The 143601-nt window shown below is 45.0% G+C and overlaps 1 protein-coding gene across 1 annotated transcript; it reads left to right on the top strand.

The window, feature by feature from the left end:
• The first annotated feature begins 65639 nt into the window (after positions 1-65639).
• Positions 65640-142555, top strand: Arid1a (AT-rich interaction domain 1A). Its single transcript, XM_075946102.1, has 20 exons — positions 65640-66846; positions 95327-95539; positions 97821-98276; positions 100350-100466; positions 125277-125517; positions 125764-125853; positions 126579-126746; positions 127384-127696; positions 128309-128454; positions 128553-128662; positions 129978-130187; positions 131961-132168; positions 133520-133652; positions 133806-133981; positions 134597-134747; positions 134825-134959; positions 135039-135135; positions 135579-136470; positions 136776-136906; positions 139540-142555. The coding sequence occupies exons 1-20, from the start codon at positions 65701-65703 to the stop codon at positions 141262-141264; spliced, it is 6858 nt and encodes a 2285-aa protein (XP_075802217.1). The 5' UTR covers positions 65640-65700; the 3' UTR covers positions 141265-142555.
• The last annotated feature ends 1046 nt before the right edge of the window (positions 142556-143601 follow it).

Raw genomic sequence — 143601 nt, 5'->3', positions numbered from 1 at the left:
GTCCACTGGCTAACCCCTTCACCCCAGTTTCGCCCCGCCTCTGCCGAGCTCCGGTACAAACTCCGCAGCCGAGGACTCGGCTTTCACATTCCCGCCTCCGCCCTCCGTCTCCCTCCCAAGCCTGAAGCACTTCCTGCAAACTGCGGAGCCGCACGGCTGCTTTCCGTTGCGGGCGCGGCACCTCCCTCCCCGTGCCCTGGCTCCCTCTGCCTAGCCCGCCCCCATTTCACAGACGGGGAACTCAAGGTCGACCCCTTAGGGCCCCTGGAGCTTTCCCGAAAACGAAGCACGGGACCAGCCATACTGGAAGGCTATCTCGACTTTGCACAATTTAAGCTACTTCATCACCAGCCCTTACCTTCCTGAGACCCTGTGGTCCCTCCGTTCACAGCAGCCCACTTAGCAATCGCCAGTGAAGCAGTTGACCCCAAGTCACGTGTGAAAGGCTAATGGAGTCATTTGCTAAAGATTTCTTGTTTGCTTTTAGCCCAGGCTGGCCTCCAACTCTAGCTCAGGATGACCTTGAATTTCCGTACGCGCCTCCTCGTCCCAAGGGCTGGGAATCCGATTCCAGGGCCTGGTGCTTGCTACCAACTGCTTGCTACTAGCCCACTGTTTTAGTTTAGCCACCTTTAAACATAACATATAGTATTTTTCTTAGATTTTGTAGTTCTGTTATTCTCTCCTTCACTTAAGACCAGAGACCTTTCTTTGCGTTTTGAAAAGGTTTTCAAAGAATGTATACCCCCCACCCCCCATTCCCCCCCCACCCCCGCAACAATAGCAACAACATAAATCTCACTATTTGGAGGAAGGTAGAGACTCCAGATGCCCGAGGCTGACCTTGAACTCATGAACCTCCTTCCTCAGCCACCACGTCTGCTGACTGTCTTCAAAGGGAACTTTTCCTTTTAGGACTGTTGGTGTCCCCCCCCCCCCCCTTGGTTTTTCAAGACAGGGTTTTCTCAGTGTAACAGACATGGCTGTCCTGGAACTTGCTTTGTAGCCGAGCTTGGTCTCGAACTCACTGAGATCCTCCTGTCTCTGCTTCCCAAGCGCTGGGATTAAAGGCTTGTGCCACCACCACCTCCCCGTGATCCAATGATCTTCTGTTCTGGAACACTCCCATGTCCCCAGGGTCAGTTCTTCCTTGGAAGGCTAAATCTAATTATGGTTAGCTCAAGTCCACAGAGGCTTGCTAGGGAATTGATAGATGCCAAGATAATCTTGCAAACCTAAGTGTTGTAAATCTATTTTGTGACAAACTTAAAAGCTATAATCAGGAATTTGCTTATTTTTAAATGTCTCCCCACGCATGCGCGTGCACGTGCGCATATGTATGAGTGTGTGTGCGCGCGCGCCCGTGTGTGTGTGTGTGTGTGTGTGTGTGTGTGTGTGTGTTCACTCTAGTTCAAATTGTTTGAAGGTCAGAGGACAACTTGTGGGAATCTCCCCACCATGTGGATTCTTGGGAATTTAATTCTGACCAGGTTCTTAGGCAAGTGCCTTTCCCTGCTAAACCATCTGGCGATCCATAACCAGAAATTTAAGGGAACAGAAGACTTATGTTGCATTATACATATTTAGGGATTGATTATTTCATATTTAGCTGTTTTGAGGATCTCATTGCAAACATTGAAAATATGGAGGGTTTTTTTTTTCACTTTTGTTTTATTCTTTCATTTAGTTTTGGGTTTTTTCCAAATAGGGTTTCTGTGTAGCCCTGTATAGTCCTGAATTTGCTCTGTAGACCAGACTGGCCTCAAACTCGCAGTGATTCACCTGCCTCTGCCTCCCGAGTGCTGAGATTAAAGGTGTGCACCGTCATATTTTCTTGAGACAGGGTCTCCCGTTAAACCTAGAGTTTGACAATTCAGCTAGACTGTCTGGTCGGGAAAGTCTCCAGAATCTTCCCTTCTCTGTCCTTGTTGGGATGACCAAAAACGAAACCAAATTTATGACAGTGCTTCTACTGTAGCTGCCCAAGTTCAGTGGTGGTGCACACCTTTAATTCCAGCACTTGGGAGGCAGAGGCAGGCCAGTTCAAAGCTAGCTTGGTCTACAGAATGAGTTTCAGGACAGGCTCCTAAGCTACAGAGAAACCTTGTCTCAAAAGACAAAACAAAACAAAAAGTGTGAGTTTCTACACCCATTTAAGAAAATTAAATACTTTTTTACCAATTCAGAGAGCTTTAATTAATTTTTTTTTTCTGAGACAAGGTCTCACTCTAACTGGGACTAGCCTAGGACCTGCTATGTAGCTAAGGTTAGCCTCAAACAGCGATCCTCCTGCCTCAGGTTCCTGAGGCTGACATTACAGATATTCTCCGCCATGCCTGGAATCGCATGTGATTTTACAGGCACCAGAAGATTCCACAGGGCTCCTGCTTGGGTGTTTGAGGTCTGTGCAGCTGGGGTGTTGCTGTGGTACTCTAGTCTATAAACCAGTGTTCTCAGGAGCTACGCTGAGATAATGCAGCTAGGTTTCCAGCTCAAACCTATTTTGTTTCTAACATTTAAATTCAGGAGTTAAATTGGAAGACTGTCAAGAGTACTGTCTTCTTTAGTAAAATGAAAAAAATTACATATGAAAATATATTCTTTCTTATCAAATCTAGCGATAATTTCCAGAACTCTTGTATGTTGTTATTACATGGATACTCAACCTGCAACGGTGTCCTGGAGACATTAGAGTCAATTTGCTTGATTTATGCAGCACCAAGAGCTGCGGGAGCAGCGGGACTGTGTGATTCTCTGGGGAATCACATAAGACTGAACAGGCTCCCGTCTGCAGTTTCAGCACCACAGAGGCATAATTCAAGCCCAGCCTGGGCTGCAGAGGGTGTTCTCGGACTTTCCTTGGGACCACCAGCTCACAAATCACACAGAGACTTCTTATTAAGTATGAAAGCTCGGCCTATAGCTTAGGCTTGTTCCTAATTAGCTTTCATAACCAAAATTAACCCGTTTATATAAATCTATGGTTTATCATGTGTTCTTGTCTCTTGTTTGGTTAGCAAGAGACATAACGACAATAACAAAATTACAAGTATATAAGACACTTGTCTTGAGCTGTCTTCTTTACAACTCTGAAACCTGGACAGTGAAATGCTCCTCAACACAGCGGCTGAATGTGATTGAGATGCATGCCTCAGGATTCTAGGCATCACACGAAGGGATAGGCTGCACAGCGGTGACATTAAGAAACATCTCCATCTACGGAAGGAAGTAAACTACAGGATACAAGGGCACTTCAGGTACTTCGGCTATGTTATGAGAATGAATGACAGCAGATACCCGAAGACAGCGCTGCTTGGAGGAGTGCACGGGATAAAGTGAAGAGGAAGGCCCAAAACCGCTGGATAGACAGCGTAGAGGAAGACTGTGGAACTGCCCAGGATAGGAGCAACTGGAGAACTGCCATACACCGACTGCCCATGCATGTTTAAGCATTGCCGGGCATGAATGAATGAATGAATGAATTAATTAATTAATTTTCTATCACAGGGTGTTTCCCCTCTTCCATTTAACCCTCTTCTTTCCTGTGTTTCTTGGCTTCTGCCTCTTGATTCCTCCTCCTCTTCCTTTCTCTCCCTGGAAGTCTTGTCTATACCTCCTGCCTAGCTATTGGCCGTTGAGCTCTTTAGTAAACCAACCACAGCAATTTATCTTCATACAGTGTACAAATGTCCCACAAGAGTGGAACTCAAAAGGAAAGGTGGGCAAAGGGTGGAGCAGTGAGCTGACTCGGCGGGTGATGGTTCTTTTGTCCAAATCTGCAGACCAGGCCTGGAAGGCACATGGTGGAAGGAGGGGACCAACTCCTACAGGTTGTCCTCCCATCTCCACGTGTGTATTGCAGCACATGGACACACACATGCAAACACAGAATGAATAAATGCAGAAAAATAGGACTGGGAAGATAGCTCAGTTGGTATAGCTTGCCGCCCAAGCATAGGGAGCTGAGTTCAAACTCCCAATTCCACATGGAAAAAAACAAACCAACCAGGCACGGGGCAGATACTTGTAATCTTAGTACTAGCAGGGAGAAACTGACAGCGTAATATCAAGCACCTGTCACAGTGAACCACAGGTCACAGTGAGGGCCAAAAACAATATCTGAAAAGCAAGATGGCTGCCTCCTAGGAACTGCCTCCCACAGGATACACACACATATGAAAATGCACATAGCCCCTCAAACAAAAAGAGTCTAATTTCTAGGAAAAATAACACAAAAAAACAAATGTTGTCAGCTGGCTCAGGCTGGAATCCAGGCCCTACCATGAGCTTCTGTCCTATTGTGCCCAAGCAAGATGCTTTCATTTAGGTGCTGGGCATTTAACTCAAGGCTCCATGAGTGCTATATGCTAGGGAAGTACTCTATCTATCTCTCTGAGACAAAATCTTACTGTAACGCAAGCTGGTCTCAAACTTAAAACCTTACCTTCCTATCTAATGTGTACATCCCAGCGCCCCGCTAACTGGAAATCTGGATTCCTCTCCTCTGCCCCTCCTCCTCCTCTCTCACCACGGTCTCACTCAGTAGTTAAGAATGATCTGGAACTCACTATCTCTGACTGGCCTTGTATTTATGGCAGATCTCCTGCCTCACACTATCAAATTGTGAAATCACAGGTATGCAAGATTACTTCTGGATACACTGGGACTTTTTGTGTTTTTTAATTTGAGACCAGGTCACAGATAACCTAAGCTGTATCCTCAGCCCTGTAAACCAGAACTGTTCTTTCTTTTTGGTGCATATGTGTTAGTTTATGTGCAAGTGTGTGCGTTTTCGAGGCTAGAACATGACATTGGGTGTCTTTCTCATTGCTCTCTACCTCTGATCTTTTTGTTGTTGTTGGTGGTGATTTGTTTTTTTGTCTTTTTGAAATAGGGTCTCACTAGGTGTCTCTAGCTGTCCTGGAGCAGAGCTCACTATGTAGACCAGGCTGGCTTGGTACTCACAGAGAACCACCTGTCCCTGCTTCCCTAGTGCTGGGATTAAAGGCATGCGCCACTATGCCTCGCTAAACTGAATTCTTAAACATTTCCTTTTTTTTTTTTTTGGTTTTTCGAGACAGGGTTTCTCGGTAGCTTTAGATCTTGTCCTGGAACTAGCTCTTGTAGACCAGGCTGGCCTCAAACTCACGAAGATCCGCCTGCCTCTGCCTCCCGAGTGCTGGGATTAAAGGCGTGTGCCACCACGACCCGACTATCATTTCCATTCTTAAAGTTTCAGAAGGCACAGCTACTAGATACCTAGCAAAGAGAAGTCTTTCTATTACTAAGCCTTCTAAGAGACATTCTAGCCACTGTCTCTAATTCTATGATTATTATTATTATTATAATTTATTTAGTGTGCGTGTGTGCCACAGCACATATGTGGAGGTCATGTTGTTCTCTGCATCTAAGGTCCTGGGGATTGAACTCAGGTTTGTCAGCAAGCAACTTAACTCTCTGAGCCATCTGTCTGGCCCATCAGTTGATTGTTTCATTTCATTTTTCTTTCTTTTTTTTTAAAGATTTATTTATTCTGCCTCAATGTATGCCCACATGCCAGAGGGCACCAGATCTCAATACAGATGGTTGTGAACCACCATGTGGTGGCTGGGAATTGAACTCAGGACCTCTGGAAGAGCAGCCAGTGCTCTTAACCACTGAGCCATCTCTCCAGCCCACCTCATTTCATTTTTCTTAATTGTTATTTTATATGCATTGGTATTTGCCTGCATGTATGAGGGTGTCAGATCTTGGAGTTACAGACACTATCAGCTGCCATGTAGGTTCTGGGAATTGAACCCGGGTCCTCTGGAAGAGTAGTCAATATTCTTAACTGCCGAGCCATCTCTCCAGCCTCAGTCTGTATTTTAGATGATTTTTTTTAGTGTACATTGGTGTTTGACCTGCATGTGTGAGGGTGTTGGGTCCTCTGAAACTGGAGTTACAGACAGTTGTAAACTGTGATGTGGGTGCTGGGAATTGAACCTGGGTCCTCTGGAAGAGCAGCCAGTGCTCTTACCTATGGAGCTACTTCTCCAACAATCTATTTATTTGCCAGCTGGTGATGGTGCATGCCTTTAATCCCAGCACTCACAGATAACGTTAATTTTTAGTATTAATTTCACGTTTCTGAGCGTTTTGCCCGCATGTGTTTCTGTACAGCACATGTGTGCCTAAGGAGATGTATTTATTTTATGTGTACGAGTGTTTTACCTACATGTATATGTTTGCACCAAGTGCCTGAGGAGGCTAGGAGACAACACTGGGTCCCCTGGATGGACTTACAGACAGTTGTGAACTGTCCTGTGGGTGCTGGGTAATAAATTGCTCTTAACAACTGAGCCATACTTCCATCCTCACCCCCATTTTTGCATGTTAATAAAAGACATTTGCTGTGTGTGGTGGCCCGTGTGCTGGCACAAGCCTGCGATCCTAGCCCTTGGAAGGCCGATGGGAGAGAAGATCAGCAGGTCAAAGCCAGTTTCACCTCCATGGTGAATTCAATTTGCCAGAGTTCCTTCTACTGTGTGGGTCCTGGGCATAGAGCACAGCTTGCCAGGCTTGGCAGTAAGCCCCTTTACCTATCTAACCATCTTGCTGTCACATGAGTTGTAATTTTGGTTTCTTTGTTTGTTTGCTTGCTTGTTTTCAGAGACAGAGTTTCTCTGGGTAACAGACCCGGCTGTCTTAGAACTCACTGTGTAGACCAGGCTGGCCTCGAATTTAGAATCTGCCTGCCTCTGCCTCCTGAGTGCTGGGATTAAAGGTGTGCATCACCCCTGTCCAGCTTGACAACTGTTTAAATTGGTACAGAAAAGGGTTTAGAATCCATGCTTTAATCAAAACAATAGTAATGGGTTATAAGTCATGAAATAAAATAAGAGTCTATTAAACCATAATTATAAATAATACCTGTGGAAATGCAGGAGAAGGGAAAATCTTCCCTAACAATAATTGAGTATGGAATCTGTGCGGAATAGAGTGGTTCTCAACCAGTGGGTCGTGACCCTGTTTGGAAGGAGAACACTTTCACAGGGGTTGCCTAAGACCATCAGAAACCACAGATATTTACATTAGGATTCATAACGGGAGCAAAATTACAGCAATGAGGTAGCAGTGAAAATGATTTTCTGGTGTGGGGGCATTCACCACAGCATGAGAAACTGTACTGGGGAGTCACAGCAGCACTGGGAGGAAGGTTGAGAACCAGCGGTGTAGAAGATGAAGGATGAAGTCAAGGGTGCTAAAAGCCATGGACGACAGGCGGTGTGTTTCTCCACTGGGTACTAAATAATTATATAGGGAAGATAGTGAAGAAAACTCACTAATACCCCCCTGACCAAGTCATCAAACCTAATGGGCCTCATGTTGGAACAAAATGACTTTATATGCCTACTATAAGAAGCAATGAGGGTAACTCTAATCCCAGCATTTAGGAGGCAGAGGCAGGCCTGGTCTATGTAGTGAGTTCCAGGACAGCAAGGGTTACACTGAGAGACCTTGTCTCAAACAAAACAAATGCTTGCTGCCCTTCCGGAGGACCCAAGTTTTGGTTCCCAGCACCCAGGTAACACAGCTTACATTAGCCTGTATCCAGGTCTAGGCACCTGAAGACTGGCATCCTGATATGCTGATGGTAGCGGCTTATGAACCCACCTCCATAAATATCATTAAATAGAAAAGAAACCATGAAGACATGACATGACTGCAGTGGTAATTCTACCAGCTGCACGTACTGAACCTAGTCACAAAGAAATGTCAAATAAACCCAAATGGAGAACCGTTTTGTGAAATAACCGATCTGTTGAAGCGTGTGAAGATCAGGAAGCAAAAAAAAAAAACAACCCAGCATTGCCAGGCAGTGGTGGTACAGGCCTTTAATTCCAGCACTCAGGAGGCAGAAGCAATCGGATCTTTGTGAGTTCAAAGTCAGCCTGGTAGACCAATCACATTGCAGGACAGACAGAGCTATGTAGTAGTAAGACCCTGTCTCAAAAAAAAAAAAAAAAAATTAAGGAGACAAGAGAATCTCAAAAACTAGGGAAGTGGGGAGACTGGGAGGAAGTGGGAGGGGAAATGGATCAGGATACAAAATTAATTAATTGAAAAAAAAGAATTACAAAAAAACTAAAGCTGATGTGTGGTCTTGGATTTGATTCTGGACCTGGAAGGAGTGGCTGAATGTTGTTAGAACACTGACAATGCTGGAGATCTCTGTATGTCTGTGCTAGAGGTCTTGGCTGTTGTATAATGCTATGGCTATGTTTAAGAATGGTGTTTTTGGTAGAAAAAGAAGTAAAAGAATATGATATCCCTCATCAAACAGTACAGAAAAAATGTGCAAATATTTGTAACTACTATGTTTGTAAAGGGAGAGAGGATAAAAACAAACAGGACAAAATGAAAATGATTCATGGTTGAATTTCTTTTCTTTCCTTTTTAGTCTCCTATAGCCCAGTCTGGCCTGGATCTCTCTCAGTTGCTGCAGCTGCCCCTGAACTCCCTGATGCTTCTCTCTCTACCTCCCTCACACATGCAAAACTGGAGATTCTGAGAGCTGGAGCTTTGTTCAAGATCCTTCCAGCAGTTATCCAAGGAGTTAGGGCCAAACCCCAGATCTCAGACGTCAGTCACTATGACTGAATCCTTCAGCGCTGGCGCTTAGATGGCAGAGGTTGAGCCACCCAGTTAGTTCTCTTTTCAATTTTAGTTCCCTAGAGCTAGTTCCTTCTGTCAGAAACCCAGAGTGCTGTAACTGAAGGTTTCTTTCAGTTCCTCGTGAGGACCAAGGCAAGGATGGGTCTGAGGTTTCTGAGCTGTGCAGTTGGGATAGCCCTCTCCTCTGGCAGCCTCATGGCTGCTCTCATCAGCAGTGCCCCCCATGGATGGTTGGCGGCTTCTCTGGGTGTTTGTCCTCCTCTACACAGTGGGGTTTGAGCTGTTGTTGTTTGAATGGTTTTTTATACATTCACCTTTTTTTTTTAAAAAAAAAAAAAAAACAGGGTCTCTCTGCATAGCCCTGACTATCACAGAACTCACTGTGTAGAACAGGTTGGCCTTGAACTCACAGAGATCTCCTTGTCTCTGCCTCCCGATTGTTGAGGTTAAAGGGCTGTTCCATCACAACTGACCAGGCTACTCTGTTTCTTTTTGTTGTTGTTGTTTGTGTGTGTGTGTTTGTTTGAAACAGGGTTTCTCTTTGTAGCCCTAACCAGGCTACTCTGTTTCTTTTTGTTGTTGTTGTTTGTGTGTGTGTGTGTTTGTTTGAAACAGGGTTTCTCTGTGTAGCCCTGACTGGACTCAAACTCAGATATCTGCCTGCCTCTGCCTCCCACTTGTATTAAATTAAATTAAAGGCATGCATCACCACCACCCTGCCTTTGTTGTTGTTTTTTAATTGCATTTTGTTTATTTATCTAGTGTGTGTTTGTGCAGGAATGTTCCGCCCTGGCAGAAGTGTGGGGGCAGAGGATGCAGCAGCTCTTGTCTTCCACCCAGGCCCAGCTCCTCAGGCTTGGTGGCAATCACTTCACTCTCTTGCCAGCCCTGACTTGTGATTTTTGAGACAGGATCTTATTCTACAGCTCACGCTGGATTTGAACTCTTTACCTTACTGACTTTACCTCCCGAGTGCTAAGATTGTGAGTATGGGACACCACACAGGCTTGATAACTTCACGTCGTCAATATCATCTACCCTGAAAATAACTATGGAGACAATTATATGGTTTCGTATCTGTGACCCAATGACTTATTTTCTTCAATTATATTATAAATTTATATTATATATTATTTGTATATAAAATTTATATTATATAAAAATTATAGCAACACATATATATATATATATTTGTTTTGTTTTCTGAGACAATGTTTCTCTGTATTACAGTCCTGGCTGTCCTGGAACTAGATCTCATAGACCAGGCTAGCCTCTAACTCACAGAGATCCGCCTGCCTCTGCCTCCCAAGTGCTGGAATTAGAGGCATGCTTCACTACTGCCCGGCATATAGAAACATATATTAAACCAAAAAGGAGAATGAAGCTGGCTTTAGCCATACAGATGACCTGTAAGATCAGTTCTGGGGGAGGGGGAGCGAGACAGGCAAGAGGATCCCTGGGGCTTTCTGGCTAACCAACCTAGCTGAAAAACTATTGAATGAAGGAACTTGTTCCAAGGAAATAAAGCAGAGATCAATCAAGGAAAATACCCAGTGACCTCCTCTTGCCTCTGCTTGTGGACAACACTCACACACCCCCAAAAAGAAAAGGGCTGACTGACGGCCGCACACACCTTTAATCCCAGCACTTGGGAGGCAGGCAGATCTCTGTGAATTCAAGGCCAGCCCAATCTACGAGAGCTAGTTCCAGGACAAGTTCCAAAGCTACAGAGAAATCCTGTCTCAAAAAAACATAAATAAAGAAAGAAATAAATAAAGAAAAAAGAAAAAAAAAGTGTCTGGAGAGATGGCCCAGTGCCTGGAGAGATGGTCCAGTGCCTGGAGAGATGCCCCAGTGTCTGGAGAGATGGTCCAGTGCCTGGAGAGATGCCCCAGTGACTGGAGAGATGGTCCAGTGCCTGGAGAGATGCCCCAGTGTCTGGAGAGATGGCCCAGTGTCTGAACAGATGCCCCAGTGACTGGAGAGATGTCCCAATGTCTGGAGAGATGGTCCAGTGCCTGGAGAGATGCCCCAGTGCCTGGAGAGATGCCCCAGTGACTGGAGAGATGGTCCAGTGCCTGGAGAGATGCCCCAGTGCCTGGAAGGATGCCCTAGTGTCTGGAGAGATGGCCCAGTGCCTGGAGATATACCCCAGTGACTGGAGAGATTTCCCAGTGACTGGAGAGATGCCCCAGTGCCTGGAGAGATGGCCCAGTGTCTGGAGAGATGCCCCAGTGTCTGGAGAGATGGCCCAGTGACTGGAGAGATGCTCCAGTGTCTGGAGAGATGGTCTAGTGCCTGGAGAGATACCCCAGTGACTGGAGAGATTTCCCAGTGACTGGAGAGATGCCCTAGTGTCTGTAGAGATGGCCCAGTGACTGGAGAGATGCCCCAGTGTCTGGAAAGGTCTTTTTTTTTTTTAAATATTTATTTATTTATTATGTATACAATACTCTGTTGGCGTGTATGCCTGAAGGCCAGAAGTGGGCACCAGACCTCATTACAGATGGTTGTGAGCCACCATGTGGTTGCTGGGAATTGAACTCAGGACCTTTGGAAGAGCAGGCAACGCTCTTAACCGCTGAGCCATCTCTCCAGCCCCTCCCAGTGTCTGGAGAGATGGTCCAGTGTCTGGAGAGATGGCCCAGTGACTGGAGAGATGGTCCAGTGCCTGGAGAGATGCCCCAGTGTCTGGAGAGATGGCCCAGTGTCTGAACAGATGCCCCAGTGACTGGAGAGATGTCCCAATGTCTGGAGAGATGGTCCAGTGCCTGGAGAGATGCCCCAGTGCCTGGAGAGATGCCCCAGTGTCTGGAGAGATCGCCCAGTGCCTGGAGAGATGCCCCAGTGACTGGAGAGATTTCCCAGTGACTGGAGAGATGCCCCAGTGACTGGAGAGATGCCCCAGTGTCTGGAGAGATGGTCCAGTGCCTGGAGAGATGCCCCAGTGACTGGAGCGATGGTTCAGTGACTGGAGAGATGGTCCAGTGCCTGGAGAGATGCCCCAGTGCCTGGAAGGATGCCCCAGTGTCTGGAGAGATGGCCCAGTGTCTGGAGAGATGACCCAGTGCCTGGAGAGATGCCCCAGTGTCTGGAGAGATGGCCCAGTGTCTGGAGAGATGGCCCAGTGCCTGGAGAGATGCCCCAGTGACTGGAGAGATGGCCCAGTGTCTGGAGAGATGGTCCAGTGACTGGAGAGATGCCCCAGTGACTGGAGAGATGCCCTAGTGTCTGGAGAGATGGCCCAGTGTCTGGAGAGATGCCCCAGTGACTGGAGAGATTTCCCAGTGACTGGAGAGATGCCCTAGTGTCTGGAGAGATGGCCCAGTGCCTGGAGATATACCCCAGTGACTGGAGAGATTTCCCAGTGACTGGAGAGATGCCCCAGTGCCTGGAGAGATGGCCCAGTGTCTGGAGAGATGCCCCAGTGTCTGGAGAGATGGCCCAGTGACTGGAGAGATGCTCCAGTGTCTGGAAAGGTCTTTTTTTTTTAAATATTTATTTATTTATTATGTATACAATACTCTGTTGGCGTGTATGCCTGAAGGCCAGAAGTGGGCACCAGACCTCATTACAGATGGTTGTGAGCCACCATGTGGTTGCTGGGAATTGAACTCAGGACCTTTGGAAGAGCAGGCAACGCTCTTAACCGCTGAGCCATCTCTCCAGCCCCTCCCAGTGACTGGAGAGATGGTCCAGTGTCTGAACAGATGCCCCAGTGACTGGAGAGATGTCCCAATGTCTGGAGAGATGGTCCAGTGCCTGGAGAGATGCCCCAGTGCCTGGAGAGATGCCCCAGTGTCTGGAGAGATCGCCCAGTGCCTGGAGAGATGCCCCAGTGACTGGAGAGATTTCCCAGTGACTGGAGAGATGCCCCAGTGACTGGAGAGATGCCCCAGTGTCTGGAGAGATGGTCCAGTGCCTGGAGAGATGCCCCAGTGACTGGAGCGATGGTCCAGTGACTGGAGAGATGGTCCAGTGCCTGGAGAGATGCCCCAGTGCCTGGAAGGATGCCCCAGTGTCTGGAGAGATGGCCCAGTGTCTGGAGAGATGACCCAGTGCCTGGAGAGATGCCCCAGTGTCTGGAGAGATGGCCCAGTGTCTGGAGAGATGGCCCAGTGCCTGGAGAGATGCCCCAGTGACTGGAGAGATGGCCCAGTGTCTGGAGAGATGGTCCAGTGACTGGAGAGATGCCCCAGTGACTGGAGAGATGCCCTAGTGTCTGGAGAGATGGCCCAGTGTCTGGAGAGATGCCCCAGTGACTGGAGAGATTTCCCAGTGACTGGAGAGATGCCCTAGTGTCTGGAGAGATGGCCCAGTGCCTGGAGATATACCCCAGTGACTGGAGAGATTTCCCAGTGACTGGAGAGATGGTCCAGTGTCTGGAGAGATGCCCCAGTGTCTGGAGAGATGGCCCAGTGACTGGAGAGATGCTCCAGTGTCTGGAAAGGTCTTTTTTTTTTTTAAATATTTATTTATTTATTATGTATACAATACTCTGTTGGCGTGTATGCCTGAAGGCCAGAAGTGGGCACCAGACCTCATTACAGATGGTTGTGAGCCACCATGTGGTTGCTGGGAATTGAACTCAGGACCTTTGGAAGAGCAGGCAACGCTCTTAACCGCTGAGCCATCTCTCCAGCCCCTCCCAGTGTCTGGAGAGATGGTCCAGTGTCTGGAGAGATGGCCCAGTGACTGGAGAGATGGTCCAGTGCCTGGAGAGATGCCCCAGTGTCTGGAGAGATGGCCCAGTGTCTGAACAGATGCCCCAGTGACTGGAGAGATGTCCCAATGTCTGGAGAGATCGCCCAGTGCCTGGAGAGATGCCCCAGTGACTGGAGAGATTTCCCAGTGACTGGAGAGATGCCCCAGTGACTGGAGAGATGCCCCAGTGTCTGGAGAGATGGTCCAGTGCCTGGAGAGATGCCCCAGTGACTGGAGCGATGGTCCAGTGACTGGAGAGATGGTCCAGTGCCTGGAGAGATGCCCCAGTGCCTGGAAGGATGCCCCAGTGTCTGGAGAGATGGCCCAGTGTCTGGAGAGATGACCCAGTGCCTGGAGAGATGCCCCAGTGTCTGGAGAGATGGCCCAGTGTCTGGAGAGATGGCCCAGTGTCTGGAGAGATGGCCCAGTGCCTGGAGAGATGCCCCAGTGACTGGAGAGATGGCCCAGTGTCTGGAGAGATGGTCCAGTGACTGGAGAGATGCCCCAGTGACTGGAGAGATGCCCTAGTGTCTGGAGAGATGGCCCAGTGTCTGGAGAGATGCCCCAGTGACTGGAGAGATTTCCCAGTGACTGGAGAGATGCCCTAGTGTCTGGAGAGATGGCCCAGTGCCTGGAGATATACCCCAGTGACTGGAGAGATTTCCCAGTGACTGGAGAGTTGCCCCAGTGCCTGGAGAGATGGCCCAGTGTCTGGAGAGATGCCCCAGTGTCTGGAGAGATGGCCCAGTGACTGGAGAGATGCTCCAGTGTCTGGAGAGATGGTCTAGTGCCTGGAGAGATACCCCAGTGACTGGAGAGATTTCCCAGTGACTGGAGAGATGCCCTAGTGTCTGGAGAGATGGCCCAGTGACTGGAGAGATGCCCCAGTGACTGGAGAGATGCCCCAGTGTCTGTAGAGATGGCCCAGTGACTGGAGAGATGCCCCAGTGTATGGAGAGATGGTCCAGTGCCTGGAGAGATGCCCCAGTGTCTGGAGAGATGGCCCAGTGCCTGGAGAGATGGCCCAGTGTCTGGAGAGATGGCCCAGTGCCTGGAGAGATGGCCCAGTGTCTGGAGAGATGGCCCAGTGTCTGGAGAGATGGCCCAGTGCCTGGAGAGATGGCCCAGTGTCTGGAGAGATGGCCCAGTGCCTGGAGAGATGGCCCAATGTCTGGAGAGATGGCACTTGCCACTAAGCCTGAGGACTGAGATTAGAGTTTGGTGCCTAAAAGCCACACGGTAGAAGGTGAGAATCATCTCATGCAAGTTGTCCTCTGACACACATACACACAATGTTTTTAATTTCTAGTTAAATAAGAAAAAGCATAAAGCATCTTAGAATTAAGCAGAGTGTGGTGGCACCCAAAGACCTACAGAATATGGAAGGTGTTTAATAATCTAAGGGTTTTCATGACAGTGAGACATATCTGCTCCCAGAAACACCAATCTACTTCAAAAAAGTATGATGGGTATTGAAGAACCTTCACATGAAGTTTGCTTTCTTTATGACAAAAGCTATCCATTTGGGAAAACAAACAAACAAACAAACAAAAACAACAAAAAAAACCTGTCCTTGCCTCAATTGCTGCAGTATGCTTTAGAAACTGGATCAGCAAGATGCAAAAGGAAGTGTCTAGCAAACTTTGCCAAGACGAGGAAGGAAAATCCTTCAAAATTCCCTGCGTTAGCCTAACGAGGGTGGCACACACCTTTATTTATTTATTTGTTTATTTATTTATTTTGGTTTTTCAAGACAAGGTTTCCCTGTAGCTTTGGAGCCTGTCCTGGAACTAGTTCTTGTAGACCAGGCTTGCCTCAAACTCAGAGATCCACTTGTGTCTCCCTCCCGAGTGCTTGGGTCAAAGGCGTGCGCCACCATTGCCCAGCTCTAAATTTTCTTTATAAATGCTCTAACAGAACTACCTATTTTAAAAATACACACGCCTTTAATCCCAGCACTTGGGAGGCAGAGGCAGGTGAATCCTCGTGAAATCCCTGTGAGTTCGAGGCCAGCCTGGTCTACAAGAGCTAGTTCCAGAACAGCTAGGACTGTTACACAGCGAAACCCTGTCTCGAAAAAAAAAAAAAAGAAGAGAGAGAGAGAGAGAGAGAGAGAGAGAGAATGCTAGGACAAAGAAGAGAAGGGCAGAGAGGCACCAGTCAGAAGAAAAGGAAGCAGGACATATACAAATTAGGTAATAAGCCATAAGCCACGTGGCAGCAAGGAAATAAGTAGAAATGGGCCAATTCAAGTAATAAGAGCTAGTTAAGAATAAGCCTAAACTATCAGCCAAGCATTAATAATTAATAATAAATCTCTGTTTGGTTATTTGGGAGCTGGTGGTCCCAATAAAAAATTTTCCCTGCATCAGGTGGTGGTGGTACGGTGGGACGCTGGTGGCACACGCCTTTAATTCCAGCACTTGGGAGGCAAAAACAGGTGGATCTCAGTCAGTTCGAGGCTAGCCTGGTATACAAAGAGTTCCAAGACAGCCAGGACTGTTACATAGGTAAACCCTGTCAAAAAACTCCACCTACACAAACACACACGGCACACACCTGTCCATGCAACAAGCACACACACACACACACACACACACACACACACACGTCTGTTTGTTGGCCCTTCCCTTCGCTTTTATCAGTGCTGGAGATTGTTCCCAAGGGTATGTGCACACTGTGCCAGGAAAGCACTGCACTCCACGACAGAGTGATGCCCCATGAGACCTAACATTTTCTGGTTGCGCTCACCGGAGTCAGGTCCATCTCATGCCTTACTCTACCCTTGTGGTCATATCCCTAATCTCAGTTCCTGTTGGTTACCTGAATCTTCCTTGTCTTCTTAGTCTTAATTTCCTAATTCAAGAACAGCTTTAACCAGGGTGTGATGGTGTTTTCCTGTAATACCATCAGTTGGGAGGTAATAGGAGGATCAGGAGTTTGGGGACAGCCTTGGATACTAGTGAGTTCAAGGCCAGCCTGAAATATATAGATATGAGACATTGCCTGGCAGCAGGAAAAAAAAATGGATTAACTTTTGAATTTTTCCTTTTGCAGCTTTGCTGTTGGTGAAAAGTGGGAATAGCTATATTCCTTGATTTTTCTTTTCTGGAGTGATTCAATGGGGGAGTAGCTGGATCATTTTATTAATTAATTAGTTATTTTTTTGATTTTGGTTTTCCACGTCAGAGTTTCTCTGTGTAGCTTTGGAGCCTGTCCTGGAACTCGCTCTCTAGACCAGGCTGGCTGCATTTTTTCATTTCAAATACACGGTAGAGCCGGGTGTGGTGGCGCACACCTTTGATCCCAGCACTTAGGTGGCAGAGAATGGTAGACATCTGTGAATTCAAGGCCAGCCTGGTCTACAGAGTGAGTTCTAGGACAGCCAGGGCTACACAGAGAAACCCTGTCTTGAAAAAACAACAAAACAACAATAATAACAACAAAACCCCACTGAAAGTAGTGGAATCTACAAAATGACTCAATAGGCACAGATGCTTGCCACCTAACTGGGGCCTCCATGGTGCAACGAAAGACCTTCCTGTAGGTTGTCATCTAAGCACCACATACATGCCATGATCTGTAGTCGGAGGCTGCGTGGTTCCCGGCTGCCCAGACCTGAAACAAATCACACAGAAACTGTATTATTACAACACTGCTTGGACTATTAGCTCACACTTCTTATTGGCTAGCTCTTATATCTTAAATTAACCCATCTCTATTAATCTGTATATTGCCACATGGTTATGGCCTACTGGTAAGTTTCCATCCAGCATCTGTCTTCTGTTGCAGTTACATGGCATCTCCCTGACTCTGACTACTCTCTCCTCTATCTGCTTGGAATTCCCACTTTACCCTACTCTGTGTTGCAAGATGCCCAAAGCAGTTTCTTTATTTACCAATGGTATTCACAGCCTACAGAGAGGAATCTCACATCACCTCCCCTTTTCTGTCCAAATAAATGGAAGGTTTTAACTTTAACATAGCAAGATTACATACAACAAAACAGTTATCAAGCAACAATTATAGTCATATCTATTTTATCTTTTATTATAACTAAGAAAAACTATAATTTTTTTTAAACTAGCTATTCTTCAACTCCATCAAAGATTCCAGAAGGATATAATATTACCTAAGTTAACTGGAAGTGCATTATAAGCAACTTACAAAACTCTAGAATTGACAGAGACATTTCACTGCCTGGACAGTCACCCAAAGTTCTTCTGTAATATTGGGGCATCCATCTTCAGTCTACAGGCGCATAGTATTTGGCAGACTTTTCCATGAAACAGGAAATTTGAAGATCTCTTATGCTTTGAACTGGCAAAGTTCATCAGATGATTTCTTCTATGTCCTGCAGAATGTCTGGCAGTTCTTTTGTGAAGCAGGAACCCTGAAGGACTGTCTCACTTTTAGGCAAGTTCAGCAGTCATTTTCCTGTGGGTCCTGTATGTCCAGTTCATACAGCATGACATCAAGCAGTTCAGGCAAGAGCAGTTTCTTACCCAAATGGCTAGCAAACTCCATGAGGAGCCTCTTTGATGTGTATCATCCTCTTGAAGTAGATTGGTGTTGCCAGGAGCAGATATGTCTCATTATCATGAAAAGTTCTAAGCTCTTAAAACATTTTAAATACCATATTCTGAAGGTCTTTAAAAGGTTTGAAGAGCCTGGTCTACAAAGCTAGTTCCAGGATAGGCTCCAAAGCCACAGAGAAACCCTGTCTCGAAAAACAAAAAAATAAATAAATAAATAAAAGGTTTGAAGAATATCTATCTAACTGAAATATATCTCTATATATCTAGAAAACCTAACTAACATGACTACAAGTTTGATTTTATAGGTGACTGTTTATTAACCTGTATTTCTTAATTATGCATTAGATTTTTAAATGAGCTAGACAAACACAATACCTTAATCAAGAGCAGAAATATACCTATAATACAATTGACCTTAAATTTGTATCAGTAAACCAAGATCCATACCAATAATTCATCTCTATAGCATATACTCCTTAAAATGTAAACAAACATTTATAAACAATCATTTAGGGAATTTGGGCGTAGTTCTCTCCAAACTGCTTTCTGCTTTTTGTTGGGTGAAGTAATTTTAGGGGTTTGTGGAGACCTTTCAGGGGGTTTTGTTCCATAGAACCACATTAGTCTGGAAGGAATCCACAGGTTCTCATCCTCTGTGGACAAAAAGCAGAACCTCTTTTCTAAAGCAACATATTCTTAGATTAGATCCAAATTTTGAAGTGACAATACCTTTAAAATACATATGTTGGATTAGCTTAGTAGCTTGTACAATGAAATTTCTCTGTATTTAACTCATTAACAGTCAAAAATTCAAAGAAAGCACAATAATGTACATAATCCAGACTCTCTGTGTCTACTCTATCTTTACATGACTTATTTTTTTTACTCCTTTAATCTATTACTGTCTGTATTCTGTCTCTTTAAAGACTGTTTTATTTTTTAAGACAATTTACTTCTTTTTATAACTCTCTATACTCTTTTTTTTCTCTCTCCTAAGCCTACGTACATTTTTTAAACACACTGTGTGTCTCATTTAGAGGTCTTTTGTGTCCAAATCTGTCTTATTGTCTATCTGTGATCATTTTGTCCAGGAGCACTTTTTTTTTTTTGATGCTTAGCAGGCATGGCTAGGACTAACTCTGTGGCCCTGCCTGTTGACTCTGCACAGTCCAACATTGCAGAGGCATGTTTGTTGCCTCTGAGAGCCTTGCACACTGCCCCAGCTCCAGGGTCTCAGTGGGTCTATGTCACCATTAAGCAGCTAGTATCATGCAGCTCACAATCCCCATTTAAATGCTTGGCCCCTGGAAAGAGCCAGAGTGGCTTGTTCAACTAGCATGAACCAGGAAGCCTCCGGTTCAAAAGAACGCGGATTTTTGCTGCTAATGCTGAATCAGGAAGACCTCTCAGAAAGGAGCTGTGGTGTTCCTGCTTGCTGCCAGCAAACAGAGTCCATTTGAAAAACAATGCCAGCTACCAAGAATCCATGCTTAACCCTGTTCTTTTGTGTCTAGAATGTCTTTCCAAGCTTTCTCAGGTTTTATGCAGATGTAGTCAGCCTCACATTGATGTGCTTATCTGCAGTTAGAGACTGCTCGTTCTTTTTTTCCAGCTGCCCAGACCTGAAATAAAAGTTACTACAACACCATTTGGCCTTGAACTCACAGAAATCTGCCTGCCTCTGACTGGAAGTCCTAGGATTAAAGGTGTGTGCCACCACTCCCTGGCCTCTAGTGACTTAGTTCTGCACTCTGATCTTCAGGCAAATTTGTTTTTTTGTTTTTTAATATTTATTTTTATTTCACATGCATTGGTGTTTTTGCCTCCATGTATGTCTATATGAGAGTGTCAGATCTCCTGGAACTGGAGTTACAGAAGGTTGTGAGCTGCCATGTGGATGCTGGGAATTGAACCTGGGCCCTCTGGAAGAGCAGTCAGTGCTCTTACCTACTGAGCCATCTCCCCAGCCCCACAAGCTTTATTTGTTAAAACATAAACAAACATCATTACAAGGGTACGGATCAGCGATGGAGCATGTACCTAGCATGTGTCAGCAATGATTTGTCTCCAGCACTGACAAGAAAATAAAAGGAATAAAAAAATTATGAACTGACACAAGAATCCAGTGGAATCAAGGCTTCGGGTTTTGTTTTGGTTGATTTTGCTTTGAGATACAATCTTGCTGTGTATCCCAAGCTGGCCTCAAGTTTTGGGTTCTGGCTATTTTATGTCAACCTGACACAAGCTATAGCCATCCGAGAGGAGGGAGACCTCAGGTGACACTGAGTCAATGCCTCCATATGATCAGGCTGCAGGCAAGCATCAGGGCATTTTCTTAATTAGGGATTGATGGGGGAGGCCCTGGTCCAGGGCTGGTGGTTCTGGGTTCTATAAGAAAGCAGGCTGAGGCCCTGTGGTGGTGACACAAGCCTTGAATCACAGCACTCAGGAAGCAGAAGCAGAAAGATCTCTGTGAGTTTTAGGTCAGCCTTGATCTACATAACGAGTTCCAGGACAGCCAGGCTATACAGAGAAACCCTGTCTCAGAAAACAAAAATTGAAAGATAAAAAGGAGGAGGAGGAGGAGGAAGAAGAGGAGGAGGAGAGAAGAGCAGAAGAGAGGAAATGAGAGGAGAGGAGAGGAGAGGAGAGAAGAAAGAGAAGAGAAGAGAAGAGAAGAGAAGAGAAGAGAAGAGAAGAGAAGAGAAGAGAAGAGAAGAGAAGAGAAGAGAAGAGAAGAGAGAAGCAGTCTGAGCAAGCCACGGGGAGAGAGCCAGTAAGCCACACCCCTCCATGGCCTCTGCATCAGCTCCTGCATCCAGGTTCCTGCCTTGACTTCTTTTAGTGATGAACAGTGGTATGGGAGCATAAACCAAACAAACCCTTTCCTCCTCACCACAGCAATAGTAACCTTAAATAAGACACTTAGAGTCTTCATGGCTCAGCCTCTCCAGATGTATACTACCCCCCTGTGCTTACAGTTTACTCTTCTTGTTTGCTTTGTTTTGTTTTTTGAGACAGGGTTTCTCTATGTAGCCCTGGCTGTCCTGGAGCTCACTCTGTAGACCAAGCTGACCTCAAACTCACAGAGACAGAGATCCACCTGTCTCTGCCTCCCAAGTGCTGGGATTAAAGGTGTGCACTATCACTGCCTGGCTACAGTTTACTCTTTTTTTTTTTTTTTTTTTTTTGGTTTTTCGAGACAGGGTTCCTCTGTGGTTTTGGAGCCTGTCCTGGAACTAGCTCTTGTAGACCAGGCTGGTATCGAACTCACAGAGATCCGCCTGTCTCTGCCTCCCGAGTGCTGGGATTAAATGTGTGCGCCACCACTGCCCGGCTACAGTTTACTCTTAAAGAGGAAGACTTTAATGTTTTTCTCCCTTCTCTGAATAGCATTTGTATTTCCTTTATTAATCTTTTGGAGACATATATGTATGTGTATATGTGTGAATGAATGTATGTGTGTGCATTTGCACATATGGATGAATGCGGAATCTTGAAATGGTAAAGAATATCCTCAATATTTATTTATTAAGATAGGGTTTCTCACTGAACTCTTGTGGAGTGTGGTTAGTCTAGCTAGCCAATTTTCCCTGGGATCCCTGGTTTCTGCCTCCAGAGTGTCCGGATTATGGGCCCTGTCCATACTTTATGTTGTGCAGTACATCTTGATGCTTGGGTGGCAGGTGCCTTATCCATGGCGCCATCTCCCCAACTCCCTTTCTTTCTTTCTTTCTTTTTTTTAATTTATTTATTTATTAAAGATTTCTGTCTTTTCCCCACCACCGCCTCCCATTTCCCTTCCCCTCCCCCAATCAAGTCCCCCTCCCTCATCAGCCCAAAGAGCAATCAGGGTTCCCTGCCCTGTGGGAAATCCAAGGACCACCCACCTCCATCCAGGTCTAGTAAGGTGAGCATCCAAACTGCCTAGGCTCCCACAAAGCCAGTACGTGCAGTAGGATCAAAAACCCATTGCCATTGTTCTTGAGTTCTCAGTGGTCCTCATTGTCCGCTATGTTCAGCGAGTCCGGTTTTATCCCATGCTTTTTCAGATCCGGGCCAGCTGGCCTTGGGGAGTTACCGAAAGAACATCCCCATTGTCTCAGTGTGTGGGTGCACCCCTCGCGGTCCTGAGTTCTCGTGCTCTCTCTCCTTGCTCGTGCTCTCTCTCCTTCTGCTCCTGATTTGGACCTTGAGATTTCTGTCCGGTGCTCCAATGTGGGTCTCTGTCGCTGTCTCCTTTCATCACCTGATGAAGGTTAATATTCAGGAGGATACCTATATGTTTTTCTTTGGGTTCTCCTTCTTATTTAGCTTCTCTAGGATCACGAATTATAGGCTCAATGTCCTTTATTTATGGCTAGAAACCAAATATGAGTACATCCCATGTTCCTCTTTTTGGGTCTGGCTTACCTCACTCAGGATAGTGTTTTCTATTTCTGTCCATTTGCATGCAAAATTCAATTGGAAAGGAAGAAGTTAAGCTTTCATTATTTGCAGATGATATGATAGTATACATAAGCGACCCCAAAAACTCTACCAAAGAACTCCTACAGCTGATAAACACCTTTAGTAATGTGGCAGGATACAAGATCAACTCCAAAAAATCAGTTGTCTTCCTATACACTAAGGATAAGGAAGCAGAGAGGGAAATCAGAGAAGCATCACCTTTCACGATAGCCACAAATAGCATAAAATATCTTGAGGTAACTCTGACCAAGGAAGTGAAAGATCTATTTGACAAGAACTTTAAGTCTTTGAAGAAAGAAATTGAAGAGGACACCAGAAAATGGAAGGATCTCCCCTGCTCTTGGATTGGGAGGATCAACATAGTAAAAATGGCAATTCTACCAAAAGCAATCTATAGATTCAATGCAATCCCCATCAAAATCCCATCAAAATTCTTCACAGATCTGGAGAAGACAATAATCAACTTTATATGGAAAAACAAAAAACCCAACTCCCTTTCTTAATCTTTTTACTCCTGTTGTCTTAAATATAAGCTAAGACTTTCTTGAAAACCATTTATGGCGAAGTTACATATTTATCTTTGTATGCTAAAGGCTGTGTATGTATACGATCATATCTGGGCTCTTTTCCTTTCGAGTTTTAATTGTCCCGTTCTTCATAGACTTAATTTAGAAAAGAGAGGCTTTATTGAGGGCATGTGGACGGTCAGTAATTGTACCTGGGCTGGAGAAACTCGATTCTGTCTCTCAACGACGCAGCAACGCTTAACTCTTTATTTTTCTCACTTGCAGGGTGATTGCCAGTTGCTCCTGTTAGACAGCTGGAGCTGGAAGAAGTGTCTATTCCGGGGTATATTCCTGGAATGCAGGGGTGCTGGGAGGTAGAGAGCACAGTGCAAGTGCTTTAACAAATACAAAGGAATCATTAGCTCATCACGGGAGTCTGCAGGTTCGCAGGTGTTCCTTATAGACTCAGTGGGCAACACTTTAAGACATTTTATGATTTTGAACAATTGCTCATGCTTCTCTTTTATTTCCTGAACTTTCTCTAGGATCCCAGAAAAAGGATCTCTGCTGGAGAGATTAGTGGTTGGATTTGACTTGGTCAAGAAGCTGCCTTGAATATGCCCCCGATAGGACATTCAGCTGTGTTTGTTTGTGTGCTTACAGGTGCCCATGCATGTGCACTTGTGTGTGGTATATATGTTTGTGTGCATGTGTGTTTGTGTACATGAAATATAGAGGCTAGGAGCTGAAGTCAGGGGTCTTCCTTGATCATACCCCCTTTGCCTTTTTGTTTTGTTTTATTTGAGGCAGCATTTCTCACTGAATCAGCCCTCATCTGCTGCCTAGACTGGGCTGGTCGGGAAGCTCCATCCTGGCTGACGGTGGTAAAGAAAGAAAGTTCATTCAGCCCAACAGTCACACCCCATGGATTTTGGAGCTCTGAACTCGGGTCCTCATGCTTGCACAATAGGTATTTATCCTAAGTCCTTATAATTTTAAATAATATATTTAGGGTCAGAGATGGCTCACTGGGTGTCTTAGTTAGGGTTTCTATTGCTATGAAGAGGCGCCATGGCCATGGCAACTCTTTTTCTTTGTTTTAAATATATATATATTGGTTTTGTTTTAAATATATATATATATTGGTTTTGTTTGGTTTTGTTTTGTTTTTGAGACAGGGTTTCTCTGTAGCTTTGAAGCCTGTCCTGGAACTAGCTGTTGTAGACCAGGCCGGCCTTGAACTCACAGAGATCCATCTGCCTCTGCCTCCATAGTGCTGGGATTAGAAGCGTGTGCCACCACTGCCCGGGAAATAATATATTTTTTAAATTTAATCTTTGGGCATTTCACACCATGCACCCAACCCCACTCCTTTCACAGTCTTTCCACAGCTGCCCGCCATCCTCGTAGCCTCCCTCCTAAAAAGTTAATTGAAAAATTAATAATTAGGAAAGAAAAGGAGGAAACAAAACAAAAATCCCATTGACCTCCCATCAACTTCAGCATTCTGAGCAGATGCTATTCCTCTCTGTCTTTTCCAACTCTCCGTCACATACCCGCTCATCAGGGGCACTGGAAGTGGCAGGGTGTCCTGCAGTGTACCCCTTTGCCCAATCAGCCCAAACATTTATTTGCAAATGTTTGTTATAATAAGGCATTAGGCTAGTTCAAGGCCTCTGGCTTCTACCACAATGTCAATACTAGACCCCCTCAGAGACTCTCAGATAACCTCCTCTTCCCTGAATTTCAGGGTATCCTGAAGCGATGGATTTGCATGGCCCACCCCTTCACATCTCTTGCAGCTCCTAAAAGGGGAAGATGCTGGGGTGGGCCAACTTAAAGACCTGGATCTGAGACTGTGTGGTAGCTGAGTTGGTCAGCCTGCCAGCTTTCCATATCTGTTCCACCAGAATGGGATTCCCCTCTGGCCAGATGGTTTCTGGCTCTCCCATGCCCTTGCCCCTGGGACCAGCTCTCCTGCACTTCCCTGGGCAAGGGATGGGGCCAGCTTTCCCAACCATGGCAACTCTTAGAAAATAAAGGAGAACTTTGAATTGGGGCTGGCCTACAGTTTCAGAGTCCATCAGGGTCATGACGAAAAGAATCACCGTCTGCAGGCAGACATGGTGCCGGAGAGGCAGCTGAGAGTTCTCCATCTGAATTCACAGCCAGCAGAAGGAGACTGAGTGCTACTCTGGGCATAGCTTGAGCCTAAGAGACCCCCAAACCCGCCCCCACAGTGACACACTTCCTCCAAGAAGACCACACCTCCTAATGGCCTGTGGGTACCATTTTCTCTCAAACCATCACAGAGGGTAAAGTTGCTTGCTGCCAAACTTAGAAGAAAAGAAATGACTTCCACACATGTACAATGGTATGTGCACATACAAAATACATTTAATAAAATAAAATAAATACTCCAATACTGAAAAAGACAGCTATTAGAACTATTTAATTTGTTCAAGATTTCTCTTTCTGTTAAAAATTATTGACTGGGTATAGTGAATACACCGGTGGTCCATACTACCTAGGAGGCTGAGGCAGAAGAATCACTTGATCCTAATTCAAGCCCTGGCTAAGCAACAAAGCGAGCTCTCCTCTTCAACAATTAACATTTCCAACATCTTCATGGTTTTCATAAGGCTGACTGCTAAATTGGCCAGGATGGTCTTATTCTTTGCTTTCAGTATCTACTAGTACCAAGTACTGTCTCCTGTGTCAACTGGATTCCTACAGATAGTCCCAGAAGTTAAATTTACTACCCAGTACACCGCTCAGATACAGTTATAATTTACATTAGTGATGGCGTCCAGAAAGCCTGTAGTGGAGAAATCCGATTAATTTGGTTTGGTCCTTGTACTTCATCAATACATTGTAAATAGAAAGTTGTAATTCAAATGTCATTTTCCACATGAAGCCCTTCATAACTCCCTCGGGCAGAATCCAGCGTGCCTGCCACTGAACTCATGGAGTTCAGGGTACATTACTAGTTCTGTAAAAGCTTACTTTCTCTTAATATCCTGACATAATATTTTGATTGCAGGAGACAGAAAACATCTCAAACCGTCTTAAATACATAATTGAATCTGGACCAATTTGTTCGTTCGTTTATTTGATGGCAGGACTCACTCTGAGACCTTGTCTGGCCTCGAACTCACAGAAAGGCACCTGCCTCCGTCTTCACAAGCACTGAGATGAATGGCCAATTTGTTTTTGAGAAGAGGTAGTAAGTACTACCTGGGCTAGAATGAACAAAGAAAAGGCCCAGTGAATAAAATAGGGAAAGATTCTAAGGGGTCACATATGATACAGAACAGGCAACATGACATAGCAAGGTACTTTTTTGCCATTTTTTAAAAATAATGTGTTTATTTTTATTTTATGTGCACTTGTGTTTTGCCTGCATAGACGTCTGTGTGAGGGTGCCAGATCCCCTAGAACTGGAGCTACAACCAGTTGTGAACCACCATGCAGGTGCTGGGAATTGAAAACCCAGGTTCTCTGGAAGAGAGCTCTTAACCACTGAGCCATCTCTTTAGTCCCCCCACCCCCTTTTATTTTAAACAAGGTCTCATTGTATAATTTAGGCTGAACTGGAAACTCAGGAATTCTTCTGCATCAGCCTCTGGAATGCTGGAACTGGAAGTTGGTACCACCGAATCTGGATCTAGGTGGGTGCTTTAAGAGAGCGGACAGTAGTTTGGTGTATTCAAGATCTCAGCCACTTCTTCCATCTCAATGGCCCCTATTTAACCAAGCTTTGTTGTATTGTGGGGGGGAGTAGAAGGTGAATGCAGGCACGCACCATGCCAAGGTGCATATGTGGAAGTCAGAGGATCACTTTCTTTTTTCTTTCTTTTTTGTTTTTGTTTTTTTATTTGTTTGTTTGTTTGTTTTTCAAACACAATTTCTCTGTGTAACAGCCCTAGCTGTCCTGGAACTAGCTCTTGTAGACCAGGCTGGCCTCGAACTCAGAGACACGTCTGCCTCTGCCTCCCCAGTAAAGGCTTGCACTACCACTGCCCAGCTGAGGATAACTTTCAAAAGTCAGTTCTCCCCATCCACCATGGGTCCACGGCTTGAACTCAGGTCACTGGACTTGCTCAACGGGCACCTTTAGCTGTTGAGTCATCTTGGTGGTCCTAATGTCCCCATTTTAGGAACCTAGAATCATGGTGAATGACTCTGTGTCCCCCAACTCCCCTCTTCTGTGCCTGTAGACATGAGGAATGGGTTCTTGGCAGGGTCTTCTCTGGCAGAATTAAAGCGGGAGGGCTTTCCTGGTGGGTGCTGGTGATCGTGTGTGATCCCGGCCACCCCTCCACTGAGCACAGCTAAGCAGACTGGGTGGAATGTTTAAGAAGCCACGTTCTAAAAGATCCTGAAGACTCAACTAGGCTTCGTTTTAAAGACTTTGGAGAGATGAGCCCAGCAGTGCTGCCGATTTGGGCTAAGGCGCTCCTCTGATTTAGAAGAGATAACTAGGAACCTACAATGTGATCTTGGCAGTCATGAGAGCCCAGAGGGACAAAAGTTGGAGTCCAGGACCCATAAAGGGATTCAGGACTCATAAAGGGTAACAACCTTGAAAAATCACCGTGTTGGTCCAAGTTTAAAATGCTTCACAGTGGTATAACAGAGATAGACGCAAATTCTTCTCACACAGACTACACGTCAACTCCAAATCATCCCCATGTTGCAGAAACATCTTAGAGCCTGACCTTGCATCAAATTGGTCCTAACTATCGGACGCTTAAAAATCTATGGCAGCATTTTGGAGGCAGAGTCAGGCAGAGCTTTGTAAATTCTAGGCCAGGCTGCAATAGAATTTGCAGAACATAGTTAAGACAGGGAAGCCCAGTGAGACCAGGCCTCAAAACAGAAACAAAAACAAACTTGATGGTGCAAGAGAGATGGTTTAGTAGTGATGAACCCTGCTCTTCTGGAGGGCCCAAGTTCTGTTCCCAGCACCCCTACTTGGTGGCTCACAGTCACCTACAATCCCAGTTCCAGGAATCCATGTAGATGAGGCTGATCCTCCTGCCTCACAATCCCATGTCCTAGATTACAGGTGTAATTCACCACCTGGCTTGGACATTTTTTTTTTTTTTGAGACAGGGTTTTTCTGTGTAGTCCTGGCTGTCACGGAACTCACTCTGTAGACCAGGCTGGCCTCAAACTCACAGAGATCCACCTGCCTTTGCCTTCCAAGTGCTGGGATTAAAGATTAAAGGCATTTGCTCCCAACACCTAGCTGGCTTCTACTTTTGATATATAGTTCTGGTTGGCCTGGCACTTGCTACGTAGCCCAGTACTGCCTTACACTCACGGTAATTCTCCTGCCTTAGTCTCTTGCTGGTATGACAGAAACACGCCCCCAGCCCCACCTTCACTGATTGATTTAGAATGTCTCAAGACCTCATTGGATTAGGTATTGCTTTTATCTCATTAGAACAAAAGTTGATATAAAATTTTAAATTGAAAATACATTTTTTTAAAAATTTTCTTTGTTTGTTTTTGTTTTTCCAGACAGGGTTTCTCTGTGTAACAGTCCTGGCTATCCTGGAACTTGCCCTGTAGACCAGGTCTTTCTTTTTAACTTAAAAACATATTTTTGAGATAACATCTTATTCATTTACCCCAAGATAGCCTTGAACTAATTCTGTAGCCCAGACAGACCTTCAGCTTTCAATTCCCTGGCCTCAGCCTCCCTCATCTTGCAGGCTGGCACCACAGGGTTGGGCTGTAATTATATTTTCTAATAGTCCCAGAGACTTGGCTCAGTGTTTGATAGCTGTCTAGTGGGTTAAGCCTGGTTTATCTTTCATTTCCTCTCCCTCTCTCTGTCTCTCTTTTTTTCTTTTCTCTTTTAGTTTGGTTTAATTTAGCTTCTCAAGTACTGAGATTACAAGAATGAGTCACCAAGGAGCGTTTACGCTTTTGTTTCTAGTCCGGGGGGTTGAACCCAGGGCCTGCTGTGCCCTAGAGAGTACAGCAACTGAACTACGCCTCTAGTCCGTGAACTTCTTTTTCCTTCCACTTACTTAATTTGTATGTGTGTTTTGGGGGGGGGGGAGGCCCCAGTGCTGCAGTGCAGGAGCCTTGGCCAAGGACGACTTATGGGAATTCGTTCTCTCTTTCTTTCCTTGGGGATTGAACTCCGATCTTTAGCCTCGATGGCAAGCAGTTCTCTCCTTCCATTGAGTCATCTTGTCTGTCCTTGAACTTGTTTTTAACAGGTGTCTGGGCCGACTCTGGACGACACATGAATAAGTTCTCCATCAATAATGCATTTTCTGCATTTACTACACAGCTGCGCAAAGCCGATCGCCTGGCTTGTGTTACTTACCTTCTCTTTGTTCACCTGGCATTCACAGGTCCCCAAAGAGATCACGTGGTTGGATTGATTTATCGTACTCCTTGTTGAGTGCTGCCCTTGAACACCAAAGCTAGCACCGTTGGCTCGCGGTGGCTTCTGGCTAGCCTGCCTATAGCTCCTTTGAGTTCGTAATAGAGTTTCTTTCATTTGGGTTGTGTTTTATTACACACATGGCTCGGCTCCATACTCGGGAGCCTGAGGTCCAAGGACCTTGAATTCAAGACTTGCCCAAGAACAGGGTGGATTGGCATTCATGAGGTAGAGTAGAGGCAGGTGGATCTCTGTGCGTTAGAGGACAGCCTGATCTACAGAGAGAGTTCCAGGCCAGCTAGGGCTACACAGAAAAACCCTGTTCTAAAAAACGAAAACCAAAAAACCAAAGCCAAAAGGGGGTGGGGGGGCTAAAAGACTTGCCTGAACTACAGAGTGAACTCAAGGCTAGGCTAGTTAGCTTACTGAGACTCTTTCTCAAAAATAAAAACACAAGCCCGGCGGTGGTGGCGCATGCCTTTAATCCCAGCACTTGGGAGGCAAAGGCAGGCGGATCTCTGTGAATTCGAGACCAGCCTGGTCGACAAGAGCTAGTTCCAGGACAGGCTCCAAAGTCACAGAGAAACCCTGTCTCGAAAAACCAAAAAAAAAAAAACAAAAAAAACACAAGGGTCACAGGTACTGGCACAAGTCTTTATAATCCCAGCACCCTGGAGGAGGCAGAGGCAGGCAGGTCTCTGAGTTCCAGGCCTGTCTGAATTACATAGAAGGTTCCAGGCCAGTCAGGGGTACACAGAAAGACCTTGTCTCCAAAAAAAGTTGGGGGTGGAGGTCAGGGCTTGGAATGTAGCTCAGTTTGTTAGGTGCTTGTCCTTACGCGCTGAAACTGAGACCCTGGGTTCCATCCCCAGTATCACGTCACAACTAGGCACGGTGGCATGCAAGGGAGGTGGAGATGGGTTACCAGTTTAAGGTCCTCCTAGCTGAATAGAGTTCAAGGTCATCCTGGAGTGTGTGAGGCCTTCTCTCCAAATAAATAAATAACTCGGAGATATACCTCAGGGACAGAGCACTTAGCCAGTGTATGTAAGGCCCTAGGTTCATCTGCAGTCCTGAAAAAAAAAACCGAAAATGTCTATTTCTGAGAAACCATAAAACTTTTCAAAACACTGAACATATTAATTTTATTTAACTTATTTGTGTGTACATATATGTGTATGTCCGTGTGATATATGCATGCCTGCTGGTTCATGTATGATCCAGGTTGATATGGGTGTCTTTATTGCTCTCCATCTTATTGTTGTGATAGAGACCCTCACAAAAAAGCCTCCCCTTAGCCGGGCGATGGTGGCGCACGCCTTTAATCCCAGCACTCGGGAGGCAGAGACAGGCGGATCTCTGGGAGTTTGAGGCCAGCCTGGTCTACAAGAGCTAGTTCCAGGACAGGAACCAAAAACTATGGAGAAACCCTGTCTCGAAAAAAAAAAAAGCCTCCCCTTTTACTATACTGGCTGGCCAGTGAGTGCCTAGGTCCACTTGTCTTTGCCCCTAGTCCTGTGGTTCCAGACCTATGCACTCAGGCTCCCTCTTCCTGTAGTTACTTGGCTTCCAAGCTCAGGTGCCGATGTCCAGCAAACACTCTATTGGTTGTCGCCTCAGCTCCAAAATCCTACACCACTTTCCATTCCCGCAACCAAATATCACATTGACACCAATACTTACTTGTTTTTTTGTTTTTTATTTTGGTCTTTTGAAACAGGGTTTCTCTGTAGCTTTGGACCCTGTCCTGGAACTTGCTCTGCAGACCAGGCTGGCCTCAAATTCACAGAGATCCACTTGCCTCTGTCTCCTGAGTGCTGGGATTAAAGGCACGTGCCACCTCTGCCGAGGTCCTGTGACCATTCTTCTTATAGGCCAGTGGTGAAGCAGGGTGCCGGTCACATCTTGTGCGCAGGTGCAGAATTGATTAGAAGAGGAAGGAAGGGAAGCCCAAGTGGGAATGAAGTTTTGTTTCTCTAATGTGCCACCACCGCAAGATTTACTTTCTGTTTTATTTATGTAATATGTACGTCCCTGGATGGGTATGTGAACATGGTAAGATTCCTGCGAAGACCAGAGGGAACATGGAATTTACTGGCGCTAGAGTTGTAGGTGGTTGTGGTCAGCCTGATATGGGTGTTGGAAACCCAACCCTAGGTCCGCCACAAGTACAGCAAGTGCTCTTAATAGCTGAGCCCACTCCCAGTCCCATATAGACAGATATTTCTTTAGGTGGCCAACTCACAAAAAAACTACACAGAGGATTATTATTAATTATGAAAGCTCGGCCTATTGCTTAGGCTTGCCCCACTAGCTCTTATAACATAAATTAAGCCATTAATAATCATCTACGTTTGCCTCAGGCCTTCTTACATCTCTTCCATCTTGCACCTTCTGTTTCTTCTCTGTCTCCTCTATTGTCTTTTCCGTGGCTCAATTCATCTCCTCTTCCTCTTTCTCTGCCCGGAAGTCCCACCTAACCTCTTCCTGCCTATATATTGGCCATTCAGCAGTTTATTAAACCCAGAGTACAAAAAGATTATCCCACATAGTATAAAGATAGCCCCATCGGAGTTAAATTTTTGTCCTTTGCTTTCTCATTTGTTCTCTCTTGAGAGCTCACAGGTGACATAGGTACATGTGGAAACAGGCGAACAAATTGTGAGGTTGCCTTTGACCATGAGGGCGCTGGGGTGGAACCCAGATTGGCAGGCTTGGCAGCGGGTCATTCTCCTGCTTAGCTACCCTCCTGGCCATGGCGTTTGTTTTATAGCGGTAGGAATAACCGTAGGAATGGTGTGAAATGTATCACAGTATCTACTTGTTGGCGGGTTCTTTTGTTTCATTGAGACGAAGTCTGACATAGGCCAGGTTGGCCTCCAAGTTGCTAAGTAACAGAGGCTAGCCTTGAACTCGAGATGTTTCCATCTCTGTCTCCCCAGTATTGGGATTACAATCACCTGTCACCAAGCCTGGCTCTCGCTGTGGCATTTTCTTGATTGATGATTGATGGCACCAACTTAGAGTGGGCAGAACTACTCAAGTAGTTCTGTGTTGTTATAAGGAAGCGGGCTGCGTAAGCGCTGAGGAGCAAGTCAGTAAGCAACAATCCTCCACGTCTTCCGCCTCAACGCTTGCCTCTAAGTTCCTGCCTTGAGTTCTTGTCCTGACTTGCTTCTGCGATGGACTATAAGTTGTAAGATGAAATAAAGTCTTTACTCCCCAGGTTCCTTCTGATCAGTATTTTTATCCCAGCAATAGAAAGCAAGCTGGGATCTCAAGCCTCAGCCTCCTAGGGCTGGAGTTAGAGGCATGTGCCAACACTTCTGGCTTTATATAATAAAGTTCATTTGAGAGACGTTAATTCAGAACCTTTAATGGTGTGAAAACATTTTTTGTTTTATAGATTATTCTATCTTTTTGAGACAGGGCCTCAAACTCCTGACTTTGTGCATTCCTTCCTAAGTAGCTGGTACTGCAGGCACATGTTGCCAAGCCTGGCTTTAGTTCCTTTCTCCATCTGTCCTTCTCTTCCTCCTGCCCTTGTTTAAAATTCACTATTTTTTTTTCTTTCTTTTTTTTTTCTTTTTGGCTTTTCTTTTCTTTTCTTTTCTTTTTTTTTTTTTTTTTGGCTTCTTTTGAGACAGGGGGTTTCTCTGTAGCTTTGGAGCCTGTCCTGGAACTAGCTCTTGTAGACCAGGCTGGCCTCGAACTCACAGAGATCTGCCTGCCTCTGCTTCCCGAGTGCTGGAATTAAAGGCATGCGCCACCACCTCCTGGCTAAGTCACTATTTCTTTTACTTTATTATTATTTTCTTTCTTTTGAGACAGGGTTCTTGTGTAGCATTGGAGCCTGTTCTGGAACTCACTCTATAGACCAGTCTGGCCACAAACCCACAGAGATCTACATGCTTCTGCCTCCCAAGTGCTGGGATTAAAGGCATTAACTGCCACTGCCTGGCTCTTTCTTTTTTAAAAAGAGACAGATTTTTACTCTATAGCCTAGAACTCACTATATAATTCAGGCTAGCTTTCAACTTGTGGTGATCCTTCTGCCTCTGCCTCCCAAACGCTAGGATTTCAGGTCTGTGCTCAACACTCACCGTTTTCCTGATGTATCATTTGTGAATGATGTAGCTAATTTATCTACCCTTTTTCCTTTGGAGTTCGTCTCTGGCAACCTCTTGAACCTAGCCTAAATATGTTTTGTTAAGACCACTCAACTAAAATTCTCCGATCAAAATCACCAGGGACCTCGATGATGTTAAGCAGATTGTCATGACAGCCTCATCCTTATTTGAGTAGCACTCACGTGATCACAGCAGGAGGAACAGAAGTTCATGGTCATCTTGGGCTACAGAGAGAGTTTAATGTCAGCCTGGAGTACTTGAGACCTTATATCAGCATAACACACATACACACCTACAATGTATAAACTGATGATATTATATATATATAATATGATCTATATGTGATATATATATAATACATATAAATAAGCTCCTGATGTGGGGTATTTGTTTACACTGTGTGACGGTGTGTCATTGTGATTGGTTTAAGAAATAGCTGAGGGGCTGGAGAGATGGCTCAGTGGTTAAGAGCACTGACTGCTCTTCCAGAGGACCCGGGTTCAATTCCCAGCACCCACATGGCAGCTCATAACTGTCAGAAGATCCAGTTCCAGGAGATCTGACACTGTCACACCAATGCACATAAAATAAAGTTAAATAAACCATAAAAATATTAAAAAAAAAAAAGAAATAGCTGAATGGCCAATAGCTAGACAGAAGAGAATAAGCGGGACTTCCTGGGAAAGGAGGAACTCGAGAAGAATCTAGGAAAGCAGGAAGATGCCAGTGGAACACTGAGGAAGTTGGATGTGTTATGGAGGATAGGTAACTAGCCACATCGCAGACATAGACTAAAAGAAACAGTTAAGTTATAAGACCTCATTGGGAACAAACCTAAGTGAAAGGCCAAGCTTTCACAATTAATATGAAGGCTCCAAGCCATTATTTGGGGGTTGGTGATCCCAAAAGAAAGTCCAATTACAACTTCCAGCTCCAGAAGTTGAAGTTCCCTTGATGATATAAACTTCTGCCTCTATCACTGTACCTCCAACACCTAGATAATGTCAGGAAAATCACAGACCATTTATGATGAATGAATGATTGTCATCATTGAATGTGTAAATTATTGAATATGTTAGGTAAATAGAATATGTTAATTTTGATATAACAAAATGGGCTATTTCTGGGAAAGCATCCAACTCTCTTTATGAGCTCTCAATAATTTCTTTTTCTTTTCAGTTTTTTTTTTCTTTTTCTTTTTCGAGACAGGGTTTCTCTGTAGCTTTGGTTCCTATCCTGGAACTAGCTCTTGTAGACCAGGCTGGCCTCGAACTCACAGAGATCTGCCTGCCTCTGCCTCCCAAGTGCTGGGATTAAAGGCGTGCGCCACCACACTCTTCAAATTTGATTTCATAGGCCTCGCAATGTAGTTCAGTAGGGAGAGTGCCTGCCCAGCACTCATGAAGCCCTGGGCTCTGTCTCAGCAATGTGTAAACTGGGTATGGTAATGCGGGTTTGTAATCTTCACGGGGGGGGGGGGGGGGGGGGAGGGCAAGGAGAAATGAGTTTTTCCAGCTACCTGAGACTCTCTCTCAAAACAACAACAACAACAACAAACACCCTGCTGTTTTTTTGACTTGTTGGTAACATAATAATGGTATGTGCACCGTAGCCATTTCTGATGCCATCTAAGGCATGTTGCTTTCCAATTTGCAATTCCATCAGGAATTACCCAGATCATGCATCCATGCATCCGTAGTGGAGCTGTCTGTAGGTGTGAGCCTCACCCCAGGGAGCCCTGCTGACTTGAAGCACCTGGATCAGGTGGCTCTGGGTTTTGTTTTGTTTTGTTTTTTGCATTTTTCGAGACAGGGTTTCTCTGTAGCTTTGGAACCTGTCCTGGAACTAGCTCTTGTAGACCAGGCTGGCCTCGAACTCATGCCTCCAGAGTGCTGGGATTAAAGGCATGCCAGGCTCTGGGTTTGCTAGTTCATTAAATTGCTTCATATCTGCGTGTCCTGTGCCCAAGAGAAGCTACTTTTCTTCCCCCATCTACCGGTGACCTTCATTTACTCCTAGGAGTTAGAAGGCTGAGGATTGCCTCAGTTCAAGGCTACATAGCAAATTTCATGCCAGCCTGAGTACAGAGTGAGCCGCTGCCTAAAAAAAAAAAAAGTTTGTAAGAAGAGACTGCTCTTTCGTTTCCAGGCCGCCCAGAAACAAATAATCACACAGAAACTATATTAATTACAACATGTTTGGCCAAGGACTCAGGCATATTTTAACTAACACTGACATCTTAAATTAATCCATATTTATTAATCTTTGTATCACCACAAGGCTGTGGCCTACCAGTAAGGTTTGGGTAGGTGTCTTTCTCTTTCGGCAGCTACATGGAGTTTCTTTGACATGGCCTACTCTCTCTCTATGTATATAATATATGTTCAGATTTTCTGTCTGGTTTTACTCTACTAGCCAAAACAGCTTTATTTATTAACAAATAGAAATAACACATATACAGAAAGACATCCCACATCATCTCCCCTTTTTTGTCTAATTAAAAAGGAAGGTTTTAACTTTAGCATAACAAAATTACATATACCAAACAGTTAACAAGCAAGAATTATAGTTACAGTATTTAGTCCATTTACATATGGCAAACTCTATTATCTATCCTGTCTGTGTGAGTCTAAAGTTTTATATCTAATTTATCCTTTATCATAACTAAGGAAAATTATAACTATCTGTCTTCCACTCTTCAAAGACCCCAGAAGGATATAATATTACCTAAGTAAACAGGAAGTACATTGTAAACATCTTCCAAAGTTCTAGAAATAACATAGATGTCTTAACTGCCTGGACAGTCACTCAAAGGTTTTTGGAATGTTGGGGCATGCATCTTCAGCCTACTGGCCCATAATATCTGGCAGACTTTTTAGTGAAGCAGGAAATTGGAAGATCTGTTATGCTGTGTACTGGCAAAGTTTGTCAGTTGCTTTTTTCTGTGTCCTGTAGAATGTCTGACAGAATTTTTCATGAAACAGGAATCCTGAAGGACTGTCTTACCTTCTTTTTTTTTCTTTTTCTTTTTTTTTTTTTAATTTTTGAGACAGGGTTTCTCTGTAGCTTTTTGGTTCCTGTCCTGGAACTAGCTCTTGTAGATCAGGCTGGCCTCGAACTCACAGAGATCCATCTGCCTCTGCCTCCCGAGTGCTGGGATTAAAGGTGTGCCCCCCCACTGCCCGGCTGTCTTACCGTCTATAGGCAAGTTCAGCAGTCATTTTTCTGTGGGTCCTGCATGTCCAGTTTATACAGCATACCATTAAGCAATCCAGGCAAGAGCAGTTTTTTTTTTCCTAAATGGCTAGCGTTGTCACATTGAAGGTAAATTCGTAACAAGTTTCTTCAGTGTCCACCAACCAACCTCTCTGAAGTAACTGGTGCTGCCAGAAGCAGACAATTCTCACTGTAGAAAAAAGTCTAAGTTCTCAAAATCTGTTAAATGCTATATTCAGTAGATCTTTGAAGTGTTAAAGATTATCTATCTAAATGAAATATATCTCTGTACATCTAGAAAACCTAACTAACATGACTATTATAGTTGACTATCAATCCGTAATTTTTTGTTATAAATTACATTTTTTTTTGGTTGTTTGAGACAGAATTTGGACCCTGTCCTAGAACTAGCTCTTGTGGACCAGGCTGGCCTCAAACCGACGAGGATCCATCTCCCTCTGCCTCCCAAGTGCTGGGATTAAAGGCATGTGCCACCACTGCCCAGCTTATAAATCACATTTTTAAATGAGCTGTACAAACATCATACCTTAAACAAGAGAAGAAATACATATACACAGTGTAACAAAATTGACCTTAAATTTGTATCAATAGACCAAAATCCAAACCAAAGCAAAGTATTCATCTCTATATCATAGTTCCCTTATTTTATTTATTTATTTTTGGTTTTTCAAGACAGGGTTTCTCAGTAGCTATGGAGCTAGTCCTGGAACTCACTCTGTAGACCAGGTTGGTCTTGAACTCACAGAGATCCACCTGCTTCTGCTTCTCAAGTGCTGGGATTAAATGCATACACCACCACCACCTGGCCCACTTATTTATTATTATTATTATTATTATTTTAGAAATTGACTATGAAAAGAAAAAGAAAAAAAATTGTGACCATTAATCCTTTATAATAAACCCCCTTTAAATAAAAACAAACATTTATAAACAATCATTTTTGGGAATTTGGGCATAGTTTCCTCCAAACTGCTTCCTGCTCTTTGTTGGGCAAATTATTTTTAAGGTTCATAGATACCTTTCAGGGGATGCTGTTCCATCAAATCACATTAGCCTAGAAGGAATTCACAGTTTCTCATCTTCTGTGAAAACAAAAGCAGAGCCTTTCTTTCAAATTAACATATGCATAGACTCAAGTTGTTTTTTTTTTTAACCTTGTATCTTTATTCTATACGTATTGGTGTTTTGCCTGCATGCATGTCTGTGTGATGATGGCAGATCTGGAGCTGGAGTTACAGACAGTTGTGAGCTGCCATGTGGGTGCTGGGAAGTGAACTCAGGTCCTCTGGAAGAACAGCCAGTGCTCTTAACCACAGGGCCATTTCTATAGCTCCAGACTCCAGTTTTAAAATCAAGATACTTTTAAAATATATATGCTGGTTTAGCTTGTCAGCCCCCAGAATCAAATGTCTCTCTGTTGTCAAAAAAAATTGTAGAAAACACAATAATATACACAATCCAGACCCTCTGTGTATATTCCATCTTTACATGGCTTTTTATTTTTATTCCTTTAATCTATGACTGTCTGCACTTTTTTATATTACTTTCACTGTCTCTTCAAAGATTTTGCTTTATTTTTTAAATCTATTTTTAAAAATAACTGTTTATACTCTTTTTTTTCCACTCTCCCAAGTCTATGTACTTTTATCTAACACTGTGACCCCTTGAGAGGCCTTTTGTTTTTTATCGGAATCTGCTTTTGTTTGTTTGTTTGTTAATGCTTTGGTTTTTCGAGGCAGGGTTTCTCTGTAGCTTTGGATACTATCCTAGAACTCACTTTGTAGACCAGGCTGACCTCGAACTCACAGAGATCCACCTGTGTCTGGTTCTCAAATGCTGAGATTAAAGGCATGCACCACTACTGCCTGGCTATCTGAACCTGTCTTTACTGTGTATCTGTAATCATTTTCTGACCAGGAACCCTTTTTTTCTTCTTAAATGCTAAGCAGGCATGGCTAGGATCAACTCTGAGGTTCTGCCTGTTTGCTCTGCCCAGTCCAGCATGGCAGAGGCATGATTACCACCTCAGCGAACCGTGCTTATTGCCCCAGTTCCAGGGACGCAGAGGGTCTATGTCACCATTAAGCAATTTGTACCACTTTGCTCACAAATCCCCTTTAAATGCTCGGTAATGGGAACTCCCAAAAAACGCCAGAGTCATTTGTGCTGCCTGAACCAGCAAGCTAGCTCTTAAAAGAGCTGTGTAGTTTTTGCTGCTCACACTGAGTCAGGGAACCTTCTCTTACAGGAATCACGCCTCTGCTTGCCTCTAGCAAACAGAGCCCACCAAAGAAAATGCTGCTGCCAGGAAGTTGTGCTCTACTCTGTTCTTTTGTGTCTAGAATCCCTTCTCAAGCTCTCTTGGGTTTTATGTGGATGTAGTTGGCCCCACATTGGGCACCATTATATAAGCAAAGACTGCTTCTTTGTTTCCCTACTGCCAAGACCCGAATGATCATACAGAAACTACGTTAATTACAACACTGTTTGGCCAATGGCTCAGGCATATTTTTAACTAACTCTCACATCTTAAATTAATCAATTTCTATTAATTTATATATCACCATTAGACTGTGGCCTACTGGCAAGTTTTCATGGGTGCCTTTCTCTTTTAATAGTTACATGATGTCTCTTTGACTTTGCCTACTCTCTCTATATATATCTCTTCGAATTTCCCACCTGACTTTACTCTGCTAAGCTATTGGACAAAATAGCTTTATTCATCTACCAATAAAAGCAACACATATACAAAAGGATATCCCACATCAAAAGGTTTAACTAGCAGTAGTTGCTCATGCCTTTAATTCTAGTACTCAGGACGCAGAAGCAGGCAGATCTCCCTGTTTGAGGCCAGCCTGGTCTATAAAGTAAGTTTCTGAATTCCAGGATAGCCAGGACTACACAAAGAAATGCTATCTCAAAAAAAAAAAAGTTTAAAATAGTGGTTTAGCCAGGCAGTTGTGGTGCACACCTTTAATTCCAGCACTCCGGGGCAGAGGCAGGCAGAGCTCTTGAGTTTGAGGATAGCATGGTCTACAAAAGCAAGTACCGGGACAACCTGAACTGTTACATAGAGAAACACTGTCTCGAGAAACAAAAACAAAAACAAAACAAACAAAAAAAGGAAACAAGGGGGAAAAGGTAATCGAGAGACATTATTTAAGGGTTTTGTTTAGTAATTTAGTTCTCGAATGCACTCTGTAGATGATGCTGGCCACAGCTTCACAGAGATCAGTCTACCTCTGGCTTCTGAGTGCTGAGGTTGAAGGTTGGTGTCACCCCACACACACTGGTTTTTTTTTTTAACTTTTCACTTTTTTATTTGTTTGTTTGTTTCTTGCTGTTTTTTTGTTTTGTTTTTTCTTTTTTTTTTTTTTTTTGGTTTTTCGAGACAGGGTTTCTCTGTGGTTTTGGAGCCTGTCCTGGAACTAGCTTTGTAGACCAGGCTGGTCTCGAACTCACAGAGATCCGCCTGCCTCTGCCTCCCGAGTTCTGGGATTAAAGGCGTGCGCCACCATCGCCCGGAGTCACACACTGTTTTCTAAGAAAGGCCTCACTATGACCTGAGGCCAAGCTGAAGGGTCAGTGCCTCTGAGGACCTATTGTCTCCATCTCCCTAGTCTTAGGACTATAAACACATGCCACCACCACACGTGGCTTCTGCATGTGTGCTATGGGGATTGAACTCATATTTCTATGCCTAACTAGGAATTCTCTGACCGAGTTATCTCCCCAGGCTCCAGACTCCTTTTTTTTTTCCTTTGCTTTTCTTTTTTTAGTTTTTTTTAAGACAGAGTTTCTCTGGAATAACAACAGCCCTCACTGTCCTGGAACTCACTTTCTAGATCAGGCTGGCCTCGAACTCAGAGAGCCTCCTGCTTCAGGAGTGTTGGGATTAAGCTGGGATTAAAGGCATGCAACAGCAAGGCCCAGCTTTATCTATTGTTTTCAAAACAGGGTCATTAAACCCCAGTGATCTGTGCTGTGTCCTTGCACAGTTCTGGGGATTGACTAAACTGGGGTGTCAAGAGAACGGTAAAAGGACATACACACAGACATAATGTACAAAAAAGCTGGACGTGTGCAGATTGGGCTCTCTGATGGAGAAGCTGCACCCAGGAACTCTGCATGTTTATTATGTGCAGTTGAAAGTGAGGGTTATTGCGTATAGCTGAGCTGGCGGCGGGCTTCGTTCATCTTGGTATAAGCACTCTTTTGGGGGAGCAGTCTTCAGTCTGTAAACGTTTAGAGGGAGAGAAAGCACACACTGTCAGCATTCACACTCAGACTAGCCATTCCTCAGAGCTTTCCCCACGGAGAACCATGTCACTCCCATGAGTCCTTGACAGACCGTGCCCATGTCAACAACACACATCCATCCTACATACCTGTCTTCACCTAAGCAGCAACGGGATTACAAATTCAAGCTACCATGTTTGGCTTTCTTTTTTCTTTTCTTTTCTTTTTTTTGGCAAGATTTCTCTACAGCCCTGCCAAGGACACACACACACACACCACACACACCAAAACAAAACAAAACAAAAAAACTGCCTACAGGTTTGTTTTGATTTTATAAGACATGGTTTCTTTGTGTATATGTAATCCTAGTAGCCCTGGCATTACTGGAACTCCCTCTGTAGACCAGACTGGCCTCAAACTCAGACATCCACCTGCTTCTCCCTGAGTGCTAGGATTAAAGGCATGTGTCACCAATGTGAGCTTCAACCCTGTTTTGTTTTGTTTTTAAGATAGGGTCTCGACGATGTAGCCCTGGCTGACCTGGAACTAACAGAGATCTGTCTGCCTCTGCCCCGTGAGTACTGAGTTAAAGCCTTGTACCCCACATCCAGCCTTACACGATTTGGAAGTGGGGCATACATTTAAATATTGAAGCATTTCATGGAAAACCAGCTTCTAGTCTGTGCACAAACTGATGGAGTCACTTACCACTCTCCCGAATGCTGCGGTTTCTTCATGAAAAACTAGCTGGAGCTTCCGTCCCAGCGATGGGGACTGTCCTACTTTGCTCTCCGGTGCTGTATTAAAACACTGACTATGCCAAGGTGAGGGCACACACCTTAAAGGCAGCGGCTGGTGGATCTCTGTGAGTTCGAGGCCAGCCTGGTCTACAGAGCGAGTTTCCAGGAAAGTCAAATCTGTTAGACAGAAAAACACTGTTTTTTGAAAAACAAAACCGCAATAACAACAACAACAACAAAAACATTGACAAAAAAAAAAGCACTCGGGAGGCAGAGGCAGGCGGATCTCTGTGAGTACGAGACCAGCCTGGTCTACAAGAGCTAGTTCCAGGACAGGCTCCAAAGCCACAGAGAAACCCTGTCTCGAAAAAAAAAAAAAAGGGTTTATTTCATTTTATAGGACATCAAGAAGGGAAGTCAGGGCAGGAATCTCATGCTACAACTGAGGTAGAGGCCACGGAGAAACACTGCTGCCTTGTTCCTCTTGACTTACTTCAGCTCTTTCTTCTATACCTCAGGATCACCTCCCCAGGGGTGGCATCCATCACAAGGGACTGGGCCCACCCATAGTGACTTTTAAACAAGAGAATGCCCCCAGAGGCTTGCCTAGGGGGTGCTGTAATGGAACACTTTCTCAGTGGAGGTTCCCTCTTCCTAGATGACTATTGCTGTATCAAGTGGACAAAACTCTAACCAGCACAGTGACAGGTGAACCAATGCAGAATTAAGTTCAGTATGGTAGCACCTGCCCATCTTCTCAGGGCTTGGAGGCGGATGAGGGTTGTGAGTTCAAGGCCAGCCTAGGCTATGTAACAAGACTGTCTGAAAATAGGAATAAAAATCCTTTCGAGGGGCTGGAGAGATGGCTCAGTGGTTAAGAGCATTGCCTGCTCTTCCAAAGGTCCTGAGTTCAATTCCCAGCAACCACATGGTGGCTCACAACCATCTGTGATGAGGTCTGGTGCCCTCTTCTGGCCTTCAGGCATACACACAAACAGAATATTGTATACACAATAAGTAAATAAATAAATATTTTTAAAAAATCCTTTCGAATAGATTTTCTGTACTCTGATATTAGATTTCTCCACTGACGCAGTAATCCATATCAAGCCAAAGTGAAAAAGTATAACAGGTTTATGTGCACAAAGGAACTCCTGGGTGGGTCCACACTAAAGCTGGGAGATATTACAGCTTGTAGGTGAGGGATGATGATGTATCCACCACAAACTAGGTTTGTGCCCCAAGTACAGTCAAAAGCTGAAAGCTTTAGGTGGGGCTTCAGGCTGTTGTCAACTTCAAAGGAGGAGCTGCCACAACTGCCAAAAGTTGGGAGCTGGGCTTTTCGGTGCCTTCCCTTTGTGCAGAGATTCTCTGAGTGGATGGGGTTTGGAGAGACAGGAACGGGGCTTCTCAGACTGTGTGGGAGCTAAAGAGTAAGCTCCAACTGAACACTTTCCCCGGGGATCCACACACTACCCCACGTGCTGGTTTGTGTCTAGTTATTCCTGGGAAGTTTCAGATTTTTGTTTGTTTTTGGTTTGTGGAGACAGGATCTCTGACTACACAGGAACTTACTCGGTAGACCAGCCTGGTCTGCATTGAACCATCAGAGATCCTCCTGCGTCTGTCTTCTGAGTGCTCGGATTAAAGTCGTGTGTCAAGCGGGGTGATGGTGGCGCACGCCTTTAATCCCAGCACTCGGGAGGCAGAGGCAGGCGAATCTTTGTGAGTTCGAGACCAGCCTGGTCTACAGAGCTAGTTCCAGGACAGGCTCCAAAGCTACAGAGAAACCCTGTCTCGAAAAACCAAAATAAATAAATAAATAAATAAATAAATAAATAAATAAATAAATAAAATAAAAATAAAGTCATGTGTCACCCCAGAGCCCCAGAAAATTTGGTGAAGTAAATGAATGACTGTAATTCCGGTACTCTGGAGGTAGAAACAGGCACATCAGAAAGTTTAAGGGCATTTGTAGCTACCTGAAATCTGGTTTAAAAAATCTTCCCCTCACAGGGCGGTGGGGTGCACAACTTTAATTCCAACATTTGGGTGGCAGAGGCAGGTGAATCTCTGGGTTCGAGGCCAGTCTGGTCTACAGAGAGTTTCAGGACAGCCAGGGCTACACAGAAAGAAACCCTTTCTTGGGAAAGGACAAATCAAAGCAAAACCCCCACAGAAAACAAATCTCCCCAATTTAGTAACTAATACTTTATCTCCCATCTTACCGTGAGTCCAGGGCTGGCGGTGATGTGGCTCAGGCTTCTTCAGGAGGTTTGTGAGCTCTTTGTCAACATGACAAATAGCAAAGAAAACAGTTTGCAAGGAGGAACAGAATATTTTGGCTCATGGCTTCTGAGGTGTCAGACTATGGCCATTGGTGCCTGTTTGTGGTGTGTGTGTGAGGGACAAAGCTGCTTACCTCATGGTAGCCAGGGGAGGGGGAAGAGAAAGAACGAGCAGAAGACTGGGAACACCAGGGACCCTCTAGCACTGGGGTGTAATGAAGTTGGTTGAATGTTTGCTTCCTGTGCAGGAAACCCTGGATCAGGAGTTCAAGGTCATCCTCAACGACGTGGTAGGTTCAAGGCCAGCCTGGGATTCGTAAGACCCCCGACTCTAAAAAAAAAAAAAAGTCGAAGGTAAGAGGGGAGAATAAACCTTCCATGACCCACTTCTCCAACAAGTACCATTTCCTAACCTTCTTTTCAGCCACGAGTCCGTCAGTGGATTAGCCCATTGATGAAGCTCATGAGCCCATCTCTTCTCAGAGTTCCAGTCCTGGGTACTGCCGCTCTGAGGACCAAGTCTGTACTGTTTGTTTGTGGTACATTCTGTATTCAAACCACAAGGCTAAGGGCAAATTTTGGTGGTCAGAGTCCTCTGTGGGACTAGCCAAAGAACGAAGAGCCAAGCCAACAAACAAACAAACAAACAAAACATTCCAAGGGCACAACGGCGGGAGGCCTCCTTTGTTTTCCCTTGGGCCTTTATGCAGGTTGACCTGACAAAGGCAAGTTAGTTTTCAGTAAAAATGCTATCCAAGAAAGAACAAGGGAGAGACTGCAGTATCTCTTGTGACTTGCCCCAGACGGTACCCACTTTTGTCTCCATAATCCTGCCTGGAGTCAGGGAGATAAGCATTATGCGTATGGGAGTAAGGCTCCTTGGGAGCCAGGAACTTGGAGACTGGTTCCCAATGAATCTACTGTTTGTTTTTGTTTGTTTGTTTGTTTTGAGGCTGGGTTGGAACACTCTTCATAGACCAGGCTGGTTTCAAACTCACAGAGATTCTCCTGAGTACTGGGATTCAAGGTGTGAGCCGCCACACCCAGCCCAGATATTTGACTCTTTTGACTGAAATCAGACTTCAGGAAAGCCCATTGGAGTAGTTTTGTTTATAGCTTGGTCACATGATGGGGGGGGCCGGGGGTCAGATTACATCGTGTGTTAGCATCTCCGGCTTCCTTTGGACCCCAGTTCTGCCATTCTTCTAGAAACATCCAGGGAATATTTGCCAATTAAACTTTGCTTGGTTCAGAGAGAACACCTGCCCTCCAGGCGCTCCTAGCCAGTGGGAGCGAACTTCAAGAACAAATATGGCAACGGAGGCGAGAAAGTTTGGAGAAAAGGATCCATGTGAGGCAGGGTTAGCAAACCATGCCCATCGGTTTAGCATACCATTGATCTGCTTTTGTAAAAATATTGTGCTCTTCTCCAGCCGGCTGCTCTCTGGTTGTCTGTGGTGTGGCTACTTTCGCAGTGACGGTAGAAAGGAGCCCTAGGGCCCTCACGGGGCAGAGTCTTCTCACAGCCTGCAGGATTGACCATCTGATTCCTTTTTATAAAATACCAGCTGCGAGCATGCAATGGTGAGTGTGGCGTGACCGGTGCCTGTGACCCTGGCACAAAAGAGGCTGAGGCTGGAGGAGCTGCAGTTCTGAAGGCCAGTCTGGACTACTAAGTAGGAAGTCCTTGACTCAAAACAAAGCAATAACGAGCAATTAAATAAAAGCCAACAAAGTTTGGCGATGGGACGAGGAGAGCTGTTAGACCCTTTGTGGCAGAGGAAGGAGATTAGAAGTAGCATGAAGGAGGGGCCTGAGAGTTGGTTTTCGCCACGCAGGCCTGAGGACCTGAACTCTGCCTAGAACTGATTCCAAAACGTCCTCAAATCCCCTCCCTCCACAATTTCACATCCACCCCAACGCACACATCATCCACAATGACAGTTTTAAAATTAAACCAAAACTGATTTGTGTGTGTGGACTTTTGTGTGCACCCAGGGCAGTATTTGGAGGTCAGAGGGATCCAACCTAGAACTTAAATCACCAGGCTTGACAACAGGTGCCTTTTACCCAGGAAGCCATTTTTGAGACAGGGCTTCTCTGTGTATCCCGGGCTGCCCTCAAACTCAGAGATCCGCCTGCCTCAGCCTCCTGAGTGATGATGGGATTAAAGGTGTATGCACCACACCCAGCTTTTTTTTTTTTGTTCCTTGTGTTTAGCATTTATGTTCTCTTTCAGTGTTATTCTGTACCCATATGTATTTTTGTTTACGTCTGTACATATGTTATTGCTTAGATTTAATTTTAATTTTTAAAAAATATTATTATTATTTTAAAGCTGGACATGGTGGCGCTCATCTTTAATCTCAGCACTTTGGGAAACAGAGGCAGGTGGATCTCTCAGGACGAAGCCAGCCTGGTCTACAGAGTAAGTTCCAGGACAGCCAGGGCTACACAGAGAAACCCTATGACAAAAAATAAAAATAAAAAATTTGATTTAATTTAAATTTTAATTATTTTTTTATTTCTAATTTTGTAATGAATTTTTCTGGGAGGGGGAGGATAAGTGCATAAAATGTATCTGACATCAAAGGTGTAAAATTTAATGTGAAGCTCTGTAGCTTCCATTCCTATTTTGTTGTTGTTTGTTTGGGACAGGGTATTCCAACTCCAACCCTGCCCCTGCTGTGCTGGAATTCACCAGGTAATCAGACTGGCCTTGAACTCACTTGCGTCCATTTCCTGCTTCTGTCTCCTAAATGCTGGCCTTAATTATTTTCTGTGCATTGGTGTGAAGGTGTCAGAGCCCCCGGAACTGAAGTTATAGACAGCTGTGAGTTGCCATGTGGGGGCTGGTTCCTCGGGAAGAGTAGCCAGCTCTCTTAACCACTGAGCCACGTCTCCAACCTCTGAGGTTTTTGCTTTGTTTTGTTTTTGTTGTTTGTTTTTACAAGATAGGGCTTCTTTGTGCTATCCTGGAACTTGATTCGTAGAGTAGGCTGGGTTTGAAATCTGAGTTCCACCTGCCTCTGCCTCCTGAAAGTTAGGGATTCCAGGAGACTTTTTTTTAAGGTTGTATTTATTTATTATGTATACAGTGTTCTGTCTGCAGGCTAGAGGACACCAGATTTAATTACCCACGTGTGTGCTGGGACTTGAACCCAGGACCTTTAGAAGAGCAGAGGCATCTCTCCAGCCCCCAAGAGAGTTCTCAAACTACAGTCCCTATGTATATTAAACGTCTTTAGAAACAGCTTTCCTGGGTTTACAGGATGAGTTTTAGTACAGTCAGAGTTACGTAGAAAGACCCTGTTTCAAAAACAAGAAGCAAACAAAAAGTTTTCAGCGTGTGTGTGTGTGTGTGTGTGTGTGTGTGTGTGTAGGTCAAAGGACAACTTGCAGGAGTCAGCTCTCTCCCCCGACTCTGGGGGTCCTAGGTATTGAACTTGGGGCCTCAGGCTGCCGAACCATCTTACCCACGCTCCTCGAATGGATATAAAAGAACAGCCATGAGGGCTTGAGGTTCGTGAGCTTGGATTTGAACTGCCTTTCCCAGGAGTGAGGATGTGAGGTAGAGAGACACGCGGGTTTCCCCAGAAATACACTACAGTGGATAATAACCTATAGAGGAGCTAGACGCCCCCAAGTCACTGATAGAAGGTCTCAGAACCAGGCTCCCGCACTCAGGGAAGTGTCTCTGTTGCTATGCTAGTTTTCTTTGGGAATGACATTCAGTTCAGATAAATTCATGACAAAAACTTGGCATTGGGAAGCTTCCTCTATGAGAAACCAGCATCTTCACTTGGGGGAACAGAAAATCTGAACTCTGCTCTCTTTTATGGGCAGACTCTGTAGACTGCCTTTTTCTGTTTTTTTCTGTTTTTTTTTTAATAGAGGTCACTTAGAGCCTACCTGATGTCCAAGTATACCTCTATTGTGATCCCTGCAAGTGGCAACAGGAGCCAGGCCAGGCAGAAGCAAGCTTTGCGAGGCGGTTACGTTCCCTGGTGTGTGAAGAGCAACTTGGGGAAATGAAAGTGAGGTAAGGAGAGAAATGTGAGCCAGAGAATCAGGAAGAGAGTGGAAGGCGGAGTTCCCCCTCGGCCCCACGTGCATTTGCACACACGCACATGTCTCATTCTCTGCCTCTCGGTCCCTCGCGGGTGCCGGGGTGTAATCCGGCACGCTACACCCCTGACCACTCCTGCTGACACTCAGTCGTGAGTAGCAGTCTTGACTGTCAGAGAAACAGCCAAGAGAAGGGTCTGGCTCGGATGAAGAGAGAGCTTGACCCACTGTCCACTAACTTCTAGAAACGGGCAAAAGGTGGCAGCACCTGCAGGTGTCTGAAGGAAGCTTGGCCAAGAGCCAGGTCCACTTGAGCTGTGAAGTCCCAGGAGACTCTGGAAAAGGAAACTCCACCCAAGGCCTCATCGTTAGCCTAGACATGGAAGGGAAGCCTTTCCAACATAAGTATGTGTCCCTGGGTGTACGACACATGTGGAATAAGCAATTCTATAGATAGGAGTAGATGAGCTGCTGCCTTGGGCCACAAGCTGTGTAGAATGAAGATTAAAACTGCTGAAGACTGGGGCTTTGCAGGGGGGATGAGAACCCTGGCCCGGACCACTCTCTCTCTCTCTTTTTCTGTCTTTCTTCTTCCTTTCTCCCTTCCTTCCCTTTCTCTCTCTTTCTTTCTTCTTCCTTTATTCTCTCTCTCTCTGTGTGTCTTTCTTTTTCCTTCCTTCTCTCTCTCTCTCTCTTTGGTTTTCCAGGACAAACAAGGTTTCTCCACGTAGCCCTGGTTGTCTTGGTACTCCCTCCATAGACTAGGCTGACCTTGAACGCAGAGAGATCCTCCCGCCCCTGCCTCCCAAGTGCTGGAATCTAAGGCGTGAGCCACCATCACTAGGCTGAGCCTTATTTTCTTCAATGTCTTCTCCATCTTGACATTTTGCAGAAGGGGTGCTTCCATTGTGGGGAGGGCGGTGCAGGGAACATCACAGTAGAGTGTTCTCTTAGTATGCAGGAAGTCAGGTTCAATCACCAGCAAAACACATCCTTTTTCCTTTGTCCATTTTTTTTTTTTTGGTTTTTCTAGACAGGGTTTCTTTGTGGTTTTGGAACCTGTCCTGGAACTAGCTCTTGTAGACCAGGCTGGTCTCGAACTCACAGAGATCCACCTGCCTCTGCCTCCCGAGCTGGGATTAAAGGCGTGCGCTACCACCGCCCTGCTCCTTTGTCCATTTAAAGAAGGCTTTGCTCTCAAGAGCTCTAGAAAAATCCATAAAGAATATTTTTCCAGTCAGACATAGTAACATTCGCTTTTTTTTTTTTTTTTGGTGAGAAAAGGCTTCTCTGTGTAGCTTTGGAACCTGTCCTGGAACTTGCTCTGTAGACCAGGCTGAAATCGACCTGTCTCTGACTCCCGAGTGTGTGCCACCACTGCCTAGTGAGTGTGACACACGTTTTAATCTCAGCACTGTCCAGACAGATCTCTAAATCTGAGGTCTGCCTGGTCTACAAATTCAGTTCTAAGACATCCAGGACACAGAGAAACCCTGTCTTGAGAAAAGAAATAAAAATAAATAAATAAAAGGCTACTTTTCTTGGTTTTATTTTTGAATCCTTGTGTTTGTGTGTGTATTCATGTGTGCATATTTTGTGTGTGCCAGGGTGTGTGTACGGAGGTCAAAACAGAGGGGTTGTCGGGATAGAGCACAACCTTTCACCTCCTTTAAGATGGGCTCTCTTGACCTTCTAGGGACTGTCCTCTTCGCGCCTCCCATTTCTCCACAGGTGTGCTGGCATCACAGAGGTGTGCTACTGTGTCCAGGGGATCGAAACTCGGGTCTTTGCAGTTGCCTGGCAAGCATTTTGCCCATTGAGCCATCGCCCCAGCCTTTTCCTCTTTTCTGCTTTGTTTTATTTGAAGCAAGGCCTTGCATTATAGCTTAGGATCACTTAAAACTCAGTAGGTAGCCCAGGCTGGTATCAAACTCATGGCAATCCTCCTGCCTCAACCTAGTGAATGCTGATAGGTTAGGTTTTTGTTTTTTTTTTTTTGTTTTTTTTTTTGAGACAGAGTTTCTCTGTGGTTTTGGAGCCTGTCCTGGAACTAGCCCTTGTAGACCAGGCTGGTCTCGAACTCACAGAGATCCACCTGCCTCTGCCTTCCGAGTTAGAAGGTTAGTTTTGAGGCAGGGTCTCGCTATGTAGCCCTCTAGGTGCTGGGATTGTAGGTGTGTGCCACCCTGCCTAAAAGATATTTATTATTTGTTTGTTTGTTAGTCCTGACTGTCTAGGAGCTCACTACATAGACCAGGCTGGCTTTGAACTCACAGCAATCGCCCTACCTCTGCCTCTCAAGTGCAAGCATGAAAGGCGTGCTAAAAGTGATTCTTCTGCTTGGGACTATTTTCCTCAAACCCCCTTCACTGTGTTTTAGGGTCTTTTTGCTTTCTTCTCCTTTATGGTTCAGTAGGTGAAGTAATTTGGAAAACCCAACCTTAGAACGCCCTGCTCCCCAGAAGGCCCTCGCCTGCCCCCACTCCTGTAGCAGAGGCATTAAGGATTCTTGAGATGACATCACAAGCACACTGCCGGCCAGGGTGACACTGCTGCTTCCCACCCTAGGCACTCCAACCCCGGCACGGAGAGGCACAATCTCGCACGCCAGAGCCTTGTCCTCTCTCTACCTGGCCTAGTCTCCTCAGTGACAGAGACAGATGGGGGACGCTGCTCAACTTGTTTGTTTTCTTTTGGGTTTTATATTCTCTTTCCTCCAATTTTATCTGTCTTCTCTAGTCTCTGGAAGAAAATGCAGCCACTGCCAGCAGTCACCAGCAAGATCTGTTGAGGGGCGTTGGGGAATTCAGATGTACCCACTTTTCAACGCCCCCCCCAAAAAAAACCCAAGACAACTACTTTTGCAAATGTAACCTCTTCCCCACACCTAACACTGTGAGCTCAGAAACCCCTATATGCTGTATGGAGATTTAAAGATTAGTTAGTTTTCCTCTGTATTTATGTGTGTGTTTCAGATGTAGTCCAAAGGTCCAGTTTACATTTCTTCCTCTACTCTCTCTCCTTTCTTTTTTAAAACATAATTTAGCCGGGCGGTGGTCGCGCACGCCTTTAATCCCAGCACTCAGGAGGCAGAGGCAGGTCGCTCTCTGAGAGTTCAAGGCCAGCCTGGTCTACAAGAGCTAGTTCCGGGACAGGCACCAAAGCTACAGATAAACCAAAAAAAAAAAAAAAATAATAAAATAAAAGAAAGAAAAAAAAATAATAATTTAAATTTCCCCCCCCAAGAAAGGGTTTCTCTGTGTAACCTCTACTGTCCTGGAACTCTCTCTGTAGACCAGGCTGGCCTGGAACTCACAGAGATCCACATGCCTCTGCCTCCTGAGCACTGATATTAAAGGCGTGTGCCACCACCACCGCACCCGGATTTTAAAAAGATCTTATTTTTGTGTATGTTATGTATGTTTTACCTACATGTATGTATACACACCACATGCCTGGTGCCACAGAAGTCAGACTGGGGATCAGATCCCCTGGAACTGGAGCTATATTTTACATGGTTGTGAGCCACCATGTAGGTGCTGAGAACCAAACCTGGGTCCTCTGTAAAAGCGGTAAGTCTCTTAACCGCTGATCATCATATAGCCCCAACTTACTTTTTGAGACTGGGTCTCTAGCTAAACCTGGAGCTCACTGGTTTGACTAGACTGGCTGGCCAACAAGTCCCTCCCTGGCTGCCTTATAGGAACACAGTGTCACCACGCCCCCTCCAGACAGGGTTTCTCCGTAGGTTTGGAGCCTGTCCTGGAACTAGCTCTCATAGACCAGGCTGGCCTTGAACTCAGAGATTCGCCTGCCTCTGCCTCGTGAGTGCTGGGACGTGGGGGACGCACACCACCATCACCCAGCTGGGAACGTCTTTTCTGTAGGGGCTGGGGACCTGAACTGAGTTCCTTACTTTAGTAAAGGAGTCTTCACCCGGTTGTCACTTTGTTTTGTTTCAAGATAGGACTGTAGCTACTCAGCCCCAGGTGGCCTGGAATTTACTAACAGAGACTAGGCTGGCCTGGACCTTTCGGGATTATCTGCCTTCTGACTGCTGGGATAACAGATGCCTGCTATCATGCCCAGCTCTGTATTTGTTTTCTTAAACTGTAGATGAGTGCAATGCCCCCAGCTGGCAAATGGTTAAGCTTTTAAGGTAAACATCAGTCTGCTCTTTATAAATACTGTAGTGGACAACTGGCTTTACTGACGTTGTTTATAAGGGGAAAACTGAGTAGAGAATTCTCTTAAACATGTATTTGCAAATTGAAGAAGAAAACATAGGGTTTTACACATTCGTCTCTTTATCATCTCTTTATCAGAGCCTTAAATAGGATGTCTTTGATGAACTGTTCTGCTTTGTGTGGATGCTAGGGGAGGTTTCTGAAAAGCCTGACCGGAGGAACCAGATGCTGGGGGCAGGGGGTGCGGCCACGTAGTCACAGAGTGAGGAAGTGCTGATCGTTGGTCTGGGACTTCCCAGGTCACTAATTTTGAAACCCACCCCCAAATTCTGATCTCTCAATGGAGAGGCCTGAAAGGCTGGAAGATGATTCTATCTCACGCGCGCAAGGAGCTCTTTCTCTAGCGGCCAAGTGGACTCCAAGGCAGGCTTGCTCTTTCTGTTCTCATCTGTCCAATTAAGGGCATTATTTCATTTGGTGCATCTTAGCCATTCATTTTGGTGGACAGTTGTTTCTCTCATTACAAAGACCAAAGACCATTCTAAACCCAGTCAGCCAAAGAAGTAGACCAAATATCTCCTGATTCCCACATAGCCGCCCTGGGAGCACGGGGTTCCAAGCTGAGCAGGAATCCCGGCCATGATCCTGAGCACGCCATGCAAGGGCACTGCACCCTGCAGAAGCATGAACCTCAGGAGCAGACTGCATGGCCTGAACAGCACACAGGGAAGATTTTTGTGCCGTTAGGTCCTTGAACTCAAGTATTAGAGACCCTGAGAAAAAATGAGGAAAAATGGCTTTTGGGGTGTGGGTGTGAGGACTGGAAAGGCTCCTTTAAATCTCTTCTCCTCTAAGGGGAGGCCAGGCTAAACTGTAAAGCCTAAAGGTAGCAGTAATAACAATACACCATTCCTGACTATGCCCATGATCTCAAAGGACAGCTCGACTCCTCAAATCCTCCTAGAAGTCTCAGAGAAGGAGAACCGCTGTAGCTTTTGTTTTAGTTTGTTTGTTTGTTCAGGACAGAGTTTCTCCGTGTAGCCCTAGCTGTTCTGGAACTCTCTTTTTTAGACCAGGCTGGCCTCGAACTCATAGAGATCCACCTGCCTCTGTCTCCTGAATACTGGGATTAAAGGCGTGAGCTGTCCCTCCTGAGAAACACTGTAGCTTTAATTGTTTCTTGTTTTCCTCTTCTATTTGTTTGTAAGTTTTCTTAGAAATTGAGACACCTTGGTCAGAACACCGGAACTTATAAATAATGTGGCTTTTTTGTTTTGTTTGTTTGCTTTTTGAGACAGGGTCTTATGTACCTGAGGCTGGCTGTGTAGCTGAGGATAACTTTGAACTTTTGATCCTCCTGCCTCTACCTCCCATGTGCAGGGAATGCTGGTATGCAGTACCACCCCTGGTTAAATGGGGCTGGGAATTGAACCTAGAAGCCAGGCTTTTGTGCATGGTGGGCTTTCCCAACTGAGCTACACCCCCAAGTTCTAAATAAAATCCTCTTTCTCTCTATCCATACAGGACCTCAGTGTTCTCCCACTGATCTATAGTACCAATCTATAAATACATTTTGAATGAAAAAGCCTATTCTAATTTGGAGGTATGCTGCTTCATTTTAAAAAGACATCCACTTATAGTGAATTGAATGAGAGGATTGGCATCAGAAACCAAAAAGCAGAAAAATCACTGACTGGCTTCAGTGAAGAACAAAGCCATTTAGCCAGAGGCAATGGCATTTGCCTGAATTCCCAGTAACTGCGAGGTAGAGGCAGGAAGATCAGGAGTTCAAAGCCATCCTTGGCTACCTACCAAGTTCAGTGCCAGACTGAGTTACATGAGCTGACCGCAAAAAGAACAGGTATGTGTGTGTGCCGGGGGGACAGGTCACAAAAAGAACAGGTGTGTGTGTGTGTCGGTGGGACAGGTCACAAAAAGAACAGGTGTGTGTGTGTGTGTATCAGGGGGACAGGTCACAAACAAAAAAACCCAGATATGTAGGGGGGACAGGTCACAAAAAGAACAGGTATGTGTGTGGGGAGGGGACAGGTCACAAAAAGAACAGGTGTGTGTGTGTGTGTGTGTCGGTGGGACAGGTCACAAAAAGAACAGGTATGTGTGTGGGGAGGGGACAGGTCACAAAAAGAACAGGTGTGTGTGTGTGTGTGTATCAGGGGGACAGGTCACAAACAAAAAAACCCAGATATGTAGGGGGGACAGGTCACAAAAAGAACAGGTGGGGCTGGAGAGATGGCTCAGCAGTTAAGAGCATTGCCTGCTCTTCCAAAGGACCTGAGTTCAATTCCCAGCAACCACATGGTGGCTCACAACCATCTGTAACGAGGTCTGGTGCCCTCTTCTGGCCTGCAAGCATACACACAGAAAGAATATTGTATACATAATAAATAATAAATAAATATTTAAAAGAAAACAAAAAGAACAGGTGTGTGTATGTGTGTGGGGGGGGGGCACAGGTCAGGGATGAATAGCTCTTGAAGCTGTTGAGGAGGATGAGAGTTCAGTTCCCAGTTTCAAGGAGGGCTCATTACTGCCTCTTAACTCCAATTCCAGGGGATCTGATGACCTCTCTCGCCTTGGTGGGCACCTGCACACACACACACACACACACAGAGAGAGAGAGAGAGAGAGAGAGAGAGAGAGAGAGAGAGAGAGAGGAGCTGGCTGCTGGAGTTTGACCAGTGAGTATAGGGGCAACACAAATTGGACTTGTGTGATTTTTTTTTCTTTTCTTTTTTTTTTTCAATTTAGGGTTTCTGTGGAACTCAGACCAGGCTGACCTTGAACACACAGAGGACTGCCTGCTTCTGCCTCCTGAGGGCTGGGATTAAAGGTTTAAAGGCGTGTACCACTACCACTTGGCAGGTTTCTTGTTTTATTTGTTTGGGGAGGGGTGGGAGGATTCTCAAAGGTTTGGAGGACAAAAGACCTGGGAAGACTGGGAAATGAATGTAATTTGGCTGGGGATTAAAAAAAGAAAAAGGGGGGGGGTGTCAACACAGTAGAAAACCACAAAAAACAATGTATCTTTTTTGGACAATGCTGCTTAGAAATAGGCATAACCATTTGGACCCCTTGGAATGAAAGTCTGGGGCTGGATTTAATTCAGTGTTTTTAGAGCATTTATTGCTCTTGTGTAGGACGTGGTTCAGTGCCCAGCACCCACAGGGCAGTTTACAACTGTTGGTAGCCCCGGGGTACCCAGATCCTCTGGCCTCTGAGAGTACTAGACAGGCCGGCAATAAATGCCCTTACACACAAGCAGGTCAAATACTCATATGCACAAAATAAATATAACTATTTTTCTAGAGTCTATGGCTGGAGCTCAATCACCTAAGTGCTTGCCGTGCAAGCAGGAGGACCTGTGTTTGGACATCCAAACAGGCACAAAGCAAGGCATGGAATTAAAAAATTAAAGAAGTATCTACACGAGCTAAGCGGAACATCAAGGTCTCTTACTGTCCAGGAGCTCTGTTGTTTAGAAAATTCTTCTCCTGCTGTTCCTGCTAAGTGTTTATCCTTTGCCAGCACACTTTAAAGTTCAATGTCAGAGGGGTGTGTGTGTGTATGTGTGTGTGTGTGTGTGTGTATGTGTGTGTGTATGTGTGTGTGTGTATGTGTGTGTGTGTATGTGTATGTGTGTGTGTTTGTATGTGTGTGTGTATGTGTGTGTATGTGTGTGTGTGTATGTGTGTGTGTGTATGTGTGTGTGTGTATGTGTGTGTATGTGTGTGTATGTGTGTTTGTATGTGTGTGTGTATGTGTGTGTGTATGTGTGTGTGTGTATGTGTGTGTGTGTGTGTATGTGTGTGTGTGTATGTGTGTGTGTATGTGTGTGTATGTGTGTGTATGTGTGTGTGTGTGTATGTGTGTGTGTGTATGTGTGTGTGTGTGTATGTGTGTGTGTGTTTGTATGTGCCCACGTGTGTGGTAGAGGTGATTGGCAGGGAGACTCAGCTCGATAGATAGCCTATTGGGGGGGGGGGAAGGAGAAGAAACACCTAAACTCATTGCTCTTCCTTCAGCAGGTCGCTGAGATAGGAAGTGTTCACAGGCAGCTGGAAGGAGGTAGCCTTGAATTCTTGGAGCTCAGCCTGACTTTGCTACCTAAGCCTTTAGTGCTGGTTCCGTTGTATACAGGGCTCTCCCGGGGATTTCTTTCTTTCCTTTTTAAAGATTACTTTTTATCATTTTTATTTGTGTGGGTGCCTCTGTGTGTACGTGCACAAGCACCGGCTTGCGTGAAGAGGCCAGAAGAAGGCAGGGGAACCCCTGGAGCTGGAGTCACAGGTGGTTTGGAGTCATCTCCCCACCCCCGCCAACCTGCAGGGGGTCCAAGTTCCATTGTTCTTCTCGTAACTGCTGATTCATCTCTCTAGTCCCTGTCGAATTTCACTGTAGAATTTTGGAGATTTCTACGGCCAAGAAGTAGAAATTCTTCTAGAATTAGAAACGCAAATTCTGCAGCATTTATCAGTAGTCTAGGAGATAGTTAAAGCCAAGCAAGGGTCGAGGCACTTAATGAAGTTTGTAAGTACTGCCTTGGGATGTTCTTAATATCAACAAACTACAGTGTTTATATCGGGGTGAAAGAATACAACGCAAGACTTCTGACCCGAGTGGAAGGCTGATGTTGGTGGGAACTGGGTCCGAAGAACACAAGCAATGGGGACTGAAGATGAGCAGGTGCAGCAAGAAAGTCAGGGTGGAGGCCATTTGCCCTGCTCAGAACATTGCTCAGATGCTGTGCCATGCCTACAGCACAACTCAGGGAGCCACAGAGAAACCTGGTCTTGAAAATCTATAACCAAACCAAACCAAAAACCCGATAATGATGATCAACAAGATTACTTTTTTGATTTGGTTTTTGAGACAAGGTCTCATTTTGTAGCCCTGGCTGGCCTGGAATTCATTGAGTAGATCAAGCTGGCCTTGAACTCACACACATTAGACTGTCTCTGCCTCCCAAGAGCTGGGATTAAAGGCAAAAACCACCCACCGCACAGCATGAGGTTATATTTTTTTTAAAAAAGTCTTTAAAAAATGTGTTATCTTGGACTGAGGATACAGCTCAGTTTCTAAGTTGACTATCATACACACACACACACACACACATATATGTAAAAGTATAATTTTGTTGCAAGATAGCTCAGTGATAGATGATAGACGCTTGTCCAGCATGCTGCTAGGCTATGGGTTCAATCTCCAGCACATCAAGTGTATTCTAGATTCTTGTTTGTTTAGGAAAGAAATACAGTGTTTAATGCTAGATTGTATATTCTTGTATGGATGGGTTCCAGTCACGAAGCACAATATGCTGGTGTCTGAATGTACGTGAGTGTAAGTGTGTCTGAGTGTACGTGAGTGTAAATGTGAATGAGTGTGTGTCTGAGTGTACGTGAGTGTAAATGTGTCTGAGTGTATGTGAGTGTAAATGTGAATGAGTGTGTGTCTGAGTGTACGTGAGTGTAAATGTGTCTGAGTGTATGTGAGTGTGTGTATGAGTGTGTGTCTGAGTGTACGTGAGTGTAAATGTGAATGAGTGTGTGTCTGAGTGTACGTGAGTGTAAATGTGAATGAGTGTGTGTCTGAGTGTACGTGAGTGTAAATGTGAATGAGTGTGTGTCTGAGTGTACGTGAGTGTAAATGTGTCTGAGTGTACGTGAGTGTGTGTATGAGTGTGTGTCTGAGTGTACGTGAGTGTAAATGTGAATGAGTGTGTGTCTGAGTGTACGTGAGTGTAAATGTGAATGAGTGTGTGTCTGAGTGTACGTGAGTGTGTGTCTGAGTGTACGTGAGTGTAAATGTGAATGAGTGTGTGTCTGAGTGTACGTGAGTGTAAATGTGAATGAGTGTGTGTCTGAGTGTACGTGAGTGTGTGTCTGAGTGTGTGTCTGAGTGTACGTGAGTGTAAATGTGTCTGAGTGTACGTGAGTGTGTGTATGAGTGTGTGTCTGAGTGTACGTGAGTGTAAATGTGAATGAGTGTGTGTCTGAGTGTACGTGAGTGTAAATGTGAATGAGTGTGTGTCTGAGTGTACGTGAGTGTGTGTCTGAGTGTGTGTCTGAGTGTACGTGAGTGTAAATGTGAATGAGTGTGTGTCTGAGTGTACGTGAGTGTGTGTCTGAGTGTGTGTCTGAGTGTATGTGAGTGTAAGTGTGTCTGAGTGTGTGTCTGAGTGTACGTGAGTGTAAATGTGAATGAGTGTGTGTCTGAGTGTACGTGAGTGTAAATGTGAATGAGTGTGTGTCTGAGTGTACGTGTGTGTATGAGTGTGTGTCTGAGTGTACGTGAGTGTGTGTATGAGTGTGTGTCTGAGTGTATGTGAGTGTGTGTATGAGTGTGTGTCTGAGTGTGAGTGTAAATGTGAATGAGTGTGTGTCTGAGTGTATGTGAGTGTGTGTATGAGCGTGTGTCTGAGTGTATGTGAGTGTGTGTATGAGTGTGTGTCTGAGTGTACGTGAGTGTGTGTATGAGTGTGTGTCTGGGTGTACGTGAGTGTGTGTCTGAGTGTATGTGAGTGTAAGTATGTATGAGTGTGTGTCTGAGTGTACGTGAGTGTGTGTCTGAGTGTGTGTCTGAGTGTACGTGAGTGTGTGTATGAGTGTGTGTCTGAGTGTACGTGAGTGTGTGTATGAGTGTGTGTCTGAGTGTACGTGAGTGTAAGTGTGTCTGAATGTACGTGAGTGTAAATGTGAATGAGTGTGTGTCTGAGTGTACGTGAGTGTGTGTCTGAGTGTACGTGAGTGTAAGTGTATATGAGTGTGTGTCTGAGTGTATGTGAGTGTGTGTATGAGTGTGTGTCTGAGTGTACGTGAGTGTAAGTGTGTATGAGTGTGTGTCTGAGTGTACGTGAGTGTAAGTGTGTCTGAATGTACGTGAGTGTAAATGTGAATGAGTGTGTGTCTGAGTGTACGTGAGTGTGTGTCTGAGTGTACGTGAGTGTAAGTGTATATGAGTGTGTGTCTGAGTGTATGTGAGTGTGTGTATGAGTGTGTGTCTGAGTGTACGTGAGTGTAAGTGTATATGAGTGTGTGTCTGAGTGTATGTGTGTGTATGAGTGTGTGTCTGAGTGTACGTGAGTGTGTGTCTGAGTGTGTGTCTGAGTGTACGTGAGTGTGTGTATGAGTGTGTCTGAGTGTACGTGAGTGTAAGTGTGTATGAGTGTGTGTCTGAGTGTACGTGAGTGTAAATGTGAATGAGTGTGTGTCTGAGTGTACGTGAGTGTAAGTGTGTATGAGTGTGTGTCTGAGTGTACGTGAGTGTAAATGTGAATGAGTGTGTGTCTGAGTGTATGTGAGTGTGTGTATGAGTGTGTGTGTGAGTGTACGTGAGTGTAAGTGTGTATGAGTGTGTGTCTGAGTGTACGTGAGTGTGTGTCTGAGTGTGTCTGAGTGTATGTGAGTGTGTGTCTGAGTGTGTGTCTGAGTGTATGTGAGTGTGTCTGAGTGTGTGTCTGAGTGTACGTGAGTGTGTGTATGAGTGTGTGTGTGTGAGTGTACATGAGTGTAAGTGTGTATGAGTGTGTCTGAGTGTACGTGAGTGTAAGTGTGTATGAGTGTGTGTCTGAGTGCCGGTGTGTGAGTGTGTGTATATTTACATGTTGCCATGTGTGAGTGTGACTGAATGTGCGTACATGGTTTCTAAAGGATCTGTTGAACAGACTAGATGGTGTTGGTTCTTTCTCTTCTCTAGCAGAGCTGGCCGGGCAGTGATGTAGTCAGAGGCTACAGTGGTCTCATGGTGCGCAGGCCATGACAGACTAGGCTGCTGCTTCTGTAGGAAGGCAAGTGGGACAGCTTTCTGTGGTGCCCCTGCTCCGTCACCACCACAGAAAGGGGTCTCATGACCAGCCTGGGGGCTGGGTCCACTTCATCTTTGGAAAACACCCTTCTTAGCAGTGATAGATCAGTTCAAAGCCAACCAAAGCTGGTCAGAAAGCTTTCCCCGAGGGCCGTTCACTTCCTGTCTCATGCTTCAAAGATTCCTTTGGATTGTCTTTGATTCTACCATGAAAAGCCTAGGAGGGTCATGTGGGGGACTCCTTGAAGTGGTTGTGTTGTGGAGAACAGTGCAGCATCTGGGATTTCAGCTGCCTCTGTCTCAGAGGGCATGCTCTCCTCCCTCCATTTTTTCCTATGCTCCCCGCCCCCCTACTGTGTTTTGCTTCTTTCTATATCTTTTCCACAGATTCTGGGGAGGAGCAGAAGACTCCATTCCAGATCCATTTCAGAGTTGCTGGGAGGAACTCCCTCACTGGGGCCCACCTTGGTGAGGAAGTAAGCGAGCAAGAAGGGCTGAGAGATGGTCTCCTGGAAGGCTGGAGTTATCCTTTCTGATTTCCTTCTCCATCCTTGGCGTTAATGCTTTCTCTCTTCCAGTTATCTTATACGGAGTGTGAAGCTTTTCCTAACTAGGCTTTAGAGAACAAAACAAAATCACTTTCCACTGGTTTCTGGATTTGCGCCTGTGCCCTTCCTGGTAACACGTACAGAGAGGTTATCTTGACTTTGATGACGGTTGTAGCCAACTAGCTTCTTTGGAAACAGGTTTTCAAACACTATTTTTGTTTCAGTTGGTGAACACAAATCTTCAGTGAGACTCAGTAGAAACAAGAATTTGGAAGCACTGATGTGAGCTGGGTGGGGTAATGAAGAACCTAGTAACTGAGGCCGAGGACCAAGGCAAGCTCATGGCCAGCTTGGCCAATAGGTGAGACCCTGCTTCTGATGACACTCCCCACAATCCTGATTTGTCCAGTAATTACATAAAACTCGAATCACTTTTTAAAAAAAATATTGGCAATTGTTTTACTATCTTTTCAAAAAACAAACAAACAGTAAGTCGACAGTAAGATGAGATTCCGAACCAGAAAATTATCTTCAGTGTCAGACTGTGAAAGACTCGGTGTTTTCCTTCTGTCGGGTTGACCTTAGGAGTTATGTTTTATTTGAAATCCCACAGACCAGAACCAGCACGGACCTGTATTTAGTTTATGTCGTTATTATTTCAGCACTGCTGGGAATCAGACCCCAGGGTCTTAGCTCTTAGCCATGCACAACGAGGACCCTACCACTGAACTGCAGTTATTTTATTTTGTATTTCACTTTGTGAGAGAGCTGGTGGTGAAGATAATTCTCGTGTTATCATGAGAAGTCAGTGGATTTATGCCCAAGGCTATTTTTCTTCGTTGAGAGAAAAAGTCTTATTCAGAAATGAATATTTCTTAAAATGGGTCCATTATTATTTTTGTAGAATGTATAATCTCCCAAATTGTTTTAAGACTTTGAAATGAATGGAAAAGGACTCCAGAAAGGCAGTGTGAGAGCGCTCCAAGCTGGAAGCCTCAAGGTCCGCTCTTTGGGCATCTTCGTAGGTCCTTGGCAGGCGCAAGTTTACCGCGAAGAGCGATGAACGCCATTCGGACTCCGTTCCCGGGCCGAGATAATCCAGTTCATATCTTACCGCTCCTGTCTGCGAGCCGGCAGCATAATGAATTGCCTTGACTCTAGCTTCAATCCACTTTCCTCGCTTAATATGCAGCCCAAAGTTTTGCGGCTCACTGTCAGATGGTAGTGCTAGACTTTCACACCGATCCCAAAGCCTCCGCTGGGGCTGTTTCTTCACACGGAGTTACAAACTTTAAGAAACACGGCTCCAGACGGAAATCCACGCCAGGCTTTGAACTCTGCTTCTGGCTTCCGTCAACTGACACAGTTGCCCTTTTGCTCAAACTCGCAGCTCCAGTTCGCACTTGAGAGCGCTCGGCTGGGTGTCTGCTGCGGCGCCGCGGCGGGAATGTGCGGGGGCCACAGCCCGGCTCTGCACGCCCCAGCCCGGAGCCCTGCCGACCCCTTCCCCGTCGCCAGCGCCATCCTGGCCCGAGTGGAGCAGGGGCCGGAGGCCTGCGGGGAGGCGAGGCCGACCTTTTGTTTGTTTGAGGAGTTTTGTGTTTCAGGAATAGAGAGTGAGCAAACTGCGAGGGAGGAAGCACTGGTCCTCCCTACAAGCGTTTCTTTCTTCTAGCGAGCCCTCCGGGCCCAGCTTCCACATTTTGCGGTTGACTGTGTGGGATCTTCCTAGGTTCATCCCTCATCCGCGGGCCCAATCCACGCACGCTGTGCAGCTCGAGAAAATGAGAGCACATCCTCTGCCATTTTCAGCCGTCGGCTGCCGGCAGCCCAGCCCCCTTTCCTTGGCTGTGGCAGTCGCCGGAGTTCCGGCGCCCAGAAGCGGCACCCGATCCGCGCAGTCCCGGATCCGGTCCGCCTTTGCCGAGTGCCGTCCTGCCGGGCTCGGCGATAAGAACTCTCCTGTGAGAGCGAGCGAACGAGACTTTAGTCCGGTTTCCATGTCAACGATTCAGTCCATATTTGCCATCAGGCTGTCGGTGGCAGAGGCGCTTTCGTGAGGGGAGCGCTGTCCTAGCCTCCTAATCTGCGCCGGGATTCCTGAGCTGCCTGGGTGTGGGGTGAAAAGGCAGGGGCTGTGGGGGGGGAAATACCGAGGGGAGGACCCACAGCCCCGAGTCGGGGTCTCGCTGCTCGGGCCAGCCACGTGCCCGCTCCTCCCCTCCCCCTTTCCCGTCCCAGTGCCCCTGGGGAAAGCGGATGGACCAGTTTCTAAGAAAGTTCCTCAGCCCAGCAGTCCCGAGCTTAATGCTGTAGAGCTTTGAGTGGAAGACTCCAAAGATTTGGCATTTAAAAAAAAAAAAAAAGAAAAGTAGGGGAGAAGCACACTCGCTCTCCTGACCCAGGTGGATATATTTTATGCACTTTGCCTCACTGCTAGATTAAAATGGTGGCTGTTTTCAAAACAGCGTGACCACGTGTAGGGAAAGGGATTTTGGCGCTTTTCACATTCCCGGCCATGGAAGAAGGCCATGTGGACTTTCCCTGAAGACGAATCCATTCTGGCTTCCAGATTTTCACTGGGCTCCAGGTTTCCCATTACACCCCAGCTCTGAGGAAAATGGCAGGGTAATTGCATGTAAAAAATTCCTCATTTGTGTGCGGGACTCAGGACTGTTTGGCAGCTCTGAGGCCGTTGATTAAATAGCAAAGCTCCGTTTCTGAGGCAGCCTATAATTTGGTTTGTAGGACCTAATGCACCAGTGGAGTTGTTGCTCCAGAGGACTGTGAAGGAAAGAGGGCCCTGGTCCACACCAGCCAGTCCCATCATCTTGGCAGGTTCGTTTGGTTCTTGGTTGGGGGATGGGTAAGCATTGGGGCTCAGGCCGGGTCCCCACTGTAGATCACCAGGAAGGTTTGGAGTGTAGAATGTTCTTGATTTTCCTTGGGGGTAGAACTCAACTTAGCCTTTGGGGATCATTTGTGGTGACCTACAGAGTGGTCAGAATTCTAGGGGCCGTGGAATCCACAAGTTCTAAAATCATGGCCTGTGGCCCCAAGTCTCCATCTATGCAGTGTGAGGGGGAAGGGGGCTTCTGTGGGCGATGCGGGCCCCCTGGCCTGGTGAGAAGCAGGCATTCCCTCTGGTTTCTCCTAGCTTGCCCTGTCACAGCATTCCAAACCTGCCTGAGAAGAAAAGGCTGCTGTGAGGTTGGCAAGGCCTGTAGAGCCGACAACTCTGAATGCCTTGATCTTTTCAGATAAACCTGGCCTTAGGGTTTCTGGTAAACTTCAAGGAGTCTTTACACCTTGGGACAGACAACAGATCTGAGGGGCATCCGCTTTCTGTGACCTCTTAGGCTCTGCTTTTCCTCTCTTTAAAGAGAAAACGGTTTCCATTTTCTGCATCCCTCTTCTGCAGTGGTTTTGGACACTGAGGTTCTGCCAGTCCCTGGAGCCCCTGCTGTGGGCTGTTCGCAGTCTTCCGAGGTTCTGCCAGGACACTGGGCTGCTGACCCTGTGAGCCCGGTTCCCAGGAAGAGCTCACGGAGCTTGGTGGGCCTGGAGGACTGTCTTAGGCCCCCAAGGATCAGTAGCCACCATCTTTAAAGTGAGGTGGTGGGATGCCCACGTTTGAATCCAATGCCTTCTGACACTCTGATCCCATTGTTGAATTTGCTCACAACTGGAGTGTTTTTCTTCTCTCTCTCCTTTTCTTTGGCTAAGTACACAAGATGCAGCTTTGGTGACTCTACTTTTCACAGCCACACTCTTCTGCCCTCTGACTCTGAGTGACCTGGGCAGTCCCCTCTCTTCTGTCAGTCGGTAAAATGGGGCTAATCCAGACCTTATGCCCCCAGGGCCTTGTCAGGGCGGGCTAATAAGGGCAGGGACCGGGAGGACGGCGAGTCTGAACAATGGTCAGTTCTCCTTTGGGGCTAGCCCAAGGGGGTGAAAAGCGGGGCCCCCTCAGCTGGGGCTCCCGAGCAGGTCTGCGAGAGCCTTTGAAGCAGCAAAGTGCTGGCGACGTGCTAAGTCGCAGCCAAGACACCAGGCCCGGTGCCAGGGGGTCAGGCCCGGGCCGCGGCGGCCGCGGTTTCGGGCTCAGGCCAATTTTGCAGGCGCGGGTAAAGTTCATGCGGCCCGCTCCCTTCGGGGCGGCCGGGAGGGGACAGGCTGGGACGGGAACGCCGCGCGAGAGGCGGCGCAGGCTCCGGCGGCGCCGGCTCCGGGCCGGGTTTTCCCCGAAGCCTTCGGCGGCGGCGCTGCCGAGCGAAAGAGGCTGAGGGCTTGCCGCCGCCGCGGCTCGTTCTCTCCCCTCCTCCTTTGTGAGGGGAAGGGAGCGAGTCCATTCCACGGCCTGCGCCCGCTCCGCGCTCCACTCCGGGTTTTTCGGGCGGCCGCGACGGCGCTGGGTAAAATGGCAGTGCTGAGCCTCGTGTCGGAGTGAGGGGGACTCGGAGGAGAGTGGGGCGCTCTAGCCGCTCAGTCCCGCCGCCCGCCCGCCTGCCTGCCTGCCCGCCCGCCCGCTCGCTCGCTCGCTCGCCCGTCCGCCCGCCCGTCCGCCGCCGCGCAGCAGCCTCGGCCCGAGCCGCGGCCGGAGAGGCGAGGCAGGGCGCCCGCCAGAGCCGCGCTCCTACTCTGCCTCCCGGCGCCCCGTCCGCTGCCGCGCGCCCTCCAGCCCGCCCGTCCCGGGTCCCCCCTCCCCCCTGCTCCCTCCCTCTCTTCCCGCCCCCTCCCCCTCGCCTCCCTCCCTCCCTCCCTCCTCCTTTCTCCGGCAGCAGAAAGCGGAGAGTCACAGCGGGGCCAGGCCCTGGGGAGCGGAGCCTCCACCGCCCCCCTCATTCCCAGGCAAGGGCTTGGGGGGAATGAGCCGGGAGAGCCGGGTCCCGAGCCTACAGAGCCGGGAGCAGCTGAGCCGCCGGCGCCTCGGCTGCCGCCGCCGCCGCCGCCTCCTCCTCCTCCGCCGCCAGCCCGGAGCCTGAGCCGGCGGGGCGGGGGGGAGAGGAGCGAGCGCAGCGCAGCAGCGGAGCCCCGCGAGGCCCGCCCGGGCGGGTGGGGAGGGCAGCCCGGGGGACTCGGCCCCGGGGCGGGGTGGGAGGGGGGGAGAAGACGAAGACAGGGCCGGGTCTCTCCGCGGACGAGACAGCGGGGATCATGGCCGCGCAGGTCGCCCCCGCCGCCGCCAGCAGCCTGGGCAACCCGCCGCCGCCGCCCTCGGAGCTGAAGAAAGCCGAGCAGCAGCAGCAGCAGCAGCGGGAGGAGGCGGGGGGCGAGGCGGCGGCGGCAGCGGCCGAGCGCGGGGAAATGAAGGCAGCCGCCGGGCAGGAAAGCGAGGGCCCCGCCGTGGGGCCGCCGCAGCCGCTGGGAAAGGAGCTGCAGGACGGGGCCGAGAGCAATGGGGGTGGCGGCGGCGGCGTTGGAGGAGCCGGCGGTGGCGGCGGGCCCGGCGCGGAGCCGGACCTGAAGAACTCGAACGGGAACGCGGGCCCTAGGCCCGCCCTGAACAATAACCTCCCGGAGCCGCCCGGCGGCGGCGGCGGCGGCAACAGCGACGGGGTGGGGGCGCCTCCTCACTCAGCTGCGGCCGCCCTGCCGCCCCCCGCCTACGGCTTCGGGCCACCCTACGGCCGGAGCCCGTCTGCCGTCGCCGCCGCCGCGGCCGCCGTCTTCCACCAACAACATGGCGGACAACAAAGCCCTGGCCTGGCAGCGCTGCAGAGCGGCGGCGGCGGGGGCCTGGAGCCCTACGCCGGGCCCCAGCAGAACTCGCACGACCACGGCTTCCCCAACCACCAGTACAACTCCTACTACCCCAACCGCAGCGCCTACCCCCCGCCCCCCCAGGCCTACGCGCTGAGCTCCCCGAGAGGTGGCACTCCGGGCTCCGGCGCGGCGGCCGCCGGCTCCAAGCCGCCTCCCTCCTCCAGCGCCTCTGCCTCCTCGTCGTCTTCGTCCTTCGCTCAGCAGCGCTTCGGGGCCATGGGGGGAGGCGGCCCCTCAGCGGCCGGCGGGGGAACTCCCCAGCCCACCGCCACCCCCACCCTCAACCAACTGCTCACGTCGCCCAGCTCGGCCCGGGGCTACCAGGGCTACCCCGGGGGCGACTACGGCGGCGGGCCCCAGGACGGGGGCGCGGGCAAGGGCCCGGCGGACATGGCCTCGCAGTGCTGGGGGGCTGCTGCTGCGGCGGCGGCGGCGGCAGCGGCTGCCTCGGGAGGGGCCCAACAAAGGAGCCACCACGCGCCCATGAGCCCCGGGAGCAGCGGCGGCGGGGGGCAGCCGCTCGCCCGGACCCCTCAGGTACACAGCTGAGTGGGGAGGGGGCTGGGGCGAGTGGGGCCGGGGGGTATGGGGTGGCGGCCTCGGGGAGCAGGCCTCGACCGTGGGCTCCCTTCAGGCCTGGGCCCCCACTACCGGGGAGCTGCCATTGTCTGGCTCTTCTCTCTTAAAATGGCTGCCTGTCTGCCTTCCTCTCCTTTCCTCGATCAGCCTTTGTGTGGGGCTTCTCCGGAGGTGTCTGTCCGGTTTGTCCCTCTCGGCTCGTCCTTTCGAACTCTGGGGGTCTTCCGGGGGGTGCGGAGCAAAGTGGGCCTGGAAGGGCCAGGCCCGGGCGAGGGGGTGCTGGGGGTCCAGGGTAGGGGTGTAGGCAGTGTCAGGAACGCGGGAGAAAGAAGCAACGTTTTCTTGCTCACCTGCCGCTCCTCTGTCCCCCTTGCCTTCCTCTAGGCCGTCCCCTAAAATGTGCTTTTGAAGAGTGGCCCCTAGGGCTCGGGGGACTTGGGGGAGAGCTGGGGCCTGCTCGGGGGCAGCTTGAGGCTGACCGTGGTTCGCCCTGGGCCGCCCGGGCCGCCTCTTGTCTTTGGCTCAGCCGGCCCAGTGGCCTGGGCTTCTCTGGAAGTGCTGGTAAACAGCTGAGTGATTGGAGTAGTAAGTGCAGATTGCTTTGGTTTGGGATTTGAATTATGGAGGTAAAATCCTTCTGTCAAAGCCAGGAGACAGTTGGTCTTAGGTTGACATCCTATCTGTGATCTGATTGGCTCCCCATCTTCTGCTCTTGGCCATTTATAATTGCCTCTGATGTAATGGTACAACAATCCTGATGAGCTCATAAACTTTTACACTCTGCTTTTCTGCCAGTGATAACCCAAACCATCGCTGCCACTATCCTTCTTTTATTCCGGAGCTGAAATTGGCTGTGACCTTGAGGAGGGAGGTTTAAGCAGCAATACTGTATCAGCAGGAGCATAGCCCCAGACAGGCTGCCCTTGTTACATTGTGCCTGAAACAAAAGAGGAGGCGATGGCATTTTGCTTGTACCTTGGATTTATTTTGCTTGTTATGTTTTATGCAGTCTGAAATAGATTCTGTGTTGTTGGAACAGTAGCTGGGCTTTTCTCTACAATGGGTTTGCTGTTTGTTTTGGTTTTGTGACTTTCCTGATGGTATAAATGAGTTCTTTGATGGCTCTGAGGATACGTTTGTCTTGAGTAATTTTTGACACTGTTCCACTTTACAGGACTGAAATTATTTTACTGAATGGCAAATGTGGGGATCTGTAGGGGAAGAAGATGGGTTTTGTTAATATTTTTGCTTAGAGCTTTCTGACAAAATTTGATATTTAGGATCAAGAGTTCCCTTTTAAGCAAGGCTTGCGTCTTTCTTTGTTTACATGTTGAATCTTGTTAACACTTTTCTTTTGTTAGTTGAACTTTGGAGAGAAGAACTAAATTGAAAGAGATGCTGTTGTCTTCCAGATTTAGAGAGGGATTGTCTCCTAAAAGTCCTTTTTTATGAAATTTATGACTTATTCCTGGAATATTGTTTTGTCAGCATTCTTTTTAGGGCTTTAGAATCGAGATTGGCCAGTATTTTTCTTTGTATTTTAAGTTGTGTACCTCTTTTCTTTTTTCCCTTTTATCTTTCAGGGTGTAAAGATATGACCTACAGTGCCACTTAGGATGGTCACTTTTTGGTACCTTTTCTTACAATCTGTTTGATTTTACTTTGCTTTCCTCTTCCTTGGTGCTTTGGGAGGGACATGATATTTCCATAGAGGGGAGGGATGTCCTCGGATCCCCATTCCCAGCAGCTGTACCTTTGTGCTGGATTGTGTTCGTGGGACGGTGATTTCCCGCATTCCCCCATTTTACAACTACTTTTGTGCTCTTCTGTTGAGCTGGGAACTCTGAAAATAGCCGTGGAAGGCAGCGCTCCTGCGATGCTACGGTCTTGTCCAGTGGTCTTCATCTCTGAGAATAGGGGCATACTGAATTTTTTCCTGCTGTCTCGAGGATAAGTTCTGTCTTAGAAGACAGTGTGCACAGCCTCTCCAGTCATTCTGCGATGTCTGCTTTTCTTCGCTTTGTTTTGACTAAGAAATTTTCGTTTCTTGAACTATTAGAAGAAATAATCAGGGGTGGGTGTCAAGGTTTATTAAAAACTGAGTTTTATTTTGTGTCACTCTTGTGTACCTCAGGATGTTCTGGAACTTACAATGTTTATGTAGCTTAGGTTGATTTTGAACTCCTGTCTCTGCCTCCCAAGTGCTAGGATTACAGGCGGGAGCTATGTTTTATTTATTTTTAAATCAACTTTGGTAGTACAGTAATTTCTGATTTTGGTCATTAAATAATTGAGCATTCCCTATCTAGGTAGTGGCTATATGTTCTGTGCAGGGGACATGATAAGAATGTAGGTTCAGCCCTTGGTTAGAATCCTGAGTCTGTTGCTGTTGGATGGATTTTTTTTTCTTTTTAACTCTTTTTGATCACAGTAGGTCCCAGCACTCAGAAAATAAATTTTCTGTTCAGTTTCATTTCAGTTCTGAGATGCAGGGAATGAGCTGGAGAACGGTGGCTTGTGGTCGAGATAGTACAGCTCCAGGTGTGCAGTCTGGGGGCTGCAGGGGGTTTCCTTGGGATAAACCTCTCATGCCCTTTGGAGTCCCTTGGCTTTGAACTCAAGCAAGGACAACTTTGACCTCTTGATCCTCTTGTTTCCACCCCAAAGTTGTGGGATCTATATATGCATGTGTCACCAGGCTTATTCTATTTTTGTAGATTTTAAAACTTTTATGTGAATGTGATTGTGCACCTACATGAATTATGTGCACCAGATGTATACAGGTGCCAGACGTGACTATGTGTCTGAACTGGAGTTACAGACAGTTGTGAGCTGTCTGTGGGTGCTGGGAATCGAACCCAGGTCCCCTGCAAGATCAGTAAGTGTTCTTAATTGCTGAACCATCATCTGTCTCTACAGCTCTAGGCCAGGTTTTTAATGTAGAGCTGGGGGGTTGAATCCAGGACTTCATACAGGCTAGGTAAGCACTCTGACAACTGAGCTATATTGCTAGTCCCTGAGTATTTTTAAGGAAGGTCATTCCTTTCCCCAACCCAGTCATAGTTTAAAGATTTTTTTTAGGCTTAGGTGTGGTAGGTCTTGGGAGACAGAAGTAGGTGGAATTCTGTGAGTTCCAGGCCAGCCTGGTCTGCATAGAATGTTCTAGGCTGGTCAGGGCTGTACAATGAGAGATCCTGTCTCAAAAAAAGCAAAACAACAAAAGAATATTTTTTTCCTAGCACATGGTTAAGTAAGGTGATGATGTTATTTGACTTTGGTTTTAAGAAATAAGATTAGTACGTGTTTTTCATAGGGACTAGCACCATCACAACAAAGTTTTCCTTCATCCTTTTTAATAACCAGTAGCATGTTTCATATGGGACTGACAGTAGAGTTTTAGGTTGCCTAAGGGAGTTAGTTTATGCTAAGATCTTTACTTAGGTCACTTTTAGCAGTATATCTTGAGTATACTAGTCTATTATATATAAAAAATGAAATATAGCTTGGTGTGGTGGCGCATGTATTTATGAGGTGGAGAGGGATCGGAAGTTTGAGGCCAGCTTGATCCACAGAGACTCCGATTACCAAACCAAGCAGAGCTAAAGTGAATAGTTCTGGATTTGACTGTAGAAGCAAGGCTGTTAGTTTCTGCTGGACACTAATATTCCAGACTTCTGGGAAACATAAGGGAATCCTGGATTTATCAGGATATGTGACAGATACCTGTTTTGGCTGGGATACAGAACAAGTGAGGGTTCTCTCTTAGAAGGGGCCAGGAAGGCCACACAGAGAAGATCCAGCGGTGGAGACTTCATCTCTCCCTGCTGTGGATGATGGTGGTGCGGGGACCTGGGGTAGTGGAATGAGAGAGGAGGCAGCAAGGTTGACTTCTTCTGTACGGATCTGGGTGAGGACTTTTCCCCTTCAGTTGAAGCCTCCCTCTGCTATAGTCTATTGGATCAGTTTATACAGGTGTGATGTCAGCCACACTAGGCGTTCACGCTGGGGAACTAGGCTAACAAAGTAACGGGCTAGGCCCTCTCCTGGCCTCACCCCCAAAAGACTGTATTGATTTGCTTAAAATCTCTAAATTTTAGAAGCAATGGCAGCATGCAGATTTTTTTTTTAAATGGTGTTCAAGAGCCAGGAATGGGAGTTGACTCCTGTTTCCCAAGCCTCACAAGACTGAGGCAAGAAGATCTTGAATTTAAGGCTAACCAAGGTTACATAGTGAATTCCAGGCCAGCCTGGACTACCTAGAGAGAAACTGTATCAAGAGGGGAAAAAAGTGTACCACATGGTCATAATCCAGTAGGAGGCTGCGGGACCATACGCATGCCTGTAATCCAGTAGGGAAACTGAGGAACCACCCACAAGTGTATAGTCCAGTAGGAGGCCTAGGGACCATGCACAGGCCTGTAATCCAGTAGGAGGCTGCTGGACCATGCGCATGTCCAATCCAATAGGAGGCTGAGGGACCATGCGATTTCTGTTTCTGGAGACAGGCAGAGCTACGTAGTAAGAAACTGTCTCATTACAAACAACCTGATAAAGCATATAGAATAAATTGATAAGTACCCTTCCAGTGAACTGTGGTTCCTGGGGCTCTGAAAGAGATTCAGAATCCACCTAGCTTTTATCTTTGTTTGTTTGTTCTTTGGTTTGCTTGTTTAGATTGGTCCTTAACTGCACACTGAGTTGTGTTGCCTAGTGGTGAAGGGTTAGAGAGTTTATAGCCCAAGAGTGAGGGAGGCTTAGGTTCCTCATGAAACTGACCCAGGGCAAGTCATTTGTATTTTTGGTTAAATGAAGCTAGCTGGTGAACCAAATAAGCTAAGCTTGCTTTATGTTGAAGCTTGTTGGTTTCTTTCATAGTCTTCCATAGTATATGTGTTCCCTTTTCAGCGGCACCCCCCACCCCTGCCGGGTGTGTGTGTGTGTGTGTGTGTGTGTGTGTGTGTGTGTGTGTGTGTGTGAGAGAGAGAGAGAGAGAGAGAGAGAGAGAGAGAGAGAGAGAGAGAGAGAGATCCTAGTGTCTGTGGAGCTTGGGTCCTGATGTGTAGCTCAGATTGATTTTCAAACTCTCAGTCTTCCTGGGAGTTAAGGTTTGGACCTGAATTTCAGTGGTGTTTTTAAGTTATCTTCCCGTAGGCTTAAGGAACTCAAGGTTTTTATCTCCTGGGATTTGCAGGGACAAGCTCAAAGAAGTTGAGTGCTACAAAGAAAAAACTTGTCTCAAAACTGTTAATCTGTTTGTCATTAGTCATTTCACCTGGCTGGAGGTTTTTGCAGCGGTTAAAGTAATGAAATATTAGGCAGACTTCATTAAAACTTGAAAATAGTGGCTTCAGGATCCCCAGGAGGCAAGTCACTGGTGTGGGATAGGAAGTGGATATTGATACAATTTAACATCAGCCCACTGCTTTGAGGAGGGTGGTTAGAGCAGGAGAAGAGGTAGCATTTAGCTCTTGAGAGGCTCAGCAGTGGGGCAGGTCTGGGTCTGGTTTGGGCAGTTGGTTGTGATCTGAGTGCCTGGACTTGCCCTGTAAGTTTTGCTGAGAGAAACAAAGTTCCTGAGCTGGGAAGAGGAAAAACTAAGTGTTAGACTGTAAATTCTTTAGGTCGTTTTTCTTACCTTACCCTGTTTAAGGAACTACATGGTGTGTCTTGCTGTAGTCCTGGAAGTGCTTTTTCCCCCAACACACCTCAGTTTTCTTCCTTTCCTTTTAGTAGTGTAGAAGTGTGGTTTCTGCATATTGGAGCTGTGCTAGAGGGAAGCTTGCTTCTCTAGTGGAGGAAAAAAGGTAGAAGAAAAGGTGTTTGATTCTCGGCTTGACACAGCAGCTTCTGCCTCTGAAAGAGCCAAATGTTTCAGAGCTTTGTGTAAATACTTGCTGAGCTGTCAATATGTACCCAGGAGGTTTCTGTAGTAAGATGTAAACGGCTCTATAGAATGTTTGACAGGCAAATTAATAAACAGTTTTCAGGCAAAGATAATGCTAGTTGCCTCCTGAGGAATAAAAAATAACCCTGCTTAAAAAGGGATAGGGACGAAGACAGTGCTGTGGGGCAGCACAGACAGGACGGAGAAATGGGAGACGTAGTTCTAATACCAAGTAGAAGATGCCACCCTGGAAGGGAACCTCTGTGGTTTGATTTCATGCTAAGTTGAAGACATAAAACCCTGTTAAAAGTCAGTTGCAGTTACGTAGAAAAAGCCGACAGAAGTTTGGAAAGAATGCTCTAAGTTTCAGTAGTGAAATAAATGTGTTCCAAAAGCTTGGCTTAGGAGACTTTGAGTTAAAACCTTGTTCCTTTGGAAACGGATTTGTAGTTTGGCATGAGGTCTTGTTGGATTGGATCTACATTTCTAGAATACCAGAAAGGAGAAAGATACTGAAGGCTCAGTGTCGGCCTCACTCCTCTCTTGTTGAGCTGTGCATTATAAACCTACTTGCTAAGGCTAACCTGGTCTATAAAACCAGTTTTCAGGACAGCCAGGGCTCCAAGAGAAAGCCTGTCTCAAGAACAAAACAAAACAAAACAAAAAAAAGAATCTGACTCAGTCGCCTTGTGAAATGACCACAATAATTTGTCAGTGTCTTTTAAGACTAAAATCTCCAATCTACGTATGGTGTCCCACACCTTTAATCCCAGAACTCTGGAGGCAGAGGCAGGTGGATTTCTCTGATTTTGAGGCCAGCCTGGTCTACATAGTGAGACCCTGTCTCACAACTACCATTATTACACCCAAACCCTCTTCTTAACCCCTTCCCCCCAAAAAAACCAACCTAAATTCACTGACTAATACCAGTTACTTCATAAGAAGTGGAGATCTTTTTTTTTTTTTTTTAAGATTGGTGTTTCTGTGAGAACCTGTTTGATTTAGCTCAGATAATAGCAGGGAATATGAATGTAATTATGGCCCTGATGATAATTTTTAGGTTCAGCTGTGTTACAAAGGCTATCAGGTTGTTTTTTAAAGCAAAATTAAGAAAAAAGAAACTTAGATAATGCTGACTTTGGTTGCCTGTAGCTTTTCCCACTTCAGGTCAGAAGTTCTGGAGATTCCAGTGGCCTGAGAAAACGGGCACAAACACTTAACACTGACTAGATACTGGATAGGAAAGAATTTAAAAAAGAGAGGGCCAGGTGTGAGGTCTCTACTCTTATCAGTTAGGGCTTGGGATTTGGAAGACTAGAGGCTTACAAAATATTAACTTGCCCTTTATCCATAATGATTTTCCAATTTCATGGACTTTAGAGAATTTAAACTGTACAGCCATTCCCCGGACCTGTAGTTTACCTTAGTGTCACAGTGACTTTGAGATGGCATACTAACCATGAAATTCCTGAAAGAATGGTTTCACGGTAGTACTGTTTCCTATGGCTGTGTTGGAATCTGCTAAGTTCTAGAGCTGTTTGTGCATATATTTGTCATAACTCTGCATTTGAAAGGTCTTGACAACTTCAGAGTTACGGATTCTGGACAGCCTGTAGTCATGGTAGTTCAGGTTTGGTTGGTAAACCTGGACAACATTCTCTTTTGTTTTCCTGAGACAGGGTTTCTCTGTAGCTTTGGACCTGTCCTGGAACTCTCTCTGTAGGCCAGGCTGGCCTCAAACTCACAGAGATCCTCCTGCCTCTACCTCCCAAGTGCTGGGTTTAAAGGTGTACACCACCACTGCCTGACCTGGACATTCTTAAAGTTAGCTGATGAAATAATACTAAGAAAATTAATAGTATTGTTGCATTTATTTGCGTGAGTAAATGTTATGTGTTTAGGTGCCAGAAGAGGAGGTTGGATCCTTTGAAGTTAGAGTTACAGGTGGGTCGTAAGCCAGCCGAAGTGGGTGCTGGGAACAGAATTTGCGTCCTCTGGCAGAACAGGAAGAATTCCTAACTACCCAGCCATTTCTCTAGTCATGAAGTACCTGTTTAGGACTCTTACACTGCTGTTATTTCTGAAGAGGTGGGAATTGTGCTCAAACTGAGTTGCTTTAGATCTTATAATATTGATTGATGGCCTGATGGATGGATGGATGGATGGATGGATGCAGTTTGCCATTGTCCGTTCAGAGAAATGGTCTTTAATATTGTTTATAGATTGACTTTGACCAAGAAACTCAATGCTACAAACATGATTATTCCTTATGGAGCCTCTGAAATTCAATGATTGTTATTTGCCTTACATACTCGTCTTTGTGTGTGGACCTGGCACTTGTTAAGGACCATCAATGGATGCTTAATAGCCAAGTGTGAATTGTGTGTTCAATGTCAAACCACTACAATACAAAAAATGCTTCCTCCTGGAAGTGGATAGGTTAGTGTAGAATCTTTAAAAGTGTGTGTGTGTGTGTGTGTTAAATTGCCACGGAGTGAGAGGTCGGAGGACAGCTTACCTTGTGGAGTTGATAAACCTCTTTCCATCTACCTTTACATAGAATGTGCATGGAGAGAGAGAGTGTGTGTGTGTGAGTGTGTTTGTGTAGCTTGTCAGACTTTTCATTAAACAACTTGACCCACTATGCCATCTTTTCAGCCCTGCAAGTATGGAATCTTGAATACAGATTCTAATTTAGAAATATCTCTTCTAATTTCTCTTTTGCCTTGGGGCTTTTGCATTCTTGGAAAGTGAATTTTGAGCAGTCCAGCACTCGACATCATTGTTATCTGTTCTGGACAGTAGGTGTGCAGGATCTGAAGATGAACTCCCTAAGCTCACATTTTATTGTAACCTCCTCCCCAACTCCCCAAACAAGGTTTCTCTGTCCTAGCTGTCTTGGAACTAACTAGCTCTTGTAGGCCAGGCTGGGCTCATTCATGGACCTGCTTGCTTCTGCTTCCCAAATGCTGGGATTAAAGGCGTGCGCCACCCCGCCCTACTTTATAGTATCTTTTAAATATTTACTTTCTGCAAGCATACCTGAGTGTCTGTATGTGCTTCATGTTCTTGTCTGAGCCCACTGAGTTCAGAAGAGGGCATTGGAACCCTGGGGCTGGAGTTATAGGTAGTAGGAAGTTGCTTTGTGCGTTTTGGGAACTGACCCAGTCTTCTGCATTCTGCAGGAGCAGTAAGCACTTGTAATCATTGAGCCCCCAGCCCCACATTTTACAAGAGTCAAGTTAGGGTAATCATTCACTTTAGTCACTTTAACTGTCCGTTATTTATTTATTTATCTATCTTATCTATTTATTATTTTCTCTTAGTTTTTTTGAAACAGGATTTTTGTGTATTCCTGGCTGTCCTGGAATTTGGCTTTGTAGACCAGGCTGGTCTTGAACTCAGAGATCTACCTGCCTCTGCCTCCTGAGTGTTGGGATTAAATCCTGTACCACCACCACACAGCTGAGGAAAGTTTTGTTGATTTGTTTTTTAAATTGCATGTGAAGGAAATATTGGGGAGTTTTTGTTGGTCACTTGTGCATATTAGGGAGAGTGTCTTTGAACAGGTTGAGTTATTTCCCAGTGGCTTCTGCATATTCTAGGGGCAGACTGGAATGGGAAGAAGCCTGATGCCAAGAATGCATTCCAGCAAGCTTCAGTGGGAAATTCCATCCCTAAATGTTGACTTAGTGTTGGTTATGGTGCATATTAGAAATCACCCAGTAATCCAGGACAGATTTTTGTTATCCTCCAGGAAGGTATGTTGACACTAAATACGAAAGGGCTTTGGGTATTGGGCTGTGTGGTTTGAGGGCCCAGAGTGGACTGCTTGAATTGCCACCCCCATGAAGAGGGAGAGTTCCCTTCCCCTTGCATTTGGATGTCCTTATGGCTTTGTTGCTTCTGTGTTCCCAAGTCTGCAATGTTAGATATTAAATTTCCTTTTCCCTTGGCACTGGCACATTCACGATTTTCTGTGGCTCATCACCAGCAGCCAAGATTTTTATATGCTTTTCACTTTAAACTTAGCTTTTAGCTTGCTTGTTTATCTCTGTTAAAAGGACCCCACCTCCACCCCCAAAGATCTAGCACCAGTGTGATTGCAGCGAGGGAGTGTGAGGGGTCGGTGTGATATCACTTATTTAAAAAGCCCATTTGTCATGTGCTTGTTTTTGTTTTGCCCCCTTTTTTTCCTTGAGCGCACAGCGTGCTCGGGATCTTTCCCAGCAAGAGTGCGATCCCAGAAGAGTGCGTTTGGGCCTGACTCAAGCCTGGTGTACTTTGATTTTAAGAACAATATGAATTTGGCTGTGTGGCAGAGGACTAAAGACGGCGTTGTTTGGGGTACATTCTTCTGGAGCTTCTACCTAGTGATATCCCTTCTCTGGAGTGGACATTACAGCTTTCTCCAGTCCTTAGCAAACAGGTTACCCAGGCAGAAATGCTGGCGATTGGTTGCTGTTTTGCCCATGTCTTTTTTGGCAAATACAAATGGCTTTCTCTCTGCCCTTTGGACAGCATTCTGTTCTGATCTTGAGGCTGTGGAATTCACAGGCTGGTCCCACATTAGTCTAGAGCCTGAAACTCTTGTTTGCTTTTGTTTTTCCGAGCCAGGGTTTCTCTGTGTAGCCTTAACTGTCCTGGGAACTCACTCTGTAGACCAGGCTGAACTCAAACTCAGAGATCTGCCTGTCTCTGCCTCTCCAGTGCTGGGATTAAAGGTGCCTGCCACCACCACCCAATAAGCCTGAAACTTTTTTATCATCCAGTTTAGATGACTTGTGCTTTGGCTTCCAACTTTTACCTGTTTAGGAATCCAGGCTGCCAAAGAAAACTGTATCATTTATAATGGATTTAGGGAACAGTTTGTCCAAAACATTGCTCAGAGCCAGGCATCTTTACTGAGATCTAACTTTGAAGTAGCATCTAGCATGCTAGGATTGAGTGTCCAGGACAGCTACTGTGTGTGCACTGTGGACCTAGTGTGTGCTGAGTAAACATTGTGCTTGATTCTCAGTAATTTCTTCATCAAAATCTTGGAAGAGGCAGATTTTGTTATTCCTCTTGGCTTCCAGTCATAGAAATAGAACCATAAAACGTCCTTTAGGGGTCGTAGTTTGTTTAAGGGGAATCAAGGTTTGTCAGAGCCATAGCTTTTGATTACTGTGACACTATACCTAGTTGTTGTCCCTGTCCATTTTTTCCATTTAAAGTTTTATTATTCTGGGTTTCTTATAAGTGGACATGACACTTGATTTATTGCTGTCTTGCAGTTCCTGGGAAGAGAACTGGTCCTTTGAGCCGTTATCAAGAGACATCTTTGAGACTGGGGATAGGATTTGGGTTCTTAAGATAGAATTTACAGAATAATTATTTTTTTTTTTTTTTTTTTTTTTTTTTTTTGGTTTTTCGAGACAGGGTTTCTCTGCGGCTTTGGAGCCTGTCCTGGAACTAGCTCTGTAGACCAGGCTGGTCTCGAACTCACAGAGATCCGCCTGCCTCTGCCTCCCGAGTGCTGGGATTAAAGGCGTGCGCCACCACCGCCCGGCTTTTTTTTTTTTTTTTTTTTTTTTTTTTAAACATTTATTTATTTATTTATTATGTATACAATATTCTGTCTGTGTATATGCCTGAAGGCCAGAAGAGGGCGCCAGACCTCTTTACAGATGGTTGTGAGCCACCATGTAGTTGCTGGGAATTGAACTCAGGACCTTTGGAAGAGCAGGCAATGCTCTTAACCACTGAGCCATCTCTCCAGCCCCCTAGAATAATTATTTTTCAGAGACTTGGAGTTCCAGTTAGAGAGGAGGGCATTACTGTATTTATCTGCCACCTGGGTAAAGTGAACACACACGCTAAGTGCCATATACAGTTTCATAGGAGAGTCGGAGGGTCAGCCCTAAGTCCAGTTTTAAATATTCTTTAGCCCGTGAGACTTGATTAGCTATTTCTCTTCTCTGTATTCTAAACCACACGATGAAAGAAAACATAACTTTGTAGGCTGTAATATGAACCAAAGATGAGTAAAAGTACTGTTAGGTTATGGAAATTCTTTTTTAAAAAGATTTCTTTTTGCCAGGTGATGGTGGCACACACCTTTAATCCTAGGATTTGGGAGGCAGAGGCAGGCGGATTTGAAGCCAGCCTGGTTTACAGAGAGAGTTCTAGGACAGCCAGGGCTACACAGAGAAACCCTGTCTCAAAAACAAAAAGAAACAAACAACCCACCCCAAAATCTTTTTCCTGTGTATGCACAGTGAGTGGGTGCAGATGTGTGACAGTGCACATGGAGGTCAGAGAGCGACCTTGTGATGCGGATTCTCAGTTGTTAGGCCTGCACGGCCAGAAACTCAACTCAGTGAAGCTTCTTGCTGCAGCCTTTTTCTTTTGAGGCAGGGTCTTATTACATAGCACCAGCTGCCTTGTGGAAGCCTCCTGAGGGTCATGTCACCATACCTGCCTGTTTGAGAGACTACCCAGGTGGCCTTGTTTAGAAATTGAAACCCTGAGTCCAGAACTTCACATATCTTTAGGTTGTCCTGGTTGGTGGACACTCGAAGTCGAAAAGTGCTGCATTGTGCATCTACACTCAGCTAAGCTTCAGGGCATATCTGAATTGCCTGAGGTGCTTCTAATTATACTGTAGATGGGTGTTTCAGATACATCCGTCTTCTGTGATGAAAGTGTTACTGGATAGAGAAAAGGCTGTAAAAGTGCTTGAAGTTTTGTTAGAAAGCCTCATGGGCTACTAAATAACAAAACCCTGTAGATTCTGTGGCTTAAGCCATGTGTCGTTCATTTCTCCCAGTTCTGAAGTCTAGAGGTGCAAGGTGAAGATGTCAGTAGATTTGATTCTAGGTGAAGTCTCTTGCTTGTGGTCTTTTTTCCTGATTTTTCAAGACAGGGTTTCTCTGTGTAGTCCTGGCTGTTCTGTAGCTCACTCTGTAGACCAGGCTGGCCTCAAACCTTGCTTGTGGTCTTAGCATCTTCTCACTAGGGCCTCCAATGCCATTGAAAAGTGCTAATCCACTGGGTCGTGGTGGCAAGGCAGAGACAGGTGGATCTTTGTGAGTTTGAGGCCAGCCTGGTTTACAAAGTGAATTCTAGGACTGTTACATAGAGAAATCCTGTCTTGAAAAAAAAAAAAAAAGAAGGGGGGGCAGTGCTAATCCCTGTATGGGGATCTACCATTGTGATCCAAGCTAAATCCAATTGCTGGCCAAGGCCCCACTCTCTAAAACCATCCCATTAGGGGTGAGGACTTCCGCATAGGCATTTTAGCCCAACATTCCAAACATTTAGCCCATGTACACAATAGATGGATCATCTCCTGTTCAGTGGTGATGACCTCTATTGGGATGGCACCCATATTCTGTTTATTTACAACTGGCCTCTTGCTGGTTTTCCTAGTTTTGCATGACACCTCATGGCAATAATATACATATTATATACATATTATATACAGATACATCTGTGGTGTTGGGAGTTGGAGGAAGGTAAAAAAGACTGTTTCTGGGTATGTCTTATAGTTTCCAAATATGACCAGTTTAGTGCTTACCTAATCTCAATACTTGGGAAATGGAAGGAGGCAAAAGGATCGGGAGTTCAAATACAGGCTCAGCTACATGAGATCCTGCCCCCCCCCCCCCCAAAGCATCAGTATTTCAACACTAGTTAAATGCCGTGTTCCTTCTGCCTGTGATGGCTCCCTGATCTGAGACCAGGAATGTGATTCTCTATGTAACTTCTCTCTCTTCCTCATGCCCAACTCTAATGACCAGCTTAAGTTTTTTCCTTGTGTCCCTTTTGAAGTTCTAGCAAAGTAGAATCCTAGCAAGTTATCCCAACATTGAAGTGGGTCAGCCCTGTCTGAGGAGTGTATGGTTGAGCTGAGACCTGTCTCCAGTTGTATAGAGTTCTTACTCAAGATTGTCCTTGACAGTGTAATGGAAATAGCGAAAATGTTCAGTCAGTAAACATTTAACAGTTCAAGTACCCAGTGGAGAGCCAGTGTTGTAATTCATGTGTGCTTTCTAAACCTCAAGTAGGCCTGGTAGTTGTGGTGTACACTTTAATCCCAGCTCATGGGAGATAGAGGCTGGTGGATATGGGCGAGTTCGAGGCCAGCCTGGTCTACAAAGTGAATTCCAGGTCAGCCACTGTGGTTACACAGAAGCTGTCTAAGACAGACAATCTCAAGTGGAATTTATATGTCCTTTCCCCTAGAAACCAGTATATTGCAGACCACGTTCTCCTTGCCGCCTGAGACCCACCCAGGACAGGAGGCTGACACTGTGACCTGTGAACTGACGCTTGTCTATATAGAGGAATACTTTTAATAGGGAGTTGTGTGTTGTACAGATGTGTTTCTAACTCATTTTCTCATTCTCCTGCTTTTGGCTTTATTCCTTTACACCCTTCCAATGCCTTTCATTCTTTCATTTGGCGTCTAATGTAGTAGAATATAAAGCATACAGACGAGATGCTCCAGGAACTTTCCCATGCTAGAGTTGGTACAAAGCTTGGAATTGCAGGTAGTACCACTTCTACTACAACATTTCTGAGAAAACCCTAGTGTCTTACAACTTACCTCTGTTCCAAAGGTCTGGATAATTAAAGACAAGAGCCACTTTTGTCTAATAAGCAGGAGTTTCTAAATGGTTAGCACTTTGTTCCTCATGTTATTGTTTCTTTGTCTAGAGAACAATCTTAGCCTCCCTACTTTTTGGGGGTCAGTCGGCACAGGACAGCTTTGTAACATTCCTGTTTTTCTTTCACTTTGTGATTCTTGTCCTTGCTCTTCCTAGTGCAACTTGGAATTGACTTCTCTAAAACCCCCACAGAAAAACCTCTGGTGACTAGTAGTGGTTTAAAATAAAATATGATTGAAGTAGTTGGGCTCACCCGCCCAGACACATACACTAAAGGGACATTCTTAGTGCCTTGAAATAAGATCATTTTTGAAGAGTGTATGAACCAGAGGAGGAGATAAAAGAGGATAAGATATTGGCTAAGTTTTCATGGTAGTTTATATGCCATTATCCATCTCAGCATGGTCAACTGGCCAGAGTGCAAAGAGAGAACACAGTGTGCCTCTGAAAAGACAGCTGGTGACTTTGGTCTCATGTGTTTCTGGTGAGAATCTTGAAGCTGAGCCGTGTGCACACATGTTCTTTTTAACAGTGGCTTAGCAGTGTGAGCAACATACTTTGGACACATTCAAAGGAAGTAGAGAATTTGCTAGACTATATCATTACCAATCTGCAAATTGCTGGCCTTAAATCCTATGATTTGGGCACACCTGGAATAAGGCTGGCGGTAGCCTTGGGTGTCCTGGAACTCACTCTGTATACCAGGCTGGTCTTGAACTCACAGAAATGTGCCTGCCTATGCCTCCCAAGTGCTGGGATTCAAGGCCTGCGCTACCACCTGGCTTGATTAGCTCTTCCTTAACTTCTGTTTTTTTGTTTGTTTGTTTGTTTGTTTTGTTTTTTTTTTTCGAGACAGGGTTTCTCTGTGGCTTTGGAGCCTGTCCTGGAACTAGCTCTGTAGACCAGGCTGGTCTCGAACTCACAGAGATCCTCCTGCCTCTGCCTCCCGAGTCTTCCTTAACTTCTGTAATTGTGTCTGTTGTAGTGTCAGTAGACTTGGGATGGGTCTTCATTGAAAAAATGGCTTTTTAGGGGAGTGGCCCAAGATACTTAAAATGGAGTGTGTTGCTGCTCTTATCACAGTGCAGGACCTGCTGTGCACGTCTGTGTGTGAATAAAGTCCCCTCTTCAGTGTTGTTCTGCAGCCGCCTTTTTAGTGTAGAAGGAAAACTTTGGCAAGAGAAAAAACTATGCACTAAGATTTAGTATCTTTAATTTTAATAAATGTGTTGGTGTGTAGTCTGTGCCTTTACAAAAGAAAGAAATAGGTTCTGCCTTTGCTTGTTTAGTTGGTTTGACTACTGTCAGCAAACCAGATACTGGGTCTGGATGAGTATTTTAAAAGTAATCTGAAGAGCTGGACAGTGCTTGTGCTCTTCCCGATGAAGCTGTGTCAGGTTACATGACCTTGCCCCTACTCCTTTTGTGCCATATCATACAATGATAAATATGACACGTACCAAGATAACTGCACTCCCCCAAGCCTATAGAGTCACCCATACCAATGTCCTTTCCCTAGTAGATGCACTGGAGGATGGCAGTGGGAGGAAGTACCTGCCTTTCCTTTGTCAGGTCATACCACCTGTGCAAGTGCCTTGTTTTGGTGTTAAGTCATGTCACCTTGTGTAACAAAGACTGTACTCTTAAACTCATTTAATTGGAATTAATTAAATAGGCTGAAATAGCACCTAGATTAAGTGTACGAAAATTGGGGTTTTGCTAGTATAAAAAGTCTTAGGGCAAAATGTTTAACTCATGAGTACCTACTATGTGCTAGTCCAGTTTCATCAATCAGCAGGTGCTTACTGAGCTGCACCACTGTCAGACAGTGTGCTGTGAACTCATGACCTGGAGTCCCCACCCCTGCAGATCTTTGTCGTGAGGAAGAAAGTGCGAGTGAATAATAATAGATATCAGCATGGCTGTGCTTATAATAAATGCACTAGAAGGGAAAAACTTCTGGTAAATCATTTTGCAGTAGTGGCTTCGCTTTGTTTTTGCTTGCTTTCTTATTTGTTTATTTTATTTTATTTGCTGTTTGAGTTTGGATTTTACACTTTAAACTAGAGTAACCTGGATCGCCCTAAGTAATCTAGGCTGATCTCAACAACGGTCCCTCCTGCCTTACATGTGAGCTACCAGACCTGACTCCAACTATTTAAAATAAAACGCTGTGTTCTTTGCCAGCAGGTGTCTTTGTACTATTTAACTGTTAGGGTTAAAAGAAAAAAACACTTAGAGTGGCTAGTGTCACCTAGTATCATCACCTCTTTTGAAAGTATTGCCTGTACTGTCAGAATTCTTTCCTGGAAGAAAAGGATTTTCTTTGAATTGAATAAATTCCTCTGGGAAAATAGACTGAAAGTAGGTGATACTTTAGACTTAGACTGGCCAACCTTTTGGATGTCTGATTTGTATGTTGGTGGGTTTGTTTGCTTTTGTTTTGAGATAGGGTTTCTCGTGTAGCTCTGGCTGTCCTGGAACTCATTCTGTAGACCAAGCTGGTCTCAAACTCAGAGGTCTGACTGCTTCTGCCTCCCAAGTTCTGGGATTAAAGACATGCCCCACCACTGCCCAGCAATTTTTCTGGTTTCTAAGCTTTGCTGCTGGAAATTTGAGACTTGTGCAGGATGAAGGTAGCTAAGTGTGTTAGATGATAGACATGGCACTGAGTCATACACACATGCATTGCTGCCTCCTGGGGCTTACATGCTGTCTAGGTATATACATTAGGCAAGGGTAAGTGATTCTACTATCTTATGTGGTAATAGTATGGTGGAAGAAAAAAAATTAGAGACTCTTTGTAGAAAGGTTCAGAATTCTCATTTTATAAATGGTTCACAGGAAAGGCCATACCGAAGAGCTTGTCTGTTTAGGGGCTGCATTTGTTTGGTGCTGAGAGGTTATTAATGCTGGCCAGGCTGGCCTCAACTCTAGCTGAAGATAGTCTGCACTACAGATCCTCCTGCCTTCACCTGAGTGGTAGAACTGCAGGTGTGTCACAACCCTCCTCTTCCTAGTTTATTCCTTGCTGGAGATTAAACCCAGCACTACATCTCCATCCTTGAAAAGTTGTTTAACATAAAAGATTGATCCCTGTCTAGAAGTGAGTGTTTCTGGATCCAGTCTCCTAGACTGGAGCTTGTTCATGCGGATGGAAGGTGTGCTTTATCCTTGGTTCACTTATTCCCTCAAACCTGGAGGATGCTATTATCGTGGTGTATATAACAGTCCTCCCCCCTTTTTAAAGATTTACCTTCTTTCCTTCTGTGTATGGGTATTTTGCCTGCATGCATATATGTGTATATATATGTGCATGACTTGTGTGCCTGGTGCCATGGATCCCTGGAAATGAACTGTGAATTTGCCATGTGGATGCTGGAAATTGAACCCAGTGCTTTCAATTACTGAATCATTTCTCCAGTCCCAGTAGTCCCCCCTCTTGTCTGTGGTTTTGCTTTCTGAGGTTTTAGGTACCAACAGTCAACTCCTGACTGAAAATACTGAATGGGAAACTTCATGGAGATAGCGAGCGATTTCTATCTGTTATTCCAGACTTGGTCATATAGCCATGCCTGTTTGGTAGTAATGTTGTTTTCAGTGCTGAGAATCAAATCTAGGTTCACATGCTAGACTGAACTGCACCTCAGCCCACTGTGTGTGTGTGTGTGTGTGGTGTGGTGTGGTGTGTGCGCGCACATGCACCTGCTCATGCATGTCTGTGTTGGGTGCCTTCCCCTGTCACTCTCCATCTTATTTTTGAGATAGTATCTTTCACTGAACCTGGAGCTTGCTAATTTGGCTAGACTGGCTGGCCTAGATCCACCTGTCTTTTGCTTACCCAGTGTTGAGGTTATAGACACCCACTCCTGTGCTTGGGTCTGAACTCGGTCTTTATGCTTGTGCAGCAAGCATTTTATCCACTGAGCCAGCTCCCTAGTGCTTTTTTGAGTTCTTTGTTGTTGTTTTTGTTTTTAAAGATAGGTTCTCACTTTTTAGCCAAGGCTGGCATCAAACTGGAATCCTGAGTGATGAAATGAGAATTGTGAATGAAATACCACATGCCTGGCTATTCTTTATTTTCTAGTCTCCATCACCTGCATGAACATTGTGTGGGGAGGGGAAGGGAAGAAGGTCTCACTATGTAGACCAGGCTGGCCTCAAAGTCACAGAGATCTGCCTACTTCTCCCTTTGCCCAGTTACTTCTATTCTCTTGATGAGTAAACTGAGGGACAAAGAAATTAGAAACACTATGGGCAAAACTCTAAATCCAATTGCCCAGGATTGCCATACAGACTAGACCCTCAGAGCATGTCTTTTGTTTTCTGAGGTGGGGGGGCTTTATTTTTATAGTGTTGTATTTTAAGCAATAGTTGAAGACCTTTTCTTTAAAGCAGGAAACCTTGCATACAGTTCTAGCTTCCTAGAGTTTATGCTGGTTAAGTGTAGAAACAGTAAGAGAAGTACCATCTCCCTCAAATAGATTCCTGAGCCTGTCGTCTTGCCACTGATCAGAATCTTGGGTGGTAGCACTGGGTTGAGTACCATAATGAATGAGCTGTTGTGAGGACTGGTACTGGAGCCTACCCTTTCTGCGGATTCTTAGGAACATGTAGTGTTGTCTTAGCCTTACAGCTGTAAAGGGGGCTCCTGATTTATCAGATGACCTTCTGTTCTGCTTTGTCCTCTTAGGGCCTTAGCCTGTTTTTTTTTTTTTTTTATGACCCCGTGTTTTAAATAATACCTGAAGAATATTTTGCTTCATCAGCCTGCCCCTGCTGGGATTAAAGACATTGACTACCATACCTCCCAGCAAGAGAATATTTTTCTGAAGAAGTTGCTTGTTTTTTTTTATATTTGGAAGTAGAAAAATTGGGCGTATAAGTCCAGTCTTATCAAAAAGCAGTCTTCTGTGTTGTAGCATGAACCTTTGCACTGTGTAAGAGTGACTGATGAGCACGCTGTGGATAAAAGGAGACGTCCCTTCTTAATTTGGTGCTCTGGCTGCCAGGGAAGAAGTAAAGAAACACCAGCCACCCAGATGTGTTTTTTCCGGTGTGTTTCTTTTGGGTGGGCAGCTGTGAAATGGTTATTAATTGACTCTTGTATTCTGTTAGTTTTATTAGATGGTTTAGTGACTCTTTTGGTCTCATTTTCTTCTTCTTCTTCTTCTTCTTCTTCTTCTTCTTCTTCTTCTTCTTCTTCTTCTTCTTCTTCTTCGTTTTTTTTTTTTTTTTTTTTTTTTTTTTTTTTCCCGAGACAGGGTTTCTCTGGTTTCGAGCCTGTCCTGGAACTAGCTCTTGTAGACCAGGCTGGAATCGAACTCATAAAGATCCACCTGCCTTTGCCTCCCGAGTGCTGGGATTAAAGGCGTGCACCACCACCGCCTGGCTGCTCTTATATCTTAAATTAACCCATTTCTATTCATCTGTATATTGCCATGTGATTGTACACCACCACTGCCCAGCTTGGTTGCCTTTTCAAAACCTTACTAAAATTTCTGTGTTCCTTTGGTCTGGATAAATAGAGATCCATAGTCCAAGTATCCCCACTCCACCCCCACCCCCCCTTTTTAAGTCAGAATCTAGCTCCCCCACTTTTCCCCAAACTGGCTGTATGGAACCCACACCACCCTTGAACATGCTGTGGCCTAAGGACTGGGATTCTAGGCATGGGTCAGCCCATGCCCAGCGAGTTCTGTATCCTGAGGTAATGTAGGTTTGGAAAGACCTCCTCAGGTCTAGCCACAGCTCTTACTTACCTGATATGTTGCCAGTGTGATCTCATTCACCTTTTGAACACAGGGAAAGTTTAAAAGAATTTAAGATCACAAAACAGGGTTGGGGAGGGGCAGTTGCAAACCACCAGTTCAGAACTTAAATGAATTATTATTTATCTTTTGTAAGATAATAATGAGACTCCTAGGTCAGGTGGGTTTGACTCTGGATAAAATGTTAGCATATGTGATAAGATTGTCATTTCCCTACCCTCCCTAATATCCATTTCTCCGTGGCTGAGATTGCTGTGGTAAGGCCAAACAGGAGGTTAGGAGTGGGTTTTTGTCCTGGGATCTAGCCATGTTTCCCATTCTTAAAAGTAAAACATGGCTGGGTGTGATATAACTACCTATAGTCTCAGCACTACTGATGATCACTTGAGTCCAAGAGTAGAAATCAGCCTGGACAAGATAGTAAGACACCACCTCAAACCCCTGTATAGTTAGGAGGCAGGGTCTCAGGATAGACATATCTGAGCTGATTTTCATAGTACTTATCTTGTATTTAGGTAGGAATCTGATGTCTTTAAAGCAATGGTATATGGGTGGGTGTCATGGTGGGAAGGGAAGGCCAGGATAGTCTAGTTATAGAGAAACGGGACAATGGGAGTGATTTATGCTAGTCAATTTATGTACCAGGGAACAAGGCTGTTCTTGTAGGGGAAGTCTCCTACGTCTTAAGATCTGGCAGGGAAAGTGAAAGTTTGCTGGTTGGGAGAGGCCTTAACTTTTGTACTTACCTCTGCCCGGAGTGCCCCTTAATAGTGAAGGGTCCCCTCTGGGACTGATGAACAGCTGCTGCCAGTCCCTAGAATCACAGGAAGCGGAGGCCTGGTGCCTTTGTATAGGAGCTCTGCAGCCAGACAATAGTTTGTGCTGGCGGGGCCATGTGGCGAGTCACGTGACCCGGGGCTGTATTCTGCTGGGGTCCTTACCCATCTGTTCTCTCGGCTCTTTCTGGGTTATCAGGCGCCAGTCCAAGTCTTCCCAGGCAGCCAGCTCCATGGCCAGAGATTACGAGCACTAACCTTCCTGGCAGGGGCGGTGTGGCTTCGAGTTTATGCAGATTAGCCATGTGTTTCTCACTTCAAGGCGGTCCACAGGAAAAGCCTTTTCCTGTGTTTGGCTCTCAGTGGGCGGTTCCCAGCTTACTGTACTGGGACTCAGGCAGCAGGCATGCACGAGAGGGATCACAGTACACTGCCCCCCCTCCACCTCCAATGCTACGTCACCACAACACAACCACTCGCGCTCTCATACTGTTGGTGTCATTCATTCGGTGCCAAGATTGCTTTAAAAAATTCCCTTGGCCCCAGTTCAAACAGGAGTACAGCTGGGATGTGTTAGATTTTAGGCAGTCTGCCCTCAATTTGAGCTGAGTTATAAATAGCCGTGCCGACTTCCTTAACTACCGCTCTCGGAGGTAAAATGCAGGTTAATTACTGTGGGAATCAATTAGGGGGTTCTTTCGGTTAAAGAGCCAGGGATGCATTTTTTATTGTTATTATTAAAACTCATAAACAAATCTGGCCAGGAATAAATTGAAAGCACAAGAAGTAAGAAATAATACTTGGAGGTCCAAAATTCAAGGGTATGGATGGCTCTAGGTTTATCCTGGCACCAACTAGTTGGCATTTAGAGTGAAAGAACAAATGTGTATTGCTCAGGACTTCTGTTGATGGATACTCTTGGCGGTCCCTGGCCCAACTTTTCATTTTATTTCTTCTAGTCTTTGGCACTGCTGGGCACTGTTGGCTATAAAGGCCACTTCTGGTCACTTCCTCTGTGCACCTTTGGCCTGGCACTATCGATTCGTTCTCAGACTTTTCTTTCAGAATTAGTTTCTTTTTTTCTGATGCCACTACCACATGATATTAGGATGTTTGGAAATGTTAGTGCTTGGTCTTGTCTGCTCTCAGTGGCTCACAGTGAGATAGAAAATTTGCAACTATGTTTCATCTTTTAAGTGTCCTGAAGCTGGTTACTTTTGTTTATCTGATGCTTAACCCTGATGAACCATAAAACTCAGTTTGTTACATTCAGCAGTTCACAGGGTCATTGTGGCTTTTCTTGGTGCATTGAGAAACTTGTGAGTGATTCCAGTAGCCACCTGGTCTGGAGGTACGTGTAATTCCATTTGATGAGAGCAGGGGAAAGAACCCTGCAAGTGGTTGGTTAGTCTGCAAGCTGTTTGTACCGAATATATTCAGACGCATAAGACTGCTAAGCGTCCTTTCCTTTGATGCCCCTAAACTGCATTCTTTTATTTGTCAGGCAGTTTATAACTTGGCCAGTGATCTGGAAGGAGCTAAGTGGTAGACTGAGATGTGTTTTCTTATGGCTCTTTCCCCCTTTTTATTTTTATTTTTTTATGAATGCAGGATAGTATATAGCAGGGGGCCTGACTTCCCTGATCAAGGGCCAGCGTTTTCCTCTCAATTATGTGTCTCTGTGGCAGAGCCTTTGCTTTTGAAGTGTAATCACAGTAATCTACTCCTGTGGTTTCCCATTGAAAGGATTTCCTCTGTCTTTCCCAGAGTGGAATCTCTGGCTCTTTTGCAGCCGATTTGGTGTTCCCATCTTCTCCTTTGTGGCGGCTGACTACTGAGACTGGCTTTTCTACTTTACATGTTGTAGAAAATTTTCTGTTTCAGTAAAACTGATCAGTGAAGAATTAATGTTACTCTCTAAGAAACTGGATAATGCCTTTTTTTCTAACTACAAACCACATATCTTCCACAATATTTTTAAATCTCAGAAGTGTGAATTAAAAGTCTTTTGATATGAAGCTATGTAGCTTTGTTTAGTTGTTTGAGCTGAATATATTTTCTTTTGCCAAATAAACTGCATGGTCTGTTGATCATGATGATCCTTTGATGAGAGGAACGAGTCTGATGACCAAAAACTGTTAGTTTCATTTTGAGAAACAATTCTTGGACTGCCCCTTTATTTGGGGTCTACAAATATTTCTGAAGTTGAAACAGAAGTCTCTTGAGCCCCTCGTAACTCTTGTAGGTAGCTCTCTATTCAGTTGAACACATAGCTCTTATGTGATAGCAGACTTTTAACCTTTAAAAAAAAATCCTACTGTGAGGCCATAGTGGCTTTATACTTAGCCTCCCAAGTGCAGAGAAGGTAGGTGCCACCATGTCACTGGAACTTTTTAGGTTTGACTGTATGGGGTTGGTATTCATTGAAACGCTTGCTAATACAGGTTGAGTTGTCTCAAAATGTCCTTGTTCCTTCATGCCTTTTCTAATCTCCCTTCTTCTAATTCAGTTCAGTATATTTTTCCTCTCTGCCCCCAAAGTCATAACCTATTTTGGGATTGAAGATGTCTTTTACCGTCTGTACTGAACGTGACATCTTGTTGTATGTTTAAAGGTTGAGTTGTGCTATTAGAAGCCAGTGTAGCTCTGAGTGGAACATCAGGAGAGCACACCAAGGCTCAAGTTCACTTGCTAGCACTGGGGTGAGAGGAAGCCATTGTGAATAAGACAGCAGAATCAAGAAGCAGAACATATAGCTTGGAATATATAGTTTTGGGGGCGGGGAAATGGTTTGTCGTCATTGATAGTAACTGTCATTTATTGAACATTTAACTAAGCACTGTGGGAAGTTTGTTTGTTTTTTTTTGTCTCATTCTGTAGCCCAGGCCTGCCTAGAGATTGTAGTCTAAATTTGTATGAAACTCATGGTGATCCTCCTGCTTCAGCTTTCAAGTGCCGAAATTAAAGGAATGATTATGAGCATCCCACAGCAGATTGTGGGAAGTTGTTTACTGTGTGCATTGTAAGTAATGAACTAAAGTGTTTAAGGCCAGACAGTGAGTTAGGATTTGAACCCAAGTCTATCAGATTGCTACACTCTTTACTTTTTCTGTATGTTAATATTGTGTGGAGTTTTATAGGAAATTTGGAGCCATATTTAGCAGGAAATGGTAAATTTTTTAGAAACATTACTCTCAAACTACATTGTAGTAGTGTAGCCACTAGTCACATATGACTATATAGATAACTTAGTTGGTAGGATACTTGTCTAACAAATATCGCCCTAGATTTGATCCCAAGCACCACATTACCTAGACATGGTTGCACATGCCTTTAATTCCAGCACTTAGAGAAGCTGGTTGGGGGTCAGGAAAACCAACAGTTCAGGGTCATCTTTTTTTTTTAAGATTTATTTATTTATTAAGCATACAATGTACTGCTGGCAAGGAACGCACCAGGTCTCATTACAGATGGCTGTGAGCCACCATGTGGTTGCTGGGAATTGAACTCAGGACCTTTGGAAGAGCAGGCAATGCTCTTAACCGCTGAGCCATCTCTCTAGCCCTCAGGGTCATCTTTTGATATAGCTTGTTTGAGGACTGCCTTCCTAAGATACTTGTGACCCTTACTTAAAAGAAGTAATTAATAAATAATAATTTTTATCAATAAAGTTAATAATAGTAACTATAAGTGAAGATACTAAGCTTAGCAGCACAAACCTTTAATTTCATTTACTACAAAGCTGAGGTAGGAGCATCAGGCTTTCAAGGTTAGAGGCTGAAGAGCTGGCTCAGCTGCTAAGAACACTTGTTCTTGCAGAGGGCTGCAGTTTGATTCTCAGCATCCACATTGTGGCCCACAACTGTCCATAACTCCAGCTCCTAGGAATTCAACATCCTCTTCTGGGATCCTTGGATATCAGGCATACACACAATGCATAGATAGATATTTAAGCAAAACACTCATACACATAAAATACATACATTTTTTGTTTGTTTTTTGCTTTTGTTTTTCAAGACAGGATTACTCTAGCTTTCAAGCCTGTCCTGGAACTAGCTCTTGTAGACCAGGCTGGTCTTAAACTCACAGAGATCCACCTGCCTCTGTCTCCCGAGTGCCAGGATTAAAGGCTTGCGCCACCACTGCCCGGCCATAAATCTATTTTTTAAAGTTTGAAATTATCCTGGGCAACATAGTAAGACCTTGTCTCAATAAAAAGTAAAATGGGGAATCAGTGGCAGAATATTGATATAGCATGTATCAGGCCTTATGTTCAGTCCCCAGGACTACAAAAAATAAGCAAGTATACAAATAATAAAACTACCCGGGCAGTCGTGGCGCACACCTTTAGTCCCAATACTCAGGAAGCAGAAGCAAGTGAATCTCTTGAGTTCGAGGCCAGCTTGGTCTACAGATATTACATGACAGTAGGAGCTGTACAGAGAAACCATATCTCAACAAAACAAAACAACAACAATAAAAATAACAAAATATAACTGCCACACCTTTAATCCCAGCATTTTGGATGCTAATGCAAGGAGATTGCTGATTTGAGGTTAGCCTGGTCTACATGTAGCACATTCTGTCTAGCTGAAAAATAATTCAGTTCTCCAGTTATGTTTCATATTTTAAAAGTATGTAATAGTAACAGGTGACAGTCCATTTTTTTTGAACAATGCTTTACTGTATCAGTTGTTTCCAGTTAATCATGGATGTGAAGTGAGGAGGGGCTCGCTCAAGTCCTCCCACACCAACAAAATTGGAATCTTGAGGTCTGTGCATTTGTGAAGCTTCGTGGAAAATTCTGATCTGCAGCCGTTGTTGATAGTCATTGTTGTAGAAGCTCCATAGTAACACCGTGGTAATAGCTGCTCCTGGTGTTCTGGGCAGCCTAGACTGACAGATAGCCAGAGCATGCTAGTTAGTCTCTCTTATTGTCTTCAATTGAGGACCTCAGCCAGACAGCCTATGTAACCTGGAAGGAGGTGAGGTATAATGTGTGGCATTTGAAGTATTTCCCCTCACTCCCCAGTCTCTGCACTATTGCCACTCAGACTGAGGAAAATTGTGCTATTTCTCACTAGCCCAATTTCTGTTAAACTTGAATGTCCTAAATGGCCTCAAAATAACCCATGTAGGTGACAAAATTCTGATTGGAAGCATTATTCAGGCTTCTGATGTAGAAGTTAAGATAGTTGGAAATAGATAGCCCCGGAATAACACTGAAGGATAGTGATTTGGGGCAGTTTTCCTGTGATTCTCTAGTTTGAGAAGGAAGTAGTGCTCCCACCATGGTTACCTTTTTAGGTGAACTTTATCCATAGTTTGAGAGAACTTTGCTTCTGCTTCATTTTGTTTTTCTTTCAAAACAAAGCTACATCTATGTAGTTATGACTGGCCTGGCTTTGAATCTGTGACGCTCCTGCTTCAAGCTTCTAAGTAGCTGGGGTTACAGGTGTTTCCCACCATAGCCCCCCACTAGCTTCTGGGTTTTTTGTTCTTGATAGTTGGATATTCCTTCACAATGGCTGTACTTTCTCTAGTATAGTAAACACAGTGAAGGAGAGAGAGATGGAGGAAGGAAGAGGCAAGCAATTGTTTAAATGAAGCACATCTTAAATTATCAAGTAATTTATTATTTATTGAGTAATGAACTAAAAAGAACCACAGGGATGATCTAGACCTCTAGTCACCCCCAAACACCCACATTTAGACTCCATTCCCCCCAAACTGGGACTTGAACCTAAAGCCTTCTACTAGAATGTGTCTCCAGCCCTACAGCAGTACTTCTTAAAAAATATGATCACCAGGGCACTTGTTACAAATATGCACATCCTAGTTCCTGTTTGAACCTACTGAACCACAAATGGATGCCGGTGCTCTTGGACAAGCTCTCCAAGTGATTGGATGTATGCTGCTGATTTACTGACCTTCATTTGAGAGTTAATGATATTTACACCTAGAATACTTAAATTTACCCCTACTCCCAATTTAAGATTTTGTTTCAAGATTTGTTTTAGGCTCTGAACCTATCCTGTAACTGAGTGTATTTAAGAGATATTTAGAAGAATTCTCCTTTTTCATATCACAAGAAGATACAGACAGGCATCTCTGGCAGAGGAAAGTTTGTTAGGACTGTCTTCTGTAGCACCAGTAAGATGAAGCTATGTCAGAAAGTGAATGAGCTGATTGAACCTGTCACACCATAAAGGACTGGAAAGTCACATGAATTTTCAAGTTTGTTTGTTTGTTTGTTTGTTTCTCTCCTTTCTGTCTGTCTGTCTGTCTATTTATCAATCAACAGGATCTCATTACCAGCTCAAGTTGTCCTGGAACTCCTTATCTAGCCGAGGGCTCCCAAGCTAGGATTATTGGTGTGAGCCACCATGTCCAACTATAAAGCTGTATTTGTGCATTGATGCCCGTGCTTTGAACTTTTGAGCTTTATGTTGTTAGTGTTGTACTTTGTTCCTTTTGGCTTTTTGAGACAGGGTCCCCTTTAACCCAGACTGGTCTCAAACTCACTTTGCATCTTAGGATGACATTGAACTGCTGATCATCTTGTCTTTACCTTCCAAGTGCTGGAATTAGAGATATGTGCCACCACACTCAACCTATAGCTTGCTACTGTTATTTAAAGGTTTCTTTTTATTTGTGTCTCAGCGTGTTTGTGTGGGTATATGTCCTGTTGGGTGCATGCGTGTGTGCTTTGGGATGTGTGCTTGCTAAGATAAGAAGAGGTCTTTAGATTCCCTGGAGCTGAAGTTACAGGTGGTTGTGAGCCATGCAATGCTGGGAACCAAACTCTATGCCCTTATCTACTGAGCATTTCTTGAGTCTTATATCTTGTTCTTTGAGAAGACAAGGATATGTCCTTTATTATTTTCAAATTCTCTCAGTTTTAAATGAAATGGATTTTCTCTTGAAATAAACAAGGCTCCAACTTCATTACTGTTCTTTCAGCAGTTATTAGCTTTGTTGTTCATTTAAAGAAACCATAAATTGAACTACTTTGTGCCATGCGTAGCATTACAAACATGCGAATAAAAATGCACTATGGAATCTGTTCTCCCCTAGCTCCACCCCATCTCTTTTTCAGTTTTCTAGGATGCTTCTGTATCTCAGTTTTTGAACCTTCTAAAATGCTTTTACATAGCATTATCATTTTATTTATGAAAATCTAAGTTCTGAAAAGAGTTGAATGACTCCTTAAGGGTTACTGGATCTGCCCCATTACCCTTCCATAATAATGGTTTCTTATGTGGCATGTGGACTTTAAAAGACCTCTATGTGTTCATGCTGGCCAGAGGCTGTGCAAACTTGAGATTAATGAAAATGTTCTTTATTTTGTAGCCATCCAGTCCAATGGATCAGATGGGAAAGATGAGACCTCAGCCGTATGGTGGGACTAACCCATACTCACAACAACAGGGACCTCCTTCTGGACCGCAACAAGGACATGGGTACCCGGGCCAGCCATATGGGTCCCAGACTCCACAGCGGTACCCAATGACCATGCAGGGCCGGGCTCAGAGTGCCATGGGAGGCCTCTCTTATGCACAGCAGGTATATGATGACCTTGACCTTCTTTGCTGTCTAAAATTGCTGTGTGAGGATTAGAATGGCTTTCAGACCTTCCCTAAATACGCCCGTAGGCTAACTGTAGACAAGATAGTGCTCACTATCCTCTGTCTGTCTGTCTGATATGGAACATTCTTTTGTATATGCATTGCTTTTATTGGTTGATGAATAAAGCTGTTTTGGCTAATGGTTTAGCAGAGTAAAGCCAGATGGGAAATCTGAACAGAATGACACCATGTAGCCACCAAAGAAGAAAGATGGCAAACATTACCTGTAAGCCACAGACAGCCTCATGGTGATAACACAGATAAATAGAAATGGGTTAATTTAAGATGTAAGAGCTAGGGCTGGAGAGATGGCTCAGAGGTTAAGAGCATTGCCTGCTCTTCCAAAGGTCCTGAGTTCAATTCCCAGCAACCACATGGTGGCTCACAACCATCTATAATGAGATCTGGTGCCCTCTTCTGGCATGCAGGCAGGCATGGAAGGAATGTTGTATATATAATAAATAAATAAATATTAAAAAAAAAGATGTAAGAGCTAGCTAGGAATGCACCTAAGCTATTGGTCACACAGTGTTGTAATATAGTTTTTGTGTGATTATTCGAGTCTGAGCATGCTTACCATCTACATGTGTTTTTCTGTCTGTCTCAATATATTTTGGGATTGGTACCCAATCTACCTTTTTGTTCTTACCTGGTTGGTCTTCCCTTGGGAGACTAAATGGGATAAGGATCTATTTATTGCTATTATAGTAGAAACCGTTTGTGCCATTTGCCTTGTTGGTGAGGAGGCCTTTACCTTTCTCCTGGCCTGTAACATAAGCTGTCTGAGTTAAAAGAGAATGTTTAAGGACAGAGTGTGGAAGAAAGAAGGAGCTGTAATGACCAGCAAAGATGTGACAATGCTGTTACAGATGAGACTTCTCTCGTGTCAGTCTATCTGATTTCCTTGCCATTGTTTGGGGTGGGGGTTGCTTTTGGTTTTCAATGCTGAGACTTTAAACAAAGGCCTCAAGCCTATTAGATAGGACTCTGCTACTTAGCTCCATCCACAGTCCCTGCACTGTCACCTTTGTAAAAAATTATATTACTATCATTTACTTGGGCATGAGAGCAAAATGCCAGGTCTTACACAGAGGACTACTTGCTCAAATAAATCCCAGGGATTGAACTCAGGTCATCAGGCTTGGTGGCAAGTGTCTTATCTGCTAAGCCATATTGCTACCCCAATATCTATCATCTTTTCCTTGTTTCTGTGTTGGCAGATTTTCTACCACTTATAAAAAGATAAAGACTGTATGAAGTCAGAGATTATTTCCAAAACTTTAGCAAAAATCAAACAATGTCTTCAAATAAAATTTATACACATTTCTTTTGTTGTTGTTTTTGTTTTGTTTTTCAAGATGGATGTATAGCCCTGACTGTCCTGGATTTCACTCTGTAGACCAGGCTCGACTGTACAGATTTGCCTGCCTCATAAGTGCTGGCATCAATGGAGTGTGCCGCCACCCAGCTTTTTTTTTTTTTTTTTTTTTGAGGCAGAGTTTTTCTGTGTAGACCAGGCTGTTCTTCCTGCCTCTGCCTCCCAAAGTACTGAGACTAAAGATGTAGGCCATCACTCCCTGCTGTCTTTCTATGAGAAAGGATGACGTGGAGTTTTCTCAGATTTCAGGCTGGCCTCTAACTCTAATGCATCCCAGAATGACCTTGAATTTCCTGATCTTCTGCTTCTTGATCCCCCAGTAGTGTGATGGAAGTAGAGATAAGCTGCATCCATCCTGCCTGGTTTGTGTAGTATTGGGGACTTCGTGCATGGTAGGCAAACACAGTGACTGAGCCCCTGGATATTTTAAAAATGAAACTAAATGAAAGAGAGCCAAGGTATCTTAGTGATTTGTACACAATTCAGATTACTAAATATTATTCCTTCAATTGTTTGAACCAGACGTTTAGTGCCTCTTCATTATAGTTAGAATAAAATCCCTAACATAAAAATAACTTAGGCCATGATAAAAAATGAATAGGCTCACTGGGGAAAAGAACTGTTCTTGAGCTCGTGTGAGTTGCCCGAATGTTAAATAAGATCAGTTTTAGTGGGTGAATTCAGTCTTATGTGTAAACAAGTTTGGCCATTCTTTTAAGACTTAGTTTAGAGAGGACTAGAAGACCCCTGAACCTTGTATGTGGTGATACTTGACTACTCTGCTCATCACCTTTCTTCATCTAGGTGAGTCAGTTCTAAAAGTATCTTTTCATTCTTACAGATTCCACCTTATGGACAGCAAGGCCCCAGTGGTTATGGTCAGCAGGGCCAGACTCCGTACTATAACCAGCAAAGTCCTCATCCCCAGCAACAACAGCCACCTTATTCCCAGCAACCACCATCCCAGACCCCTCATGCGCAGCCTTCATATCAGCAGCAGCCGCAGACTCAGCAACCACAGCTTCAGTCCTCTCAGCCTCCGTATTCCCAGCAGCCATCCCAGACTCCACATCAGCAGTCCCCAACTCCGTATCCCTCCCAGCAGTCCACTGCACAACAGCACCCCCAGAGCCAGCCCCCCTACTCACAACAACCACAGGCACAGTCTCCCTACCAGCAGCAGCAACCTCAGCAGCCAGCATCCTCGACGCTCTCCCAGCAGGCTGCATATCCTCAGCCCCAGCCTCAGCAGTCCCAGCAAACTGCCTACTCCCAGCAGCGCTTCCCTCCACCACAGGTGAGTGGCTTTGCCTCTTGTCCTACCTGTGCTCAGCCAGAGGCAGCTTATAGCTTGGTGTCGTGACAGCACTTTCCATATGTATATACATAAAAGCCAATTAAACGCTGGGGAAATGGGTATCGGGATTGATTGAACTAATAAAAGTATACCCTTTTGAACTACATAAAGATTTGTAGTTCTTACTGTGAAAACATAAAGCAATGGAAAATCCGGTAGAGAGGAAATTAAAGACAGTGGGTCTGATTCCCACCCTCTCAATCAGCATATCAAGAATGTAAGCATCTAGATTTGGAAAACTTTGATCATTTTCCAAGATAATCACTTAGTTAGCTGTACTATATACAGTTTGTTTTTGCTGCCATTCTGTTCTGTTGCTCAGAACATTCTGGATTCTGAAATTCTCTGTTTAGAGTTTGATTTTTTTGTTTATTTTAGACAAAGTCTGATCTGGAACTCGAGATCTGTCTAACTCTGCCTTTAGTGCTGGGATTAGAGATTTGTGTCACCAAACCCAGCTCTGAAATTCTTAATTTTTGAGGGTGGTTTTGATTTTAAGAATTAGAGAACAAATCTTTGGGGGGTGAGCTGTTGTTGTTTTGGGTTTTCAGGACAGAGTTTCTCTGTAGCTCTGTTGTCCTGGAACTAGCTCTTGTTGACCAGGCTGGCCTCAAGCTCACAGAGATCCGCTGTCTCTGCCTCTTGAGTGCTGGGATTAGCTACCATCACCCAGTTGAGAATAATTCTTTTTAGAGCCCCATGAGGAAAAATGACTGACTCTTTAAGTATTTTTATGTGGTGGTGACATTTTTTAAATAAATAATCTGAGCCAGCTGGTGCTGTCTCACACCTTTAATCCCAGCGCGTGGGAGGCAGAGGCAGGCGGATCTCTGTGAGTTCGAGGCCAGCCTGGTGTACAAGAGCTAGTTCCGGGACAGGCTCTAAAATTACAGCGAAACACCACCCCCCCAAAAAAAAGAAATAAATCATCTGTCAGTACTCTCACTTTAGATAGGGGCTCTAGCCTCATTTTTTTTTATTGTTGTTTTTTTTTTTTTTTTTTTTTTGGTTTTTCGAGACAGGGCTTCTCTGTGGCTTTGGAGCCTGTCCTGGAACTAGCTCTGTAGACCAGGCTGGTCTCGAACTCACACAGATCCGCCTGCCTCTGCCTCCCGAGTGCTGGGATTAAAGGCGTGCGCCACCATCGCCCGGCCTTTTTATTGTTTTTAAATAAACCATATTGCTTAATCTATTGCTTGATAAGATACTAAACTTACAGTTAGTTATATTTCTGCCTTCAACCCCAAGAAATGGCTCTCCTTGGGTAGCAGTAAATAGACAATAATACCATCAAATTCCACTGTTGACATTAATGGGTTGGGGGGGCTTTCTTATTTTTTTCTGGGTGGGTTTTTTTGGGGGGCAATTCTTCACTATGTAGCCTAGACTGACCTCGAACTTGCTGTAATTCTGTTGTAGCCTGTCTAGTGCTAGGCATTCTTTGACATTCTTAAGAATCACAGCTTAAACTTTTGTCAGGTGAAATTATGTGTGTGCAGTTGCACTTTTCACACGTGACTCTCCTGTGTAAGAAAGCACCACAGCTCTTCTATCTCAAAGCAAGCTTGCCTGTTCTCTTTCTTTAGGATTTTCTTTGTGTGTATGATTTCCTGTGTACCTTGTGTGTGCCTGTTTCCCACAGAGACCAGGAGAGGGTGTTGAATCCTCTGTAACTAGATAGAGGTACTAATGGTTGTGAGTTGTGAGCCTTTGTGTGGATGTTGAGAACTGAACCTATGTCCTCGACAAGAGCAAAAAATGCTGAGCCATCTCTCCAGCCCCAGTCTGGTTGGTCTATTGGGGTCTCTCTCGCACGCTCGCGCTCTCTATGTTTCTCTCTCTCTCTCTGTCTCTCTCTCATTGTTGTTGTTGCTCTTGTTGTTGCTTATTGTTTTAGAGATAGGGTGTGGAACTCAGATCTGCCTGCCTTTCCCCAACCAAGCACTGAGTGAGATTTAAGGTGTGTGTCACCATATGGGACGGGCCTCACAGATTTTTTTGTTTTTCTTACAGGAGCTTTCTCAAGATTCATTTGGATCTCAGGCATCCTCAGCCCCCTCAATGACCTCCAGTAAAGGAGGGCAAGAAGATATGAACCTGAGTCTTCAGTCAAGACCCTCCAGCTTGCCTGTGAGTATTTCTACTAGGTGGCAAGGGTGATGGACCAGAGAGGGGAAAATAACTAAAAGAGGTTTTGGTGGCCCCTAAATTCCTGGTCCTCTTGCTTCTTCCAGAGCACCTAGCTACATACATACATACATTACCATACCCAGCCTCTGCTTTGTTCTGATCTGTGACTGTGTGTAATCCTGTCTCAAACCCACAGGGATCTACCTGCCTGTGCCTTCACTTACAGCCTTTGTTTTGTTTTCTCAAAATCTTGGGTCTCTTGTGTGTGAAGGGACAGAAAATGTAGATGTAAGAAGCTCTGCTCTCCATCCTGGGGCCACAAAAAAGAAAAAATATACAGGATTTGTTTTTTTTTTTTTTTGACATTTAAAATTTTTTAAATTATCTTAGTTTAAATGTTACTTCAGTCTTAACATATTCCTGTGCATCAATACATGCATGCCTGGTGCCCTCCGAGGCCAGGAGAGTGTATTGGATCCTTTGGTACTAGAGTTTCAGAATGGTGTGAATGGGAATTAACCCAGGTCCTTGGCAAGAATATCCAGAACTTTTAACTGATGAACTATCTCTCTAGTTCTGTTTATTTAACTTTGCTTTTCAGGTCTTACTTTTTAGATTCTGCTTCAAATTAGTTTAATAGGTAGTACCTTGGTACGTACATTCAGGCTTGCAATGTCACATTGAGCATGAGTTGAGTAGAAGTGGTTGTGCTAGTGATGATTTTCTGTGAATGTGTGTCTTCTAGAGTGCTTGATGTCTAACTACTTGATTATGGAATCAAATGTGTGCTTGTGGAGTTAACTGACAATACCTCAGAAAGGCAGTATAGCTTAGAGCTTGTGGAGTTAACTGACCATACCTCAGAAAGGCAGTATAGCTTAGAGCTTGGGCTCTGGGCAGGCTGTAAAGATGCACACCTGCTTCCAAGCCTGACAACCTGTTGTTCTCCAGCCTCACATGTGTGCTGTGACACACCCACATAACAGAAACACCCAATGAATAAATGCCTGTTTAGAAAAGATGTGTTTGCCCAGGTGGTGGTCGCACATAACTTTAATTCCAGAACGCAGGAAGCAGAGGCAGGCCTGGTCTACAGAACAGCCAGGACTAGGCCAGGCCGTGGTGGCGCACGCCTTTAATCCCAGGAGGCAGAGGCAGGCGGATCTCTGTGAGTTCGAGACCAGCCTGGTCTACAAGAGCTAGTTCCAGGACAGGCTCCAAAACCACAGAGAAACCCTGTCTCGAAAAACAAAAAAAAACAAAAAAACAGCCAGGACTGCACCAAGAAACCCTTCTCAACCAAAAACAAAAAACAAAAAACCAAGTGTTTGAACTCTGAAGGCAGAGTTCCGATAACTCTTAATTCTGCTACCATGCCTGTAGCCTGTATCTAACCCACATCACTTTTCTGTGCCTTTGTTTTCACATCTGTAAAATGACACTAAGGTACTTTAGGTGATAGTAAATAGCTGATTGATTGTTATAGCTGATTAATAGAGAGGAGGGCTTGGTTTATAATAGGCTTAATGTGTCTGGCATTGTAATCATCCCAGAGGGTATAGGAAATGCTTGGATACCTATTGGCTGTTGTGGGAATGTTTGCTCATGGCCTTTACTACTACATCTGAGCAAAGTCTAAGCCTCTAAAAGTGAGTTTCTTGGACACAAATAAAATAGGTTGTAGGTAGTAAGCTCACTTTTACAAATTCTGTTTCAGTGAGGGGTTAAGTAGTTCCACATATGCACAGGAAAGTCTTTTAAAATCAGGAAGAATTGTGGTGGCTATGGTTGTCTTCCGAGCACTGGGGGACCTTCCTTAGGTAGGAGGATCTCTCTGAGTTCAAGGTCACCCTGGCTAAGAGTGTGAGAGTCTGTTTCAAACTATGTCGGCTTCTTGATGTTTGCAACCTTCCAGGTTATTCCGGTTTTAGAGAGATGGCACCTGGGTCTTCTATTTCGTTGTCAGGTAACATTTCAGTAGGTATGTATCCCTTGCTAGCCTCAAACTTGTAATTCTCCTGCCTCAGCTTTTCAAGAGATTATCATCATAAGCTGCCATCCTCAGCTAACTCCTAGACTATTATGGACACATAGAGAGTGGTAGCTCTTCATCACAAAGCTTCCCATTGTCTGCAGAGACCTAATCCAGGCTCATGAAGCCGAGAGAAGAGCTCTTACTGGGATGAAATCTGTCATCCCAACAAAAACAAAACCATAAAGCAAAAAAATTAAATAAATAAACAGAAAAACAACCAAAGAAACAAGAAAAATACTTCTCATTATTGTCTATGAATCCTTTTGATCAGTGTCTGTGTGCACCCACGTACCATAGTGCACACTTGCAGGTCAGAGGACAACCTGTGGAATCCATTTCCTCCTTCCACCTTTATGTAGGTTCAAGGAATCATACTCAGGTCACCAGGCTTGCATCATTGGGTACCAAATGCACTGGGCACCTTGCTCACGCCTGATTTTGACATGAATGTCTAAATATCCCTCGTGTATTTGTGGCTAAATCTGGATGGTGTGTTTTTGTGACAAGAACTCAGACTGATGGATTTCCGTCAGTGTAATAAAGTTGCTGACCTTCAAAAGGCTTCTTGATTCTGTGAAGGTTTCTCTGTGTAGTTCAGGTTAACCTTGATCTGCTGACCTTTTGATTGGAAAATATTTGGTATTTCCCGAGAAGGGTTATAGGCAAGCATGCTAATGTGTCTTCTAATGAATGGGAACCTAAAACCATCTGATTCAGTAACTGAATGAAAGTCCACCTTCCAGGAATAGGGAGAGTTGTCTTTCTGGGAACCCCGAGAACAAGTGCCATTTCCAGATTTGGGCTTCTGTTATGGAACCTGCCAAACAGGTCATTTGCTTTGTGGTAGAAGCTCCATGTAGGTAAGCTGGCTAAGTTATTGGCAAATAGTTGTTTGTTTGTTTTGGTTTTTTGAAACAAGATGTTGCTGTATAGCCTCTGCTGGCCTCGAATTCATGGCAATTCTCCTGCCTCAGCCCACCTAGTTGCTGCAATTGTAAGCATGTGTCACCATGCCTAATAGTTACCTTATTGTTTGAATTTTTTATTTTATTTTTTATTCTTCTGTTCCCTAGATCAAGAAATGCCAAAGGTGGCTACACTTGCTTTTTATTCAAGCCAAGACCACCTGCCCAGGGATGGCATCTCCTAAAGGGGCTGGACCCTTGCTTCGGTCATTTAATTAAGAAAATGTTCCTCCTCAGACTTGTCCACAGGCTCCTCTTCCCAGACGACACTGCTTGTGTCAAGCTGACAAAACACTAACTAGGACCCTTGCATCCCTTCACTGAGCAGAAGTATAGAAATTCCTGAACCTGGCACAAGGTCAGATGCTGGGATGTCTGATTGAACAGTCCTTCCAGTTTCCTGTCCCCTCTTTTGCTTATATACCTCAGTGTGGCTCTAGGTTTCTGATCTATAGTTATTCCTCTGAAGAATTTTTGCTCAGATAATAATATGAAGTCATCTAGACGCTATTACCTTGAATACTTTAATCCAGCAATTAATCGGTTAATGTTGTTATTATTATTATTATTATGTGTATGGGTGTTTTGCCTTTCATCGTGTGCATGCAGTGCCTGTAGAGGTCAAAGGGAGCATTAGATCTGCTGGAACTGAAGTGAGCCATTATGTGGGACCTGAGAATTGAATATAGGTCCCCTGGAAGAGCATCCAGTGCTCTTATCTGCTGAGCCAACTCTGTAGTTTATGAGTTAATTTTTCATTCATCTTAATATAAAATCTGAAGCCTTTTTTATATAATTACCCAGATATCAACAACACAGATTGTTGTGCCTCACATCAACCCAAGTTTTCTAATTGTAGGTCTGAAGTAGGGTTTTTTTTTTGTTTTGTTTTGTTTTTTTTTTTTTTTTTTTTTTTTTTTGTTTTTTGAGACAGGGTTTCTCTGTGTACCTTTGGTGCCTGTCCTGGAACTCACTCTAGACCAGGCTGGCCTTGAATTCACAGAGATCGCTTGCCTCTGCCTCCCGAGTGCTGGGATTTTTATCAAGCTTCTTTCATGACATTGAGCTCTGCAAACCATGGGCAGCACTTTAAAAACCTGCTGTTTGTGTCCCTCTCCTCTCACCCATCTCTGAGGCCTCACATGTTCTCGCGTTTATTTCTTATGCTTCTCCATTCCCTTCGCTTCCTCTAGTCCATATCTTCTGCATCTTTCTTCAAAACTTAAATAACTCCCATGATGACTGAACTGGCTAGCATGTCACATGTGGACAAGAATAATAAATAATTCACTGTCTGGGTGGATATTCATCCTCGAAACCAAACCATTCCACCAAAGGTGAAAAGTCCTCAGTAACTTTCTGGGATTACTTCTCCTTCCTATCCCCACGTCACTGCTCCATGTTGGCAGAGCATTTTGCCCAATATATCCACTTATTTAAACAGCAAGCTCCTAGAGAGTCGACAACTTGTTATTGACACCCAAGCTTCCTACGCCTATGACATGAATCTAAGACTAGGAGCGTTCGATGTGTTAAATATGTGCTGGAGTGACCTGTTGGAAACAAACAGGCTGTTTATTATTTTGGTTTTTTAAGACAGGATTTCTTTGTGTAGCCTTAGCTGTCCTGGAACTCCATAGACCAGGCTGGCCTTAAGCTCTGCCTCTGTCTCCTGAGTGCTGGGATTAAAGGTGCATGCTACCAAAACCCAATGCTATTTTTATACTTGATTTGCTTTGTTTTTAGATAGATCTTTGTTGCTGTTGCTTAGACCAGCCTGAAACTCAATGTGTAGCCCAGGTTCCCAAGTGCTTTGACTATTGCCACAAGCCATCATAACTGACTTAAATTGGCTTATTAACACATGCTTACTTCAGGATGATTTGGTGGGTCTTGCTTATTACTACTGCCATGGTGCCTGGCATGTGATAGGTTCTCAACTCATTGGAAATGAACCTGAAAATTGTCCTTAATAAACAACTAGTGAAAAAAGAGGCCAAGAATTTTAAAGCGTGGGAAGAAGTTTATGGGGATATTTGGAGGGAGGGAAAGGGGAGAGATGTTGTGATTAAATAATAATTCCCCCAAATAAATAAATGAGATGTCTATAATGTTGCTCTGTGTCTGATGGGGACAATTTGGCCCTATTACTATATTGTTGTTTTTAATGCTAAGTTAGGGGAGACATGACTGGTCCATACTTCTTTTTAGAGGAAGTATTTGGCCTTACTGATCATGGCCTTAGGAAACGAGGTTAAGGTTTGTTATCCACCTTATACATTAGTTTGCCGTTTTATGTCAAGAAGATCCTTATAAGGAACAGGTGAGGTCTCCTTCATTTCCAGGCAGAATCTTTGGAGACTAGCCTGAAAACTGATGTCTGATTTGTGATTGACTTGGAGTTCTGGGGCTGTTTAGAGATAAAGGAGAGAGGTTTAGTCAGGTTTTTCACTATTTAGCTTAGGCTGACCTGGAACCTCCCTCTGCCTTGCGTGTACCAACCAGTATTAAAATCATGCTACACCACTCATGCCTGGAGCTGTTTTTTTAAAGATTTTGTTTGGGCAGGCGTGCATTCATATCAAGCTGCTCACGACTGCTTGTAACTCCAGCTCTAGGAAATATAGAACTCTTTCCTGATCTCCCCTGCACATACATGTACAATCGTGCAAATGTATATACACTTAGGCACAAGCCCATATGAGGTGTGTGTGAATTCCTTTTCTCTTTAGCTGAGCATTGTGGTTGGCAGATACCCATTATCTCAGCACTGGGAAGGTTAGATGGGATCATACTAGAGGCTATCCAGTGAAACCTTATCTTTGAAAAAAAGGCAGCTGTTTCAACAAGTGTGCGCTTTCCCAGAGTAATACTTAATTTTTTTTAAAACAGGGACATATTTGTTTGTTTATATTTGGTCTTGAAAATTCTTGAAAATATGCCTGTGATAGGAAAATGAGTACAAGATTAAAAACCTTATCGAGGGAAGGTAGAGCTAACTTCCACATTTTTGGCATACATTAAAATTATATGGCGCATAATGAAAATTCTGAATCAGTTGGTATAAAGTCGTACACCGAAGTTTGCATTTTTTAGTTGATTCCACTTTAAAATGCCACAGTTGGAACACACTGCGCTAGGTAGAGCTTTTTATTTGTTTTGTTGTTTTCTTTTGAGATAGGGTTTCTGGAATCCAGTTTCTCTGTAGTTTTGGAGCCTGTCCTGGAACTTGGAGACCAGACTGGCCTCACCCGACCAGACAGTGAATTGAAAATGTCTCAGTTGGTAGACATTTCAATCACAAGGACCTGAGTTTGAGCACCAGCATCCATGTAAAAGGTGGCCAGTGTTTAATAATGCCAACACTGGAGAGGTAGAGACAAAAGAATCCTGGCCTGCTAATCCAGCAAGTTCTTGCCAACAAGAGACCCTGTCTCTAAAAACAAGGTGGATGGCACCTTTTGAAATAAAATATTCCAAATTGTTCTCTAGCCTCTCTTGCCTCTCTCTTCTTTTTCCTAACCCCTAATTTAGAAGTAACAGACTGTTTTGAAGTGTGGCCTCAGAGCAGCTTGTTCTTAGGTTAGCCCTTGTACTGCATAGCCAATACTCAGTGAGCTCTTCTCTGCTCTGGGACACTTGTCACTGGGCCTCTTCCATTACATTTCCTTAGTAAGGCCACCAAATCTAGTTCTACCTCAGAAAAGGATTTTGAGGGGACTGAGAGGTGGCTCAGCAGATTACTGCACAGGCGCTATTTCAGCTCCATCCCCAGAATTTGAGTAATGTAGAGGGAGTGTAACCAATTCTACATTGTCTTCTGTCCTTCACTCTTGTGCCGCGGCATTTGTACATCCACACGCAAGTACCGTACATACAGTAAATCTAAATTAAAATTTTAGGAAGGACTAAAAAAGCCTTTTGCATCAATTCTGTTCTTGTTGCTAACCTCCAGGTCTCTATTTAACTTCTCTCTTGTCTTGCTATAGGCTCTTAGTTCTTTTTTTTCCCCTTCCTAGAGTGTCCATAACAGTGTACCAGAAGGGATGGGGAGGGGGACCTGGACATGTCACTGCTTGCTTCTTTAAAAACTCTTGGTTTATTTGTTTGGATTTTTTGTTTTTCAAGACAGGGCTTCTCTGAGTGTCTCTGGCTGTCCGGAGTTCTGTAGACCAAGCTGACCTTGAACTCACAGGGATCCTCCTGCCTCTGCCTCCCTGAGTGCTAGAATTAAAGGCCTATGCCACCACCACCCAGCTTTATCTATAGGTTTAATGTTATAACAAAATTTCTTTTGTGTTCTGTAGGATAAGGATGGATATGCATATATGTATGTGTGAACATCTTTATCTCATCGTCTCTAGCCACTTAAAAGCTGGGATTGCAGACCTATGCTAACATGCACAGCATACGGAGGAGGTTGTTATTTTTCTTAAAAAAATTTACTCTTAGCCGGGCGGTGGTGGCGCACGCCTTTAATCCCAGCACTCGGGAGGCAGAGGCAGGCGGATCTCTGTGAGTTCGAGACCAGCCTGGTCTACAGAGCTAGTTCCAGGACAGGCTCCAAAAACCACAGAGAAACCCTGTCTCGAAAAAAAAAAAAAACCAAAACAAAAAAATTTACTCTTGATGTGTGTTTTTGTTTACATACATGTATATATGGATGTCTGCAGCTCAAGTTATAGGTGTTTATAAAGTGCCATGTGTGTTCTGGCAAGTGAATCAGATTCTGTACAATAGCAGAAAGTGCTCTTCTGCTGGGCCAGTCTTCTAGCTTCTACTTTTTGATATATTTTGTAGGTAAATTTTCCATTTCTGGAGTAAAACCTGGCATATATTTAACTATAACTATGAAAGAAAGGAAATAGTTACTAAAGATTGTCTGTTTTTGACTTCTCTTGGAATCAAAACCCAGGATTCTGGTCAACTTTTCTTGAGGAAAAGTTTCAACAGAAGAGCAGGTGCCCGGACTGTCCTTTATTTAATTTTTTTTTTATTTTTATTTTTATTTATTTATTTTGTTTTGTGGTTTTTCGAGACAGGGTTTCTCTGTGGTTTTGGAGCCTGTCCTGGAACTAGCTCTTGTAGACCAGGCTGGTCTCGAACTCACAGATCTGCCTGCCTCTGCCTCCTGGGATTAAAGGCGTGCGCCACCACCGCCCGGCCCGGACTGTCCTTTGATGAGTGCTGTCAGTTTGATAAAGTCAGTGATCCTTTTTATGACCGCACAACACAGATGGGCTTGGTGGCACAGCTATTTGTGACACTGAGGCGAGGGGATTCCAAGTTCAAGGCCTGCCCAAATAACTTAATGAAATTTTAGCTGAAAAAATTAAGTCTGGACAAGTGAAGTTGTGAATGACTTTAATCTTAGTACTCAGAGGCAGGTGTATCTCCATAATGAGAAGCCGAGTGTGCTCTAGACTAGACGTATCTGAGGTGTTAGAAAGGAAAAAGGTAGCTGACCAAAGAGGACAATAAGAGTGTGGAAGGGGGGGGGGATGGAGAGATGGCTCAGAGGTTAAGAGCACTGATTGCTCTTCCAGAGGTCCTGAGTTCAATTCCCAGCAACCACATGGTGGCTCACAACCATCTATAATGAGATCCGGTTCCCTCTTCTGGCATACAAACATACATGGAAGGAATGTTGTATACATAATAAATAAATAAATCTTAAAAAAAAAATCCAATCTGCTAAAAAAAAAAAGAGAGTGTGGAAGGGGTGCACTGAAGGCATAGAGCGTGCTTGGACAGTCTTCCTGGAGTGGGAAGTAATAGAGAGGAGGAGCTTTAGACCACAGGGTTGGAGCCCTTTGGATCTGCTGTTAAAGGCCTACAGAAGGCATTTGTTTTGAGGTTCTGTTTGCTTGCTTTTCAAAAAAGAAAACAATTAGTGTGCATTATGGTTAAAAAGCCTCAGGTCAGAATAAGGGAGTACAAAAAGTTAAACTTAGTTCTCGCAGGAGATAAGGTCTGCTCCTTCTACTGTTTGCATAGTCACATGAGAGAAAGAATTTATAGACTTGAAAATAAATGTGCTGTACTTGGTGCACAATTTAAAACATTGATTGTCCAGTTTGGTCTTTGGAGGGTAGAGAAGGCGGGGGTGGGGTATCTATCTCATCTTTCTGGCCAAATGCCATTTTTATGTTACAGAGTAATTAGCTTTAGTAAGATCCATAAACATGCCTAGTTACAAGTCATAGATGAAAGACTAAAACCTAGATAGGAGTAATTCTGGGTGGTGCTGGAGAGCTGTCTTGCATGGTAATTAATAGTTAAACCAAAGAATGAAGTAGACCTCGGGGGCTAGGATTAGAGTATAGAGAAAGGAGCCAGATGGAGCCCCGAACAGGGCCTGTAGTCACCAGGTGGATGCAGCCAACAGAGATCGGCACGATCGGCATAGGACCAGGATTGTATATTTCTGGAGCCAAAGGAAAGGAGAAAATAGTCCGTATCAAGGCAGACACACAGGTGGGTTGTCATGAAGCAGTTTTATTGGGATCCTTTTTACATAGGAAAAGGAAGTGAACAGAGGAATAGTGAAGAACCCTCTTGTTTCTTCCCGCTCTCCTTCTGACCCTCTCTTTCTTTCTTGTTTCATGTAGCTAACCCTGGGTAGCCTAAAACCTACTGTCGATCCTTTTTCTGAGTCCTGAGTATTACAGGTGCTCCACCACACACAGTGAAGGAGCGATTGATAGGCACTGAACAGGAGAGGTGGCTGAGTCAGCCCAGATCCCCCGCTTCATTAGTATAGGACAGAAGACAAAAGGGTGAAGATGCTAGCAGACTGATTATAGAATCTGGAGGAAACAAATCTGATGCTCCTGGCTTAGCTTATGGAGGCCTCTCTGCCCTGCCTGAGAACATTTTAAAAGACGCCTTTAATCCCAGCACTCGGGAGGCAGAGGCAGGAGGATCTCTGTGAGTTCGAGACCAGCCTGGTCTACAGAGCGAGTTCCAGGACAGGCTCCAAAACCACAGAGAAACCCTGTCTCGAAAAACCAAAAATAAATAAATAAATAAAAGACTGATGTGGCCTGGCAGTGGTGGCACACACTTTTAATCCCAGCACTCAGGAGGAGAGGCAGGCGGATCTCTGAGTTCAAGGCCAGCCTGGTCTACAGTGCAGCCAAGGCAACACAGAGAAACCATGTGTCAACACTACTCCCCCAAATACAAAGAGCCTGCTGGCAAAGATCTAAATCCTGTATCCCTGACTTAGTAGGAGTGAGTGTTATTAATGCCAAGATGAAGCAGAAAGAGGAATTTCTAACTGCCTTTAGATATTACTTACATAAAGTGGGCTTGAGATGGCCCAGTGATTAAGAACACTTGGGGATCTTACAAAGGCCCCGTCTTAAGTTTCTACCACCTGCATGATTCGTGCTCAGGATCCAACACCCTCTTCTGACCTGAGGCACAAGGTGTTCATGTGGTGCAGATACAAACATAGAGGCAACATGTTTGGACAAATAAATCTAAAAAGTAAAAAAAAAAAAAATGAAAGAAAGAAAAAAGATTTCACTGATGAATGTTCCAATTTGGATTATGTGTTCTAGAAAGGGGAAAGTCTAGGGAGGAATTGCTATCTTAGAGGTTTGGAATCTAAGAAGATAGGAGGGAGACCTGAAAACAGCTACAGTCCAAATCTGTGATCCCAGGAAGCAGGAATTGAAATAGACCCATTTCTTTTTATCTCTGAAAAATACAAAAGTCAAAATCATAATTTAAATCCAGCTCTGATATTTCAAATAAAGCATTTCTTTTATCATGCCTCCCAATATAATACCATAGATAGATGAATCATGTTTTGTTTGTCAAGATAGTTTCCTCTGTTTCAGTGTTCTTGATTTTTTTTAAAAAAAAGTATTTATTTATGTGCTTATTTACTTTTTATTTATCTCTTTATTTGAGACAGGGTTTCTTTGTTGCCCTGACTATCCTGGAACTCAGTCTGTCTTCCAACTCAGATCAGGCTGTCTTCCAACTCAGATTCTGTTTCCTCGCCTGGGATTAAAGGCATGTGCCACCCTGCCCGACTGATTATTTACTTTTATTTTATGTGCATTAAGTATTTTGCTCTGTGTGTGTGTGTGTGTGTGTGTGTGTGTATGAATGTGAATGTGTTAGATTCCCTGGAACTGGAGTTATAGACAATTGTGAGCTGTTGTGTGGGTGCTGGGCATTGAACCAGGATTCTCTGGAAGAGCAGCCAGTGCTCTTAACCACCGAACCATCTTTCCAGCATTGTGTTTTTTGAATTTTTACTTTTATTTGTATGGGTGTTCTTGTGTCCATACCCGTGTACCACATGCATGTTGCTACCTGCAGGAGACAGAAGACTGTGCCTCAGTTCCCATGGGGCTGAAAATTAAACCCAGGCCTACCAACAGAATAGCCAGTATTCTTAATTTCTCAGTTGTCTGTTTAGCCTATTCTCCGATCTCAAACCCTCATGCCTCTGTCTCAGAGTGTTGGTGTTACAGGCATGTTCCACCACACACTGCACTCTACCATAAAACATTTATTTGAGTTGTCCTAATGGAAGACCAATGGGTGATTTGCACTTCACAGTTGTTTACTATGTATGTGTCTGTGTGCATTCTCAAATACCACAGTGCTTCCTGCAGGTCATAACAATTTTTGGAGTTTTTGCTAAGTGGCCCCTAGGGATCTAGTTAGGGTCCTTCAGGCTTCTACTGCTAGCTATCTTGCTGACCTGCATTTCACTTCCGTTTTCCCAGATCTTGTGAATCCCAGATGATAAGATATGAAAGGGTAACTGGAGGGAGCTGTGCCCCAGGGTGACCTGTAGGATTGCTTGAGGAAGGAACAGTCTTCCTCAAGAACAGAGAATAGGCAATGGGTGGGAGCAGACCCCTATATGACAAAGCATCTCTGCTACTCAAAGTATTGTCCTGTGATATGGAAATTGTTTGGGAATGCAGTTTCTGAGGCATCATCCCTGATTTATTGGTCTTTTTTTAAATTGTTGTTATATATATGTATCTATATATTTCTAAATTCAACTTGCTTAGTCTGTATAGTTACTTGTATGTAACAATTTACAGAATAAACATTTCTAAATATTTTTTGAAATTTTATTTATGTATTTTATGTATGAGTGCTCTGACTGCATGTGTACTTGCATGCCAGAAGAGGGTGTCAGATTCCATTATAAATGGTTGTGATCTGCCATGTGGTTGCTGGGAATTGAACTCAGGACCTCTGGAAGATCATCCAGGGCTCTTAACTGCTGAGCCATCTCTCTAGCCTTATGTTTATATTTTCAGGAGTGCAATTTGGTTTTGGGTAACTAATTGTGTTCTTCCCTGGAGAAGAGTATTTTTGTTATTCTTTCTTTTTTTTTTTTTTAAGGTGTATTTATTTAATATGAGTACAGTGTTCTGCTTGCACACTAGAAGAGGGCACCAGATCTCATTACAGATGACTGTGAGCCACCGTGTGGTTGCTGGGAATTGAACTCAGGATCTTTGGAAGAGCAGCCTGTGCTCTTAACCTCTGAGCCATCTCTCCAGCCCTTTTGTTACTCTTTCTTTGTAGTTTTTTGTCTTCAGTTGTTGCTTCATAGTTTTTCCTCCTCTTATTAAATGCCCATGGTGTTGTCCTGTTCCAGTCAGACTTAGGCAGCCATGTTGGTGACTCTTCATGGGAGTCGCTTCTGACATTTCTAGGAGACACAAATCTCCAGCAAATCCCGTCCTTGGTGCTTGCAATCACTCTGCCCTCGGTTCCTGGGCTTTGGGGGGAGGGATTGTGTTGTCGATGTGTCCTTTGAGATCATTTTGTTTTAGACAGGGTCTTACTATGAAACCTTGGCTGACCTAAAACTTGAAGAGATCTGCTTGTCTCTGCCTGCCTCCACCTTTAGAGTGCTGGAATCAAAGGTGTTACCACCACACCTGGCTGGTCTAACTCTTAAGAATCCCTTCTTGTTTAATGATTTAGAAGCCCAGAGTTAGGAATTCTTAAGGAAATAGTTTCAAAGGAAATAAGGAAACACCACGCTGGAGACTTTAGAATGAAGTACAATTTACTGACCATGTAAATAGTCTCTAGTTATAAGATAGCATAGCTTAATTATGGATGCTTTTGAGATCCCGGCTCAGGGGCTGCAGCTCCTAGCCCCACTCTGCAGCCTCTGCTATGCCTTAAACGCTCTCATAATTCCTGCTTTGTTTGGCTGTTTTTATTTATTTATTTTGTTGCATTCCTTTTGTTTGAGATGTTTTTATTTCTTTGTGTCCGTTTCTCTCTATTTGTTGTTTTGTTATGTATACTGGACTGGAACTCTGTGTATCCCAGGCTATCCTTGAACCCCTGTCCTGCCTCCTAAGTACTGGGATACTCGAGTGGGCAACATGCTCAGCCCTTTGTTCTTAAAGACCATATAGATGTCTGCTGTGGCTTCAAGCCTCCACTGCAATGTCTTCTGGGACATAGACCCTCATGTCTCTTACCTCTACTTGAGTACTTCAAATTCTGTGACCTCAGTTACCTGCTGAGTTTAGATATGTATTCAGTCAGCCTTCATGAAATGATCCTAGATATTGCTACCTAGCTGAGCTTAGAGGCCAGCTTTTTTGTGCTCTATCAGGGGGAGCAACAAATGCTGTGAATGCTTAAAAGTTTGGGAGATTTGAAAGATTTTAATCACGTTGTTTTTATTCCCTTTTGTTCTTTTCCTAGTAACAGTCCATGCCTGGTTTCCTGGTTTATACTCTAAGGGTGACAAATACTGGGAGTAGTTTTAGTAAACAAAAGGGTGATCTGTTACCTCACCATCCGGCCAGGCCACATCTGGAACTGAACCAGAATGCTCTCATAGCCTTGAAAAGGAATTCCCACCCCCACCTTCATTCTGCCAGGTCTGCTGAGACTGCTCAGAGCAGGGTGTACCATGTATATGTAGCCATCCTTTTCTAGAACGCTTTGCTCTCTGGCAGAGCCAGCCAATCCACTTCTTCGTTTTAGTCACACTGCTCTAGCCCTGATACTGCCTGGTGCCTTCCGGAGCCTATGCTGCACATTACTGCATGCTTGTCCCTGGGCCCATTTCCTGTTTCTATTCTAGTCTCTGGTGGCTGAGCTATGCTTCCTGCCTGTGTGTCTCACACAGATTCTTGTTGCTGGAACCTTTTGTTTTCTTAAGAACAACCTCAGCTTGAAAAGCAGCTGAACTTTTTAATATGGTGTCTCCTGAGTTGGTCAGACCTAAGAGGACTGATGGGAAGAATACATGTCTTTGACTTGCTTTTCAGTTTGTCCCTAGACTGCTAGAGGAAGCTATAGACCAGAAACTTAACTATGGGGCTCTCTTCCCTACCCACTGGGTGCTCTAGGTTGTTAGTACTGCAGTTCCGTGTTGTGTGCACTGCTGCTTACAAACATGCTTTCTACCATTGAGGAAGACACGCGGTTATCTTCCTAGTGCTATCTTCAGAACAGCCTATAAAGAACATAGGAATGCAAAGCTTGCCTGCCACAGAGTCTTACTATGTAGCCTTGGCTGACCTGGAGTTCCCTATGTAGATAGACAGACTGGCCTCTAATTCAAATAGATCCATCTACACCTGCTTCTGCCTGGGATTAAAAATGCTGGATCTAAAGGCATGTACCAACACACCAGTTCAAGTCTAACCCCCCACCCCCCATATACACATGTACAACCCCCCCAACATACACATACACAGCTCAGCTTAGAATGAGAGAGAGTGCAGGGAGGTTGTAAAAAGAGGAAAAGGAGACAATTCTAGACTGATATATTTAAAGGACTTCCCTCCTACCCCCAAGAAAAGCATTTGCTTAACAGAGTGTACTCTGATTAAATCTGTACTATTTCCTGTGTAACTACTCTTGTGGGGTCACTTCAATACTGAAGCGGAGTGTTTAGTGCTGAGCCCTGTGCTTGGGTATGGTTGTAGAGAAACATTCAATAATGAGGAAAGGATTGAGGGACGTGATCCAGTTTCTTTAAGATTTTCGTTTTTGTTTTAACTTACACAGTTAGGAAAAAGGTGAGATGTGGGCAGAATGAATATTACCCACACTGACAGCCACTGTTGTCCTCCACCTTCCCGCTTCCCACTTTACATATCGAGAAATTAGATCCAGAAAAGATGAAGGGCTAGAGGATAATAAATGTTATTGAGTAAGAGAAAACGTGAGGTTCTCTCACTTCCAATGCATTATTTTTACTGTTGGCGCCAATTCCTGCAAAGAAACAGCAGTGAGATCCTTTAAACGAATAAGTGGACCTCAGAGAGGGTAAGGGAATGAGAGAGAATGCTAAGTATTCAGAAACTGCTTTGAGAACGGAAAGGAGGTGTGGAAGAGACTTAGGGTGGCGTTTCTAGGTAAAGAGCAGAACTGCTTGTAGCTTCTGAATTTAGGTCTGTTCTTTGGGAAGATTTACTCTGGAAGCAATGAGGTGTTCAAACCCAGAGTCTTCTGAATTCCTGAGTCGGCTCACGGATGAGTCTGGCGCCTTTCTGTCACGGGACTGAAGAAGCATTGTACTCCCAGTCCATTTCTGGCGCTTTTATAATGTTCTGCCGAACATACCAACCCAAATCAGAAAGCCAGCCCAGAAATACGTCGTGCCGTTATTTTGTTTATTTGTTATTAAGTAAGGGTACAGGGTAAAAATCAGGTTTCAATAAAAAGAAATCGTGTTGATAGGAAGCAATAAGAAGGTTTGGATTTTTCTGCCACATTGTCTTCTAGAACTTGACAAAGGCTCCCCTGCATTGCTGTCCTGGTTTTAAAGGACACTGAGGTTGGTGACTGCTTTTTCTGCCTTCAGAATCAGGGGTTTGGTGGAGTAGGTGGACTTGTGGAAGTATAAGCCAAATCTACCTAGAAATACCTTCTTTGTAAAGAAACTACCGGGGACTCCTTTAGCTAAGCTTAGAATCTGTCAGATTTAGTCTAGAAGGAAAGACCCTTGGGTGGAGTCATCTTTTTTATTCCTAAGCACTTGCTGTCCATCTGTATGCTGTGTTGAGCCCACACAGTATGTTCTGGTGCTGTCCATCACCTGTGGTTCCGTCTTCCTCACATAGGACCAGCATGGAACTGACAAGTATTGTGACATAATCTTTGATTACCATGAAGTAGAGGCCACCTCCAAGTTGGTAGCGTCCTTCCCATTTGACATTTTCCAAGGATGCTGAGGAACCATGCCTTTTCAGAGGTGGGAACCTAGGGATTGAAGGCTTTTTAAGAATCAGCAGATCTGTCACTGAAGGCCAGGCTTGACATACAAGAGATTCTGAATGTTGTCTACTGAGGTAGGTTAAAGTAATTTCCCAGTAGTTTGGGGACAGGGTAAAAACCAGGTTTCAATAAAAGAAATCGTGTTGATAGGAAGCTTAAGAAGGTTTGGATTTTTCGGCCACATTGTCTTCTAGAATTTGACAAAGGCTCCCCTGCATTGCTGTCCTGGTTTTAAAGGACACTGAGGTTGTTGACTGCTTTTTCTGCTGTCAGAATCTTGTCTGTTCCTCATTACCAGATCTACTAATTGTTCTACCCAGATATTTAGACTCTTATCCTGACTGTGGTAGCGAAGATCTCTGGCTAATATAAATTGGAATTTTACAAACTGGAGACTGTCAGTCCCTAATTCCAATTATGTTCAGCACATTGCTAACTTAGTCTTCCCCAGTTGGCCTTCCTTGCTTTCTGGTTGCTGTGGTTCTGAGGGAAGAGTCAGATGAACCTAAGACAACACCCTCTTCCCTGTAGGACTTCTCATGCTCTCCTTGCTCCTCTCCTTTTCTTCTCGAGCTCCGGGCCAATACTGATGCTGTTGGTGGAGCAGGCTGTGTATGCTTAGCCTTCCTAACAGGTTTGACTTGGAGAACAGCGGTTGCTGGGTCCTTTCCTTTTCTAGCTTTTTTTTTTTTTTTTTTTTTTTTTGGTTTTTCGAGACAGGGTTTCTCTGTGGTTTTGGAGCCTGTCCTGGAACTAGCTCTTGTTAGACCAGGCTGGTCTCGAACTCACAGAGATCCGCCTGCCTCTGCCTCCCGAGTGCTGGGATTAAAGGCGTGAGCCATCACCGCCCGGCCCTTTTCTAGCTTTCTAATGCTCTTGTTTCCCACTGGAATTAGAACACCCTGTTCCGCTAATAGGCACTGACACAATTCAGGCCCAGGTCTGACTATAATCCCTACCCCACCCCCAGTCAGATGTAAGTCTGTTAACTAGTGATTAACTAATGATATAAAAAAACACCATAGATTTTGTTTGGTTTTAGTTTTTCGGGAAAGGTTTTCTCTGTGTAGCCCTGGCTGGCCTTTAACTCACAGAGATCTACCTGAACACCATAGGTGTTTTTGGCCAAGGGGTAGTTACCAAGTTGATAAGATGTTTCTCTCTGGTTCACATGAGAAGCCTTTGAGGGAGACAGGATCCATGTATATAGTGGAGTTTAAATCACCCAGTTTTTAGGTTGGTCCATATAAGAATACCAAGCACTGATTTAAAAGGTTTTCCGGACTGTGGGTCTTTACTTGGAGCAATCTAAAGACTGCCTCCTATGACCAGGGCTCCTCCCTTTTTTCATTTATCTCCTTGGAGATGGTATGTGGAATTTTTCTGGGGATAAGGACAGCTATGGAGAGCATCCTCTCATCTCTCCTTTGCCAGCCCCTTGTGTTGGGTGGGGGTACACATACAGATGTTGAGCAGAAGCATTCAATGTGGTTAAACCTCTAACTGAGAAGGTCTGTGGGAGTGAGATTATTGACCCTTTGTGAAATCAATGGCTGCTGTAGTAGCCATGCTGCTGTTTGAAGGAGCTTCAAGCACAGGAATGTAAACAGCGTAACAGTCTTTCCTAAACCCTTTCTTCGGCTGCACCCTCAGCCTCCATCCTGAGTAAGACCTGCCTTGAGATTTGCTGAGGTGAGTTAGAGACCAGCAGGTCTTTCTTTTGCTGTCCTTACAGTTAGAGTGATGTTTCTTCAGTGATAGCAGCCTTGCCTCCCTCCCAAGAGCCCCTTTCAGGCATCCCTTCCTGATTGCTCTGACTCTAGCAACAGCTTCTCTAAGTCTCAGGGCCGTGTACTTCTCATTCCTCAGATGGGAGAGTCGCTGCTCTGGATGGCAGTACCTGTCCAAACCACATAAAAGGTAGAATAGAACTGGGCAGGGCAGTGAGTTTGAGGACAGCCTGGCCTACAGATTGATTTCCAGGATAGCCAGAGCTGTTACACAGAGAAACAGAGAATCCCTGTCCTGAAAATTCAAAAAAAAGAAAGAATGGAGGTAGAGATGAGATGACCATTAGAGACTGACTGACTCCAGAGGGGAAGATTTTGAGACTATTCATCAGACAGCGTTTAACAAGCATCTTGTCTTTTGCGTGACTCACATTTTCTGGTCGCTAATAATCCAATCCTGCTTGGTTTCTCAGACTCACTGGTGCAGTATAAAAGAAAGGGCTACAGTACAATGTAATCAAATATTAAAAGCTTGGTGGCAGTGGCATACCCCTTTAATCCCAGCACTCAGATCTCTGTGAGTTCAAGGCCAGCCTGGTCTACAAAGCAAGTTCCAGGACGGCTAGAACTGTTACACAGAGAAACCCTGTGTAGGCTGGGGGAATGAAGAACTGGGGTAAAGTAGTTGGAGGTGTAGTTCAATGGTGACACTTGCCTAGCAAGCTCTAGACCTTAGGTTTGCTCCTCAACTCTGAATGTGGATGGGGATGATTAAGAACCTCACCTGTATAGAGAAGATTATGAACCACAAAGTTATCCTATGCTCCTGATTTAAAGTAGATATTGTAAAGCCAAGTGTGACAGTGTACTATCTCCCAGATCTCCTTTAATCCCAGCACTTTAAAGACTGAGGTAGGAAGACTGCCAGTCTGAGCTATATTCAAGAGTTTCTGGCCAGCATCAACTACATAATGAAACTCTTTCTCAAAAGTAACAGAAGAAAATAATAAAATAGATATCTAACAGAATGGCTGGTAGATCTTAGGTATGTAAAACTAGATTTTGTTTCTGAAATTGGGGTTTCTTTGTATTGTTATATTTATTGGCCTTGAACTTGGATGTTCCTCCTTTTCTGTCTCAGGTAGCTAGGGCTGTGAGAGCACACTACTGCATCTAATCTTAACCTTCCCAAGGCAGAAATCGACTGTGATCCAGAGTTGTTGGGTCTATAAGACATTTAAGGCAATTGGCAGCCTCCTTTGTATGGTTTGGTGAGGAAGAAGTGAGTTAACTTGATCATTGTTTAAAGGAATGCTCTTTTGCCCTGTTGGGGAGGGTGGAAGTTAAAGCTTATTTAGTGGCTTTCTTTCGAATATTCAGTAAGGGGCCTTCCCATCTTTTTGCTTGGGAAATAGGGTCCCTAAACAAGTCTCACTTTTTCTATAGTGTGAATGGAGCAAAGTAGGAAAGCTTTTAGTCTAGAAAACAGAAATATCTTTATTTCTCTATCTAAGCTTTATCTTTTTTGGTTGATAATAGGATTAGAACAAAGTTGGTCTAGCAGAGGGCCAGACGAAGAAGAGGCACCCTGTTCTGTGTTTTGATTCATTCTTGGCTTTGTATCCAGTACCAGCTTGCCTGTTCTAGAAGTGCTACCCTTGATTGATAAATGAGGAGCATGGTTTCTTGTTTGTTTTAAGATAGCATCAAAAAAACTTATCTTTTTGAGATAGGGTTTCACTTTGTTAGTTAGATTGGCCTTGAACTCTTAATGCTCCTTCCTGGGTTATAAGCAAGCACCACCTTGCTTAAACCTTTGTGATCTATTAGATTTTTAAGTAAGAATTAATTGTCTAGGTCCTTTTTCCTGAGTTTGTTGAATCTGTTGCTTTCTTCTTTCCTTCTGCCCTGTGAGGGTCGTGTACCCCCCCCCCACACACACACACACACATTTCTTCTGTGTTCTTGAGGATTTCTTCTTATTCTTCAGCTTGGGAGCAGCTTCCTGCTGTGTCTATGAATCTGTGGGACTGGACGGTGGTAGGGGAACTGACAAATTTACAGCATAGATTTGGTTATTTCTCGTTAAGAGTTTAGACTTTTCTAATAAGGATCATTCAGAGTGCTTGTATGGCTGGACAGGGCAGGATTTACCTGGCTTGCTCTCTCCTCTCCATATTGAGTATCAAGGGCATGCAAGTGAGCAGTGTCCTCAGCCCTTAGCTAGTTCTGTTACGTTTTACCTGCCAGTAACGGCACAAAGCTAGGTAAAAGTTCCTCAAAACTAAATAGATGCAAGAACTCCATGAGTATATGATTGCTAGTCTTATCATCCTTGCATAGTTCTGTTGGGAGATCATCTTCCTGTTCTCTTTAACCCTAAACTAGTAGCTAACTGTTTAACCAGGAAGCTGGCTCATGATGGATCTTGTAATTTTTTTCTTTTTCCCTGTGACAACTGAGCCCCCAACTCCACCATGAGGTATGGACTGTGATTTCAGGCACGGTTTTGTTGTGGTGTGAAGAGAAGGTGTCAGCTGCTGAATTTTGTTTGTCAGCAGAGCCTGACAAACCCATGCTGGCACGCTCTAGGGCTGGGCAACCAATCACAGCTGGAACAGTTATCGTCATGGAGTCCCTATGGGCTTCCTCTATCAGGTCACATCCCAAAATAACATTGGGCAGTATTTCAAGTGAAGAAATGAAGGCTTTCGGGGCTGTAGCCAGCCTGGAGTGTGAGATTCTGTGTGAAATAGTTGGACCTACTCCAGCGCTTTTGATCTGCATGGTAGATGAGCAATAAAATTCATGAAACACGTTGGAAACACGTGAGGAAATTCTTCTGGCCTCGCTGCTTCCTTGGAACTGGCAAGGGCACTGAGTGGGCTGATCCTCGCCTCCCATCTCTCAGCAGGATTACACTTGGAGAGGAGCAAACCCAGGGGAAAAGCTTTCTACTAAAGAGGCACTGCTACAGCTTGCTTGGCAACCCCCTCCTCTCCCAAGAAATACTTATTACATGGGTCTTTTTGGTAGCATTTTAAGAACTTGGGGTTCTGCCGGGCGGTGGTGGCACACGCCTTTAATCCCAGCACTCGGGAGGCAGAGGCAGGCAAATCTCTGTGAGTTCGAGACCAGCCTGGTCTACAAGAGCTAGTTCCAGGACAGGCTCCAAAACCACAGAGAAACCCTGTCTCGAAAAAAAAAAACAAAAAAAAAAAAAAACAAAAAAAAACACCTTGGTTCTGAAATGCCAAAGGCAGCCCCTACTGGAGAAAATAGGGACTTAGATTGAGGGTACCATGTCTGTGTGAGCATGTTTGTAGAGACCTGACTTGTTAGGCACACTGGAGGTCTGACTTAACATCCAGATGTCAGCTTTTTGTGAAACAGAACCTGAAAAACTGGCTTCTTTGTAGAGTAGAAAGCAGAGGTGTGTCCCAAGCAATAAAAGGTCATGAGATCAGGGTAGTATCTGTCCCCACAACAGGGCTAGTTTGGGAGACAGCTTTGGGAGACTTAAACCGTTATTTCTAATTAAAAAAAAAAATTGCCATGTGATTAACGCCGGGACTAATAAATATGTTCAACATTTCCTGCTGCTTCGATGTTATATTCGATGTTATATAATGCTGTTTCTTTTCTCTCTCTTTCTCTCATTAGAAAAAATCTAATTTATATGTGTATAGTGGATGTTTGTGAGTGGGGTTTGCCTGTGTTTATGTATGTAGCTGTGTGTGGTGACATTTTATTTGTATTTTAACAAATAAAGCTTCCATGAATATCAGAGAGTAAAACAGCTCCACTGGTCAGCCTTACAGACCAGACAGTGGTAACACGCATCTTTAATCCCAGTAGCCACACTAGTTGCCATAGAAACCCGGTGGTACATGCCTTTAATCCCAGCACTCAGGAGGCATAGGTAGGCCTATCTCTGTGAGATCAAGGCCAGCCTGGTCTACAAGAGCTGGTTCCAGGACAGGCTCCAAAGCAACACAGAGAAACCCTGTCTTAAGAAGAAATTTAAAAAAAGAAAGAAAGAAAATTTCAGACTGAGCCTGGTACAGTGGCATTTACCTGTAGATACAGGCAGGGGATCAGAAATTCAAGGTCACACTTAGTTTGAATCCAACCTGAACTGCACTGTGAGAAGCTGTATCAAGAGAGGGTGGCAGGAGGGAGGAAAGGAGGCTGAGTGAGCCCCAGCCTAGCCCATGAGAAGTTGAGGCCAGAAGGATTGGGAAATGCAAGGTCAGCCTTTGGTACTTAAGGAGTGTGAGGCTAACCTGGGCTATATGAGACCCTCTCAAATAATGAGAAAAAAGAAATGGGGGAGGGGAGGGTGTTGGATCATGACAGGGTGAAACACAAATGCCTTGCAAAGTAACATCTGGTCAGATAGTAGCTGTTGTTAATATTGGCTCTGACTCTTTCGGATTCTTAAATATTCTGCTTAGAATCATTTCAAACCAATGTTCTCTGTGCTGAGCAGTTACCGTTTGACAAAAATATAACAAGTTGTTAGGTTGGTTTTTGACCAATCAAGAGAGATCAAACTAATACTTTCACCTTCCTTGGTACATTCTGTGGTTGGGTATCCTATCTGATGTGGAGCTGTTATTGACAGTAGCTTATTTAGCATTGTTTCTTCAAGGACCTTAAGACATTTTATGAAAACTGACAACACTCTTCAGAATGTGTAGGCTGTTTCTGGGCTCAGTCAGCCAAGGCTGAGCAATTACCTATTAGGTCTGTTATGAACTCTGCTCTCTAAGAGAAGTGTAGCTGAGCTATCTTCTGACCTGTAGCCTTGCTGTGTGTCCTAGACATTTGTCTACTTTCTCAGTTCTTCCTAAAGTCTCTAAGGACATGAACCATCTACTATTGAGGGCAGCCAAAAGATATTCAAGAGGGTCTTAGGCATTATCTGAAATGTGTTTACTGAAATAATGTTTGTATTTTACTTGTATGAATAAAAAACGGCCCAGAAAGAACACTTAATTTTTCAAACCAGATTTCAGGTTTGGAGGCTAGAGAGTGAACTGAGTTGGAAAAGTTTCTACCTGACAGGCATGTACGAAACCCTTTCTCAAAAAAACAGATGAACAATACTAGGCATGGTAGTACACACTCTTTTGTAAAACTGGTGCCAGAAAGGCAAAGACTTTAGATAAGACAAATCCTGAGACTTGCTGGCTAGCCATCTTAGTCTCCTTATTCAGTTCCAGTTCCATTTGAAGACTTTGCTTAAAGAAACTGAGTTGGACTGATGATGGCTAAGAGCACGGACCGCTCTTCTGGATGTCCTGAGTTCAAGTCCCAGCAACCACGTGGTGGCTCACATCACAATCATCTATAATGTGATCTAGTGCCATTGTTGTAGTGTGCAGGCAGAACACTGTATGCATAATATAGTAAATAAAATCTTTAATTAAAAAGAAACAACAAGGTGTATGACACTTGAGAACAGTACCTGGATTGACCACTGGTGTCTACATGTGCAAGTGTACGCACCATATCAAAACACACAAGCAAAATAAATGCATAGGAATAGAACTTGGAAGTCAACTCTCATGGTGCATACCTATACTTGTAGGACGTGGAGGTGAAATTCAAAGATATCATTAGCTATATAGTGAATTCAAGACCAACCTTGGCTACATTAGACCCCCGTCTTAGAAAATAAATAAAATGGGTATTTGATTTTATTATCTTACAGAATATACTAATTTCTTATACCAGTAAGCAAGGAGGTCATCTCAGAAACTACGAGCTTTAAAAGGAGTAAGGACTATAGTGCCTTTGGGAACCAATTGGTCCCTCCAACAGAACATTGAGTTTGTTAATTTGGCAAACTTCTGTCCATCAGGAGTTGGAAATTTAGTGCCAGACCTTCTTGGCATTTAAGAGATTCTCTTTCCCATGTTCCATATCCTTTCTTTTCTACCAATTTCTCTGTTAGAGAGATTTGGATGGAAAGAGTCCTTAGGTAATGGAGATTTACAATAGAGTGAGGGAAGGACTCGAGCTGAGAGCACTGGCTGCTCTTCCAGAAGACCCTGGCGTGATTCCCAGCACCACATAACATCTCAGAGCTGTCTGTAACTCCAGTTAAGGAGATCCGACACCCTCACACAGACACATGCAGACAAAACACCAGTGCACAAAAAATGAAAGGGAAATTATTAGAACAATTGGTAAACAGAACAGTGATTTGAGAGTGGCCCAGTTTCACTGAAAGGGCACTTCCTCTTCCCAGATGTGTTACAAGGTCTTGGTTGGGGCTAGAACAGACCAGAAAACTACAATTTATAGCCCAGTTACCCATTTTTATAAATAGAGGTTTATTGATACACATACACATTTTCAATGTTTGTGGATACTTGTGCTACAATAGCAGAATTAAGATAGGTTGGTTGGCTAGATAGTAGGTAGATGACTGGTTTTTGTTTTGTTTTGAGATAGGGTCTCCTAATTGGCTTGAACTCTCTGTATAGAACAGTCTGGTTGAATTGGGTACCCCCACAGCTCTTGTGTGTGTGTGTGTGTGTGTGTGTGTGTGTTCTTTTGTCTTATGACAGGCTCTTCCTATGTAGTCCAAATTGATCTTAAACTCACTATCAAACTGCCTCAGTCTTAAGTGGTAGACTTACAAATGTGTACCACCTTGTTTAGAAGTATTGATAGTTTGGGTCTACAATGTTCACCAAGTCACAAATGCATTCTTTGTGGTCCTTAATGAAGTTTTCTCTATGCAAACTAGTACTATGACCAGGCATGTAGTGTGTTTGCCCTCCTTTTACTAATTTATATCCTTATGTGTGTGTTTCAGGATCTATCTGGTTCAATAGATGATCTCCCCATGGGGACAGAAGGAGCTCTGAGTCCTGGCGTGAGCACATCAGGGATTTCCAGCAGCCAAGGCGAGCAGAGTAATCCAGCTCAGTCTCCTTTTTCTCCTCATACCTCCCCTCATCTGCCTGGCATCCGAGGCCCCTCCCCGTCCCCTGTTGGCTCTCCTGCCAGTGTCGCTCAGTCTCGCTCAGGACCACTCTCGCCTGCTGCAGTGCCAGGTACCTTTAAGTATTGGTCTTTGGGAAGAAGGAACACTGGCTGGTCTTAGTGATATAAGGGAGCATTGATTCATGTCTGCATGGATTTTCTTAGCATTTGAAAGGGGGAAGTGGGAAAGCTTTGGGTAGATACCTCTTTATAGATGACATAGGAAGTGTTTCCAGCTCCAAATTTACCTCTTAGCTAGAATTAATTTGTAGGCTGAGCCATGGTTCATTTACTTGTGCTTGTTTTGTCTATAATAGGCAACCAGATGCCACCTCGGCCACCCAGTGGCCAATCGGACAGCATCATGCATCCTTCCATGAACCAATCAAGCATTGCCCAAGATCGAGGTGAGAACTTGGCTTAGAATAGGGAGAGGGCTAGCAAGGTCACATAAACCATTGATATTGTGACATGATGTTAACTACAAATACACTAGGCCAAATTCATAACTGTCCCACAGGCTACAAATTGAATGTACCTGGTGCTAAAGCATTTTCTTTACTGCCCTGTGCAGTAACTTTAAGAGACCCATGTTGCAGAATGCTTAGAATAATTCTAGCAGCAAACTGTGAAGTTCCAATGAGCTTGGCCATGTTTGCATCCCCAGCAGTCATTCTGCATGTCTCAGTGCTAACTAGCATTTTGGTAGCTTGCCTAATTTAGTAAGTGTTTTCTGAAGACTCAGCATTAACGTCTTTATTCATTGGATCATTTACATTGTTTGTTTGTTTGGTCAGTGCTCTTTTTCAGCATGAAAGTTGATATGGGGCGGAGGTGGCACACGCGTTTATTCCCAGCACTGGGGAGGCAGAGGCTGACAGATCTCTGAGATTAAGGCCAGCCTGGTGTACTGCCTGAGTCCCAGGACAGTTGGGGCTACACAGAGAAAACCTGTTCTAAGAAAAATTTTGATATGTCTACCCTCTGTAAATGGCATATCACTTTAAAAGTACCTGAAGGGGTAAATGACAGTAGCAGATTCAATGCCAAAAAAACATCTCAGCAAAATGAGGAAAGTATTTATTTCCACTGTAGTGAGCAGATAATTACATGGATACTTTTCCACAAATAGGTTATATGCAGAGGAACCCTCAGATGCCCCAGTACACTTCCCCTCAGCCCGGCTCAGCCTTATCTCCACGTCAGCCTTCTGGAGGACAGATGCACACAGGCATGGGCTCCTACCAGCAGAACTCCATGGGGAGCTATGGCCCCCAGGGGAGTCAGTATGGGCCACAAGGTAAATGGGCTACCAAGTGAAGGAGACAGAGGTGAGAGGAGAAAACAGCCACTATGGTAACAGCTGGGGTCCTCCTGGCTTACTTACCCAGCTTAGTCCCTGAAGTAGAGCAAGACAAGGTTCCATCTTGTCTTCACTTATTCTGTCACCTTGAAAAAGTCTTTGAATTTCTGGGCCAACACGATGACTTATCAGGTAAAAGCACTGTGCTGTGAATCTGTGTGCATTCATAGGCACAAACATACACACAAATAAATAAAATGTTTTGGGGGGGCAAAAAGAATATATAGATAAAAAAAATTCTATTGTAATCTGAAAGGCCTGAATAGTGATAGAGCCAGCCATTAACTGTGCTGGACAGTCATGCTGGAGTGTGGCTCAATAATATAACACTTAACTAGTTTGCTCAAAGCCCTGCAATTAATCTGCAATAAACCCCACTCCCAAATTTGGGAGCAGGACAACAGACACATCCTCACATGCTCTTGGCCTCCCCTTTATTACTTTTTGTTTTTAAACCATAGAGCTGTTCATTTCCTGACCAAAATATTGATTGATTCTCATTTTTGGAGTTTCAGATTTGATAAGTACTAGGGCTCACTAACCAAGACTTCTGTCCTCTTTCCCTCCCTCTCAGGAGGCTACCCCAGGCAGCCTAACTATAATGCATTGCCCAATGCCAACTACCCCAATGCAGGCATGGCTGGAAGTATGAACCCTATGGGTGCTGGAGGTCAAATGCACGGGCAGCCTGGAATCCCACCTTACGGCACACTTCCTCCAGGGAGAATGACTCATGCATCAATGGGCAACAGGCCTTATGGCCCTAATATGGCCAACATGCCACCTCAGGTTGGGTCAGGGATGTGTCCCCCACCAGGGGGAATGAACCGGAAAACTCAAGAATCTGCTGTTGCCATGCATGTTGCTGCCAACTCTATCCAAAACAGGTAATACTTGGGAAGTGAGGGGATGTTCATGTACACATTTGGTCCTAGAGCAGAACATTGTATGTATGCATGTACAGATTCATGTACGTACATTTTATTGAGATCTTCAGAGTACTCTTTTCTTACAGTTTAAACAGAGACACACATGTGCACACACGCACATACTTACTAAGGATCTTGGAATAAAAATTGATATGGCACAGTATATGCCTAGAACTTATATCTATAGTCCTAACTACTTGGAGTCTGGGCAAGAAAGGATGATTGGAGAGAGAATGCTGAATTCCAATTTGGGTGCTCAGCATGACAAATAAATGTTGGAATTGAGCGTGTCTTATACGCCTGTGAGTGGAAATGCAGCAATTTTAGAGGTTGCTTACAGGAAGGACTTTACTCTCCAAGGGTTAGAGCCCTTCAGTGTTTGCTATATGGAGCTCAAACCTTCCTTGAACCTTTTGTGAGAAATAGAAGATAAAGAATAACTAGGTGTGGCCTGAGTCTGGTTTGAGAGACTTAGACTTTTCTGCTCTGAGATGATTGTACAACCCTATTTAGCTCATGGCTAAATCTAACCTAACCTTTTGTTGTATTAATTTCCATCGTCTTCCTTAGGCCACCAGGCTACCCGAATATGAATCAAGGAGGCATGATGGGAACTGGACCTCCCTATGGACAGGGGATTAATAGTATGGCTGGCATGATCAACCCTCAGGGACCCCCATATCCTATGGGTGGGACCATGGCCAACAATTCAGCAGGTAAGTATAATTCATTGCTTATCTCCAGAGATTTCTTCAAGAATGATCTTTAAGTTGTAACAAAATCTGTTGGACTTGAATGTCTTTCTTTTTTCCAGGAATGGCAGCCAGCCCAGAGATGATGGGCCTTGGGGATGTTAAGTTAACTCCAGCCACAAAAATGAACAATAAGGCAGATGGGACACCCAAAACTGAATCCAAATCTAAGGTAATAATTTTTGTCTTCAGTCCTTTCAGCTTTATATCTTACCTTCTTCACCGAATGATAAGAAGGAAAAATGAAAGAGAATGACAAGAAAATTTCCCCAAGCATAAATAGTTCTAGAATAATCTCTCATACAGTTGTTTGAGGTTACCTATAGGATCTCTGTGTAAGTAGCAGCATACTGTTTATATCACATTATAGAGAAAGCACCAGACTCCACAGTATGGCATGTTCTCGTTGATGCCTAGCCTCCTCTGTTTATCCACTGATGTTAATGTGTGATGTAGGCAACTGGCTGCCCTTCTCTCCTAGACTTCCTAGACCCAGAGCAGCAAAAATGGTGGGGATTTCAGTTCTTGACCACCTTGTAGGTTGGATCTAGGTGTGCTATTAGGATTTGCATGTGTGTGCTCATGTGTGTGTATGTGCAAATGCCTATGGATGCCAGAAGAGGATCTATTTGATCCCGTGGAGCTGGAGTTACAGGGACTTGTGAGCCATCTAATTTCGAACCAGACTCCAGTCCTCTAAAAACAACAATCATGCTTAAACTGGTGAGGTCCTGCCTTGTTCATCTGTTTCGTTGGTGCATCAATTGAGACAGGGTCTCACTATGTAGCTCTGGCTGTCCTGGACCTCACTGTGTAGAGTTCCGGGATTAAACGCATGTACCACCGTTCCTAGTACTTGATTATTTTTAAAAAAGAAAACAATTTGGGTGGGAGGATTGGCCCATATCCAGCATGCAGGAAGCAGAGGCAGGTGGATTTCTGAATTCAGGCCAGACTGTTCTACAGAGAGAGTTCAGGATAGCCAGACTTGGCTCAACATCATCATCATCATAAAAAAGAATATAATTAGGGAGTTAGAGAGATTGCTTAGTGATCAGAGCACTGGCTGTTCTTCCAGAGGATAAGGTCAAAAATTCCCAGCCACACACATTTCAACTCCAATTCCAGGGGATTGACCCAATGCCTTCTTCCAGCCTTACAAGAACTAGACACATGTAGTGCACAGACATATCTATAGACAAAATAGCCACTGGGATGATGTAATTTTTAAATTTTAAAAAAGTTTCAAATAAAAAGTCACATGCCCAAATTAACCAAACCCATCTTAGTGAACTTTTGTACATCTAGAATAGCCATAAAAGAACCAGTAACTTCTGAAGAGACCAAAGCAGGAGGATTCCACAGCCAGCCTGGGCTCTTAGAAGACTTGCTCTCTCAAAGGGAGAGGGGCAGAGAAGGGTTCTGATGCCCTTCGTGTGCATAGGCTTTGGCTTTGATGAGTCTCTGATTTTGACCCGCCCCTCCAGAAATCCAGCTCTTCTACTACAACCAATGAGAAGATTACCAAGTTGTATGAGCTGGGTGGTGAGCCAGAGAGGAAGATGTGGGTGGACCGCTACCTGGCCTTCACAGAGGAAAAGGCCATGGGTATGACTAACCTGCCTGCTGTGGGTAGGAAACCTCTGGACCTCTATCGCCTCTATGTGTCTGTGAAGGAGATTGGTGGATTGACTCAGGTAAGTACCAGACAGACAGTTGGCTTCTGAAAGCATCATGCATCTTACAGGGATAGTGCTCTTGACACTTCAAACATGTGACCTTAACCATGTCTGTAAATCATATGGTAAAACAGGGACACTGTGTCTTGCCAAAATGTTAGAAATAATGAGAAGAAAGCTTTAGCAAGGCTCGCACTGAGTCATTTGGTCTGTAAGTTGGTACGCCAGCCAGATTCCTTGACCCTTTGAATTCAAGAAACATCTCAGAGGTAGAATTTCTAAGTAGTTATAGAGGAAGAAGCAGAATGGTGGAAAATTATGTGTCAAGTTATTTTATACTGTGACTTCAGAGACTGGGTCAGTCCTTGCTCCAAATGCCCTTGTATGCTTTGCCGTTTTGTTTGCATTTGCTGGAAGGCTCACTGGTGAGGCTATGCTGACTGATAGTGTAGCCTTTCAGGATTTTCTTCTGTGAAGTTTTCTTTATTATCCAGACCCGAAACTCCTGGGTGTGGGGTGGGAGAGCCTGACAGGGAGAGACTTATTCCAAACCTAAATCAGAAAAGGAAAACAGCTGTCACCAGCAGAAAAGAAAGTGACTGGAACGAAGCCAGCTAGCAGTCCATTATGATTCCCCCTCGCCACTACGGAATACAAAACAAAACAGGGCACATGCTAACTGCCATAAACTGGCGTGGGAAGCAAAGCCACTTAGGGCTGCTGAGGTGACCCTGGGACATTCCTACTTCTCACTCTAGTTGGGTACTTGTATAGCTTGTGGCAAAGCAGATTGGTGCTTAATACCTTTGCCTTACTTCTGGTGGTTGGGCCCCTGAACTCACTGAACACAGGAAGAGGTGTTGAAGGAATCTCTGAGCCCGTGCTTGTCTTCCAGTTTGAAAAGGAAATCTAGTTGCTTTTGTATTCTAAAGACAGAACTTATCTATAAGTGAAGATGCTGAGAACGGCAAGACTGAGCTCTGAGCTTGGCTGACCCATTAATGTGAAGGGGCCATCCCAGTAGATGGGGCAGGTGGCATGGGAGTTTGGGAGAAAAGCAGAATTACACAGACCATTGCTGACTGTAAAGACAGCCTTGGTGCCACAATCATCATCACCACCTTAGATGTTCTTCATGGTCACCTCCCTTCAGTGTAGGGGCTCTCTCTGATTCCCAGGTCACCCGTATCACAATCCAATGATCTTTCTTTGGACCAGTACTGCAATGTCAGTGTTCTCAGCACTAGAGGGATAAGTTTCCAATGGTGTTTAAGAATACACAGTGGAACTGGGCATGGTGGTGCACACCTTTAATCCCATCAGAAGCAGCAGATCTGAGTTTGAGGCCAGCTTGGCCTATAGAGCAAGTTCCAGGACTGGCTCCATAGCTACTGAGAAACCCTGTCTCAAAAAAAAAAAAAAAAAAAAAGACTACACAATAGAAACCTGCCCAGCTAGCACAGGCTATATTAGAAGGAGCCTTTAGAAATGGTCTTGGTCAGTGTGCCCTGAGGCTGAAAGAAAGGAGAAAAAACTGTGGACCCAGTGCTCTTCAGTCGTTACCTCACACTGGAGGATGGCAATCTTGTGAGTCCTTAGCTTAACTAAGTCAGCCTATCAGACGCCGAGGGTTGGAGCATAAAGACCAAATGCTGGATTCTATTCCAGTATTCCAGTATCTGCAATTACTTAGAACTTTTTAGTTTCTTGCAGCAACCAGTTTGGTCTTGTAGCTTGAAGGCTGGAAGGCCAGGTCAAGTATATTTTTGACTCTTCTGGTTGGTATTAAAGGTCAACAAGAACAAAAAATGGCGAGAACTTGCAACCAACCTCAATGTGGGTACATCAAGCAGTGCAGCCAGCTCCTTGAAGAAGCAGTATATCCAGTGTCTCTATGCCTTTGAGTGCAAGATTGAGCGGGGAGAAGACCCTCCCCCAGACATTTTTGCAGCTGCTGATTCCAAGAAATCCCAGCCCAAGATCCAGCCTCCTTCTCCTGGTAAGAGTGGGTGAGCAAGGGTTTGCCAGTCTTGAGGCTCTGGAACTTTAAGAGCCTACAGGGTTCCTTAAGTAGTGGTGCTTCCCTCCCTCCCTTCAGGGAGCAGAACAGATGCCAGAGATGTGTGTTTTACCCATCCACGTGGCTTAGCAGGTTGGCAGACTAAAGAGCAACAGTGGTGACTCCCTTGGGAGGTGCTGTGCTGCAGTCTTAAGTTTTCACTTTCTAATTTTCCTGTTGTACACCTGGCATCTTGCCAAATGTTTGTAAACTAGTGAGTGGGAGGGACACCCGAGGAGTGAGGGAAAACTGACAAATAGCAGTGTGCTTGGGCCATCTGGGAGCGTTGGCCTGCTGATGTCAGCGCCTTAGAATGCCGTTCAGACTAGAGCCCTAAATTCCCCAGAGAGCTAAGATGGTAATGAATGGAAGGAGGGGTAGGAAGGGAATATGAATGGAACTTTTTGATGATAGGGGTGCTTCTGCTTACCCTCCTTTCTCAGAGGAGGCTGGGGCCTAGGCTAGCTTGGGCCTTAGAAGGTGGGAGCAAACACATGTTCCCTGTTGTGGACCTCAGAGAGTGGTGCGGTGCTGAAGTGATTCATCTGCTGGGGGGAGGGGGACCTTGGCCATGGGTGCCCAATGCTGGGAAGCTGTGACCCGTGGAAGCACTGCTAACTGGGGATTCTGTGCTCATGTCTTTAAAGGAACATTGGAACCTGAGTATGACATTGTGCTGAGTGCTTAATAGAAACATTTAGGCTCTGGCTGGGTGGTAGTAGCGCATACCTTTAATCCCAGCGTTCAGGAGGCAAAGGCAGGCAGATCTCTGTGAGTTTGAGGCCAGCCTGGTCTACAAGAGCTAGTTCCAGGACAGGCTCCAAAGCCACAGAGAAACCCCATCTTGAAAGACCAAAAAAGAAAAGAAAAAAACATTTAGGCTCTGGCCATGTGACTCCTGCACCCTGGGTTTTACTTTCTGTTTCACCATCATCATGGTATTTATAATATCAGATAAGTTCTTTGGAGAATAAAGCAAGGCAGACAGGAAATACCTGTAACTTAATGACCTGGCATGGTGAAATATGTCCACATCCTCTTTCATTTCTAAGCTATAAATGCAACCAAACATAAAATAGTAAGGTGACACAATGTCAACCCAGCACTCTGGAGGCTGATAAAAAGTTCATCCACCCTGGGCTACACAGTATGAGATCCTGTCTCAAAAGAAATCAGATAGACTCATACATATATACATGCGCACACCCCAGATTTTACAGCATTCATTTTTTGGTGAGAGTTAAATATGTTTCTGGCAAGTAAGCTGCTCACTCTGCATCTCTGTCCACAGCGGGATCAGGATCTATGCAGGGGCCACAAACTCCTCAGTCAACCAGCAGTTCTATGGCAGAAGGAGGAGACCTGAAGCCTCCAACTCCAGCATCTACACCACATAGTCAGATTCCCCCCTTACCAGGCATGAGGTAAGGCCCGTGAGCAGTGCAGCTCGGAGTGTGTCTGGGTGGAACGTGTAGTCCAAGGACGGTTCCTGCCTTAACCTGCCCAGCAGTGACTCCTGTCTCTTGACTTAGATGAGGGATTGGTCTACTGGGCGTTTCATTTTTCTTACTCTGCAGCAGGAGCAACTCAGTTGGAATCCAGGATGCCTTTCCTGATGGAAGTGACCCCACATTCCAGAAGCGGAATTCCATGACTCCAAACCCTGGGTACCAGCCCAGTATGAATACCTCTGACATGATGGGGCGCATGTCCTATGAGCCAAATAAGGATCCTTATGGCAGCATGAGGAAAGGTGACTGACTGCTAGGTGTTGTTGGCTTATGTTTGTGCAGATGGGAGCTTGAGTGGCTTGGTGTTGTTACTGAGGAAGTTTCTGAGATTTTTCTATGTATCTCCTGACCATATCCTTTCCTTCCTCCCTGCCTGCCTTCCTCTCTTTCTTTTCTGGTGTGATGCTAGGATCAAACCTAGGGAATCACATATACTAAGCAAGCATTTTCCCACCGAACTACATCCTAAACCACCTGATTCCATTTTGGTTTTTTTTTTTTTTTTTTAAGACCTTTCTCTTCTTTTGCTTTCCCTAGCCACTCTAGAGGCTTTTGTATTTCTCCATTGAGGCTGTCAGAAAAGCAATAGGAGCCGGGCAGTGGTGGCGCACACCTTTAATCCCAGCATTCGGGAGGCAGAGGCAGGCAGATCTCTGTGAGTTCGAGACCAGCCTGGTCTACAAGAGCTAGTTCCAGGACAGGCTCCAAAGCCACAGAGAAACCCTGTCTCGGAAAAAGAAAAGCAATAGGAAGGAAACCATGTTTTGTAGAGAGCCTGGAACTTTGGGACAGGCCTATATAGCTTGCCTAGCCTACCAACCTGCCAGTTTTCTCATTGCCTTCGTTTCTACACTCAGCCCCAGGAAGTGATCCCTTCATGTCCTCAGGGCAGGGCCCCAACGGCGGGATGGGTGACCCCTACAGCCGTGCTGCTGGCCCTGGGCTGGGAAATGTGGCTATGGGACCACGACAGCACTATCCCTATGGAGGTCCTTACGACAGAGTGAGGTAAGCCACTGCACTTATCCTGCCCTTCGTGCTCCCAAGCTATGGTGTACTTAATTCCCTTCTCCAATTTTGTGTAGGACTGAGCCTGGAATTGGGCCTGAAGGAAATATGGGCACTGGGGCTCCCCAGCCAAATCTCATGCCTTCCACCCCAGACTCGGGGATGTATTCTCCTAGCCGCTATCCCCCGCAGCAGCAACAGCAGCAGCAACGGTGAGTGAATCCTTGTTCCTTTACCCTTGTTGGCTCATGTTTTGTCATTCTCCACCCTAACCCACTTTGTCTTCTGCAGACATGATTCCTATGGCAATCAATTCTCCACCCAAGGCACCCCTTCCAGCAGCCCCTTCCCCAGCCAGCAAACCACAATGTATCAACAGCAGCAACAGGTAAGGAGGGTAACTGGGAATGCAATACCCCACAGGTTCCCCATAAAAGCAGTAAGCAACCAAGTCTATAAAACTCACTTTGCCTACTACCTTGATATTCCTCTTGCCCAACTAGGTTGTTCTACCTAGAGAGTCAGATCTCAGAATCCTCCATGTGTCAAGTCTCTCTTTTCTCTAAAAGGGCTAGAAACAGATTGTATTTTGATTTGAAGTTTTACTTATTTTTCTATTTGGAGAGAGAACCCTAGAAGAGAAAATAGTGGTTGCTCTCAGAAGCAGCTTCAAAAGATAATTTGCAAAGGTGTTTTCTTTTGTTCTCTTGGCATCTGTGTCCTGTCTTTCAAAGGAGCAAAAGAAAAATGTCTAGTGGAAGACATCCATAGCACTTGTAGTTTTTGTGACTGATTACACAGTATTAATTTGCTCTCTTTTCTCTGCCTTAGAATTATAAGAGGCCAATGGATGGCACATATGGCCCTCCTGCCAAGCGGCATGAAGGGGAGATGTACAGTGTGCCATATAGCACTGGGCAAGGGCAGCCTCAACAGCAACAGTTGCCTGCAGCTCAGTCCCAGTCTGCCAGTCAGCAACAAGCTGCCCAGCCTTCCCCTCAACAAGATGTGTACAACCAGTACAGCAATGCCTATCCTGCTACTGCCACCGCTGCTACTGAGCGCCGACCAGCAGGCGGCCCCCAGAACCAATTTCCATTCCAGTTTGGCCGAGACCGGGTCTCTGCACCTCCTGGTTCCAATGCCCAGCAGAACATGCCACCACAAATGATGGGCGGCCCTATACAGGCATCAGCCGAGGTTGCTCAGCAAGGCACCATGTGGCAGGGGCGTAATGACATGACCTACAATTATGCCAACAGACAGAGCACAGGCTCTGGCCCCCAGGGTCCTGCGTATCATGGTGTGAACCGAACAGATGAAATGCTCCACACAGATCAGAGGGCCAACCATGAAGGCCCATGGCCTTCCCATGGCACACGCCAACCTCCATATGGTCCTTCAGCCCCTGTACCCCCCATGACAAGACCCCCTCCATCTAACTACCAGCCCCCACCGAGCATGCAGAATCACATTCCTCAGGTATCCAGCCCCGCTCCCCTTGCCCGGCCAATGGAGAACCGCACCTCTCCTAGCAAATCTCCATTCCTGCACTCTGGCATGAAAATGCAGAAGGCAGGTCCGCCAGTACCTGCATCACACATAGCACCCACCCCTGTGCAGCCCCCTATGATTCGACGGGATATCACCTTCCCACCTGGCTCTGTGGAAGCTACCCAGCCTGTGCTGAAGCAGAGAAGGCGGCTCACAATGAAAGACATTGGTAAGGAGCGCTCCCTGATCTGGTGGCTGAACCTACCACCCTTTCCATCTTCCACATGGTTTCCTCCATCCTGATACTCTGGATATGGTTAAATCAATTAGATTGTTTACTGAAATAAAGGAAAAGAATTTGAAGGGTGGAAGAAATAAGCTGATTTCAGGTTTTTCTTTAGGACTCTGCCACATACTGGTGTCCTGGACAGCTTAGAAGCAATGAAGTCAGAATAGCCTGACTAATGGGACATGCTTGGGGTGCCTCTAGCCAGCCAGGGCTTGGTGGATAGACAACATAGAGGTTTATTTCAGGAACCCCGGAGGCATGGCGGGTAATGATGTCCCTCAAGTCTGGGCTCCTGGCAGAGAGCACGTGGGCGTTAGACACCATTAACATCCTACTATATGATGACAACAGCATTATGACCTTCAACCTCAGTCAGGTGAGTACAGGTTCTGGGCAGGGAGGGGAGGACTTGGACATTGTTGTTGTCCATAATACTAAGTGACTACAAGAACAAAACCAGCCTCAGCTAACACGCTTGTTACTTTGCTGGAAATCTTTGTGTATACTTTGCTTCCCTTTACACTGGACATGGGAACAGTATTAATTTACATGAGTTGTTAGTGTAAGGTTAAGTTCAAAAAGAGTTTTGTTTGGGAGCAAGGTTGTTGTTGGGTTTTATTGTTGCTCCAGCTCTTGTTGAGGTTTTAGCCTACCCAGCTGCGATACTCAACTGGGAGGTTTTTGCTTTTATTTTTTGAGACAGGATTTCTCTGTGTAGCTCTGATTTCCTGGAACTTGTTCTATAGGCCTTGAACTCAAGAGATCTGCCTGCCTCTGCCTCCTCTTAAAAGGTACTATTTACTCCGAGCTGGGGGCAGCCTGGTGCTTGTGGTGCAGACACCAGCACTCAGGAGGCAGGGGGAGGAGGATCTCTGTGAGTTTGAGGGCAGCCTGGTCTACAGAGCGAGTTCCAGGATAGCCAAGGGTGCATAGAGAAACCCTGGCTCAAAAAAAAACAAAAAGAAAGTAATCCAGCAAGATGGAACTTGCCAGTGAAGACTGAGTTCAGTTCCCATGTTAAGGTGTAAAGAGAAAGAACTGACTCCACCAGATCTCCCCTGACCTCCATGTTGCATGCAGTCATACTCCCCTCCACCTGGAATCCTTTTTCCTCCTTCCCTCCCCCCCCCCTTTCCTTCCTTCCTTCCATTTATTGATTTTATCTTGTCTTTTCAAGACAAGGTTTTAAGCATACCACAACCACCCGGCTCTAGAGGATTTTATTTATAGCTTAATTGAAAAGAAATTTAAGATTGGAGACTGTAATTTAGATGGTGAAGTGCTTCCTTAGCATGTGCATGGTCCAGAGATGAACTCCCATTGCCGCATAAATCAGGTGTGGTGGCACACAAATAATACCAGCACTTGGGAGGTGTGCACTTAGGAGATCAGAGGTTCAAAGTCATCTTTGTTTACCTAGATAGTTTGAGGCCAACCTGGGATACATGAGACTCTGTATATTAAAAAAATAATAATAATAACAATGACAGGAAAAAAAGTATGATAGACTACTAGGGATATTTCCAGTCTACCAGAAATAACATTGTGGTATCTGTGTCAGTGTGACCATAGCAGGTTTCCCCCTCCCTCCCATTTATACTCTTATGTAAATGAAGGCATTGCTAGTCTTAGTTTTCTTGCATAAGGTTGAGGAGGGGTGTGTGTGTGTTTGCTTGTATGTGTCTATCACCTATATTTCTGGGGTGTCTGTGTATGTGTCTGCCTGTCTTGTCTGCATGTGTCTGTGTACCACTTATGTCTGGCGTGCACACACGTGTGTGTGTCTGTCAGTGTATCTTGTCTGCATGTATCACCTATATGTCTAGTGCTTATTTAGGCTGCAGTGGTTGTTGAATCTCCTAGAACTAGAATTAGGGATTTTTTTGTTTGGTTTGTTTTTTTGTTTTGTTTTTGTGTGGTTTGAAGCCTGTCCTGGAACTCGCTCAGGCAGGTCTTGAATTCACAAGATCCCCCTGCTTCTCCCTCCCTGAGTGCTGGGATTAAAGGCACATGCCACCATTACCCAGCTAGATTTACAGTTTTTTGTTGGTTAGGTTAGGTTTTTTGTTGTTGTTGTTTTGCTTACTTATTTAGTTGGTTTTATTTTCCAGACAGGGTTTTTCTGTGTTGCTTTGGAGCCTGTCCTGGCACTAGCTCTTGTAGACCAGGCTGGCCTCGAACTCACAGAGATCCGCCTGCCTCTGCCTCCCAAGTTGAGCTATCTCTCCAGCACCCTACACCATATGTGTCCCTACATAGCCCAGACTAGCCTTGAACTGGGCTTACATTTGTGATGCCCTGAAGCTGACCAAAGCATGACTGACTTTTCATTGGATGATATTGCTGTACACAGGAAAGTAAAGAAAGAAATTTTCATTATTTTCAGTATCCCAGAACAACTTTAAAGTTTAGCAGGTTTTTCATCATTTTATACAGCTAACTTCTGGGAAAGGCAGTATTCAAACCAAGGCTTTTTTAATTCTAAAAATCAGGTGGATGAAAGGAATTCAACCAAAAGTGAATCTTACTGAAAATTAGTGGAGACTAAATGAACATCTGTTGACAGTGCGTTCCTTTTCTAGCTTGTGTTGGGAAGGGCTTATCCCAGCATGCTTCGACTTGGGCTCCATATGGCCATGGGGTATAGAGACCACCCTAGATGGGCAGTGGCGGTGATCAGGGACCTGGTAAAAAGCGAACATTCATTCAGAAAGAAGAGATTTCAGAGTGTTGGGTGGTACTGATGTGTGGCTAACAATTCCAGCCTGCTAGGGCAGGCTTATGCGGCCATTGTTTGGGCAGAGGGGAGGCTTTGTGCTCCTTTTGTGAGAAGATGGGTGAGAGAAGTGAAGCCCTACAGTCTGCCCAGGCAGAGGCCTTTATAAAGGGGACAGCTTCACCTCCTAAGTGAGAAATGGTTAGCTTGAAATGAAGACAATTGGATAGAGCTTCGGGACTCTCGGGTCAAAGATTCTTCCCCTGGTTTATTTCCTTTTCTCTGTCTTTCAGCTCCCAGGGTTGCTAGAGCTCCTTGTGGAATATTTCCGTCGATGCCTGATTGAGATCTTTGGCATTTTAAAGGAGTATGAGGTGGGGGACCCAGGACAGAGAACACTATTAGACCCTGGGAGATTCAGCAAGGTGTCTAGTCCAGCCCCCACAGAGGAAGAAGATGAAGAAGAACTCCTAGATCCTAAACTGGAGGAGGAGGAAGAAGTGGTTGAAAATGATGAGGAGATGGCCTTCTTAGGCAAGGATAAGCCAGCTTCAGAGAATAGTGAGGAGAAGCTAGTCAGTAAGTTTGACAAGCTTCCAGTAAAGATTGTGCAGAAGAACGACCCATTTGTGGTGGACTGCTCAGATAAGCTTGGGCGTGTGCAGGAGTTTGACAGTGGCCTGCTGCACTGGCGGATTGGTGGTGGGGATACCACTGAGCATATCCAGACCCACTTTGAGAGCAAGGTAGAGCTGCTGCCTTCCCGGCCTTATGTGCCCTGCCCAACACCCCCTCGGAAACACCTCACAACAGTAGAGGGTTCACAAGGGACAGCAGAGCAGGAGGGCCCCCCGCCTGATGCCCTTCCAGAGAAAAGGATCACAGCCACTATGGATGACATGTTGTCCACCCGGTCTAGCACGTTGACTGATGAGGGAACAAAGAGTGCAGAGGCCACCAAGGAGAGCAGCAAGTTTCCATTTGGCATTAGCCCAGCACAGAGCCACCGGAACATCAAGATTTTAGAGGATGAGCCCCACAGTAAGGATGAGACCCCACTGTGTACCCTTCTGGACTGGCAGGATTCCCTTGCTAAGCGCTGTGTCTGTGTCTCCAATACCATCCGGAGCCTGTCATTTGTGCCAGGCAACGACTTTGAGATGTCCAAACACCCAGGGCTGCTGCTTATCCTAGGCAAGCTGATCCTACTGCACCATAAGCATCCAGAGCGGAAGCAGGCACCACTAACTTACGAGAAGGAGGAGGAACAGGACCAAGGGGTGAGCTGTGACAAGGTGGAGTGGTGGTGGGACTGCTTGGAGATGCTCCGGGAAAACACGCTGGTCACGCTGGCCAACATCTCGGGGCAGCTGGACCTATCCCCTTACCCTGAAAGCATCTGCCTGCCTGTGCTGGACGGACTCCTACATTGGGCAGTTTGCCCTTCAGCTGAAGCCCAGGACCCTTTCTCCACCCTAGGCCCCAATGCCGTCCTTTCTCCACAGAGATTGGTCTTAGAAACCCTCAGCAAGCTCAGCATCCAGGACAACAATGTGGACCTAATCCTGGCCACGCCCCCATTTAGCCGCCTGGAGAAGTTGTATAGTACCATGGTGCGCTTCCTCAGTGACCGAAAGAACCCAGTATGCCGGGAGATGGCCGTGGTACTGCTGGCCAACCTGGCACAGGGGGACAGCCTGGCAGCCCGGGCCATTGCAGTGCAGAAGGGCAGCATCGGCAACCTCCTAGGCTTCCTAGAGGACAGCCTTGCTGCCACACAGTTCCAGCAGAGCCAGGCCAGCCTCCTCCATATGCAGAACCCACCCTTTGAACCAACTAGTGTGGACATGATGCGGCGGGCTGCCCGTGCACTGCTTGCCCTGGCCAAGGTGGACGAGAACCACTCAGAGTTCACTCTGTATGAGTCACGGCTGTTGGACATCTCGGTATCACCATTGATGAACTCATTGGTTTCACAAGTCATTTGTGATGTACTGTTTTTGATTGGCCAGTCATGACAGCCGTGGGACACCTCCCCTCCCTGTGTGTGTGTGAGTGTATGGAGAACTTAGAAACTGACTGTTGCCCTTTATTTATGCAAAACCACCTCAGAATCCAGTTTACCCTGTGCTGTCCAGCTTCTCCCTTGGGAAAGTCTCTCCCCACCCCCACTCCCTAACACCTTTCTGTTCCTCATCCTCACCTGCTTCCCTCAGGACCCCACCCTATTTGAAAAGACAAAGCTCTGCCTACATAGAAGACTTTTTTATTTTAACCAAAGTTACTGTTGTTTACAGTGAGTTTGGGGAAAATGGCTTTCCCGGTTCTTGCATCAACGGGATGCCACATTTCATAACTGTTTTTAATGGCTAAAAAAAGGAAAAAAATACAAAAAAACCCTGAAGGACAAAAGGTGACTGCTGAACTGTGTGGTTTATTGCTGTCCATTCACAATCTCGCAGGAGCCGAGACGTTCGCAGTTGTGAGCAGACCTTGTTCACTGGAGAGGCCTGTGCAGTAGAGTGTAGACCCTTTCATGTACTGTACTGTACACCTGATACTGTAAACATACTGTAATAATAATGTCTCACATGGGAATGAGAGAAGACGCTGGGTCAGCAGCAAGCTGTAGTTTTTAAAAAATGTTTTTAGTTAAATGTTGAGGAGAAAAAAAAAGGCTTTTCCCCCAAAGTATCATGTGTGAACCTACAACACCCTGACCTCTTTCTCTCCTCCTTGATTGTATGAATAACCCTGAGATCACCTCTTAGAACTGGTTTTAACCTTTAGCTGCAGCGGCTGCGCTGCCACGTGTGTATATATATGATGTTGTACATTGCACATACCCTTGAATCGCCACAGTTTGGTCCCCTTCCCAGCCACCCCTTTATAGTATGACGAGTTAACAAGTTGGTGACCTGCACAAAGCGAGACACAGCTATTTAATCTCTTGCCAGACATCGCCCCCCTTGGTGCGATGCTGTACAGGTCTCTGTAAAAAGTCCTTGCTGTCTCGGCAGCCAATCAACTTATAGTTTATTTTTTCTGGGTTTTTGTTTTGTTTTGTTTCCTTTCTAATCGAGGTGTGAAAAAGTTCTAGGTTCAGTTGAAGTTCCTGATGAAGAAACACATTGAGATTTTTTCAGTGATAAAATCTGCATATTTGTATTTCAACAATGTAGCTAAAAACTTGATGTAAATTCCTCCTTTTTTTCCTTTTTTGGCTTAATGAATATCATTTATTCAGTATGAAATCTTTATACTATATGTTCCACGTGTTAAGAATAAATGTACATTAAATCTTGGTAAGACTTTGTGAGGGTTTTTTATTTTCAAATTATTTAAGAACTTTACCTATGCCTGAAAAGATGACTTAGCAGTTAAGAAGACCCATGTTTGGGTGGCTCACAACCTTAAGCCTTCTGTCCAACTCTATGGGATCTGACACCTGACAGCTAACCTCACATCCACAGACCCACACACAGACGCCTAGACTCAGATCCACAGACCCAGACACCTGAACTCACCTCCACAGACCCACATGCGAACTCACACACATAATTAAAAACTAAATCTTTTGAACAGGGGCGGGGGGGGGGGAACTAAATCTTTAACCAGGGCCAGAGAGATGACTCAGTGACTAAGAGAACTTACTTTTTGTTGTTGTTGTTTTGTTTTCAAGACAGGGTTTCTCTGTAGCTTTGGAGCCTGTCCTGGAACTAGCTGTTGTAGACCAAGCTAGCCTTGAACTCACAAAGATCCTCCTGCCTCTGCCTCCCAAGTGCTGGGATTAAAGGCATGCACCACCACCGCCCGGTGAGAATTTACTTTTACAAAGATCCTGATTTGGCCCTCAGCACCCACGTGGTGGCTTATAACCTCTCTAACTCCAATTCCAGGAGTGATCCAACACTCTGTTCTGAACTCCATGACCCCCAGGCACACGTGGCGCGAATGCATACACGCAGGCAAAACACTCATACACATAAAATTAAACCGTAAAATCTTTTGCTAATAGCTGCATGTAGGAGCACACTCCTTTAATCCTAGCACTTGGGAAGCGGAAGCAGATGGATTTCTGAGTTTGACACCAGCCTGGTCTATGTAGTTCCAGGACAGCCAGAACTATATAGTCACATACTGCTTCAGGAAAGAATAAATAGGAGCTTGACCTTTGGCAGGATCCTGCTTCCCCTTAGATGCTCTCGTTACGTGGTGGCCTCCTCCACCCACTGTGACAAAGGGAGGTTCTTTCAGAAATTGTTACTAAGCCATTTTCCTAGAAGCAGCCTCTAGCACTTGGATTGCAGTTTGCCTTTCTCTTGACTCCAGACTTCAGCACCACTACTGAAAAC

The sequence above is a fragment of the Microtus pennsylvanicus genome, chromosome 13, assembly GCF_037038515.1.
Source record: "Microtus pennsylvanicus isolate mMicPen1 chromosome 13, mMicPen1.hap1, whole genome shotgun sequence".
Taxonomy (NCBI): Eukaryota; Metazoa; Chordata; class Mammalia; order Rodentia; family Cricetidae; genus Microtus; species Microtus pennsylvanicus.
Note: the sequence above shows the minus strand (reverse complement) of the source record. Positions and strands in the feature narration are given on the sequence as shown.

Coding starts and splice junctions, on each gene's coding strand:
- Arid1a (XM_075946102.1), top strand. CDS start 65,701: ATGGCCGCGCAGGTCGCCCCCGCCGCCGCCAGCAGCCTGGGCAACCCG. Junction 95,540..97,820: donor GCCTCTCTTATGCACAGCAG/GTATATGATGAC, acceptor TCATTCTTACAG/ATTCCACCTTATGGACAGCA. Junction 126,747..127,383: donor GAGTCAGTATGGGCCACAAG/GTAAATGGGCTA, acceptor CCTCCCTCTCAG/GAGGCTACCCCAGGCAGCCT.